Here is a 144,179-nt window from a genome sequence, read left to right on the forward strand (position 1 = left end):
TGTACTTTTAGAATTGTATGTAATATTTTCTTTAAATTATTATTTTTTACCTTTATATCATTTGATACCTTGTCTCACTGATGAACATGTTGGATTAGATTGCTCTTAGTATTCTAATTTGTCTAAAAAAACATTATGATACTAGCATTTTAATGAACTTGGGGGAAAAAAATTCTGTCCAATGTATTTTTATAAATTTTATGTAAGATTTGTCCAAAATTCTTCTCTAAGAATTTTATACATGACATTCCTTCAAATTTAGCCAAGACATCTGTTGTTGGGCTTTGAATGTCCCAATATATGATTTGTTATCACATACCCAATCTGTAGCATGGTAACAATATATTTTACCTGAAGATACACCGGCCTTAAATCTTATATATTAAAGATAATTTAGATGAACTTCTAATGTTGGTCTAAATTCTCTGATCTACATTAGTTCTAAATAATCTCTTTCTGCCTGAAAGTAATGCTAAAGTGTTTTACAGGATCTAGCCTGTAAAAATCTTTTCACACAAGGTGACAATGGTTTTCTTTAGTATGTACACCTTACACACACACACACACACACTCTCAATATATAAGTGCATTTTCTTGTGGGTGGCCTCTTGTATGACCTCCCTGATCGGGACACTTTGTTCCCCAGAGAACACCATGAAAGGAAAAACTACCAAATGTCCCTCATCTCCTTCCGTACACCAGCCCATTCCCCCCATGACACTTTAAGCGAAGATTCTGACCACCCAGTAACCACAACACTCCACTTTGGCCCAGAAAACATGTGCTTTAGGAGATTAAATATGTCTTTCTTCCCATTATTGATTCTGAATGCAACTGTGATATCAATTTTGAGTGGATATTTTGTGTCAGGAAGTGCAAAAACACGGATGTTGGAGAATTGTAGTTGAATCACACAAGGGACCTGAGATGGGATTCACTTTTTATGCATTTTTTTCTTCGTCTGTGAGTAATGAAGAGTGTGTGTAATGGACACCACGGGCACCGTTAGGGCTGCCTGTATTGACCTCTGTCTCTCCTGCACAGAACGTGTGTGTGTGTGTGTTGATGGGAAGCCATTTTTAAGATGATGTTCTGACCCATTAGCTTGACTACTGTGGATGAAAACACATTCTCCATTTCAGCAGCATTGATCCAGACTGCGTAACGGCTGAACACCATGCTAAAAATGAATTTTTTTTTTGAGTATCATTTTTGTCATTTTACTGAACTAATGTCTTATAATCTGGCTAATAATCAATCTACGTATATGTATCTAATGTATATATTTAAAAAAAATCTGAATAAAAATAACTGAGTTCTTTAAAAATCTTTAATTATAATTCCTAAAAAATAAATTTTGTAATTTTATTGTTACTTTTTTTTTTTTTTTTTTTAGCATTTGATGTTTAAATCCTAAAATTGATTTTACTCTAAAATATGGCCATTTGGGTCTTTAAATATCATATTAAAATTCATTTAATATAAATCAGATATATAGTTATATATAGAGAGACATAAATAGATTTTTTTCACTCAAAGTAAACCACAAATAGCAATCAGATGAGGCTAAAGTTTTCAGTTATAATTAGGATCTCTCAGGTGTAAAGTCCTCCATCTTGAACATCAAACAGCTCAATATGGCTTTGCTTTTAAGTGGCGCTTTTTTAACCCATGGCTCCTCTGAAACCAGCGAGTGTGTAAGATGGGAAATCTGAGCGGAAACTTTAGCCGTTTAGCATATGGCCTTCTCGACATGCGAGGGTAAACACGGGCACAGGGTCTGTGCAGTAAAACAGGCTCCTGGGGGCTCGGCTTTAACACACACACAGACACACACACGCACAGTAATGGTGGTCTCCTGATGTCCAGTCAGACCTCTGACAGCACAATGACAACTCGAGGTCACACCACTGTCCCTCTGTCTCTCTTTCTCTGTCACGTTCCTTCATCCTCTTTACACCTCCTGACCTTCTTCCTTAATTTCTACACTACCCCCTTTAAAAATCACATAAATATTAATATCACTTGTCAAAGCCTTACTTTAAATGTAACTGATCACCCAAGACGTCAGAAATTTGCTCCTTCAGAGTTCAGCGGCTCGTCTCAGACCACTTTGACTTGCATATGTGGTTTCGCTGTATGGTATGCGGTTATCTATAATAATGGATTAAAAGACATAACAGGGGTAAAAACAGTAGTAGACAGTTTGTCTATAAGTGCATTTTAAGAATTGGCGATAAGTAAATTGGTGAGGGCCAGAATAGGGAAATAAATAAAGTAGTTAGGTAAATGGAATAAGCAATTAGATTACTTAACTAACTTAACTAACTAAACAAACAAATAAATAAATAAACAACCAAATAAATAAATAAATAAATAAATCCATTATTTGGTGCATGATGTGTTATGGTTACTTTATATATATCTGGACCTTTATATGTATGTTATATATGTTTGCAAGATTTGTTATGGATATTTTTACTTTCATAGAATTGTGTTAATATTTTTAAACAGGGATTGCAAACGAGTTATGTTTCATTGCAAAACAAATTTGAAAAGTATAAAAAAGCTGTTAAAGAGAATGAATTTCAGCTGCCCACCAGCAAACCACTTAACTAAGCACTATAGCTTTTAAAAACATAAACCTCATAGAATGCATAGGGTATTTTCTGTTAGCACATCAGTCATCCGTGAGGACGTCCAAAGTGCTTTAACCCCACTAAATTGCGACAGGTTTATAAAAAAAAAAAAAGAAAAAAAAAAAGAAAGAAACTCAGAAAGCGCTGAGACAGGGGTGTTAAGGAGTTAGATGCTGGAGGCTTAGCTAAGTTTGAGAGGCCATAAAGGCCTGTTAGGGTACATTAGGCTGAGTGAGGATCATAAGGCTTCATAAATGTTTCAGCAGGAGGCTTGGTGTCCTACAGCGTGACGCTGCTAGAGAGCAATGCGGTTTTACGAGGAGGAACTGCTTTCAGACAGGATTAACCCATGGACTTGGCTCAATTTCTCTAATGAATGCTGTTTTTTTTTTTTCAAAACAATCATTTTGTACACATCCCAGAGTATGAATTTAAAATTGATTTTGCTATTAATGAAATCATTGCTCTATAGCAGTCTATAGTAATCAGCACACTCACCTCGAGTCAAACACATATAACCCTTTACCAGTATGTTACAGATAACATGGCTTAATTTCATTACTTTCGAAAAGAGACAGAGTTTTCTAACTAGCCAAGAATTCTAGCATTTGGGACAGAACTGTAGTCATGCTTTATTTCTCTGCTTGACCTTTGGGAGGGCTGAGGTCCCTGTCGATGAGCAAGGAAACAAAAGAGAGGGATGGACATATAAACTAAGAATGAGTGAGAGGGAAGAGACACACTCTGTTCAACTCAGACTAACCGGGGAGGAATAATGAGAGAATAATCACAGGGTCAGACACCTTAATGTGCTAAATTACAATGATTAGCCATCAGGACTATCAGTTGTAATCATCAGTGAGAGGAAAAAAGCTAGGTTTGGGATTTCACAATAAATGTTATAGTATTGTGATAAAATCCAAAGAGATGGAATGTAGTCTGGGGCTAGGAAGAAAGGAAAAACAGTATAACACATACATCTACATCTAAAAGATTGAATTGAATTATATAAAACAGGCACACATACACATATAAGCTGGTTTAAGGTTCTTTATTTGTCACATACATATTACATACATGTGATGTAGTGAAATGTTTTTCCTTAGTTCCTCGTCCCATGGGGCAACAACAAACAGAACCAACAACGAACTGAGATATACACACAATATATAAATAGAATAGAATAAAATATAGTAGACATATAATAAAATGTATTAGCCTTAGAGGAATGTAATGTGAATAAAATAAAATATATAAAATAGAATATGTAAAGAAGAAATATGAAAATATGCAGAGCTGTACAGAGTATACAGAAACAAATTTTTTGAAGAAAAGATTTTATTTTGGGTAGTGAGAGCATGAGTAGGATAAGGTTAGGTTAAGGTTAGAGGAAGGCTAGATTTAGGGTTGGGCTAAGGAGTTGATCTGGGGTTAGGGTTGAACTGGCATTAGGGTTGGACTTAGGTTATACTGTATTTACACTAGAGTTAAGGTTAAGCTATGATTAATTTGCAAATTTGTGATAAATGATATCTCAGTAATCATAATAGATAATAAATATAATGCTTCATAATAGATATAATGCTTAATCATGGACCTAGCTGTATGTGACAATATACAGTATGTATGTATCACTTTATTTAATTATTTATTTATTGGTCTCTTATTTTTCGATAACTTTCTCTATATTTCTGCACCAGTATCAATTAGAACTTGTCCTTGCCCTTGTGTATAAATAATTGAAAAAATATATAAAAGTATATTTAAAATAAAAAATCTGATTGATCCCACAACAGCACTCCGTATAATTCAAAGCACCAGTGAGGCTAAAATCTGAGTGCTAATTAGCTACAGCACACACAAGAGTAATGAGTGCGACTGGGAGATCTGTGTGTGTGTGTGTGGGTTTGTGTATGTGTGTGTGCCTTATGCCATACTGTTTCCATCTGAGTCCAATCCTGTGAGTACACACTTTTTTTTTTCGCTTGTACAGAAGTCACTTGGGAAAACTATGAGACAATGAAGGAATTAAAAAAGCAAAACACCAGAACCCACTCCTGTTTTCTGTTTTCTAATTAGTGATGTTCTGTCCCGTTGCCTCAAACCATCTCTTTTAGATTTTATAGCTCAATTCAAAAAAAGAAACAATTGTACAACAATGTTAATGCAATGTACAACCGATGGAAATGTACAAACAATTTTAAATGAATGCTTTCATTTCACTTGTTCTGCTCAGCTCAAAATAACCAGAGCATCATCTTTTAAACCCTGGAGTTGATTGCTTTCCTATAACAGGATGTCCTGAAATGTATTCCTCTTACAACACAGATATTTTTTCCGATGATTATAATTTTTTATTTATTAAAGAATGACGTCGTACTTTTTATACTTTTTATGTGGAACATCCATTAAACAAGTTAGTCCCTTTTCCTACTTTATATCAGCTATAAACAGTCGTTCCCTCACCACTTCCCTCTCTTTTTTCCCCTTTGGAAGTAATATGTTGAAAAATGCAGCTTGTCACTTTACAGAGAAACCACAAAGTGCTCTGTCTTCTGTTCTGAAGACTTTCCATTGTCGGAAAAGTTACAGCTTTACCTATGACTGTTACAAAGACCTCACAGTGGACACAAATATTAAATAAACATCTTGATTGGACAATTATCATAATCAGAATCATCATATAATTACACACTATAATGTGATAGAGTCAAATGAAATACCTTATTTTGGTACTTTACCATCTCTAGAGCTCTCTGATAGGCCTGTGTGTGTGTGTGTGTGTGTGCGTGTGTGTGTGTGTGTGTGTGTGGCACTGAAAGAACACTAAATCAATCGCTGTAACCCCAGGAGTTCAAACTCTGTGAAAAGGGGACCAGTCATGCAATTCATATGGACATGGACCATCAGAAAGGAGTGTGTGTGAGGATGAGTGTGTGTGACCACACCACAAGTGGCATCACCACAGGACCTCCAGCAGTGTGGTTCTGTCTCTAACTACCACTCTCTCTTTCTTCCATTCTTTCTCTTCTCTGTTTCTCTCAGCTCTCCTGCTGCTCTGTTTTACTGTAGTGGAATAACTGTGAAACAGAGACAAAAGCAAAACACGCACACACACACTCACACGGCTGAGCTCATTGTGTCAGCACGCGCGCTGAGAGCTCTTTCGCATGTCATGAATGACAATGCGCGATTCAAACCTGTTAACACTGTTCTGTTAAAAAATGTAAACCCTGTTCACCCTGATTCCTGTAAAAAACCTCTTTCTGCAACAGTTAATTAATATCTAAGGCTAAAAAAACAGCTTTTGAGGCTGCTTGAATCCAAAACATCAACATTTAAACGCTAATTCCTCCCTCTGACTAACACAGCAATGTTCTATATTATATTATCTTATAAACTTGCTAATTATGTTTATAGTGCTTGTGTGGTATATTGCTAGTATTGTGTTATCTAACACTCTAGGTTAGCTAGGTAATGATTAGCCTCTCAGAGTAACACTAGCTGATTTAATCCATATTTTATTCAATGCTATATTTTATAGAGTTATAGTTGTTAACTAGCTAGCTAGCTAACTATCTATTTAGCGACCTAGGATTACCTAGTCACCTCCTGACAACTCCTCTGTGTAATGTAAGTCAGCTAGCTATATTTAATACCTAGTTTTTACCAGATTGCTAGCTTATTAACAGATTCTATGTTAAGCTAACAGTTTAACTCCAACGATATCCCCCACTTTTAAAGCTAGCTAGCTTATTTAATTAATAAATGAATTCATTATTTAAATATAAAATGAATAACTTTTGGTAAACAGTGTAATCCTAGGGTTATTGTTGTCAGTGTATACCAGATGAACATTACACATTTCGGCTCATTCCTATGCATAAAAACTATACAAGTTGCAAATTTGATGTATTATTCATTATATTATTTAAGCTTATCATATTATTTAACTAAGATAAAAGCCAATTCATCTATTACATAAATTGGTAAATTGACGAATCTTGGAAATATGAGCCAATATAAAACAACTGTGTGGAATGGGGTTTCATCTTTCTGAAAAAAGGAACAAACAGAAGCGCTCCTAATTATTAAGGAGCAATCACACCAAACTTCACCTCACTAATGCTGCATGTCACTCATAGTTGTGAAAAAATATCTAGCTAGATAGCTGTTACTACTGTGCTCCCTTCCCAATTACAAACACAATAGCAATAGCTTCAGTTACATGGAATAAAAATTATATTCTGTTCTATAGGATGCGTATTTTGGGATAATCTTTTTTTATCACATTCCAGTACAGTCCTCAATAAGTCATATTAATTAATCAAGGCCTTCAGCAGTGAGAGAAATTTAATCAAATTGTTGGCATCGAAGAGCCTTGGAGCTGGACAGTAGAACCCAAAATAAAAGGAGTGTGTGTGTGTATGTGTGCGCGTGTGTGTTGTCCCAAGAGACCGACCCTCAGTAAAGGTTTACTGAAGCTTCAGACAAGCATCTGTCCATCTGCCCTGCTGCTACTGTCATCTGGACTCTCTGTGTCTCACTGTCCTTCTCTGTCTTTTTTAGCCAATATGGAGCAGCTTTACTGTGTTTAATCTGCCTTTCATCCGGTGAGCCACATTCAGGCCATTTTTTGCTGAGGATTATCTCTACTGTCCCAGTGGAAATCAGCAGCATCTTCACAGCACAGACTTAACATGTCAGCAGGCTGCTCTGGAATCTATTTGATTTGTGTTTTTAAAAAAAATTAAATCAAATCTAACCATTATACCAGGTTAGTTCATGTCACATACAAATGTGGTCCAAAAGTCAGACACCACATTGACAATCAGTGATTTTTTTTTTCATTTATAATGTTTTAGAATTCTAAAAAAAATTGAAACAAAAAAGGAAATATTCAATATTTTTGAATATTTACTATTCAAGATTCTACACTATTCCTAGCTCACTATTTACATGTAAGCAAATTTGTGATATCAGCCATGATAACTCCTTTATATAAAAGATTTTCCCTGAGTCTTCCTTTGAAGCATGTGTACAGATGACACCCCAATGGATTTGGTGGATTATGGATAAAATAGAAGCATTTATACTAGTGGTCTGAGACTTTCATACCCCGCTGCATTTTTTTTTCATAATAATTCATCAAAATGCAATCATTTTTGACTGTGAATGTGCCATTCACATGAACATAACCAATAATATAATGTAACATATCACAAATGAAATTACAGTAAAAGCAGGCCATATCCTTATATTACTGGTTTACTCAGAAATGTCTAATTTTGATCATTTTGATCTTTAATCCATGTCTTTATTTCAGAGCAGTATTCCATGCAGAAGCTAACCACAGTAACAATGTTAACACTAAAACAAGACAAAAACATAAATGTCCTTTATAACACTTTATAAATGTCTTGTTAACAGATTTAGACAGTGGATTTCCTCCAGTCAGTTTGAACCCCATCAAACTGCCACAAGGAAAAACAATTGTCCAAGGTTTTTCACTCATTTTGACCAAAGTTCTAGTTATTTGATTTTATTCTTAAGTGTTAAGAACTAATCTAAGCATTAACCATAACGTGGTGTCCCACTGGCACCATCTCTTATTTCCACTCCCACCTGGACACACACCTACTATCAGGAGGCTGGCAGATATTTTGGGGCTCTGTTTTCATCCAGATTGATCATCAGTGAGATGTGGAGATTTTAAAATAAAATTTTTACCATTGCTGAAAAATCGAAAGCTCTGGTAAACTAAGTATTGACCAGGGACAACCAACCAGTGTGCACTTCTTTTCCAATCTGTTCAGAGTGTATGCGTCACTTTAAAGCTGCATTTATGGTTGCACTCAGCTAAGAGCCTGAGGCTGGTTTGAGACCAGTCCTGTGTTGTGTGCTCATGCTATTAGAGAATCAATAAGGCTAATTGTAGTGACTGGAGGGCCAGCTGAAATAGGAACTGACAGGTAACCACTTACAGGGAGGTGTGTGTATGTGTGTATGTGTGTGTAAGAGAGAGAGAGAGAAAGATGGCAGATCTTCTATGCAGTAAGGGCCTGTCCTACTACTGCATCTCTCTTTCTCTCTCTTGTGACATTTTATTTTACATCCATATATGCCTCTCTCCTTCTTTTTTCATAAAAAGTACCAGCTCCAACTGATATGTAAAGTTATGTATACACTGCACACAGTTTCCTCCTTGCCTGAAATGTCTGAGACACGTTTGATATGTGAAGTTTGCTTCTTTAATTTTACACATTTCACCTCAGTCAAGCTCAGTCAAGATTTGCTGATGTGCTATGACATACCGTTATCTTTAAATATGGATAAAAGGATGTCTCAGAGCTAGAGATGGTAACAATGGCCAGCAGTATACAGTTTGGTATGATGTTGTATGACTCTGGGTTCAAAATGGTGCTGTATAAACATCACAGTGCATTATGGGTATTTTGTACCTGCTAGGGTACAGACACTATCCTATTATAGTTCATTGTGGGGTTTAAGAAGTGCACTGGATATGCTTTCAAGTGTGACTGCAAAATTGAGAAACATGCAAAATAGTACACTATTTAGTGAGTAGGGTGTAATTTCACACATACAGAGATTCAGGTAAAAGGTGTGTCTAATGATAATGTAGCTCCAGGTTTGCCTTTCTTGTTAGATATATTATCTCATAGCAACAAAAGTGAAGAAGCAAACCTCAACACACAAACTTCAACACAGGGAACACTCAATACATTTACAGTTAATTTTGTTGTGTGTCACTTTACTTCATTTGTAATCAAATACAACACTGCACAGACTTACAGTTTAAGAAAACATGGATCCTCAAGGGTTGTTTGCTAAAGTCTTTCTACATGAAACCTTCTCTGAGAAGAATACTCTGTAAGGCTTTACTTACAGTGCTTTGCATAAGTATTCACCCCTTACCATCCCAATTAAGTCCCCTCCAGTTCCAGGTAGTAACACTACCAGATGTGGAAAAGTTCAAGGGGGTCAATACTTACGCATTTAGAAGCATTTAGGATTTTAAAATTAACCTTTATTTCCTGAGAGTGTAGTACACATTTTGCCTGGTATAGCCACACATATACCCCACTATTATCATAATTCGGACTCCCATAAACACTACATTCCTTATTTACATTCCTACAGTTCTTATTTAGAAAGACTTATTACTTGGAGGTCAACACTGAGCGTGATAATCCATATCCATGCCTCAGAGGAGGAATCAGTAATATCACATTAGTAGAGAGATGAAAATGAATTATAGATCTCCAGTGGTGAAGGGGCAGAGTTTAATAGCTTAGGAGGTTCAATCAATGCCTATAAACAAGCATATAAAATTCCAGGAGAGAGAGAGAGAGACAGACAGACAGACAGAGATAGAGAGAGCAAAACAGTTACACAATGAGCAGTGAATTGAGAATTTGAGAATACCATAATCACACCAGGCTGTAATGTGTGCTTAATTGTATTTTGTATATCTTTATATTTGGATACATTTAGTCAAATATCACCTTTAATGGATTTATTTTTTTATTTTTGGTTGATTAATAGAAAGAAGGACAAAAGGAAAGAGTTGAGAAATGGGTATCTACTGTATCCGTCAATATCTGGCTAATATGTCAATAACCTGTGGTAACTTTATCTAGCTTTATCCAGGACATTATGAAAAGAAAAATAATGCTGTACGTTTGCACAAAAATGTGTATGTGTACATGCCACATACACATTTTTAGCTTTAGTACTAAAGCTTTCACTACAGTGTTAACAATCTGTGCCTATGGTGTGTTTCTGTGGTAGCTAACGTTACCACATGAGGTTATTGCTAGCTACTGACGAAAGGAAAGAGATAAGAAATGCATATTGGTCAATATCAGCCTAATATGTTCTAACCTTTATTAATAGCTAGTAATACTTCCTGTGGTAACATTTTTCCACTTTAGTACTAGCAGCTTTCACTACTTTTCACTACTTTCACTCCATAACTTCAATCATGATTTGCTAACATGTATGACTTACATTAGCTAGCTTGGTTTTTATAGCAAATCATGTTTGTAAGTTTGACAAAACTTATTGATATCAGTTCTTTGGCTAACATTTCAGGTGTGTTGTTCTGTCAGCATTGCTCTCACTGGTGTCTACACTTTTGTTGTGTAGTGTTTAAAATGCAAAAAGAACCCTCTTTTCTTATTAGCATGCTCCAGTCTCTGAAATGATCATTTGTCATTATTGTGGTGTCTGTAGACCATAGGTTTTTGCCCAAATGCCTCTGTAACCACTCACAAAATGTAAAATGAAGATTGTATATCAGATTTTTTTCGTACTGAATATCAACCCAAATAAAGATTCATACACATATTGTCATGATTGGTCATTGCTATCACTAGCAGGTACTCCTACTCTAACATTAGCAACTTAGATAAATAATTGTATCCTACAACTTAGCAAAAAGTAGAAAATTCTACTGTTGTAGAAGGTCTCTGGGTCTTATTGTAAAAGAAAAACAATTTTATACCCCGCTTTCTCAGAGTTATCCTGCATGCAATCTATAACAGCTCACAAAATTAGGACAGCAAAGATAGCTCGGACACTGTTATATTAACTGTAGCTAATGTTAAAGTGTAGGAAAAAAAAGTTTATTCTACCCAAGTAACGTTATCTAACTGTAGATAGTCCACATTCATTGTTAGTGTGCGTGTGGCTGATGACTGTAAGGTCAAAGGGTGACATAAGCACAGCACTGATGAAGTAACGTAATTAGTCGAGTGTTTTTCTCTCTCTTTCCTATTACACACTCACACACACCCACACACCCACAAACTGGGCGGCAGATGTCAGAAAGGTCGCTTTTGTTTTCTCGTGTCTTCACTACACACACCTCATTGCAGCAGTCTATTGTCATTAATTTGCTGTTGGGGGAGGTTCGTGCCCCTCCTATCCCACCCCTAACCATCACTTAGTAAAACACACACACACACACACACACACACACACACACACTCTACAATTCTCTGTCAAATTCAAATAACATTCAGAAGACACAGTTACTATACTGCACACCTGCAAACACACACACATACACACACACACACCTGTGTATTATTGAGTCTATATATCAGCTCCACATTTTAAACAATAACTATGAAAAGTATGTAAAATGATCCAGTTACCAACATTTATTAACCTGGAAAAAACTTTCCATAAAGTTTCCACAAGCAACGGGTTCAAATGATAATCTGATAAGATGCTGAACTGATTCAGTGAGACATTGCATCACGCTGATTCAGACGAATCAAAACACCACATGGAATGTGTAAAACAACTCTTTACTGAATTAATGAGATTACTCATGATTCATGCTGTATGTTTTTTGTTTATAGTGATACAATGCCATGTTTAGCTTACAGCTATACATTATATGGATAGAATCACAGAAAAATGACATTTGCAATATAAACATGATTAGCTAGTTTAACAATGACAAAATAATAATAACAATAACAATAATAATAATAATAATAATTTTACAGCACATCACAATTTGCTGCAAGTTGAAAAACAACAAAACACCACTTCTAGTTAAAAACATACAGTGTAATAAATTAAGACATTAAATCACAATAAAAACCACAAGAGGAAATTATAATATTAAATATAAGCTACTTACATGTGTATTAAATAGAACAGGATGAAATCAAGAAAGACTGAAACAATAGGCTGACAGAGCTGAAGAGGCCTTGGTTCTGGAAGTTTCTCTCAACGAGGTACACGACTGCATCACGAATGTCTTTTCCAGTGGAAAGAGCTACTGATCCCATGATGCTCTTGTGTATTTTCTCTAGTGTCTCCAGTGTGCTTTTAAGGATTAACAATCCTTTGTAAAGTGTTTTGTAGTTATTGTGTATATATAGTCGATTTATTTGTTTGATATGTCTGATTATTTTAACCTAATTCATTCATTCATCTTCAGTAACCACTTTATCCTGGTCAGAGTCAAGGTGGATGTGGAGACTATTCCGGGAATGTGGAAAGAGAGGTAGGAATACGCTATTCCATCACAAGGCATCATACATTCGCACCTACGGCCATTTAGCATAGTCAATTCACCTAACAACATGTTTTTAGGAGGGAGGGGGAAACTGAAGAACCTCGAGGAAGCCCATGCTAACATGGGAAGAACATGGGAAGAACATGTGAAACTCCACACAGACAGTAGCATGGGCTCAGGACTGGCAATGTTACATGTTGCACCAGAGTGCCAGCTATTTTAGCCTAATTCAGCAGCTCATTCATTAACTTAGCTAGTGGTCTAGCAAACTATGTCGTAGTCAGGGTGCTTCTGGAAACAAGGCTGTTGAAAAAGTGGATGGTCCTGTCCAGTGCAATTTCCATGTTCCATGACTTCACAGGGACTTTGGCGATTAATCACAATATATACAAAAAGTAGCGTATAGCTTAGCTTCATCACCAAACATCTAATTTATTACAGCCATCACAAATGCCATATTTACTTCCAGACCCCTCATTGTTCAGCTCTATTCAGGGAATGAAAACTCTGGCCAGGTGGTTATTGTTGTTGGGCTCCAGAATGTTCCTGGTGAATGTTCCAATCACACTGCGTTTAAGTTGTTACATAGCCTAGCCTATTACACCTGATGCTAAGCTAGGCTAGTGTACTAGTTTGAACACACCAGCAATGTCCAGGATCCTATGCCTGAGCTAAGACCTGTGTCTTGAATTAGATCACAGCCATGCTGTGTGGTATGTTAGTGCGCAGGTTAGGATGGAGTCACAAAGGTTGGTGAGTTAATTCCATGGTCTGTAACTGGAGGGGATTCCTGGAAAAGGCGGGAAACTCGTGGTGAGGTCCCGCTGCACTCGACCACATTTGGTGTTTAAAGGGCCATTCTGATCTGCCGTGTGTGTTCCAGGAGAGGAAGGAAGAGCCGGGGACTGCATGAGCGGGCACTCTGTGGAAATAAATATATATATTATATTTAATAATATAAATATATTAAATATAAATGTCAAGAAGATATTACTTACACACACATATATATATATATATATATATATATATATATATATATATATATAATATAATGTGTGTGTGTATATATATATATATATATATATATATATATATATATATATATATATATATATATATATATATATATATATATATATGTGTGTGTGTGTGTGTGTGTGTATAATAATATAATAATAATATTGTATAATAATATTGACTGACAATGATTGGATATAGTTTTCTTAGTTTTATATATTGTAATATATGTATTATAGTTAATATTATACTGTGTGTGTATATATATATCTTTCTATAAACAAACCAAATTAAATAATTATTTGCAGGAAATCTTTCTTACATAAATAAATATCTGTGCTGTCATTTGAGAACCTTTCTCAATAAGATAAACGTCTGTCATAAATGCACAGAGGATGTAACGACGCACTGCGGATGTAAAACGTGTAAATAATTTATGTGGAGCCAAAACTTCCCACCACAGCGGCGTCACAGAACTTCAGTCTTATACTAATACAGATATTGATAAATAAAGGCAAACTTTTTATTTATAAAAAAAAATAACCTGTTGAGATCATTATGCAAGGAAAATGTATGCATACAGCTCATTTAAACTCAACGAATAAGAGCAAAACTATATAAAAATAAACTATGAAATTACATTAGTAACACATAGGCTATATCAGCATTCTGTATATGCAAATACTAGTAGTGAGTTAATGCAAAGCCACATTATGTTATGTGAGCAAAACTCCAAGTTGAATCCACATTGACGAAAGGATGAACTTATAGCAGACCAGACAGCTAGTGTTTCACTTCTACATGTTACTGTGAGAGCAGGTGTGAAGTATGAACTCACTCTTGTGGATCTTCATGTGCTCTTTAAGCTCCTCTGCTTGATCAAACGTGCTGTCACAGAGATCACATGCCACCGGTTTGTCTTTGGCGTGGCTCCGGCGTACGTGGCTGTCATGGGCCGCATGAGAGGCGAAGGCTTTCCCACAGTGTTTGCACTTAAATGGCCTTTCACCTGAGTGTTGCCTGATGTGTGTGCGGAGGATGCTGGAGGCAGTGAACGCCTGCAAAAACAACCATTTAAACTTTAATTAAAACATTATATACACTCCTGGGGAAAATAAAATGGGCCAAGCCCAAAATGGCAAATATTAAGCTTATGGTCTTAACAACAAATCATTGGTCAGAAAATTAGCACGAATTAAACATTCCTGAGAGCTCCTGTGCCACCATTTGCTAGTTTACTTTTGCTGTTTGGGGAAAAGCTAGAAACAGGGAAATTCACTTACGTCTTCTTGTACACAAAGTTAAATCGTGACAATGATTAAAATGTTTGATGTGAAATTCAAACTAACATGTCTGGGTGTACAAAATTTTCCAAAAAATCTTCTTGGATTTTTTTTCTTAAAAGATTAGTCATTATTTGGTTATCTGCCACACCTGATGCAGCCCATTCAGAGCCACAAGGCTTAAACATTTAAAGCAATCAAACATACAGGTTCCCTTTTCTATTTGTTTAATTCTTGGTCATTTCCTGACCATGTTTTTTTGTTAAGACAATTAAAAGTTTAATATTTTGCCATTTTGGGCTTGGCCCTTTTTTGCCCAGGAACGTGTGTGTATATATGATTTAATTAATAAAGTTTGAAAAAGTTTTGAAACAGAGACAATATTTCTTGAAAATTGATTTGAAAAAGTGTGTTCTTTTTTTTTTTTGCCTGGTAATAAACTAGAAGCTAAAAGCTTCCCTTACTTTTTAGCTACAGTAGCCTTAGTAACTAAAGAAACAAACTTCAGACAACACCACAATACTTTTAATTTGTGCTCTTTTTGTAAATGGCTGACAGCTGAAAGTGGGTGGAACAAGCTGAAAAATTCATGGTCAGTTCAATGGAGTATAACATAGCTATATCCTAAATGAGGATCCTTAGTGACGTCATGATGCATAACAAGATTCTGTTGTTGTTGTTGTTATTAACAATAGCTTTATAAAATAAAGATTTCCTTATCACGGTTTACACTCACACCCGTGTCAGGAGTCTGTAAGTCCCTCTTTTGTGTTGTTTTAAGACAAAAGGGGCAGGAAAACTTTTGTTCCTGCGCGCGAGTCATAAATTAAAGGCGTATAATCCTTGCAAACAATAGCACTCGGCTGTGCATCTGGCATTAATTAGCATGTAAGTGTGCACAATGAGCACACACTCGCGTTAAACACACCGTGAAATGGGGTGAAAATCGGCAGGGTTTTTTTCCTCACCTTGTTGCAGTAGACGCATTTGTAAGGCCTCTCTCCGGAGTGCACGCGCATGTGCTTGTTGAGGCTCGAGGACTGAGAAAAACTTTTGCCGCACACAGAGCACTGCACAAAGAGACAGGACAAGAGGGAAAGCACGAGTGTTAGAGCAGCAAACACCAAACCTTCCTGATATCTGAACATACACACGTCAGGGAGATGGACACGTTCAAAATTCCTCATCATTTGTAGGCCAGGATGACGTCAGAGGTCATGGTTCATAAGAATGACTTCGACATTGACGCTGTGACCTCTAACCTTTAGGGCTGGGTTTCCCAAAAGCATCATAAAGTAAAGATCATTACTGAACGATGAACTCTGGGCTGCGATGCTACTGGAAAACCTGGCAGTACATGTAAAGCTTTCCTGAAGTTTTCCTGAGATTGCATCACTGTGTTGATTCCAGGTGGATATAAATAATACAAATAATGCAAAAGAACAGAAGAATAAAAATAAAAAATAATTCAGATAAATGCAGATAAACAGAATGGTGCAATTATGCATATACTCTAAAAATTACGGTTTTTTTTGTTTGTTTTTTACAGTGATGCATGTCCCTATTTGCAGTAGTATTTATTTAACCTTTTTTTTTTTTTTTTTTTTTAAATCTATCTATTATCTTTATTTTGATGGTGGATCAAAATGTTTGTGAGGTCCAATTTGCAGAAATGTGTCATAGTTAATATATCACATGGCAATTAATTTTTAATCTGTGAATTCAGTGTTATTGAGTTAAATATTTTGCTTTACAAAGCTATATTACCCGTTGATTTCATCTTGCAAAAATAATAAATTTCACAATATCTTACAGTTTTCCCCCTGAGGTTTGCTTTTATATTGCTTAGAAATGAATTTTTAATTGAAATATTTATGTTAAATTTAGAATTTTAATTGAAGTGAAAATTGACTTCATAACAAAGCAGCACACAGTATTACAGGTCCTTTGCTAGAATATACCATTTGTTTTGCCCAATTATTGAAACTGAGCATTTTATCAGCCTCAAAATTAAACACATTACTTTTCCTTACAGAACATTTTCTTTATTTTTCCTTGCATATTTTTTTTTAAACTGTCAGAGTAGACTGCTATCACATTATTTTGTATTTTACAGCCTATTTACATAAAACAAAGAGTGCTTTCCTTAGACTTCGGTAAAACTAATATTCTTGTCTAGGAAAAAGATGTTACATATGCTACAATATAGTTTTTCTGTCAAAATATGTTTTATTTTTTTTCTGTATTCAGAGCAAAAAAATAAAAATCTCAGTTTCCTGAATACCTGCTTTCATGAAATTTACACTTTCATTCACAGTGAAATAAACATTTAGACTCTAACACAACATTTTGGTTTTATATAATGAAACAGAGACAATATTTCTCGAAAACTGATTTGAAAAAAATTGTGTGTGTGTGTGTGTGTATATATATATATATATATATATATATATATATATATATATATATATATAAACTTGGCAAACGCTGATTGTGCTCTTTCTTGTTTGAATAATAACTCTATTCACCTGTAGTGGCTTGCTTTAACAGACTCAGTGGCTGTTCACGCGCATGTCGGAATCGGTTGCTGTACCTTATGCGGGCGGTGTTTCTCGTGCACGTGCAGGATGTGGATGCGCAGCCGGTCTCTCTTCTCGAACGATCTGTTACAGAGATGACAGGGGAACTTCCGGTCTCCCTGATCCACACAGCGCGTGTACTTCAGGTGCTTATCTCTGTAGTATCGGTAAGCGAAGACCTTTCCACATCGATCACATTTATAGCCCTCAGCCGAGTCTACACACACACACACACACACACACGCACATTAACTTACCACACACAAAAATCTTTCTCTTTCTTTCTTTCTCACCTAATACCTTTCATACTACCCTCTGTTTTTGATTTATGCTTTCTTACATATATTTTTATTAATTAAATTCTTTCTTTCTTTCTTTCTTTCTCAGACAGTAACATACCTACAACCCCCCCCCCTTTTTATTTATTCTTTCTTACATATATTTTTATTAATTAAATTCTTTCTTTCTTTCTTTCTTTCTTTCTTTCTTTCTTTCTCAGACAGTAACATACCTACAACCTACAACTTTATTTATTCTTGCTTACATATATTTGATTAATTCTTTCTTACCTTCTTTCTTTCTTCTTCCTTTCTTTCTTTTCCTCACCTAATGCCTTTCATACTACCCTCTGCTTTTTATTTATGCTTTCTTACGTTTTTTATTTTTTTTCTTTCTTTCTTTCTTTCTTTCTTTCTTTCTTTCTTTCCTCACGTAATAGCTTTCGTCCTACCATCTTTCTTCATCTGCTATCTTTCCTATTCCCCCTACTTTTGATTTATTCCTTATTCCATATAGGCTATTTTTTTATTCATTCTATTCTATACTTTCTTTCCTTGTCTTTTCACCTCAATCTCCTTTATAACGCTATGTTTGTTTGTTTGTTTGTTTGTTTGTTTGTTTGTCCTCGTGCTCACCTCCGTCCTGCTCCTCCTCCTCCTCCTCCTCCTCTCTGAGGGACATGGGGATGCCCATGTACAGGGTGTAGGTGTCTCCGTACCACACCAGCAGCTCCTGCAGGGGTCGCACCTCGCGGCACGTCTCGTAGTAAATGCGGCCCGCGCGCTGCACCGCCACCACGTTCTGCTCCTCCGGGAAGCGCGCGCACTGCACCAGCGACATCCAACTGCCGCGCGCGCCGCCGCCGTCCACAAAGTGACTCAACCGACCCTTCTCAAAGATCTGCAACATCACATTAGTGCAGTGTTTCCAATCCACTCTAACACTTACATCATCATAATCAATAATAATAATAATAATAATAATAATAACAACAACAACAATAGTAATAATAATAATAGTAATAATAATAATAATACTAGTCCTAACCTCCCACATGAGTGTGTTGTCGTGGTGTGTTTTGATCTCGCTTGTGTTCACCGCTTTCCCGCGGTACGGCCCGAAGCGCGTGCCTTTAGGTATAGAGTTGCGCGCGGCAAAAACCCCACAGTGGGGAACACCGGCGCACGAGCACCGGAGCACACACAGACCTGAGAACACACACACACACAAAATTGCGTTTCATCTTCACGCTTTGTCACTTTGCGTCCCATTTAAAATTTAAATCTAAAAATAATTCATTGGAATTAAATCTTAAAAATCACGTGACACACAAGAGAATAAATCCCGCACCTTCAGGCAGCTCGAGACTTCCTGTGTCGATGCTGGCAGGCAGCAGGTCTGAAAGTGAAGCACAGTGAGACTCGGTGTGAAAGAGCGCGAGACGCTTTTCCAGCTTAAATACAGAAATAAACCCTGCACTTTACTGACTAATGACCACTAATATTCTGATAAACAGAGATATAAGTGAATAACAATTAATTCAAAATTATTTATCAGAATGTATTTATTACGCTATTTACTTGGGTGACTAGGAAACAGTAATAATAATAATAATAATAATAATAATAATAATAATAATTTAAAAGGAAGAAGAAGAAGAAGAAAGACGAAATAGGGCAACAAGGTAAGGAAGAAGAACACGAGATTATTATTATTATTATTATTATTATTATTATTAAAGTAATTTTACATTAGTTTTTTAAAACCTAAAAAATTACATAATTGTTTTATATTTGTTAGTAATTACAGCAGTATTATTATGGACAATAATACTGATTGAGACAATATTTCTTTAGATTACAGTACCATAATAACAGTAATACCAATAATAATTAATTAAACTGTGACCAATAATAAACACCACCACCATCAGTAATAATAATAATAATACTAATAATAATAATAAGGAGAAGTAACATCTAAATTCTTAAGGAAGTTTAATTCAGAGATTAATAATAATAATAATAATAATAATAATAATAAGGAGAAGAAGAAGAAGAACATCTAAATTCTTAAGAAAGTTTAATTCAGAGATTAATAATAATAATATTAATAATAATAATAATAATAATAATAATAATATATAAAAGAATGATAAATCATAATACCTGGGTCATTAGGTAGCAGCAGTCCTGAGATGGCGTGTCCGACCCCCTGCTGATGGTCTTTACTGTATCCATAGAGCACAGTGAACAAATCCTCCTGGGTGAAACTATAAGTGCGCTTCGGTTCCTCTATCATCTGAGGGTGCATGAAGGCGTCTTTGTTTGGAGAGGAAGAGGAAGAGGAGGATGAAGCAGGGCTGTTGAAGCCTGACAGAGAGCCCGGTGTGTGCTGAGGTCTGTGTGTGTGATTCGGTTGGATTATGTTGAAATATGGAAGGTTGAAAATTTGCTCATGGAGGATGGAAGACTGCTGGCTCAGGAAAGAATGTGTGTCTGAGCCGAGAGGGTGAAGAGGAGGATGGAGAGGAGGATGGAGAGCAGGATGGAGAGGATGAAGAGGCTGGAAGGTGGGGTTTCTCCTTAGGAGGTTCATGCAAGAACCAGAGGCGGCCATCACTGCAGCAGACATAGGGCACGCTGAGCTGATGGCGAGGAGACGATCTGCAGATTCAGGCTTCCTGCTGAACTCTGTGGAAAAGTTCGACATTTTATACATTTAGTGATGGGTCTTGCACTCATCCAGAACATTCTGACATTCATTTATCTTTATTTCTATACCACTACTACTACTACTACTACTACTACTACTACTAATAATAATAATAATAATAATTCTTTTTAGAAATGACTTAAAAATCCACTGTACAATAAATCATCAACATCATCATCATCCATCAGCCTTGTATGTTATCTAGTGAGCCACATAATTATTTAGGAAAATTCTTAATGAAATGTTTATTATGGATTAGAGTTTACAGTTACTAAATGATCAAAGTACTATCATTATTTTTCTTCATAATTCTCAAAAAATAGTGTAATTCAAAATCATCAGTATTCGCCTGTTATTTATTTTATCAGTGAACAATGTAAAATTAACAGACAAAAGACTGTAAATAAATAAAAAAGAATTAGCTTAATAAAACACTAGAAAAGTAATATGAGAATTATTACTGCATTTTAAAACAGGTAAACGAGATGAATATAAAGAATCGTAAACACACGTGGTCTAATTAATGCTGTTTTATATAGTCTGTATGTATTCTTATTAAATTCTTAAGGGTTCTTTGGTTTTTCCATTTCAGAAAGATCTCCAAGGAGAAACCAAGCCTTTAATAATCCAAACAAGCAATCATTTTCTCTACAGAATATATACTATGTATTATTACTACATATATTTTATCATGTTATTACAAACAACAACCAACCAAAAATAGCAAAAAACAGTTATATTTTAACTAAAAGAAACTAATTTTTTTGACTGATCTGAATCTTTTAGTGGCTGTGAACACTGAGCACCTGAAGTCCAACTGCCTGAGCCATGGATAAGCATTTCATTTTTATTTTTATTTTAGGAAAAATATCCAATATAGACCCAAAAACATAATACACAAAAAAGAGTATAGTTCATTTTTGTTCTGTATAAGAACAGCTCCTGATAAAGCATCCTGTTGTTGTATTGAGGGAATTGTGGATACAGGTTTATTTCCACGCATTTGTACACACACAATGACCAACATATCAGAAAAAGATCATTTCATTCGTTGTTGTGTTTTTATTAATAAAAGGCTAACAGCTCCCATGCTGCCTTGAGAGAAAATTCCTTACTTTAAAGTCGTTATGAAGTCGTGCTCTGCCATATTTTATTTTTCCTCATATGTTCTTTTCCTGTCTAAACTGCAATAATAATAATAATAATAATAATAATAATAATAATAATAATAATAATAATAATAATAATAATAATCTTTATTTAGCTGATTTTGCACAATTTATTTTGAGTCCAGAACTAATTTACACAGAACCTCTAAAGGATTAAGAACCATCACTGATAAAGGTAATTATTATTATTATTATTATTATTATTATGATTATGAGATAATAATAATCAGGCTATATAAATAGCACTTGTCAATCATTTAAAGATGCGTAAAATAGCAAGAATAGGACAGAGAAGATGCAATAATGAATAGAGGTAAGAAAAAATTTACTTAAAAACAATTAACATGCTAAAAACGAAAGGTTTAGTGACATAAAGAATGTTTTTTTTTCTTCTCCTCCTATGCTTCTTTAACAGTTCTTGCTGAAGATTTATTTCCCACCATAAATATTTACATTATGTGTAAAAGCTCTTTGTGGTGGGAAGTGATGCCTCAGTGCATTGTGGCTCAAACAAAAATGTTTGGAGTCAAAGCATGAAATTCTTTAAGGAAGCAAAAACTTTTTTTTTCTTGCTTTAGAGAAATTTTTATAAAAATTTTTATCTTTAAGACTGCACTTTAGTGTGAGTTTTTTAGTGTTAGATATTTGTTTTTTTAGTGTGAGTAATTGACTAATGAAATAATTACATCTATACAAATATTACTGCTAATAAAATACATTAAAATATAATAAAAACGTGCATAAGGCGAAACAAATCAGGGTCGTGAGGGTCAGCATTAATGAAGCGCCTCACTCTTTTAGCAGCTTTAAAGGAGGTGTCATGCTCCATAAACTTCCTGAGCCTGACTCATTACTGCGGGTGAACACACACACACACACACACACACACACACACGCACACACACACGCGCGCGCACACACACTAGATTAACAAGCCCAATTAATAAATACTAATCAGTTGTATTTGCAGATTGGTGACTGCAGCACGTGCATGTGCACACAGTCCCTGTAAACTATTATCGCTGTAAATATATACCGGTTTATGACGATTATTGTCACGATATCATAAATAAAAATGCCTCTATAGCCTGTTTGCGTGCTCTCATTCTGCATTATGTTTCAAAAGGTTGCCATGAAATAGAGCAGACTTTATCTTTGTCCTTTACCTAGACACTTTAATGAGTGATTAATGATCATTCTCACGGTATATCGTAGCATATAATTGATTATCGGCGCGTGCCTGTCCGCCTTCGGCAATATGAACTAGTAGTTCCAGTATAATACAGGTTAAAGTGAAGAAATGTCAATCACTCACCGGAAAAGCAGATTTTGAAGCAGATGGAGGGAAATCAGGGCCACATTCGTCTCGGATGCGAAAAACAACAACAACAACAACAACAACAAATGCAAAGTGTTTGTGTGCAAGAGAGAGAGAGAGAGAGTGAAGTGGATCAGTTGAAGCTGGGATGCTGAACTGGAAACATGAGGAGGAAAGAAGGGAAGTCTCTCTCTCTCTCTCTCTCTCTCTCTCACACACACACACACACACATCCTCCCCTCCCTCCAGGGGGATTTAACCCTCAGTCCTGATCCCCCCTTCTTCCTTCTCTAAGACTCTTTCTTATGCAACAGTGACTTCTCTAATGTGTTAACTACCGCTGCCTTATTACAATAACCACACACACACACACACACACCACTTCAGGCTATTGTCAGATTTTCTTTAACATTTAGTGTTTATACAAGAGAATAGTGCAGTTATGTCACAGGGTGCATTAAACACACAGTAAAAAAGAAGCTGAACTGAGTATTATTTAATCATCTTATTGTGGTGTTGAATTATTGATTAGTAATTAATTAATTAACCCCTATTGGAAAAACTTCAGTAATTTGTTTGATTATTTGATTGATGCGTGTGTATCTATTGCCCTCTGCTATGTGATAAGACATGGACTACTGGTAAAAGTTTGTCAAAAAAAAAAAAAAAACAGTTCTGCATAAAATATCTGAATTAATATGAGCCCATGGTGAGCACTGAGCAGATTCCAGACAAATGTAATGCAGTCAGGTTAATCTGCAGGATTCACACAGCCTTACAGTAGAGCAGTAGTTTAAAACAGAGGTGATGATGGTCTACAGTCTCCGCAGCAATAGCAGGATGCAGGACACACAACCTGCCTCCTCACAAGTGCTGTAGGCATGACCACACCACAGGCATCATCCCAGGACCAGTCTCATGTAGTATTTATTTATCCTGTATTTAATTTTGCGTCACATGTCAATGACCTCATTCACATCCTGTAACCTCACATGGAAAAAGGGTTGGAAAGAAATGCATCAGACATCAATAAATAAATAAATAAAGCAAGCAGCTCGTACTAACCACCCACAACTGTCATCAATCATCATCATCATCATCATCATCTTCCTCATTATTATCATTATTATTATTATTATTATTATTATTATTATTATTATTATTATTATACCCAAGCAGCTCGTACTAACCACCCACAACTGTCATCAATCATCATCATCATCATCCTCTTCCTCATTATTATTATTATTATTATTAATAGTAGTAGCAGTAGTAGTAGTGGGTATACTATTATATTATTACATATTATAATTTATTATTATTATTATTATTATTATTATTATTATTATTATTATACCCAAGCAGCTCGTACTAACCTCCCAAAACTGTCGCTGTGGTCATCATCATCATCATCATCATCATCATCATCTTGATAATAATAATAATAATAATAATAATAATAATAATAATTAAGGAGCACCGATGGATTTGAGATGTCCACTGAGGTCCCTGAGTGTGGTAAGAGTAAAACTGGCCCATAAAGAGACGTCACTGTAGGTCTATAGTATGCAGGTCCAGGTCTGACCTTTTCCTCTAAATAACTGTTCTTCTTTTTTGGCTATATCCCTGATGTAATAATACTTATAATACATATGTAATTTAGCTGTTTGTTTCTGCATTCCCCAGCGGAGACAGTAATGTTTCCCTGTTGCAGCTCATTTAGTGCTATAACCTGTTACTGTTACTGTCACTGATGCTGTGACTAAAGCCAGTCCTGTGTGTGTGCAGTTTCTGGCTGTGAAATGACTCAGTGATCATTCAAACGCTTTTATTATTTATCTTCCTGATGCTCGAGCTTTCAGTGCCACAGCAAGATCCAAAATTAACTTCAATAATTACACTGAATAGACAGCAATTCCCAAAAGCTCCAGGAAAACAATGTAAGAAATATTTTCCACAAAAATATAAGAGACTATAAACATGATGTTAAGAAATAAAATGTAGCCAAAATAAACAGCATTAAGATGAATAAGACAAAAATACAATATCTAACATGTTTATGAAAAGATCTAAAACATCTTATGCTAGCGATGTTTTTAAAATTTCTTCTTCTTATTATTATTATTAGGTTCAAGCGCGCGCTTCCAGTGTTCCTAGAAAGCGCACGCGCCGCTCACACACTCAGGACAACCACTCCGCTTTACTGCCGCACACACACTCACACTCACACACACACTGCCGCACACACACTCACACTCACACACACACTGCCGCACACACACTCACACACACACTGCCGCACACACACACACACACACACACACACACTGCCGCACACACACACACACACACACTCGGGAAATAAATAAACGAGACACTTTGGTTTGAAACAGAATTCTTTATTTACAACAGTAATTTATTATTATTTCCAAACATCAAACAGCATCCGCGAAGCCGCATTAGTTTGCCAACTTGCATAACCTTTTTAAAGTTTTGCATAAAACGCTCACACACTAAATATCAGAAATACCGAGGCGCGTGAACAGATGAGCTCTCAATGTGCACGGACACACAAAAATTAATAATAATAATAATAATAATAATAATAATAATAATAATAATACATTTCATAACGCGCAACACTGTCGGCTTTACTGAAGAAGGTCCATAAATTACATATTGCTTCGATTTCCCGTTGCATCATCATCATCATCATCATCATCACTGAAAGGGTGAAATCAGAACTGTACAAATAATAATCAACCCACAGCTGATCACAAAAACAAACATGGATGAGAGAGAGAGAGAGAGAGAGAGAGAGACAGACATACAGAGAGAGGGAGAGAGAGAGGGAGAGAGAGAGAGACAGGCAGACATACAGAGAGAGGGAGAGAGAGAGAGGGAGAGAGAGAGAGAGAGAGAGAGTGAAACAGACATACAGAGAGAGGGAGAGAGAGACAGAGAGACAGGCAGACATACAGAGAGAGAGAGGGAGAGAGAGAGAAAGAGAGAGAGACAGACATAGAGAGAGAGAAAGACGGAGAAAGACATACAGACAGAACGAGAGAGAGACAGAGAGATAGATAGATAGAGAGATAGATAGAAAGTGAGACAGGGAGAGACAGACAGAAAGAGAGAGAGAGAGAGAGAGACTCCATCACTAGAGCACACTCTCAGAATAAACGAGTATTAAACTGGACCTTTCTGTGGTGCTGGAGTGGTACTTCTTATCACTTGTACCTTTAATATGGATCTTTAACCTGGATCTATCCATCAATGGTTATAGAGTGCACCTTTAAAAAAATGAAGGTACCTAATTGGACTGTAATTACCTTTTCGAGTAAAGCTTTAAAGGTACACTTTCTAGGTAAAAGATATATTAAAAGTACAAAAGGTAAACTCTTCAGTCTAGCACCCCAGCAGCAAGGAAAGTCGCAGTGAGTGAAGTGACTGGGAACAGTGGTGAGCTCATATCGCGACTGACTGTACAGATGTAACACAAAGCTCTTCTGTATGCAACATTAAGGTCTAAGGCAACATATAGCGTTTAGCATCTTAGCTTCCTGCAGTTAGCACTATGCTACTGGCTGACTACAGAGCACAATCACACTCACAACAGAGAAACTACAGGTGTCGGTGGAAAGTGGCTGATAAAAACGCTTTAGAAAACCCCACAGCGCCTCCACCTCATGGCTTATACCCATTTAAAATGGCGACAATCTTTGGATTCAAGAAGTGGCTACTCCCGACCAAGTGTCACTGCAGGACAACAGCGCTGGACTTCCAAACCGAGTGATGTCCAAATGTGGTCTGAAAGTGTCAACCATAAAGGAGTAGTGTGTGTAAAGGAAGAGAAAAGAGAGACCTCTGGTGAGAAAATTAAAATAGTACATGGTCGACTTGGATTGATGTACAACTTTAGCAACAAACGGAGATCCGCACTGGTACTGCCATGCTGCTCAAACGTTAAACCGAATCATGGGACTGCCTTTCCCTGAGAAGGATACATAAAACCATGTCCAAATTAAGGGACCTTATAAGACTGCTGTCTTTCTGGTGCATTTGAAAGGGACAGGCTTTATCTCCCCAAAACCACACTGCCTACACCCAAATGCAATGTGGAGTACGAGGTGATATTTTGAAGGCTCTATTTTACAAATATGGTGCTAGATAAATATCACAAAATATTGTATTACTGATTATTGGCACATGAAGACTGACGCATGTGTCTCTGAGCTCATTATATGAAAGATATCTCGTATAAAGAACATTTCTGATTAGCACCAGATTCTCAAAAGTAGTTTTAAGATTGCACTCAAACAGTGTCTCAGGTTAGTCCATGCTAGCTAGCTGGCTAGAGTATCAGTGTATATGATAAATATTTATAATCAGAACCAAAACTCCTGTTAGAAACCCCATCAGGTTAATTCATGTTAGCTAGCTGGTTAGATGTAGAGTGATTATTATAAAAATTAATGAATATGACTTAAAATCCTGAATACACATTCATGTATGAATGCCAAAAGACTTTTCTTCTTGACTTCCATATATGGAAGTTCCAATCAGTCTTAAAACACACCCACTCAGAACCACTCTTGTTTCCATATATGGATTCAAGACGCATCCACATTTGCATCCATGGCTTTAAGACACACCCACTCAGAACCACTCTTGTTTCCATATATGGATTCAAGACGCAGCCACATTTGCATCCATGGCTTTAAGACACACCCACTCAGAACTGCTCTTATTTCCATATAAGGACTCAATGATCTGCAGACCCTGTTGGTCAGAATAGCCACCCTGAAGTCCAGCGCTGCCCCACCAACACCGGCTTATCGCTGAGGAACAGATTTAAACATTATTAGTAGTATTTTTTCCCCCCAAAAATATAAACCACAATAAAAAACGTCCATCCTTAATACTGGGTCCAAAAACTGAGAGCGCAAAATTTGTACAAAATTACAAAACGAACAAAGCAACGTTTACCAAGTTATTGCTCGTCTTTTTGGAACACGACAGACAAAAGCAACACGTCAGTGCCGAGTTTATGGCTGTGTTGGGTTTTTAATTTTAAAAGGCTGAGAAGCAAAGCAATTAGCTGTACACCGTACACACGGCGAGCTCACACACGCGCTCACACACACACACACACACACACACTCACTGTCTAAAATAACCCGCTTCATCTGCTTCAGTACCATAGGTAGGGCCAGGCGATATACCAATGTGATAAGCAGTAATGCTTTCATGACACTGACTCAACTGTTGCTCATGTCAGTGAGTGGATGTCTATAAAATCCTTTTTTCTTCTCTCGATCCTGGTTTTGAGTCGTCAAAAAAAAAAATCATGGAACACAAAATTTGCAGTGGAATCCTGTTTAGCAGCTAGCTCTATAAAATAATACTTTTTTTTTTATTTATTTACTTTTTTTTAAAAGCACTGCTGTTTCTCCACAGACACTTTATTAGCAAACCACAATTTGTCATACATTATGAAAGTGTAAGTATCATGATATGATGCCTTGCCGATATCGCCCAGCCCTAAGCTTGAGGGAAAAAAAAAAAAAATCACACACACGTGAAAACATTCAAGAAGCAGTTAAGACCAGGCTGAAGGGGAAAACGGAAGAGCTGAAAATCCAAAATAAATATATATATATATATATATTTTTTTATTATTGGTATGTACAATCTATCAGCTAAGCACAAAAAAAATCCATGATTTGCTCTATCTGAAACTACTGGACCAAAATCCAAACTTTCTTAATTATAAATAGTAAGTGATACAGCTGAAGAAGCAAACGTGAAGTTCACTGCATCACTCCAGGATTTCTTCTCATCGCTAGCTCATTACAGATATCTACATATTTAAAAAAAAACAAAAAAAAAAACACTATACATGAGAATAGAATTAAATTTAAAGGAACTGTATCGCAAAAAAAATTGAAATGTACATTATGTCACCACTACGTCAAATGCAGTCATCAACCAAGACACGTTTCATCACATACGTCTGCTTCTTTCTTTCCACACTGGAGCTCTGCAGTTAATGCTGCTATCAAGTAATAAAAGTCCATCTCACTCACACTGTTCTGTAAATCTGTGCCTCAAACTACATCCAGTTCGTTAGTAATGCAAAAGACGACCCTCAAGTTTTCATTTAAGAAATGTTTTCAACATTTTTAATATATATATGTATATATGTATATATATATATATATATATATATATATATATATATATATATATATATATATATATATACACACATAACATTCATAAATATTCCTACAATGTTGCTGCAACGTTTTTTAGTTGTAGGAACGTTAAGACAAACCCTTTGCTGATGCTTTTCAGAAACATTCTGATAACGTTACAAGAAATGATTTTAAGATTTGTGATTTTTTTTTTTTTTGTAATCCTACAGCATAACATTCTTAAAACCTGTAGAATCCTGAATGTTCCATTAATCTTATCTGTTAGCTAGAGAAAATGAATATAAACTTGTAAATACAGACTATCATGTGTTTTCACACAAAATCGTTTATTAAAAAATAAAGTTTACAAAGTTAATCTGTGTTTTTGGAAAATATTTTCAGTAGGTTAAACTTTCCTTACTTGTTAGCTACATTAGTCTCGTAACTCCGGGGCAAAACTAAACAAGTAAACGTTGAATAAAAGCACGTCTTGGCTGATGGACTACATTCAGGAGTAAAGGGGGAAACAGTGTACATTTTATTCCTGGCTGAACTGTTCCTTTGACACACCGGACAGAATAATATCTGAATTCACAAATCGTTATGCTGCCCGCAAACCATTCTGTGCAGAGTTTTAATCTTTAAAATTACTCTCACTCTATAGAAAAAAAGAAAGATGAAAAAAAAAGGCAAAAATGGCTAAAATGTTGAGCGCGGCCATGGTATTTGTGTGGGACTATGGGACAGGACAGTAGGAGAATATAAGAGTGTGTGTGGATTGGGTTCACTGAGAGAGAGAGAGAGAGAGAGAATACATTCACAGGATCCTGATGTCACCGTTTATAGGAGAGTCACGCTAAGTCACACTACGGTGAATGCGGTTTTATACATATACAACAAATGGACTTTGCCTTGTGTGTGTGTGTTTGTGTAGGATCCATAGATTTGAAAGGGTGACACTCAAGGTCCAAAATATCAAATTTTGTGTGTGTGTGTGTGTGTGTGTGTGTGTGTGTGTGTGTGTGTGTGTGTGTATGATCTCCCTCCAGCAGGGGGCAGTAGAGTTGTAGGGTTCTGGGGATGAGTAGGGACCCTCTGCAGGGCGCAGACTCGCTCTTGGCCCGTGCTGGTGGAAATCACGCTTTGTCGAGTCATGGTCAACAGTACTTCGGCTGAGAGAATATCAAAAAGAGAACCAAGGGTTAGTTCAGTGTTCAACTCCAATGAACTAATGGCTATATGAAATATATTTATTATTTTTTTAATTATTTTTATTTTTATTGAAATATAATTCTGTGTAAAATTTGTACACCCTTCGGACAAAATGAAGACATTTTATATAAACAAGTCATCCGGTGTGTTAGATTTCACAGATTCCTTTATTAATGATCTAAAGCAACAAAACTATAATAGTGAAAACGGAAAATATTGAAATTTGACTCAGCTGATCAACTACTCTTGTGGTAAGGGGAATTTTTTAATTTATTTCTTTATTTTTTTGAGTGAACTGTTAGTTACGATATCCAGTAACGGAAATAGATAATTACTTGCTTTGTTGAACAGTTCAATGTTTCATTAGTTTAACACTGATCCTAATACATAACAGAGCCATTAACCCTTTCATGCATAGTGTCCACACTTATGGGCAGTCAATTTAAGGCTCTTTTTTAGGTTTTAGGAAAATATCAGGTCTCAGTCAACTCCAAATCAGTTAAGAGCATTACTGTAAATTAGCATAACCTGTAGCTATTATGTAGATTATTTGTCATACTCAATCTTTACAAACTTTCTACATAAAATAAGAAAGTAAAAATGTTTTTTTGGTGTCTCAGACTCCACTGATCACTTTAGATTTGACACTGGAAAATTAAATATGTTAAATTAATATTATTTCGCGTATACTGCTTTAGCCTTTTTAACTCATGTATTCAATCATCCATTTACTTTTTAATATAAGTAATATTTAGACAGAATCAAAATTCATACATCATGCAATTTTTAGAAAAAAATAGAGGGAAAATATAATAGAATCTGGAATCTGGATATAAATAATTCATGCATGAAAGGGTTAAATATAAACCAATACTCCGAAATGGTTAGTTGGGTAATCTTGGCAGGATAATAAATCTGGACAGAGACCTGGATGATCACATTCTGCCTGTATTTTGCACCAGCGTCCACTACCTGCCAAAAGCTTGGACATACCTGCTCATAGATGGTTATTTTAGAATAATAATGAAGACATTAACAGTATGAAATAGCACATATGGAATTACGCAGCAACCAGGAAAAAAAGTGTAAAACAATTTTAAACCTAAATTATATTTAAATTCTTAACAGTAATCCTGATGACGCTCTGTACACTCACAGCATCTTAACCAACTTCATCAGGAGGCTTTTCTTAACATTCCCAAATTAGCAGAGCTCCTCACAGCTTCTCCTAAACTACAAAGTTCTAAACTGCTTGTTTTAAGTACAAAGGTACTTATTAAACATACATTGTGAAATAAATTTACATATGCACATTAACTTTTGTCTTAGAAACGAATTTAAACCGTAAGCCTTATCAAAATACTCGACTGTGAGTGTTTGATGCACGTTCATATTGAGTTTTCTTTATAACATACATCTATTTTCTTGACACAAGCCTCTAATTTTTATAAATTATACAGAGTCAGATGAGATAATTGACTCATTAATGTGTTCTTCAAGTGCCATTAAGGTCAATGATGAACTACAGAGACGAGGGCAACACATCATGCAGGTTAACGTCGAACTTTAAAAGCACTTTCGGCCTAATCTTGAACAATCGCAGTTAATTATGCGGCGGAGTGCCAAACTTTAGAAGGCCACCAAGAGATAATAAATAGAGAAGGTCATAACTCCTTAAAAGTACTAATGGCAAAATGCTAAATTATTCAGAGCACCTAGTTACTGTAAACACTGGCTGGGAATAAATCAGAAACCAGCAGACACTGAACACCAAGTGCACACAGCGGCCTGGTTAAATATTCATACAACTTTACGAGGCTTAAGAGCTGCAGTAGGAAAAAAAAAAAAAATTTTAAACTTCATTGTTAGATGGAAGCTATGGTATGGCGCTAACCATGGCATTATTCTCTGCCAATATTAGATGAAACTGTTATGATTACGCACAGGCCATGTAAGGATTAAACCTGATGAAGCATGCTGTTATTGGAAAATAATCACTGGCTGGGTTGTGTGATGTGCCTGTATCCACCTGGAAGCTGAACACTTTCCTATAACAGCATATCAGGAAGTGTTTTGTTGCTCTTAAAGCACAGCAATTAGAATTTTACTTTAAATGTGATTTAATCACATTTAACAGAATGTTTGTGTATCCCATTATCACTTACGTTATAGCAGTTATAAATAGCAGTTCCCTTTTTTCCTCTCTCCTGAGATTAATAAAACAAAAATGCACCAAAGACATGAGCTGAATGGTGTTTTAAGTTCAGCTTAAAATGATTCTGTGAAAAACTCTTTCTGCCTGTAAATGTTACATGATATTAAAGCAATTCTCCAACTTTTCCAACATAATCTTTATCCACTGCATCTGTAGTCTACATGCTATTAACCTGGACAATATTTCTTCATTTCCTGTACTGAGAAAAGAGTATTAACTGTATTGTTACTGAAAAACCTATTAATTCCAAACTCCCTTATAATTAATTATAATTAATAATAAATTTAAGATGGTGAATTCTGTCAAATTTGTAGGAAGCTTTAACAAATTCGTCATTCAAATGTGTTTAATAAGTTAAGCTTCACATCTGTACAGATGATAGACTGCTTTTTCTGTGGTTATGTGTTAACTACACACTGTAGTCATGTGGGACTGGTCACATAGACACCACAAAACCTTTGTGAAAGTGTAAGTAACCAGAATGTCTTCACCATATTGCTTCAGTGTTGCAAATCTGGAAAAAACAACAGAAGAACTTTTCTATCTCATCCTAAGACCTTTATTGTTAGAGTGTAACAGTTACTGTGTTTAATGTAATCAGGTTTTCTGTTCTTTTCCCAGAAGACATTTTTGTTGTGGTAATCACAAATATGCTACAGAGAGGGTGGATAGAGATTAGATGGAAAAACGCTGGAGTATTCCTTTAATGTGGCTGATATCGGTATACACTGATTTTTTTCCTTTAAGAAGACAAAAAACTCTTCTTGGGGGATACAACGCACAATCCGGGGCGACTCATAACTGTATGAAAGCCGCTCACATTCCATGACATAAAACGTGTGTGTGTTTATGCTTATATGGCCTTTGTTTATGTTCAAAACTCAAACTGCAGTTAAAAAAAAAAAAAAAAAAAAAAAAAACTCCGCCTGTTCCATCATCATTTCAGATTGCAGTCTTACACACTAATTAGAGTCAATTATTAATGAACTCATCTTACAGAAACCAGGACACTTAGCATCTCAATGTAAGACACTCTAACCTGCAATGGGTTGCATAAAAAAGGCATTTAGTAAATCCCAAACAGATGCCTTTTACCAAACTCCTGTGTGCAACACCATGCTTCATTAATGATGAGACGTTTCAGAGCAGCTCTCTGGAGACAGACACTGAGCTCATACGGCTAAAACGGTCAGCACGTATATCACCTCTGTGTTACACTGGAAAGTCAGTATGTGACCTATAATATATGACGAGTGTAATTCTCAGGGGTCAAGGAACTGTGAGTATTACCCATAATGCATGGCAAGCATACAGCCGGTTTAACACTGAGAAACAGCTGCAAGTGGCAAGTCTATAAATTTAATAAATATAATATTGAGGTTTGTGTATTGACAAATTATACTTAGCTAATATTAATACAGAGCTACAAGTCACATGTTTAGCCACCCTGTGCCCTTTTACGGTTCTTTCACTTCTTTCATCTATTAGTACGTGTGCCGAGTCTGAATCAGAGCAAAGTTGATCATTTTGGTTTCTTTCACATTATAGATTATTATATGAACCAAAGAAAGAAAAAACACATTTGTAGAGCTAAAAATGTACTAGTAATATGCTTCTGTTCATTGGTCAGAAATATATAGATGGGGGGAAAAAATGGAGAATGCAAAGCCATCATTCAATAAATTACTATAAAATTATATAAATTAATGGATTAAAACATGATGTGCGTTGCATACAACTTTTAATTGATCTTTTTTTATTCGCCCAAATATCTAGAACACATCCCATCTCTGGCATCTGACATTTAAGGTTTTTCAACTAATGTTACCTTTTAAGATGAACTGTGATAAGAACTCGTCTAGTGTTTGGTACAAAACCTCTCTCAAATTCTCAACTAACATGAACTAGCTAAGCAAAACAACATTTCAAATTATGGACTGCAGTAAAATACTCGCAGGTTGTCTGGCGTACACTCTGTTAGTATTTAGTCCCGCACTACCTGTAGTTTCAGGAAAGCTCACTTAAGCAAGATTAAAGAAAATGTTTAGGATGAGACCTTTTTTTTTTTTTTTTTATTAGAGCCTCAAATAGCTAGAGAGGACAAATCTCAAGAGACAAGAGACAAACTGGGGAAAACATCTGCAACTCTTTACCTTCCAAAACAAACTAAAGTGTGTGTGTGTGTGTGTGTGTGTCTAACCTGCTCCGTGCCCATCTGGCCCATGCTGCTCATGCTGTTGGTGTTGGGAGTCATGGGCACATTCATGCTCATGCCGTTACTGTTATACACACCGCTGCTGGCTTGCTGAGTGTACATGCTGTGGAAAGAGGAGCAGAAAAACAACAGCAGTCACACAAAGTAAAACCTTGTCCTGCATTTATCTGCAGAATGTTTGGCAACATTAATAAAACTCAAATTTCAATGAGCTTTTATGTATGTATGTATGTATGTATGTATATTTATATATATATATATATATATATATATGTACACACACACACACACACACACAGTGGGGTCCACTTTTTTTTATTTAAAATTAGAAATAAACAAAACGTTTTGGAATTTTGAAATATTTAAAACAAGATATTTTAATATTCAAGATTCTGCACTATTTCTAGGTCATTAATTTAAACGTAAGCAAATGTGTGATATTGACCATGTTAACTGCTTTGTACAAAAGGTCAGATTTTCCTTATGTCTAATCTCTTCTATCGTTCAGAGGACACTCTGATGGATTTGATCTAAAATGATTCACAAGGTTTTGCACAAACTTGTGGATTCCATACCAGCTCGAGCGCACTGTCATTAAAGCAAAAAAAGTGGATTATACTAAATACTGAGAAACTCTAAAATTTATGTAAATATTTCAAAGATTCTACTTTTCGCCCAAATTGTTGTATTAAGTTAGAAAAGAATGCAAAATAGAAGCATTTTCACTAGTGTTCTCACACTTTTGGACCCCACTGTATATTAAAAATAATCTTGATTGAGGAGTCATCACTCTGGTGTTCTTTACCACAGCTTCAACTGTTATTTACCAATACTGTTATCTCTTATGTTTTTATTTATATCAACCAAAAATCAAATATTGAATAATACATATGCATATCACATGTCCGTCTGCCTTCTGATAACCACCGATTTTTCTGATCTTCATTAGAAATATGAATATAAAAAATGATTAAACATTATTCACCTTACACAGTCAGCGAAATTCAAACCTGGGTCAAAAGATCATAAGATCATAAGGTACAACGTGTGAGCATGTGTGTGTGCGGGTGTGTCCACCTGTTGGCGTTCATGTTGCCCTGCGTCCAGCCGTTCATCTCTGGAGACGACTGAAATGTGGCATTACCCTGTTGCATCATGGGGCTTTGGGCGTGACCCATTCTAGGGGACACAAGGGGACTCTGAGGGGTCGCTGCACCTCCGAACCCTCCGTCAGGCTGCTGAGTTATTCCTAACACACATGACACACATATAACACAAATGATCAGTTGCTCTTCATTTTTGCACAAAAAATAGGAAGAAAGAAATTAGAAATTATTTTATGGCTGCTTTAATTTTAGTTCTGAACCAAAGTTTCTAGTTTTAGTATTAATTTAATTTTAGTATTACATTTTTTTTTAATTTCTGTTTTACAGAAATGTATATATTTTTTTGTTTTAACTATATTTCTGCTGACTAGGCATGACTAAATTTAACAGTGGCCAGTTTGACACGTGATACCCTGAACCACGTCACAGATATATCTATCCATATCTCGAAATATATTTATACTGACATTTTATATTGTTTTGATATTTTACAGGAAGCTTCTATAATAAATACATACTGTCCAAATCCGCTATTAACTTTATACCACATCTTCTCTGACTCTTCTGCCCTCTAGTGGCTCCACTATTATTTTCTAGGGGAAGAAATTCAATCGATAACCAATCAATAGCTGAAAACACTTTAGTTTAAACAGATGAACTAAATTAAAATGTGATTTCAAAGAAATGCAGCCAATCAGAGGGCAACTGTCCAGATTATGGGTGGAATAATGCGGTAAACTGCTGTCATGTATGGAGTGATACATAAGAAAGTAAGTGATTATAATGGCAGCTACAACAGTTAGCTATGAAAGATGGACAAAAGGATGTCAGCATGTGTTAGACAGAAAACAGTCTGTTTGATTTACTGAGCATCTGAAGCTGAATGTGGTTAGATGGATAGACATTTTGACAGTTTGCACAGAATACTGAACTAGTGGCTTTCAGCTTCTCTTCGTTGTTATCTTCGATAGTCTCATAGCTCTAGCGCAAGCCTTCAGACACCAAACATGTCTTGGCTGATTTGCAGTCTAAACATGTGTCAACTACTTGTGTGAAATTTATTTTTGGTCTGTTTCTTTTAGGCTTTTTTTACCTTATAGATGATGATTTAACATCCAGACCTGATTGTGTTAATTAGAAGCGCCACTGGGTTACAGAAAAGCACTACATAAATAAAATGTAATATAATAATTATTATATTATTATCATGATGATAGTGGCAGGCCTGTACCATAGTTGGGCGTGTAGGGGAAGTGTGTAGGGTTGGCATGGGCGATCTGGGCGCCGCCCATGGTGCCGGCAGCCATATTGGATGGCACATTGAGGCCCTGAGGTCGCATGCTCATGCTGCGCTGCCTCTGACGCAAATGATTACTGAGCATCTCCCTCTGACGCTGCGCAAGCATCTGAGCGTTAATGGTCCCCTGAGAGAGGAAAAAAAAAAACACGAAACATTTGACTACAATGTGCAATATTTCTGACAATATGTCACTGGGTTCTGCTTTTTCACTTTGTTAGGACGAACCTGATTCGGAACATTAGGTCTTAGAGGTAGGTTCATGTTTGACACTCCAGTCATCTGATTCATCATAGGCTGGCGATTCTGCAGCGGAATACAGAAAGAGAGAGAAATCTGTAATAGCACTGAATTCATGTTCTAAATAAATAAATAAATAAATAGTGACCTACATGGCAGGTGGACCTGATTAAAAAGTCAGATACAAATATCCAGGTTTTAATTAATCTTCATGCACAGTATGCAGACTTACATTTAAAAAAAAATCACTTAACACAACATGGAGCTTAAAAATGAATAAAATAAAATAAATAAACACAATAAAATAAGGAATTAAGGTCAAGCTGCAGTTCCTTAATCACCCAGCAGGGAGCAGTATAGTCTGCAGCCGTAAATTATCAGGGTTCTAAAATAACTTAATATAAACCTATGTAAAGTGCTTACTGAATAAATTTACTAATATCATTTTTTTTTTGAAAGAAATCATCTTGCACTGTGTAATAATTACAACATAAAATTAGAAACCTAATGCAACACTGCATATCTATATATCTATATCTATATATACAGACTTTAGAAATTTATAGTTTTATATATATATATATATATATATATATACATACACACATATATATATATATATATATATATATATATATATATATATATATATATATATATACACAGTATGTATACTGTATAATTTTTTTTTTGTAAAAAGAATGGCATTATTATTGTGCATAATGACATGCTGATTTATGGTTGTCAGTGTCCTTTACCTGCTGTGCTTGTAGTCTGTGCTGCAGCTGCAGTCTGAGTGCATTAGGTTGATTTGGGACGCTCCCGGGTGGCCGGAGACCTGGTCTGTGCTGCATACGGATCATGGGAAATCCTGGCCTTGGCCCTCCAACTCCCCCAATGCTATGGTAACCAGCGTCCTGTATTGGAGCGAAGCCTCCTGGTGTGTTATGGGAAGGTGGAGCAGCGTACTGCTGTTGAGGGTAAAGGGGCTTCTGGTCCATCAGCAGGTTTTGATCCTGACCTGGGAATAGTTCAGGGTCTAATGACGGAGCCTGAGAGAAAAACACACACAACATACAGTCATCAACAATAAGCCACTACAGGAACAAGGGCAGATTTGACATTTTGTTCCAGAGTTGATACTGTACAGATCAGGAACAGGCAAGAAGAGGTGTATGAAGAAGAGCAGGGGCAAAAGCAGGGAGAACAGTAGGAGGAGGAAGAACAGGAGGAAGAACAGTGAGAGAACAGGGGGGGAAAGCAGGATAAAGAGCAAAAGAAAGAGAAGAAGTGTAGGAGGAAGTGTAGGAGGAAGAGCAGGAGAAAGAGCATGGGGAAGAGCATGGGGAAGAGCATGAAGAAGGCAGGGGTAAGAGCAGGACGAACAGCTGGAGAAAGATAAAAAGTAAGAGCAAGAGGAAGAGGATCGGAAGAGCAGGAAGAAGAGCATGAGGAACAGCAGGAGAAAGATCAAGAGGAAGAGCAGAAAGAATAGCAGGAGAAAGATCAACAGGACGAGCAGTAGGAACATCCTGGAAAAAAAACAGGAGAAAGAGCTGGAGGAACAGAGGGAGAAAGAGGAAGAGCAAGAAGAACAGCAGGAAACAGAGAAAGAGCAGGGAAAAGCAGGAAGAAGAGCAGGGAAAGAGTAGAAGGAAAATGTAGGAGGAAGTGTTACCTGTCCCACGAGTGCTGGAATGCCCAGAGCTCGATCAATCTCCTCCAGACCATCAAAGTCTTTGAGGGCAGTGTAGAGCTGATTAAGTAAAGCACCTTCATCAGCAGGTCCTTCAGCTGCACACAGCACATCTTCCTGTGGGGTACCATACAGGGACCTGACACACACACACACACGCACACACACACACACACACACACACACAGACATGTACAGACGCGCACACACACACACAGACACACAAAGAGCTATATATAAACTGACCCAAAACACGCATGTGCAATAAGAAATTTATCAACTAACATTTTATCACGGTTTACGCTGTTGACTGAAATACATCGCAAGTTAAAATATGCCCTAACATGTTGCATACCTTTCTGTGTGGTTAGGAGGTGTGTTGTTACTGAAGTGTCCAATAAAACAATGTCATGAGAATATTGTGATATATTATACAGTATAACCAATCAACATGCACTGCATAATGTGCCTTATTTGTCTATGTCTGTGCGTTTGTGTGTGCTACCTGTTAGGATCTCCAAATGCCACCTGCTCAATGGGCATCATGCTGTCAGGCCACGGAGCTGTCTGATTGGGTGGAGCTGTCTGATTGGGCGGAGCCTGTTGCTGTGGAAATGTAGGGCCTGCCAGACTCATGTCCATTTCCATAGACTGGGCTGTAAGAGGAAAGTCAGAGAGAGACAGATAGACACACACAAGGGGACACAGATGGACACACCCTAAGAGTTTTAAGTCCTTGATTAGACCTAATCTGCATTTCGAGGACACTAAGCGTATGTATATGTATATGTACATTAAATGCATACCATTGGGCATCATCTGGCCCTGCAGCATGGGCCTTGCTCCTGGTTGGCTGCTGGGCCTAATTGGCATGTTTGTGTTTTGCACCATGCGTCCCTGCAGCGCCCCCTGAGGGGAGGGACTGCTCACACCCTGAGACGCCCAAACATCTGAGAGAGTGTGAGAGAGAGAGAGAGAGACCATTTCTGTGATGATCCCTGTCCAAATTGCTTAATATACAGACTCTTTCAAACATTTATTTGTAGATCATTTATAAACATTATACTTTTTTAAAATATTTCATATTAAAGTGTGAGACCTTCCTACTGAAATAAACTGAAGGAATGTTGGTCAATAGAGCTGAACAGTCAGGTTCAGTTAGTAAAAATACCATTTAGTTTTGCCATTGTGAATTTAACTAGCATTAATATGTAAACCTGTTACAACTCACTCGCGATGAGCTGGGAGATTTTTCCATACATTTAATTGCTACATTTTTAAAATCTATCCTATTATCCCATTCTCTTTCTTAATTTTCAGCTCCATCAGCTCCAGCTCCAGGAAACACACCTGTAGATACAATAACAGTGTCTCCAGTGTTATTAAGTGTCATGGACTCTTCTGCTAAAAGGTGCTTACCTGCCATGTTGGCCTGGTTGGTCATGATGCCTTGATTTCCTATCATGCCTTGCTGCTGCTGCTGCTGCTGCTGGATGAGTGAATATGGAGTGGTGTTCCTCATAATTGGATACTGACCCGGCGAGCCTTTAGCTGAGACATTCATGTCCAAAGACACACTCCGCATGGGAGGAACCCGACCCGGAGGCCTCGGGCCACTGAAATCTAAACAAACATGCGCACATACACACACACACAGTCACACGCACGCACACATTACACAAGTTAAAGTGACAAATGATTTGTAGCACTTAATATGAGAAGCATATAAACAATTTGATGCATTTTCAATAACTGAATATGTTTTCTCTCTCTCTCACACACATGTGCATGCACACACAGTGAGTACCAACAAGTATGGTGCAGGTAGAATTAGCAATAATTTTGTGTGTGTATGTGCGAGAGTGAGTGAGGAGGACAAGGCGCTCTATGGACTGTTGCGTAAGAGTAAATTGTCAGAACAGTTTATAGCAGAGACGAAGGGAATAAGCAAAGAGGGAAAGTAGGGAATTAGAACTTGTGGCTCTTTTTTTGTGTGTGTGTGTGTGTGTGTGTGTGTTCCTACCCTAATCTCTCATTAACGTGTGTGAGAGTGTGAGAGAGGCAGGGCTAAGTCACATGCTTGGATTGTTTGCGAGTGTATGTGTGTGTGTAATACCCAAGATTTCAGCTGAAAGTCTGTGTATAGTGTATAAAAACACAGACACGCACAACACGTTCAGAGCTGTGAGTGTGGATGTGGTGTAAACGAGTAGGTGTAGTACAGCACTGTAGACAAACAGTACTTACTGCTATAATAACAGGAATTAAAGAGGGGAAGAAGGGTAAAAATATAAGTATTAATATAAACACAATGTGTCATCCATCTCTCTCAGGCATATGAATGAAACAGGACCACAGCTGAGGAAATATTATTTGGCTGGTGAACCATTCTCAGCACAGCAGTGACACTAAATTGGTATTGTGTGTTGCTTCTCTGTTGTACTTCTCTAATGCCGCACCCAGATTACTTTCTAAAGCATTGCGCAAAAGTTGAAACAGCTGACCCAGCATGTGGACCTCCCTCCCAGTTTTGTAGTCCATGAATTTTACGAAAGCTGCTTTACTAGAAAAACTGGCGGAAAATTTTGTAACTATACATCAGCCTCATAAATGACCTCGATATGATGACAATTCATGATTCATGATATGATGGAATTTCCTGTAATAAGCCTGGACCTCTGCAGTTTTGGTTTTGTGTGTGTGTGTGTGTGTGTGTGTTGGGTGTGAGAGAGACCCACTCGGTACTGCTCTGGGCTGTACCCCGCCCTCTCCTGTGATCTGCAGAATGTCATTGATGATTGCCTGCTTATCGACAGCAGCTGGCAGTGACATGGGACGAGCTTCAGAGAAAAAACCTGGTTGACTGTTCTGCAGGTCATCCAGGATATCATCCAGCTCGCTGGACTGTTAAAAAACACACACACACATACACACACACTTGAAACATTTACATACCTCACTCTTGTACATAAATATCATTCCTATTAATGTCACTGAATAATTCATTGTAGTTCATAGTATAGGATAAGCATAAACACCTTCATCTGCCATTTTGACAAGGAAACTGTAACTGCAAGGCCTTCTGGGTAAGTCACCATCAATTCCAACCAGGTCGAAACTTACCTGCTCTGCCTGTTCATATCCTCCATCCGGTTTCTCCTTCTTCACAGTGACCATGTTACTCCCCTCCACCTTAATCTCTCCCGTCTCTGTCTTTATTCCCTTGTCCTTAATCGTGTTCTCGTCATTGTCCAGCAGGTAGCGCAAGAGGGCATTGTCCTTTTTTTTCGGACTCACCGCTTCCTGTTTGATGATGTCGGCCACGTTGGTTCCGTCATGGCTCGGTTCTTTCCCTGTCGCCTCGGCCGTGATCTTTGCCAAGTCCACCGGTGACGTGCTGTTCTGCAGAAGCCGGTGCAGGATTTTGTGCTTCTCCTTTAAGGAGGTAGCGCTGGTTCCTGATGTGCCAGGTTGATGCCCGGTCATCAGTTCCTTCTCAGGAGCAGGTGAAGGTGAGGACTCCATGTTCTCGTTTTTAGTGGTGAGAAGCTGGAGGAGCTTTGTGTGCCCTTTGCTTTCATGGATCTTATTTTCGTCTGAGCTGTTGAACTGACCCAGGTTGCCTTTTTCATCCCTTTGATGCCCGGCGTTGTCGTTTTCATGCCCGTCATGCCCGTTTCCACTTTGCTCATGCTCCCCAAATGACTCCATTTTGGGCAACACTTGAGAACCAACTCCTCCTGAGGCTGGTGATTCTAATTTTTTGGAATCAGGTGAGCCCAGAGACTGGCTAATGGATTGGCACTCGCTAAGAGCCTGAAGGGCATTAAGGGAACTGCTTGTGAACACTTGACTACTGCCGTTGCCTGGGCACATGCCTGCGGGTGAATGGAGGGGATTGGTGGGGGCAAACTGGGCTGGGGGTAAACGGGGCGAGCTGGTTACAGGACTGGGGCGATGCGATGGACTGCTCATTTTCATTGGGTATCCAGTGCCCTGAGTGGTGCCTGGGCAGCCAAAACGGAAATCTTTATGGACTCCTGGAGACGAGAAGGCATGAGTGTTGCTACTAACTATGCCCTCCTGACCCTGAGCATTTCCGCTCATTGGATTAGGGGAGGTCATTGTGGTCAGTGGCGTCATGGGTTTGCCCAGGTCAGGTGCCATGCCACATACAGTTGACTCTCTGGGGGGAGAAATATTTAAATAAATAAATACATACATTCCAAACCATTATTCTGGTAGACGAACACACACACACTGTATTGCACATGCGCACACACAGACACACTGTGTACCTCTGGAGAATGTGTAGTGACATGTAAAGCTGCGGCTCGTTGGTGGCCGGAGAGCGGACGAGTTTGCTCTTGGTGTGAGCCGAGACGATGGTGCCATCAGAGAGGGAGAACCGATAGATGGGACTGAACGCCTGGCCATGTCTCAATACTACACACAGGAAACAAACACACACAGTTTGAACACACTCTTAGAGTGTAAAGTCCGCTCCAAAAGTCTAAGTGCATTACTAGGAGCTATTATCGTTTCAATATTAATCAAAAACTGTACGTTTGAATAAACAGGCTTGTTAGACTAAGTAAAATATCTCCAGTTCTCAAAGGAACTGAAAGCGAAAGTGCAGTAAAATTATTTTTATGTGGCGCACTAGGGAAGTTCACATGTGAATAAACGGACCAGTTCCTAGAAAGGCTCACTTTGCACCATCATCAGCACTGTTCCAGTGGATAAAGAGTAACTGTGCTAGAATTGCAATCTTGTCGGATACATATTATTTTGACAATTATTTGATAGTTGACGTTAAAAATAAAAAATGACTGTGTGGATTTTGGACCTTTGTACATGTTTACAGCATTATTTTATTGTTATTGCTGGTAAAATTCATTAAGTTCAGACCTTCTTGCTGGTGACGTTTGGCATAAGAAATATCCCCGTCGTTCTGTAGGTGAAAGCGCTGAATACATCTCCTTACTAAGTCTTCCCATCCAGGCTTCATAGAGGCTCGTAACATAGTGGTGTCCAACGACGTGATCTTCCCTACAGACAAACACACACACAAAGCACATTTCATACTCTGATTTTTTTCTAACTTGTATACTTGTTAACATATTTCAAGTTAAACCACAAAACTTTCCCATGTTGGTCAGTTTGAATTATATCACAGTTCTGTCGAACCGGATTGGTCAGAAGGTATTGAATAATTTTCTGTAACAGCAGCTCTGTCAATAGTACTGGCTGTAATAGTAATTCCAATTTATCTTGGGCCACATTGATTATTTTCCTATAGTACCATTTCCCCAAATGTTTTATTCCTTACTTGCTACTGACGTCATAATATGTGCTGACCAATCACAGGCTTCGCTTCAATTCTCAATAAGCAGAAGTGTGTACTGAAGAGGCAGATGCCACTTTTGCTCTCTATTTTCTTGCTTTCTTTTTAGCCCTTTGTAAACACAAGGCACCTCTATATTAATTTTATTAAAGTGTTTTCACTAGTCTCTGTCCCTCTTTTCTGTCTTTTTTTTTCTTCTTAACTGTGAGTGTTCCTTTTGTGGCTGTAAAGTGACTCATTGTTGTGTATGTGTGTGTTGGCATGGTGTTACCTTGGAGATCTTGCCGTGTGGTGAAGCTCTCGTGTGTGGGGAGCATTGGTCGCTCCTTCATAGGTACTCTCCTCGCTACACAGATCAGACACGACTGCAGATCTGCAGAGAGAGAGAAAAAAAGAAAGAGGAAGAAACAGAGACGGGGTTTGTTTAAAGGACAGGCAGTGATTTGACCCCCAATCAATAATGAATGATATGGTGGCCCTGTGATCTATGTGTGTGTGTGTGTGTGCGTGAGAGAGAGAGACCAACAGGAGCTACATGGCAGTACGTGACCTTTGAGCTGTACGTTGCCCTGGCGACGCTGTAGACATCCAGTTAGAGAATCCATCAGTCTCACGCACATCCACACACACCCACACACACATACACACACACACACACACTCCTATCACCTGATACTGGCTCTGTTCCATGCATTATCGTTCCTACTGCTTTCAGTGAAATTTCACCTGCCGTTTTTTATGTGATATGAACACACAGTGTGTCGCTACTGCTAATGTTCATTATTGGCTCATGAATGTTCAATACGCATTTGACTGAGTAAGGGTGTGTACAAGTGTGGAATGTTCTGAGTCACAGATCTATACGAAAAGTAATGCAATGTATGCAATGTAAGAATGGGATTTATATCAACCATAGGAAGCTAGCAGGAAAGATTTGTGTGTGTGTGTGTGTGCGCGCACTGAAGAAGATTCCAGAACAAGGCAGAAAGCTGTACAGCCTCAAGAATAATGTTTTATCAGTGATTAAATCTAGCAGCCTATTCTCTGAGGAGAAACGACTGTACAGTGATAACCGTTGTACATTATTTATTATTTTATTACTCATTGTATATGAGGAAACAAACTGTGTATGGTCTAATTCCTGATTCTCCTGCTCACTTGCTGAATAAAGAGCTTGTGGTATGTGATTAGTGAGTCGTGTTTTCTCACCCTCTCCCTCCTCTTTAATGGATTTGGGTTCTGAGACAGTGAAACACTGCATGGTTTCATATTTCTGTGCCTCCTGCTCCTGCGCCTCCTCTGGGTTCACCAGCATGCGGCATGTAAACGAGTGACTGTTCCTCCTGGAGCCCTCGCTCGACCACGGCACGCCATTCACTGACACACAGCAACATTAAAGAATAAATACAGAGAAACAACAACTACTAATACTAAATACTAATAATACTAATACTATTTATATTTATTTATTTAATAATACTAATACTACTAATAATATACGTTGTGGTACCACACTATACGTTACTATTCTTTTAACTACTATAGTTGCATGTTATGGTATTATAAACTACTAATCTATAAGCTAATATTCTTTCAGTACATTATAATATACATTACTGTACATTATTGTAACATAGTATAAATTGCTTTATTATAGGCTAATATACTTATTATACTTAAAATAATATGTTTATTATATTTTATCATACTATAAGCTATATTATAAGCTAATATACTAACTATACTATAGGTTCCTATACTATAACCTACTATATTTTTTGTTCAGATCTTAAGTCTCTATAGCATAAGCTAATATACTTTTAATATACTATTAATAACTATACTTCAACCACTATACAGTGCTATACGTACTGTATATTACATGTATACTATGACCCGCAACATAAAATGGCAATCTACTGTAAGTTACTGTAAGTTACTGTACTATAGCAATGTACTATAGATTACTATACTTACTAAATGTTTCCTTAACATATGCTTCTATAAGTATATATACCTACTATACTTACTGTATAACAGTAGAAGCTGCTATACTAAAAGCTAACGTATTTACTACAAGCAACTATACTGTAACCTGCTATACTTACTGTATATTATATGTATACTATGATCAACTATATTAAATATCTATACTTTATCAATACTCTAAACCTAATGTACTTACTATACTATGTTACTTTAGTATATGCAGCAATAAGCTAATATACCTACTATACTAAATATAAGTTAATACAAGTTACTCTACTTACTGTATAATACTGTATTATGTATATATGTACTTACTATAAGAAACTATACTGTAACCTGTTAGACTTACTGTGTATTACATATATATGATCCGCTATAAGCTAATATACCTAAGGTACTATACTAAATATAAGGTTCTACAAATGACTATACTTATGTTTAGTACTTTCATGTATACTTATGTATAATAGTACATGTACTTACTGTTCTATAAGACACTATACTGTGTATTACATACAAATATATTTATAGATTTATATATATATATGCTATACTTGAACCTAATGTACTCACTATACTATAAACTACTATACTTACTATGTAGCTTTAAGCTAATTTACCTACTATAAGTTACTACAAGTTACTATACTTAATGTATGTTTTTAATATACAGTATATACTGCTATGCTATGAGCTAATGTACATATTACTTTAATATACTTTACTATAATTTCCTCTTATTCAGAGAGACTTAACGAAGTGTTTTGTCATCTCTGTCAAAAACACCTCCTCATGCTTCTATTTTATAATCTACTGTACTATAAGCTAATACACATAATACACTACCAGATACTATAAGCTGTCGTTCTGGGACATTTTGAAACCTATATATTTATAAAACTTCAAGATCTTATACTGTAGAAATGTATAATTCTAAGGTCTTCACTTACTATAGGTCAGTCTAGTATAAGAACTGTCTAGCATTATTTTAAAGAAGAAGGTAAAGGAGGAGAGTGTGAAGCTGTTTACCGAGTGATTTAGGCAGCAGGTTCTTAATAAACTCTGCGTGGTCTCCTACGTGTAAAATGCTGTAAACACTTGTGTTCATAAGCTCCTCCTGATTGTAGCGCAGGTACTGGGACACATTTTCCGACACAAACACAATGTTCCCCTCCATGTTCACCACAAAGAAGAAGCCATCCAAGGCCTAGAACAGAAAAAAAAATAGTACATTTAACCTTAAATCTTAAATAATCTTAAATAGAACATAAACTAGGATATGCATAAAGAGCATAATCATGTATCAGGAAGCCAATAGCACATCATTTATTGCATAGGAATTATTTCTCACACAAACAGGCAGAGAAATGATGGGAGAAAGGGAACAGCCGAATAAGACTTTGGGAACAGATGAATAAGTGTGATTGATGTGAAATAGTGTGGTTCTGGTGATCAGGTATGTCATTGGTATGTCAGCTGTGTGATCTTTGCCTATTTAATGTATGTAACCATGTGGGAAATTTTACTTCAATACTTCAAGCCTTGTTTTACATAGAAATTCGCAAGTTATTTATGATTAGCTGCTTACTTGAAGTATAATCCCTCATTGCAATGCTAGTAATACTACAAATGTTATTATCTGAGGACTGAACACTAGGAACAATGTGCTACAGTTTCTCTTTCTTCTCTCTTTTCTTTGCCAAAATGTTTTTTAAGACACAAATCATCTTCTCTGCGGTCCACAGCCGTGATGGTGTTCACTCACACACTTCATCTTATATTCTCCTTTTAAAAAATCCGCTCATCACAGTGTTTCTTATTGGCTGAATGCAGTACGGATGATAACACAGTGCATAACACAGAGAAGTGTACTCACTGAGTCAATATCAGGTTCATGGTTATAGAGCCAACAATTAACCCTGTGTTAACAGTTAACATTAGCAACACGTTTTTTGTAAATATATCCTGACCTTGCTTCCTTAGAAGTGATGTTTAAGTAATAGACATGAAAGCAGGTAAAGTAGCTCTGTGTGTGTGTGTGTGTGTGTGTGTGTGTGTGTGAGAGAGAGAGAGAGAGAGAGAGAGAGAGAGAGAAAGAAACAGAGAGCCTTAAGACCTGCAACAGCTGCTCGCCCTCATTCCCAATGCAGATTACAGGCTGCAGCTCTATCAGTGTGTGTCTGTGTGTGTGTGGGTTTTGAAAAGTAGCACTTGCGGTGTCTGACAAGGACGAGTCGGACGAGTGTTAATTGAAGGAGCGCCGCCTCAGTGAGCATATGTGTTCCCTTCTTAGCAATGCTCTTTCTCATTGCCCCAGGCCGTCTCTATGGATCTGATAGAAACACAGCTGATTGTAAATCCCTAATCTCTCATCTCTTTATCTTACATTGCCTACAGGTGTCAAGTTGCATTTAATATGCTTTAAGACCGTTTTAAAGCTATTTAAAATGTGTTTTAAGTCCTGATTAAATTACCCAGTTATGATTTATGATACATGAAGAAAAACTTTACAGAGAGTCAAGAATAAAAAAAACTAGAAAATCCTCCACAAGAGACACAGCATTAAAACGTGTTAAGGTTTTATGGCACAGTCAGTGAGCTTTGGATTTGTTGGCAGACACACATTTAACCAGCGAGTGTATCTCCTCTTCCATTTATGGTTGAGTCCACATTTCCTTAACATGTCTCTCTTTTTCAGAACCTACAGACACCCAGTACTCTATGACAATTAAATTAAGAATCCTGATATAAACCTCAAAGCTCCTGTCCACTCTTGGGAGTCATCCTGATGTGTGTGTGTGTGTGTGTGTGTAGGAGTGGAAATAAGAGATGGAGGAAATGTGACACCACTAACATCGCATTTCTGCTTCAGATTTACAAACAATAGCCATCTCTTAATAAATGTTTTATGTCACTTTTTTTCTCTGTGGTATACTTAAACTAGAGAGACAGATGAGGAGCAAGAAGAAAGAAAGAGAGAGAGAGAGAGAGAGAGAGACGTGGCTCTCAATGATGGTCATTTTAAGTACATAGTGCAGTGTAAACACACAGTGCTGACTCCACCTCTATCAGTTTACACAATAGCATGTTCAGAAATGTGCTGATAGATGAACGTTAGAGTGAACAGGCCGCTCGGCTCCGTCCCAAATCGCCACCCCATGGTGCTTACATAACCAACTCTACTACAGAGGGGAGAACGGTTGAGCTGCCAGGTTGAGTGGCTTCGACGCACACACTTATCAAAACAGAGAGGGCAAACCACACAAAGCACACACACGCACACACATGCAAACTCTGACTCCAGACCAGTTGGATAACAGGTAAACGAATCAAAAGAATTAACTCAATAAATGAAATGAAAAGTATATTGAATCAAATCTGCTGAATCAAATCTGCTGAATCAAACCGAAAGTAAGTACATGGAACCAAATCAACTGAATCATGTTAATTGACTCATGTCAATCAAACCAAATTTGTGAAATCATCTGACCCCAATTAAGTTCATTAAAACAAATGAATCAAGTTTTTTTTTTGCCAAAATCCCCATCAACTTGCTTTCACCTATAACAGGGAGGGAGTAGGCTAGCATGTCCATCCTCCGAGACGTAAAGCCAGCTATGACAACTTTACAAACTGCTGCTTGTGCTATATGACAGCGCAGCGTAATACACTCAGAGGAAAGCGATATCTGCGTGCTTCCTAATACATAAGCACACAGGCATCCATGATTGGCTCTGATTGACAGGTGAGAGAGTAACACCATCCCTCCCACACAGAGAGCAAAGCCAGTTACATGCTCTCAGACTCTCAGCCATGGATGGCTGAGGCATTTTAGGGATTGAAATTTGCAGTCTCTTAAGGATAGGGCAAACATTATGTAGCGCCACTCAGGAGCCAAAGTTGAATCAAGTTAATTAAATGAAGCCAGTTGAATTAAATGAAGTCAACTGAATCAAATCAACTGAATCACGAAATTCATATCAAAATAAGTGAATCAAATTAACCAAATTAAATCAACTGAATCAAGTCATTTGAATTAAGACAACTGAATAAACAGTTTTTTTTTTTTTTTACATTTCTACCTTATATGTGATTCATTTCATGTCTTATGTGTCTTATACGTAAACCGTAAAGCACTTTGAAAGTACAAAAGCACTGATGTTTATGAGTATAAACATTGTGATATTTTTAATAATTATATTATTGGTAATAATGCTATTTTGGCCACCAAGTGGTGAAAGACCAGCTGTGTCTCAAATCACATACTGTATCTACATGTGTGCGTAACGTGTTCACACTGGGAATTTCAGTGAGATTTTGGGCACTATTAATACCCGAATGATGTGCTAAAATCCCAGATAAACACTTCTTGCGCTCCACGATTGCAGCTGCTCTACATAAATGCAGTGGTGGACCATAAAACACAGCTGTGATTTACAATTTTTAAAATAGTCAAATACTCAGCAGCACCACGGATGATGCTCCTTTGATGGTGTGACTCAAAGATGTGAGATACCATGCAAAGACCATTTCTGTTTTCTGTCTTTTTTTTTTTTTTTTCCAAATTGAAGCTACATCAAAGTACTAGACAGTCAAGTAGATAGTATAGCAACGCACTGCATAGTGTATGATTTGAGATGGAGCCAAAGCTTTTTTTTTTTTTCCTATGAGTGTTTAATTAGTCACTGTCAAGAGTGCAGGTGTGTATCGTCCCTCTGTACTAAAGTCTCTCACAGATGGAGAAAGAAAACACACAGGATATTTTTAGCATCTGCTGTGTGTATACATCGATGCTGGACCTCTGGAGCTATAAATATTCCCTGATAAGCCGTGTGGTACATTTATGTATCCAGCTCAGCCTGTTTGCTTTAATATTCAACACACACTCATCATTACAATCTCAGGGTAATCTGATCAATTACACCCCCCACCACCACCCCTCAGTAATAACTGAATGTATTTTTAACCAAATTCTATCTTTAAATTTGAGAACTGGAAGCTTTTAATACATAAAAAGATTATACGATGTAGACACAAGGAGGCTGCCATGTCCCTGTTTGAACACCATTCGAATTTTCATAATTATTACATATTTTGGAAAAACAAAAAACAAACAAACAAAAACATCTATATTTAAAATGTTTAAGATCCCATGTTCTACTTTTAGTCACCTAGGAAATGTCAAATTGAGATATCAGTTGCGTAACCATGATCATGATTTTTGGCTTTCTCACAAGTAAGGAGTAAAACACTTCCAGGGCATGTATTTATAGGAAACATCAGTGACAGGTGGGGTGGGGTGATGGGCTGATCAGTGACAGGTGGGGTGATGCAGCCCGAAGTTAAATATTTCCCTAAAACTTCAATTGTAATGCTTTGCACCACAGCATTTTTCTAATGATTACAATTTTTTAGTAAGGGATGACGTCATAATTTTTAATTTTGGAAAGCAAAACAAGTTACTTCCTGTGATTACTTACATTAACAGCTATAAACACTCATTCCCTCCCTCGCCAGCCTTTCTTTCTCATGATACCGAGAAACTGCAAAGCACAACATCCTAAAGTCTTTCCCAGGCAAAGTTATAGCTTTAGCGCTGACTTACAAATCACTGGCACTGGAGACTCCTTCCAAAAATGCTAAATAAATGTCTCCTTACAGAAAATGTCACCATATCAAGAATTCTTTTAATTCGGTTTATGTTATGTGTCTACCATCCAAGTCTCGGTTTTAGGTGTTACTACAGAAATGATAACGTATTAAAACAAGTGCATTAATAAAACCTAATATGATTTGCCTTGTTGAAGCAGCAGTTACAGAAAATAAATCAATACTTTGTGAACAGATTTGAGAATTCAGTAGTGATGTGGTATGATTAAAAATAACTGCATACAATACTATTAGGCTTAGTTAAGTTTAGCTAATCGGCTAACTTTAGATAAAGGTTTTTTCTAATTCTGGTGCATTATATCACATTCTCTTCATTGTGTTTTAGCTGTTTGACCCACAGTACGAGACAGAGGCACAGGCAAAGACTGAGTGGAGTTCCAGCCTTTTCTTGTCCGTGCATAACCTCAGGTTTGGTGTATGTGTGTGTGCGTGTAACAGGGTCATTCTAACTCAGAACCCACATGCGGGAACAGACCCACCTCCAGCATCATTGGTCCGAGGGCATCTTTGTCAATAACACTTTGGCCTGTGGACGAGACATCGGCCTTCTGCACCTCGTCCTCACTGCACACAGCCGCTTTCTCTGAAAAACACACACAGAGAGACAGATACACACATTAGAAAGTCAAATCCACCTAAATCAAACAGAATAAAGCAATGAAAGGGTTTAGTGTTAATAAACAGGATAAAAATATTTAAGGTTAAAATAGGGGTAAAACTACATACATATGTGCCCAGAGTGCACACTACTAAAGCCACTGATTTTTGAAAATATTTAAAACTTTCTTGAAAATATGTGACAAAAATAGATTATTTTTTTCCTGTGCATAATCCTTTTTTAACTTGAAATGTTAAATTAAAAAGGTCTTCTAATACTAATCCATAATAAACTCTGAAATGTTCTTTATTTTACACTCATAAAATTAAGGCAAAGTTGCTTTAAATTAACTAGTCTCATCTAGCTACATTAGCTGGCTAGCTAATGTTTGTAGACAAAACAGTCTAGTTAACTTAGCATGTTATTCTTTCCTCAATGTTAGATAATACACACATAAGCTAACACCAGTTAGTTTTGTAGCTGTTAATAGAAGGAAATAAAACTTGTGCACATATTTATAAAGTGGTGTTTATTTTTCAGCGTGGTGAGGGAGCACCAAAATGGCAGCTAAGTGGCTTCACAGCACTGTGAATAAATGCTAGGTCTCAAAACATCAAGAACTATGGGCAAAATCTCAAAGACAATTCAAATAGAGCTGGAGATTTCATTTTTAAAGTTAAGAGAGTCACTGACGTTATCTTGTGGATATACTGTGAAGTGTTACTTGAAGAATCATTAGCTAAGTTAGCTAGCCAATTTTCTGCATGTTAACTTACTAGACTAAACTATTTATTTGACACACATTTCACACACATTATTTGAAACACAGTTCAGTCTCAGCTCTCTGAATGGTTAATTCACTGAGGAACTGATTTTGTAAATCATTCTGGCAGATTTTGTCAAAGCACTAAAGCACAGTGCTAGTTAATGAGGTGTTTGACTAGCCTGTTAGCTTTAGCACCATTTTTAAACTAACACGTTACAAACACAATGAAGGCATAAGAAACTTCAGATGGCAAGACTTTCTGCATTAACCAAAAATATTTTCTGACTAAAATGCCATATAATGATGATTGAAGATTTTTAGGGTACATGAGAAATGATAAATAGGTTTGCTAACATAGATATCCACAACATCTCAGAAAAGTGTATTGTGACTATTTATAATATATTTTATAATTTACGACAACCTTCATCATATCAGGGTTATATCATATCACATACTGTATCTACATGCGTGCGTAACATGTTCACACTACCCATATCATTCAGGGTCATCATATTGCCTAGCTCTACTATATTACATTTCTTAAATAAACAGACCGGTATAAATAGGCCAAAATGAATGACAAAACCATTCAGTCTATGTGGGACTCTTACATCTGCTAGCTTCAGTAGTGCTCCATCTGTCACCTACTGAAGCCTCGGACATGGCTGAACAGAAAGATCAGGAAGTCACAATTTTTCGTGATGACTGAATTTTATACGTGAAAATTTGAGAAACATTTGACGCAATGATATTTTTCAGGTATATGATGGCATATGCTCTTGAAGGAGCCACAAAAATGTTGCATTTAATAAGAATCTAATAAGAGTTTAACACTCAGTTTTTGAAAGTGCATCAAAGGTGCTCTGATTCATCTTGGCTACACTGCGAAAGCTCATTGTATATACTGTATCTAATGTATCTAATGCTCATCTGATTAGTTTAATCAGCATCTGAGGGAGTCGGATGTAGCAGGAATGTGCTGTCCAGATCCTGATTAGCAGATTAACTGTGCTGGGATGACGCGTAGCCATACGACAGAGCTGTCTGTGTGTGTGTGTGTGTGTGTGTGTGTGTGTGTGTAGCAGCAGCACTAGAGGCTGTGTGCTCAATCACTGAGTCTCTCCTCCACTATTTTACTCCCACTGGATCGCTGACGCTCGCTTCACTCTACGACATGATGACGCCACCAGAAGTGCGCTTATCAATCACAGGCTGTGTCCCAAACCACATGCTACCACACTAAATATAAAATCAAAATAGTATTCTGTTTGTGGTACATACTATTTAAGTATTTAGCAAGTGGTGGTAGCTAGGTTAAGTGTTTGGCAGACAAAACAAGGCTTCCCAGGTTACCATGACAACTGGCTGCTGCCAGTGGCTACTTCCCAAACTGCACGTTACTGTACTAAAGTGTATGTGAAATTAGAGAGAGAGAGAGAGAGGGAGAGGGAGAGACGGACTGCAGCCACTGGCGTGAGCTTTGCATTACATTGCTCACTATTACATAACCCAAGATCAGTGAGTCTCTCTCTCACACACACACACACACACACACACACACACAGTGAGTCAGGAACAACCCCCAGCATTGGCATGACTCATCTACACGCACACACATACACACACACACACACACACACACACACACACATCTGATGCTATGCTTAACAAACAGACGCAAACACTCGAGCAGGTGGCAGTTACACAATACGGAATCATATCCACATTTGTCTAATTGTAATATGCACATTTGTTAGTGTGTGTACTGTAGGTGTGTTACGCGCTCCTACCTTGCTCTTTTATTTGACGAATCTGTTTCACAGTTTCTTTCAGAATTGCACATTTGTCAGGCTTGACATTGAAGTTATCGATGTCGTTGATGTTGGCGAAAATCAGCTCGGCGAGTTCTTCGATGTATTTATTCTCCTGCTCGCGGTTTCGTTTCTCGGTGCTTCGCTTGGGGCTGTCGAGAAGAAAACAAAGATCAGTGCCGAAGTCCCCAAACTATTAACTCCAGCTGATGTACGCTAACTCTGCAGTGTAAAAATAAAACTGGTAATTATAAAGGGCTAAAAAGTATGACATTTTTTAATTAATTCAAAGTAATCATGAGGAAACAAATGCGATGTATCACTACTTCCGGGTGGTAAGACTAAGACCATCCACTTTTGACTATTTTCCTGTAACAGCACCCCCTATTGTGCTTTACTCCTTAATTAGAAGAAGCCTTTATTTGCCACATATACAATACAGCATAATGAAATTCTTTTTTCACATATCCCAGCTTGTTAGAAAGCAGGGGTCAGAGCGCAGGGTCAGCCATGATACCGCACCCCTGGAGCAGATACGGTTAAGGGCCTTGCTCAAGGGCCCAACAGGAGCAGCTTGGCAGTGCTGGGGCTTGAACCCCCGACCTTGTGTTCAGTAACCCAGAGCTTGAAATTTAGATGCATGCACCAGAAGAAAACTTCTTATCCTCTGTGAATAGAGATTCTCATTTATGCAAATAAGTGAACAAAGAAGGCAAAACAGGAAGTGATAACACACACACACTTACCTGGGACCCAGGAGCTCTGATGAGCATTCTTTGCGTTTCTGAGACTCGACCCTAGCAGGGTCAGATGAGTTTTCCCCTATGCCGCTCATTTTAATACATATCAGCAACTGCAGAGAGAGAACACACACACACACACACACACACACACACTGATGTCAGCACACAGACTTGAAGAGCACAATACACACTCACATAAAGAAACAAACAAACGTATTTAATTTGCTGCACATTTTCCTAGGGGTGGGTGATATGACTAAAATATCATATCGTGATACTTGAAAACATTTCTGATACACAATATGTATCATGATACATAGGCTTGCTAACAACCTTCCAGCAAAAAAACCTTCTGCTTAATAAAATTCAAAAAACTGAGTTTGAGGATATTTTTAGTTCATGTCTATAAAAATAAATTACATAAAGTAAAAGCAAAAAGTTTTCACATCTAGTCTGTTACTTTCAAAACACATATCACGTTAAAAAATACAGCACAATACCTGTGATACGTCAGAAAGTGCATTGTAACAAAACTGACCATAACATGGATATTATATTTGCATCCCAGAGATACTAGCCATTTCGTGCTTTAATTAGCACAACAGTGTTATAATGGGTTTGAACACACTGATATTAATGAAAATAATGAGACCAACAACATGTCACAAATTCAAGCAGCTAACATGCAAAACCCAGATATACCAGACGAGAGGGAACGTAAGGACTCTGTAACATTTAAATCCATTCATTACATTGGGAAAAGTGAACTGCAGCACATGTGATGACGACATAAGCTTAAAAACCTATAGCTACCAGTTTAGCGGTGTGAAAAACCCACACATGTGCTGTTTGTTGTATTTTATCCACATAAATAGATGTGATATAAAAAAAAAAATTAAATATACTGGAATGATTTCCTCTACTCTGAAAAATCACACAAAGATCAGATAATGATGCGGTGCAGATCCCAGCTAATCAGCGCTAATTAAAGGACGAGACGTTTGGGGTCACATGATTTGGTCACATGGTCGATGCTGGGAGGCTAAAGCGCTGAGCGAAAAGTGGAGCAAAGGCGAAGTCAATCAATTAGATTCTACAATAGGTCTGTTCTCCAGAGACACACACACAAAGAGACAATGTGAGAGAAAGATGGCGAGACAGGAAAAGACAGATTGAGAGATAGAGAAAGGGAGATACACCCATATATCAAAAAAACCAAAAAAAAACACCCATATATCAAAGACGCACCAAATTGATACCGAGTATTGGACCCATATCTCAGGATTGATCACTATCAGATTCAATCCACTGTTTTTATCTTTGCCGTGAAAGTGTGTGCTTCTGAGTATCCGTTTTCTTCATCTTACACAAGGTCATATCACTCAAGTGTAAATGTTATTTCCTTCTTAAGGCATCAGTCACACAGTTTTCTGTCGCGCTTGAACACACTGCAAAAGACACCTGATGGCCGACATGAACTCTCCATACCAGCAGAGGGCTGCATTCATATTCATATTTATATTCATAAAAATAAAAGCGTATTGCAGCTCTGTAGATCTGGTGTTATGGTGAAGTCTTGCTGAAGAACACACTGATATTTGTTGTAGAAAAACTGTATATATATAGAGGTAGATTCTTCATTTTTAACCCAGATACCATGAGGGATACAAACTTTTGCACCCAGAAGTATAGCAAATACTATTGATTGCAGCAGGAAGTGTTGTAATACTAGACACTTTCTGTGTAATGTAAACGTATGGATCCAGATAACATGCTGTTTCAAAGCTTGCAATTTTATGTCACCATAAAAAAAAAGGAAAAAAAAAGAAAAGAAAAAGAAAACCCTATTCATCTAAGAGAGAAGAACTCTGAAAGTGACTCATACACATCTTTCGCACACCTTCTACTTAATAAAGAAACAATTGCAAGGTTAACACTGACAAGCTTTTCCTTTCCTGAACACAGCTCCACTCCCTCTCGAATTTTGAAGAAAAAGTGCCAAAAGTGTGGAATCTTTAAAATTCTATGATTGTAATGTTTAAAACATTCAAGACCTGTAACAATCAGCACCTCAACATTGAAAAAACGGTCAGTCAGAGACCGGTTGGGGTTATCGGTCACCAGCGCCGTTATATATGCACAGGAAATGACATCGGCATCCTTCAATGCATGTGGAAGAACAGGGAAATGAGCCGTAATGAATTATTGAAGGTGAAATGCATTTTAATAACCGCCGCAGATGGTAATGGACTAGAGAATAAGATGTGGCTGCATAGTGGGGCAGAAAAACTGGTTAATGGGAGCTTCAGCAAATAGGTCACTGAATAACATCGTATATAATAGAGCTGTTACACGAGGAGGAAGTGAACACGCTGTATTACATTAGACTGTGATGCCTAAAACCTCCTGCTACATGGCTTCATATGAAAGAATCTTCAGTATTCTCTTATCTGAAACAGCCAGAAACATGAGACGGGTCTGGAAATGATACGTATATTATATATACAGATATATATACATATATACATATATTCCAGACATATTTTCCAGACTATAAAATCCGCAGCAGGTGCGGTGACTTATACAGCGTGGCAAGTGGGCCTGTTCCAATATTCAAATTAGCCGAATGTTGATAATAAATACAGTAACTTTAATTTATACGGCGACTTTCTCACACTCACGACTGTTTTATAAGTAAAAGTAGATGTGTGTTTCCTGAAGGAAATCCTGTATGTGTGCAAGAATCTGAAAGCAGTGCAAGGACAAAAGAAAGATTACATTTTAAATGAGATATCATTTTAAGAAAACTCTTAAGTTTTAACATTTAGAAAAAAAAAAATCAAGGTCATGAATGAAGTGATTGTGTGGATGGATGAAAAGTAAAGCGAAGGAAGGAAGCAAAGGAAAAGTGGAAGGAAGAAAGGAAGGAAAAGGATAGGGCAGGAAAGGAAAGATAAAGAAGTAAAAAAGGAGAAAGAAAAAGAAGGAACTGAAAAGGAAAGGAAGAAAATAAGAGAAAAGGGAAGGGTAGGAAGAGGACAGGAAAAAGAAGCAAGGGGTAGGAAATGGAAAAAAAAAAGTAGATCAAAAGAAAAAGGGTGAGCAAATGAAAAGGAAAAGGAAAGAGAAAGAGGAAGGGAAAAGGACAGGAAAGGAAGGAAAAGGGAAGTGGAAAAGGGAAAAGGGAAGAGGAAGGAAAGGAAAGGAAAGGAAAGGAGAGGAAGGAAGGAAGGAAGGAAGGAAAGAAAGTCAGCTGGTGTAAATGGAACTCAAACTGAACAACCTTCTGTCTGTGTTTCAGCTGAAAAAGATTCACACTTGAATCTAAAATATTTTTAATATAGAATAAAGTTCGTTTAAACACACACACACAATCATCAGCGCACCACTCTGATAGAATGATCTTCATTTTCTGTGCTTTAGGAGGGAGAAGTGTGAGGAATACTCGTACTGTACTCCTGCACACACTACCGTTAGCCAGCTGGAGTTTAAACAGATTAAGAAGTGCATTAAAGCGTCCATGATACGGCATGAAAGCGGTGATCTGATTCTGCGTGAGACGTGTCGAGGGGTCTGACTTCCCTCACAAGATCCAACCGCATTTAACCTACACAACACCTCCATACGTTACCAGATCAATCCGTAACAGATCTGATGATTACTGGGCAGGGACATATGCATTCCACAGGGCTCTTAATTGGAAATAGTACAGTCCACGTCCGTGCATGATGAGTCATCATTTTCTTAAATATACAAATTGTAATTTGAGAATGTACATATCTTCTTATAAATAGCTTGATTATATATATTACCATACAGGCGTTGATAAAGTAACATTTATCATTGGCTGTTCCTTCCTTTGAGCCATGCTTTATCTGCAGCGTGTGAGCTAAGTAGGTGGAGACACACACACATGGACACACACACACACGGCTGCATGGTGCCAAAGCATGAGGCTGGCACGCTGTTAAGGCCTGGCGTGCGTGCGCGCGCACATGAACGCACGCGCACACACACACCCACACACACACACACACACACACACACACACACACATTACGTAAGGCGAGTGCTGCTATTGGATCCCTGCTGGATTGCAGTGGCCTACTTTACCCGAACGACAGAGAGAGAAATCAAATCACTGCAACGAGAGCGCAGTTACTTTATAACACAGAAACACCAGTTAAAACATAACACACACCATGAGAAGCTGCTTCATTCCTACCAGAAATTATAGAGACATTTCTGTACACTTTTACCAAGGCATAAGCTGATAAACTGCAATAAGAAAAAATAAGAAATGCACAAAATTATTCTAAGGAAGAACATTCCAAAATACTGCCTCGCAAGGTCCAGACTTCATGCCTCAGAGGAAGTGCATAAGGACTAAGATATCACCGTGATTGACAGCCCTACAGCGTCGACTGGAGCAATCTGAATTGGTCATAGAAACCGAAGTGCAAGCGATTAAAGAAAGCAAACACTTCAGTCAAGAGAGACTTGAGAACAGTGAACAGCCTCCACAACTTAAACCTCATTTCCTGAATGATACTAAAATCAAAACAAGCTGACTCGGGGGAGCTTTCGACAGCTTTCACCCTCTGGACATGTCGCAAGAGCCAAATCATTTCACAACATGAATAAACATCCAGCTACTGTGCAATCCTCTGTGTTGCTGAACACTGCATTGAACACTACTGACAAATTAAAGGAAAAAAAAAAAAAACCTAAAGTGGCTTAGTAAGGTGTTAAAATAAAATCTCCCGTACAGATCTGCTGACTGTGAAGGCTACAGCGTGTGATTTACATCATTTTCATCCTCAGCAGACCATTCAGTGAACTCTGGTGCACTGTGAATGGGGGCGGAGTCATCCTGGAAGAGACCACTCCCATCAGGGTAGAAACATTTCATCCCAGGATAAAGGTTATCAGTCAGAAGAGCGTTGTATTGATTTGCAGTGACCCTCCAGAGTCTAGATCTGCACATGTAATGAATGTATTTGCACATGTACACTTTTGTGCAGTAATATGGAAATTCTTTTCTTCATACGTTGCTGGGAAGTGGGTAGATATCTCAATCTAGCCCAGAACCTTAACCACCACTGCCATAATTCTAACAAACACTGCTTATTCACTGACACAGTCATGTTCTATAAATATTATGTTCTGTCCTATTAACGAATATTAACACTTCCACTATTATTAGTACTGTTATTACTTACTCAAAAGCCACGGCAATAGTATTATTACAAAATTATTACAAAATTAACAATAAAATAATACTGGATTCCTTCTTTTTTTTTTTTTTTTTTTGGTCAAACAGAAAATGTGTTTAAAATACCACCAAGATTTTTCTCTATTTTTTAATCCGGCTTTGTAGGTTTATTTAAAAATATTTCATAATAAAACTGTAGTGTGGACCATAGTTGTGACAATTTTGTCATTTTGTAAATTTTGGATAAAAAAAAAAAAGTCTTTGTTTTGTTATATATTCAATAGAACGATGGCAGAAATGAGGACCTTTTATTATTTCGCCTCCTGCTGGTTTCAGTTATTTGTCAATGCTGTTTTATTTTCATTGGTTGACTTATTAAATGATTTTCTATGAGTCTACATGCTCATGATTTAATAGATTTCTTCCCCCCACTCGTACCAGTTAGCACACAGTCTATGAAATATTTCACAACAGCTCTTTCATGCTGAAGAGAGCACCATTAGTGATGTTAACCCTGTCATCAAGCATTATGACAGTTAGAAGTATTTGCCATAACGGATCATAAAACATAACATATTACGTAGGTGTTGTAACTCGACTCCACTTAGCAAACCATATGTGATGTATATGATGATAAAATCCTGACGCATGGCATCAAACATCTTAGAAGGTTCATTACACGAGTCACTGTTACATCACTGAACATAAACAGTCATGAGAGTATATGACGGCTACCATGGCATTATTATGACATGGTTATGTCAGTGTTATGACACAGGGCTTAAAACGCTTTCACTGGAGTAAGCCACCGTTTTAAAAACAAAAAATATCCGCACTAAATGTTTTGCTCCTAGTTTGCGTTCATGGTTCAGTCGCACTCTCTCTTGCTGAGTCGGCCATTTTGAAACCCTCTGCCCCCTGAAGGCTCCGCCCTTTCTGCTAAACACAACCAAGCGTCATGCTCTCATTTCAAACTGAACAAACTAGTGCTGCTAAAATGCCTAGCACACTATGGAAGTATGCAACTTGGGACACTGAAGTCCATCCATTTCCTGTCCACAATGAAATGAAATGAAAACATAAAACAGCACTCTGTGCATGTTCACTGCAGATTTGACCCATGAACTTTACCTTATTTCTGCCATTTTCATTTGGCTTCATAATATAAACATAGAACACGCCTTTTTTGCACGCCCCAGCAGTCAAACATTACAAATCAGTCAAACATGAAAGGAACCTAATACAAAAAGTTTCACCATCTTGGAATTGTGGAAGTCACAAGACAAATCATATGTGTTTTCAAAAAAAGCTATGTTTTTTCCTGAGCCACACTCCATTTGCAAAATAGAGTTTTCATATTTATCTACTTCGGAAAGATGCGTGTTTGTTGGCAGAAAAAAAGACGGAAAGTCAAAAATCACAAAAACAAATGATTTATTAATTGATTTATTAATGTCAGTGTGGACTAGGCCTTAAATTTACAGAGAATATAAAATATTATCACCTGATTCATAGTTAAAATGAATGTCTAAAATTAGCGAGAAAAACAAAACGTAAAGACTGAATACAAGATATGGTAAATATGATAAATATGTACATATAATAATATCTATTATGTATTACTTTATATAGATACAGACTATTGTATTTATCACACTTGACCTTTTGCTATGTCTTTTAATCTCTTTTCCTGACAAACTTTCACTTCCCTTTCCTAACATCAAATGAGCTGTACATTTCCTGCCAGCTTGTTCAGCGCAGCTGCAGAAGGCTGGAAAATTACACACCACGCTGCAGATTTCTACACGGCTGTGCAGCTACGAAAAAGACTCCGTGTGTGAGTTTAAACACTACCAAATATCAGTGCAACAGCTCAGCATGAGGTTAATTAACCCACAGAGCTCGAGGTTTATAAGAGGAAAACTGCAGTGTCCACCCTTTTGACGAAAAAGATGAACGCAAATTGCCGTATTTTCCAAACATTAAATAACTCTGGAGTGTGAGATGCACCCTCCTAAAGTGTGTCTGCTTAGAAAGAAAGAAAAAAAAAACCCAATACACTTTGCATTGATGTAACAGGTAGTCTTTGTCCCGTTAGTGTTGCCATAGTTCAGCCTGGAGGAGTGTGCAAGACTGTTTGGGCAGAAATTATGGCCAATCCAGTTTGCCAGTGCAGCTTCTGTTTCTACACACACACAATATTTTCTAATGATGTTAGCTGGATTTTCTAAAAGTTAAACAAATAAGCAATTCAAACTCAACTGTGTCCCAGGCCAAGATAAAGCAAATAGTAAAGATGAATGAATAGCCAACTGTACAAGTAGATTTAACAACCAGAAAAAAAAAATCTCTATTAAATTTCACAAAAAAACTAAAGTCTCCATTTGGCTATGTAGATTTGTTTGAATTTAATGTGCTTCATGGTTGTGCGATGCACCTTGATAATGCAACTACAGCACAAGCTACTTGGTCCAAATCACACCACCTACAGCATCAGCCAAGGCGTTAAGAGTAAAATATTAAAGTTCTGCATGGTTGGTTAATTAGCGTGCATGGTTGACAGACCACGTTTTCAGAATCAGTAACCTGCAGGTATGTGAAAATGCTGATGAAACTAAGCAAAATTAAGTCGTTTACAGTCTCCGACATCCGTGGCCCAGAGTCAAGGCAGCAAAAATGAACGTGATCTCTTGGTGGGAGGGATCCATGGTTTCTCTGCCCTGTCAATCACAGAGACACTATCCAATGGTGTCTGTATGTGGAAGAGGGTAGATAGCACTCTGCTCCGAGTGTGCTACGATGCACTGTGATGCAGCATGAGCAAACGGAGCAAACACAAAGAGCCATGTGATCCTATGTTCATTCGTTGTGCACGATATGATATTACATTAATTTAGCTACCATTTTAACCTAGTCAGTTAGGTTTCCAGGCAACCAAAACATGCAACTGGCCAACACAATTGAGTTTCTACTTGGGCTAGCTAAAGAATTTATAATTTGTCCACCCTTGCACATAATGAAAAATTATAACACACATTATATGGCCAAAATCTGGCTAACTAGTGTAGATGCACAGTAATGCTATAAGGAAAGAAAGAAGGACGGAAGGCAGGGGTGCTTCTCATTGCTTTAATTTCGCCTCCTTGTATCCTTTCCTCACTTCTTAGCTTCTCCCTCCAAGGAAGCAAGGAAAGAAAACCAGGACAGGAGGAATCAAGGACAAACGTATTTTTGTAAGACATTGCATGTGTATATCATGCACTTCGATTTTAATTATTTATCCTAAACAAGATTCTACTCATCATCTGACTAAAGCCCAATTAAAGCATTTTAACTGGTTTTAGTTGTAAAGATTGCTGACTTTGATTGATTTCAGGGCTACAAGTTGAAAGGCATAGCACTGACAAATCAAAAAGGCATCAATTGTGAATTCTGGGAGAAGAAAAAAAGACAGATAGAAAGAAAGGAAGAAAGATAGATGAAAAAAGCCAGAAAGAGAGACACAAAGTGAGAAAGACAGATCAAAAGAGAGACAGATCAACCGACGGTGACATAAAACAGCCAAAAAAAAACAGACAGGTTGAGAGAAAAATAAAGAGAAAGAAAGAAAGCATAGACATAAAGACAGATAAATAAACATAAAGGCATACAGACAGAAAGACTGAAGGATGGAAAGGCTTTATTAGCTCTTGGTTGACTAAATGAATGGAGAGAACAACAAATGTGCAATGAATGAGTGTTTAAATCACCCATTCTTTTGCTGAGTGTATGAGCTGGACTGAGGAAGGCGACAGAGAGAGAGAGAGAGAGAGAGAGAGAGAGCGAGAGCGAGAGAGGGGACGGGGGGGGGGGGGGGGGTTACAGGGAGAGGAAGAGGCAGAAACGAAAGAGAAATCGCAAGAAGGAGGAGGATCAAGAAAATGAAGGGGAGTGGCCAAGAAATAGCATCTCATCCTTCAAGCACAGGCCTCAAATCAGAGAGAGAGAGAGAAAGAGAGAGAGAGAGAGAACAAGAGAAAGCCAGAGACAGAGAGACTGAGACAGGCTAAGTAACAGAGAGCGCTTTAGTGAAAGAGAAACAAGAGACTCAGTCTGAGAGAGAAAGTGTGAATAATGAAAATAAGTGAGACAGAAAGAGACAGAGAAAGAAAAATAAAACTCAGCTCCACTTATAAGCTCATTCAGCCATCACTCCATCGCTCTAAACTGACTCCGAAACAATCCATTTCCTGAAAGCTGATCATGTTCATAAATCTTTAACATGGAGGGCCACTTCAGAAGGCCACTGGGAGAACACTCGATCATACACACATTCAGAAATGACCAGCATCCAGAAAGAGAGAGAGAGAGAGAGAGAGAGAGAAAGAGAGACAGAGGTAGGCTTCCATTCATACATCAAAGACACACCACACCTTTATAACCCCATTGAATATAATTACCCTCACCAAACAACTAAACACATCAACCTACAGAAGCTTTCTCACTAACCACTTAATCTTTTATCACAGTTTCTGATGTAAATACACACTGCATTCAAACAATGTTTGGCTGTAACTCTTCTCACTGCTCAGCAAGTCACCGATCACACCCAAGTGATTAAGTCGCATCATACTAATCTATTTGGCCAACTCCTCTCCAACGTTCTGGCTTGACACTTGAAAATGGACATATAGTTCAAGTTGACAGAAAATTTTTCACGTTTATTTTGGTTGTCAAACCATCTTTAAACATTTCTTTATGCAAATGAGCAGAGCAGTTTACAGAGTGTGGGGTTTATCAATATCCACTGCGTACAGCTATGCGTACACTTGTGTGATAAAATGCCAATTTCCTTCTGCGTACTGATGGTTCTTTCAAAGAAATTCAGAACGTGTTCGATACACTATTTGATAAATTAGACCCCTGGTATAGTCACAGAATATTCGTTCTTTTTTCCCAGTGAAGCTTTACTCCATCTTGCCTAACAGACTTTTGGGACTAGCACCAGTAAGTCGGTAGGGTATGCTATTATCTTGGCAACATGTGATGTTTGCCGCCTTCGAGGCCCATCTCAATCTGTTCACTTACAGCTATCACAGCTATGAAGCTCTGCCTTATGAGACGGTGACTTATGAGACTGCAAGGCACCAAGACAGCAAGGTCTTCTGTTTGGGACACAGTTGTAGCTGGTCAGCAATGGTGCTTTACATTTGCTTCTTTAGAGCTACAAGGCTAATGTAGCTAAACTGCATGCTTCACAGATTTTGATTTTCAGTTTTCAGAAAAACACACACAAAGAAAAAACAAACCACAACATTTTAATGTAGGCAACTCCTTCATAAGAAAACTGACTAATGATTTGTGTCAGATGCTGACTCACACATCTGACGCTTGAACAAATTAATGATGATGAATACAGCTTGCATTAAATTGCCTTATGTCGCCTTTCAAGATTGTCCAACACCAAATGTGTGATTCATCAGCAGGCAAACATCTGACATGTGTGGTGCTTATAGTGGGTTATCCTGCATGTGGGTATGCCACCAACAAAGTGACTAGCAAACCCAGGTTCCTCCAGGAGAAAACATTTAAATTACAGTGATCAACTGCTTATTTTAATCATTACGCCTTCTTAAGGGTATGGTTTAGAAAAATCTTCCTTTTCCTCCAAACGGAATCAATCAGCCAAGACATGTACCTTAACAAAGTACACCAAAGGTTCCAGCTGTGTAGAACTGACCCCGGCTTACAATAAGGGAAGGAAAAACTAAAAGAACAAGGGTACAAAAACTAAGGAATAAGCAACAATGGAAACTAGAGATGGCACCGACCTGATACTCGGTATCGGTACTGGGCCGATACCAGCCAGGGAGGGAAAAAAAAGGGGAAAAAAAACCCCCGGTGGATTGGATATCAGAGAAAACATATCGGATACTGGATCCTGAAACAAATGGCAACTGGATCTGGGGGAAAAAAATTGGAATTGGAAATGTTTACATATGGAGACTTGACTGTTTTTTCATTTGTTAGGAATGATTTTTTTTATATTTATACATTAAACTTTATTATAGTGATTACACCAATGAGCCATAACATTAAAACCACCTGCCTAATATTGTGTAGGTTCCCTTTGTGCCACCAAAACAGCTCTGACCTGTCGAGGCATGGACTCCAACAGACCTGAAGGTGTGCTGTGGTATCTGGCAGCAAGACGTTAGCAGCAGATCCTTTAAGTCCTGTAAGTTGTGAGGTGGGGCCTCCATGGATCGGACTTGTTTGTCCAGCACATCCCACAGATGCTCGATCAGATTGAGATCTGGGGAATTTGGAGGCCAAGTCAACACCGTGAACTTTTTGTCATGTTGCTCAAACCATTCCTGAACAATTTTTGCAGTGTGGCAAGGCGCATTATCCTGGTGAAAGAGGCCACTGCCATAAGGGAATTCTGTTGCCATAAAGGGGTGTACTTGGTCTGCAACAATGTTTAAGTAGGTGGTATGTGTCAAAGTAACATCTACATGAATGCCATGACCCAAGGTTTCCCAGCAGAACATTGCCCAGAGCATCACACTGCCTCTGCTTGCTTACCTTCTTCCCAAAGTGCAACCTGGTGTCTCTTCCCCAAGTAAGCGACGCACATGCACACGGCCGTCCACATGATGTAAAAGAAAAAGTGACTCATCAGACCAGGCCACCTTCTTCCATTGCTCCAAGGTCCAGTTCTGATGCTCACGTGTCCATTGTAGGTGCTTTCGGTGGTGGACAGGGGTCAGCATGGGCACTCTGACCGTACGCAGCCCCATTCGCAGCAAGCTGCGATGCACTGCGTTTTCTGACACCTTTCTATCATAGCCAGCATTGACTTTTTTCAGCAATTTGTGCTACAGTAGCTCTTCTTTGGGATCGGACCCCACGCTCCCCACGTGCATCAGTGAGCCTTGTGAGCTCATGACCCTGTCGCTTGGACCACTTTTGGTAGGTACAAACCACTGCACATCGGGAACACCCCAAAAGACCTGCCGTTTTGGAGATGCTCTGACCCAGTCATCTAGCCATCACAATTTGGCCCTTGTCAAAGTTGCTCAGATCCTTACGCTTGCCTATTTTTCCTGCTTCCTACACATCAACTTTGAGAACTGACTGTAAAGCTTACTAATTTTAAAGAAAACAATATTGGATTGGTATTAGTATTATAATAACTAAGGTTTCAGTATCTGTATTGAAAAATAAAAAGTGGTATAATGCCATTTCTACTGGAAACTATAGGAAAAACAAATGGGGGGACTAGTGGACTAGTGGAAATTAGGGAGTGCTGAAAACTAAGGAACACTAGAAATTAAAAAATGCTGACAGGGAACTGTGGGAATTGGAAATAATGAAAAATGTACTATTTAGTAAAAGGATTTATTAAGGTAGAAATTTATATGTTTAGCAGCCACAACAATGCTTACCAAGTTATCATGAAAACTGGCCCCTGGCTATGGGTGTGTCCTAATCCACACACTACAACAAAACATTATCCACAGGCTACAAGGCTATAATTATTTTTTTATATTACTACTATGAGTAGTGGAAGTCTCAGATTTTGTATGCGGCCAAGGAGTAAGTAAATACACACTTCCTAACATTCCCAGTTTATCACACTCTTTTTATCCATACCACAACTGTTACACCTAGTGTTGTTGCATAGGAAATGATACGAAGATGAGCGGATAAGAGAAAGACAAGTGCACAAGAAGAAACAAAGGGGAGAGGAAGAGAAAGAAGACGAGGAGCTTAAAGAGGAGCTTATCCTCTAAGTCATCTGCTCCTAATGACAGCTGATGAACTGGCCATGCAAATCTCATGTGAGCATCTCGAGCTATTCCTCCCCCATCTAACGCACTCACACACTCACACACACACACACTCACACTACACACACAGAGAGCTATGCTTACACCTACTCCTAACTCAGTAAGCAAAAGGAAAGGTTTTGGCTCTTAGATAAATGCTGCATTTTTTTTTGGAAAAACTCTTTATTTTGTGAGGACCAAAAAGGATGAAATGTCCTCACAAACGGTTAAAACATGCCCACACACACTTACAGCTCACACATGCAGCGCACAGCCAGCGCGTGAAAATTCCTCCGGCTTCTGACACTGTGCTCAGAACAAGAGGCCAGAGTTGCCAGATCCTCAGGACAAAAGTATGGCCAATCAGAACCAGCCCAAAAACACAGTTCAACACCAAAACTCAAAATGTTCCCCTTTTAACCTATTCTGAAGCATGTCAAACAATGTCAAACAATGTCAAACATTGTGAGGAACTATGAAATGTGCAACGATATCTGAAAGCGGTATTACAAATTGTTTAATTTTTAATAATTTAATAATTGTTTAAAAACAGTTTTCATAAACAGCTCTTTCACTATGTCTTGTATTATTACAGATATTGCCATAAATAAAAGAACAGCTATGAGAATGAGTGCTATGAGAATGAGTGCACTAATTCACTGAATGAATAATGTGTCGATTTCTAAGTGTTTTAATATAAAGATATAAATAATCTGTAAAAATCTATACAAAATGCACAAGCCTATAGCAACAGACTAAAAAAATCAACCAGCAACAGCCATTTAAACGTAACCCAATTGTGAGGGAAAACAGCTGACCTGGCAACACTGTGAGAGGCTCTTCAGTCATGTGACCCATGAGAGCAAAGGCAGAAAAAGGCAGAGCAGGTGGCACACACACACACACACACACACACACACACACGGTCTGTCCTCAATGGCAAAAGTGCAACCAAACAAACAAGAGCCTGGAGGCCACAGATAGGAAAATGCTTCTTGTTGCTAACTGATAAAAGGCGAGCGATTAAAACCGCAAACACAATGTGAGCGTGCGTGCCGAGATGTAAACAAGAAAGAGTTCCTCTTTAATTGCACGAGCCCGGTTTAACAGGAAACAGCATCACATCTCCGCAGAAACCGCGCCTGCTCTCACTTTCATTCATCTCTTATTTTAACACAGAATCACACAATCATTTTGCCCAACAGTCTTTCAAAAACACAACACATTCCTACAGCCCAAATTAGCTAAAATTAGCCTAGCAGGTATGGTGTGAGGAGTACGGTACCTGACAGAACCATCTAAATTACAGGGTTATCTATCTATCTATCTAGCTATCTATCTATCTATCTATCTATCTAATGTTTATCTACTGCAGTGACAGTAGTTAACTACCTAGCTAGCTATTTAGCTACTCTTGTTTAGCTATAGAAAAGACAACACCTCTGTGTAACACTAACCAGCTAGTAATGTTTCAGCTAGCTATCTCTAACAGGCCTTGATTTAGATTTTTTGATTTCATGCCTGTCTTACTTATGTACTGAAATTATTTGACAAATATTTTTAAACATTTGAAAATAATTTAATTAAGCTAGCTAGCTTTAAACCAACAGGGCTGTCAACGGTGTAGCTAATCATTAATGTCTACATAGCTCACTAGTTAAACCCTAACATGGACCTCTAAAGTCTTTTTTGGGGACGTTTTAGGGGACCGGCTCGCCATGAAGACTGCCTCAGTCAGCAGGGCCGTAAAAGCAAAACATTAACAATAAAACCATTTCTGATATCATGGTATACTGTTACACACATAGAGTCTGTGCGTTTAAGCTTACCTCAGTTTCAGTCCACACACACACTCAGGCCATTCCTGCAGCGGCGGGAATCTATACACATTGTCAGCTTCACTCTCTGTGTAAAAAAAAACAAAAAAAAAACAGACGTTATGTTGGGAACTCGTAATATTAAAAAGGTTATTAAACGTTTGTGTCATTTTATACATTAATGACAATACTGTAATTGGAACCACTTGTTGAAGCGTTGTACATTATAGCGATAACGTAAACATAGCTAGCTGAGGAGCTTGTTGTCATTTGAGTAGCTAAACATAAACAGCTAAATAGCTGGCTATACGATTGCAGAAAACAATATTAAATAAATCAAGCTTACACAGAGAAGCATCAATGCACTAGCTAAACATTACCTAAATACTTTTCGAGGCAGTACAAACATTATAAACAATAAAAATGCCTTGTATTGAGTTCTTATAGATAACATGCACAGTATTATCATCGTCTTCGTTTTCCATCTGGGAGAAGTCTGCCCTAGCAGGCAGTGTTTTTGGGCAAGGATAAAATCTGTTCAGAAGAAAGCATATGGACAACTAGCTTCTAATGACCCTTATTTTGAGCAATTTCGAAGGAGTTTAAAACATGTCCTTACTGAAAAAAATGATCTCAAAAATCTGTTCATTAAAATCAAGATGGATCTATCACTCCAAATACTAAACTTCATCTTTTAAAGAGACATTATCAGAATAATGTCTCAGAGGGTTATATCCTAATATGTGTGATATGACAATATAACGTAATATATATAATGCACTGTATGCAGCTAATTATCTTTACGTCCATTGTGCATCATGATATATTCATGCCATATTGACTTGACTTCAGTGAAAGCGATATTCCGACGCGGGCAGCTTGGTGATGTTGGCCTCCTGAGAGCTGTGTGATATCAGTGTGTATCAGTGAGACAGCTGAGATTTCCCAGACCAGTCAGAGAGAGTGCAGTTTAAGCTATTTAAAGACACCGAGCTTCTTCGGCGCTGATCTGGAGTCAGAAACACCCTGCCTCGCTGAGGGGTGAGAGAGGAAGAGAGAGAGAATCTGGACTTCATCCATCAGGAAGCACCTGAAGTCAGAGGGCTCGTGGCAATTATATGGATCAGCTACTGGTTTATGTCATCGGCTTGAGAACGGAATTCTCTAGTGGAAGGGGGAAGGGACAGAGAAGTGTGTGTGTGTGTGTGTGTTTGAGATGGGGAAAAATATTACATGACAACACAAATACATATCCAGAGTCTACAAAAATTTTTAAAAAAAAAGAAAAAAGAAAGAAAAAGAGGTTGATCTCTGATCATTACTTGTGACATAATTTTTCACAATATCTATATCATTTTGTCAATGTGCCCAGCCTTAGTGTGTGTGTGTGTGTGTGTGTGTGTGTGTGTGTGTGTGTGTGTGTGTGTGTGTGTAAAAAAACAGTCATGTAACTGGTGAAGAAGTTCCTGAAGTGAAACCTGTAAATATTCAGAATACTCGGGTTCGTAAACTGAAGTGCTCAGAGCAGTTATATATCATCAGATGATTACTGAGACAAATTCCTCCAATGGAAGGGAGGAGGGAAGAGAGAGAGATATGTGTACGTGGTGTGTGTGTGTGTGTGTTGGTTTGGAGAAAGCTGGTTGCCTAAAGTAATGCGTCTCATATTTGTGTAACATGAGAATAATTAAGTCAGTTTTCAATCCTGCATATTGAGCAGTTAAAGGACATCAAACTCAAACCGTATGCACTAGATAGTGCACAAATTTATTTGTGAAAGCATAACCGGCTATGAAATCCCACCATAATGGCACAAAATACAGAATTCAGTACTGCGCTGACATGTGACCAGCTAAACTTTGTGTGACCCCTTCATGTCCCCACCTAAATCAGAAAACCAGTGGAGGAAAATGCAAATAAAATTTTATTTTAATTGAAAGAAGTGGATAATCTACGTAATAATGTTGGAAGTGCTGTTATATATCTAGCTGAGGAATACAATAAAGTTTTTATACAATTTGTTTTAATATTTTAAACCGTGCATTAGCGTAACTTTGTGTTGAACAACACAAACCTTTGCGCTTCTTCGGAGAGTCTGTTAAGGAAAAAGGTAAACGCAAAAAAAAAAAAAAAAGCTGCGACCATATAGACTGAATAAATTGGCCATTAATATGACAGCTACAGTTAGTATACAGTCGCACGTTATAGTGGCATATGCCAACAAAATATTTATACTTTTCTGGAAATAAATTCATAAACTTCATACACACTGAAAAAAAAAAAAAAAAAGTGAGGATGCACCCCCAGCCTAAGTTATGCCTACTAGACTGTGAAATTTATTGAAATATGATGACTTGATACACGCACTTTCCTAATGTAATATATTCATTAACTGTAAATTAAATAAAAACAACAGACAGAAACAAAGAAATTAAGTGAAGGCTGTCTATAAAGTGTAAGCGGAAATGTAAAACCTTCTCCACTCCGCGCACACTCATCCCAAAACAATTATGAGAGAGAATGAGTTCGTCATTAAGTGGGGAAAAAAAAAAGAAAAAAGATTTTGCAGAGGAACGAGGGGGGGATAATAATCACGCTGATAATCATGCCGAAGCTGGTAACGGATTTAATCGTGTCCTGTACGTCTTCAGGGCCTGTTCGTCCGCCGGGGAGTCGGCTCCGGCTTATTAGATGGTAACATGAAGTACGCCTTTTTAATTACGTTCTGAAAGTAATTAGCAAAAAAGGAGGTTTAAATCATATCTCTCTCTGGTTCCAAAATTAGTTGCAGAAAAAAAAGCAGAAGCAGTGAAGCAGTACCAGGATCATGGATGTGATGTCTTCTATTACTCTCAAAGCACCAGCCCGAGAGGAGACAAAGCTCTAAATCCTCCTCTATCAACAATAAGCCTGTAGGCATGTGCAGATAATCCGTAGGTTACTGCAACATTCAACAGATACAATAATATTATCATGGAGGAGGCCACCTAATTAGGCAACACTTATAAGCAGTATGAGAAATTCTGTCCTAATTGGAAGCCAGAGCGAAAAACAATCCATTCCCGAGCTTTATGAAAATCTGAAACAGTGTGAGAGAATGCCATGGATTAATATACAAGTAGATATAAGATTCTTATTTTTATGCACCATATCAGTGCACTTTAAAGGAACTTAAATGAAATGACAATAATTTTCGTTTTACCCCAAATTTAATCTAGCAGCCAAAATTTCATGCGTTTAGTGCCTGATGTGTTTGTTGAGATTTGTACTGGAGCTACAAGGCTAATGTAGCAAACAAATAAATTAAGATTATATGCGCCACTCAGCACTGAGCAAACTGCATGCCTAAATCATCTCAACGCATGAAATAATATATAATAAAAATGTGCTTTTTGTTAGCAATAGTGATGACTGTAGCTTGAAAAAAAAATACACTCCCTTTAACGTTTTCCACATTTTGTTGTATTACAAACTGGAACTAAAATGGATAGACAAAGTAAGAAGGGTATTAAGCCAACAAGCAACCAAGAGGCCAAAGGTGACCCCCAAAATAAAGCTATCACCACCATGCTTCACTGTGGGGATGGTGTTCTCAGGGTGGCGCGCAACCTTGGGTTTTATTCTGGCCTTGGGTTGTGCCGAGGCCAAAATAAAATCCATGTTTGCTGAGAGTCCAACATGCCTTTCAGCAAACTGCAAATGGCATTTCATATGGCTCGTTCATGTTTTATCCCATCTGAGCTATGGGTATCTCCAGCTCCTTCAGACTTACTCTTCCCTTCTTGGGTGATTCTCTGATCAATGCCCTCCTTAACTGGTGACTGATTTTTGGTGGACGTCCTATTCTAGGCAGAGTCGTCGCTGTGCAAGATTCTTTCCATGCTTTAATAATGGATTAAATGGTACCTCATGGAATTTTCAAAATTTGGGATCATTTTTATAACCAAATCCTGACTGATACCTGTCCAGAACTTTGTCCCAGATTTGTTTAGCTCCTTGGTCTTCATTTAGGTATGTTCTGGGGCCTTCTGGAAACAGGTGTAGTTACACTGAGATCATGTGACACTTTAACTGCAAACAGATGTACTCCATTCCACTAATTATGTGACATCTGATGGTAACTGGTTGCAGCAGAACCAATTTAGTGGTTTCACACCAATGGGAGTGCATACTTACGAAATCACGTTTGAAATTTGTATGTTTTTTTATTTGTAAATAATATATCAATGATTTATTTTTATATATAGATCAACATCGATATTTCCCTTTCTTCATTATTACGAGCAAATTTGTGTTGATTCATGACATAATCCCAATTAATGATAATTAATAATGACATAATCCCAATGTATGCAGTGCTGTTTATGCTTACACAGTTAAAGAAATGAATTAATGAAAATGAAATGAATGATTTTCCTAATCGGTTTAATCAAACAAAGACAAGGTCATATACGCTGCAACTGAATTTGGTTAAAAACTGTGAATGTGATGGCAAAATCGCATTAGCTAATTCTGCTGACGGGAACCTGACATCAATATCAGCGTGAAAACTTGAACACTTCCATTCTTTTAGCTAAACACAAACGACACTGAGTTGCTATTTTCATAGATTTGATTACAAGGAAGCAAACCATATACAAAACCTTTGTGTTACCCATCAGTCAGTAGGTGTGGTGTTTGTTCTCTTGTTTACAGATCCTGGAAGTCAAAAAGATGAGCGTTTGTATTAACAGATAATTTATTGACAGCTGTTGAACGGTAATGCCTGAAATTTTAAACGACTCGACAAAATTCTGTCCAAACACGACTCGAATCTGCGCAGTACCCTGCGGACGCTGTCCTTTCCTAATGTTAGGACCTGTTAGCTTTTTTCAAGCAACATTATAAGCCATCTATGCCTCACAGGTTCAGGCACTTTCAAGAAATTTAGGCAAATAATGTGTAAATGAATGTGGGAAAGATTATGTACAGCGTCATTTTCTCTCTCGATGAGCAGGTGTTACTCTTCTCAGCAGTACAGTCGGATAATAGCTAACCTCAGGCTAAACACACTGCTCACGTCCTATCCTATAATTCAGTTCATTAACTACTTCCATATGAAAAACACAGCGTTCAGACACTGAGGAACATATTTACAGATGTGTGTTCGCCACCTGTCTCATTGCTGACATCTTTCTTACTGTTTCGATTAGCATATTATGTTTGTACAAAGATACATTTCATCAGCTTATGTAACACCACCTGGAACTTGCATTCTATCCATCTTCGCTTCTGTCCTTCTAACCAGCCAGCCATTTTGATATCTGTATCTGTCTAGGCCAGAAGAGTAATTAGTAGTGTGAAGCCATCTACAGTGTAAACACACCCTTATCTATTTAAATAAATAGAGAAATACTTCTAAACAAACTCAGTCTTCTTCATATACATGATAGTCAGAAGTCACGTTGAAGTTCTGTTTATGTTCATGCACAGTTTTCAGTCAGGGCACCATAGACAATATGGACAATTAAATAATACATTTAAAAGATCAAAATAATGTATGGCCAGGAGCAAAGTGGTAGCATGTATGTAGTAAGTAAGTTTTATCAATGTAATAGAGCTAACAGAAAATTTCAAGAGTGAAAAACCTTATTGCAAAAATAGTCATATGTACATACGTGCACATACTAATGGGCGATATGACAAAAATAGCATAATACGTAAAGCCATTTCTATGATATACAATAAGCATCATCATAGATAGGTTTGTTAACAAAGTGCCAGAAAAAAAACAGTAGTACAGCATTTACGAAACTGTAAAATAACTGTATGATACTTTTATTTCGAAAATGATATAACACTGAAAAGAAGGAAAAGTGAAAAAGATCTGAACTATTTAGCATTTTACAATTTTCATAGTTTCATTGTTTTAAGCTCTTCATAGCTACTTTCAATGTTTTAAGCTGTTATTTAAAAAAAATGCTATAAAAAGATACATCAGAAATGTTAAAGTGTATTGAAAACATTGATTCCAGTCTCAGTGTTATTTCATATTGGCCCTAATTCTGAGCATGAGAGTTTAAGCATAATGTGTCAGCTTGGAAAAGCACTACATTTGCATATCACACAGAAATTCTTAAAACTGAAACCCACTGAATACTGATTTTTTCCCCTCTCTGGTTGTCACTCACAGCTGCATGTTGCGCGAATTGCAAACTGGCTCCATTTGTTGGACCGCTGGTACTCAAACTGAAACCCACTAGTGTTGTGATCCAGACTTCTAGCAGTCTCTATTTTTTGTCACTAAATGTGGCCAAAAAACTCAACTTTTACAGGAAGAAGTCATGTGACTGGCCACGTTCACTTTTTCGTGAAAACAAAACTGTAACAACCTGTAAAAAATCTGAAAAAAAATTTCAAATGTTTGCTCTGCCATTAGAAATCGGTGTACGGAAACGTGAAAAGCCAATCAGACAGCGACCTGAAGAGTGTTAGTGATATCAGCAGCGGGTGTAGTGTCTGACACTAAGATTAGCCAGCCACTAAAATGCACAGCTGGAGGCAATACTGCTTAAAACAACCTTTTTCTTTCTGTATGACAGGCAGCATGTGATTATTACTGGGTGGGTCACCTGGCCTAGTTGATGCTAGGGGAAAATACTGTTATCACTAGCATTCATAGTGTCTTTGAGTGTGTAAAACTGTTGACAGTGATGAATCATTATGCAGGGCTGAAGCAGATACTTTTGGATTGAGACAATTTTGATATTTTACTAAAGTGCATCTATAATGCAGGCATAAGACCTCGGTGTACCTTTCTGAAAAACAGAATAAATGTACTTCTAAAATTACAAAATCAAAAAATAATAACTAATTCAGCCAAAGCAATTTAAGTATAATAGTATAAATTGCATATAAATTATCTGAGGTTTTCCTGCTTCTTTTGAGACACATGAAACCATCCATTGCATCATTTTGAACTGATAGATAGATAGATAGATAGATAGACAGATAGATAGATAGATAGGCTTCGACAGCTGTGAGTGTAGACTCACACTGTACTTCCTCTTGCCTCAGGATACAACTCTCTCACACACACCCTCTCTCTCTCACACTAGTGTTTAGTTTCAGTTTGGTGCAGAAGTAGCTTTTCTGCAAGTGACACTTATTTATTTTTTTTCTTCTCTTCCTTATACCACTTATCCTCTTCCTTCTCGCTCTTACTCAAGTCCAAATCAGCGGCTTGGCTTCACGCCACATCCATGACGGACAAACACACTGAGTGAGCTTAGTCTTCTTCAGCACATTAAAAAAGTGTTTGTTCTTAATTTTTACACATCAGGGATGACATGAGGGCTAAAAGCTGCGAAGGAAACGTTTCCTTACTCCATGTGTGTGAACGTTAGGTTTACGTTATTATCACAATATTGGTTTAAATGGTATGTTTAATGGTATAGCTGCTCTCATTGGACAGCAGTTTGACTGTAAATGAAACTCATTCGGGATTTGGCTTGAATACAAACACAGCTAGGCTATTTAAAATGAATTGCTTCTTGTGAAGCCAAACAGCCAGCTAACTCACAACACTAGCCAGCATGTTACACACACTGAGTGTGAAATAGTGTTACATTAGCAACAAGGAAACCTTTTGCTACAAGACACCCAGCTAACTCACATGTATAAACATATTCCTCTCATAGTTTTATTCTTCAGATGGCACAGACTTTATCCTAGCTGCTACTACTGTATAGAAAACAAGGACATGCAAAGCAGTAATATATCAGCGATCGACGATACCATCGTCGTTCGTCCTAAATATCACAATATATTTTGTGTAACCGATAATTGGCCCACACAGACATTAGCGGCTTAGGAGCGCTGCTTATTCTCCTGGATCTCACATAATGAGACGAGACAGACAGAAGGAACGAGTTTAGTGAGGGGAAAGCTGGGTATATTACACTCATGTGAGAGTGCGTGTCATCACCCTGCTGGTGCACAACATGACCGTGAAATTGCATTACAATTACATCACAACATCCAGCTGTTAAACACCGTCATTATCCAAAAGTAGCTCTTTGGCCGCTGGTTTTCTAAAATAAACCATAATTCCACAGTGGATCTCCAGGCCATTTACTGAAATATGACATCAGGAACAAAAATAAAGAGAAAATACCGGGCCAGAAAGACTAAGCACACATTACTGACAGTTTGAAGTAAAATAGACTTCTTGCTCAGCAGTACAACGAATAAAAAAAAAAGTCTTTCAAATGTCACAAGAAGTTAGCTTTGATTAGACAGTACTAAGCCTGACACAGTAGTTTACCTCACGTTTCTTAGCCTTCCATCAAATTTTTCTAGTCACAGTACATTAAATACTCACTGCTAAAGAGGCAACCACAATGCTAGCTAAGCTAGCTAGACTAGTTCGCAAGCTAACAATAATACATTTACGTAGCTGGCTACCTTAGCTATCGTTACTATATTGTGTAATAAAATCCAATTTACAATTAAATTTTTTGCTAGTTGGAGCTGGCTAGCCATAATGTCACATGATCAACTTTGCTGATTAAATCTAACTGAAGAGCCATGAGTTTTGCTTTTTGTGTATGAGGTATAAAGTTGTGTGGAAGATGAGAAGATGCGATGAAGAGCAATGCTCAGAATAAATTATGCCCTTGCTAGTATGCGCGTCAGGATCTTCAGAACTGTGTGAAGCTCCTTACAAGAAGTCGGTGAGGACCTCATCCATGACAGATAGTTAAAGATCTCAGCACTCTAAGCTAGCCAGGTAATGAACATTCTGCGTTTCAAGAGAGGTGAAACTTGTAATTCCCGGCCTACAACCATTAAAAGCCATCAAAAACGCCACCTCAACTTGGTCTTCTCAACTACCAGTGACATGAAATCAACATGGCCGCTTTCACTGTGAACAGTTTAAAGTAACCATTCTCTACTTTTAAATGAGTTTACAGCAGTATTGGCTTTAGATAAGTTAATATATATAGACATAGTATTTGGTTGAATACATAACACTGACCATACTAAGTGCAGTTAAAGTAGCTTTGAATGAACTCTACACGCTCTTACAAAGCAAACAAAAGACAAGCTTTTGTGGAAGCGTCCATTTTTTTCCACTTAGCATGTCAAACTTGCAAATTACCACTTACAAGGCACCACGAACGCAGCATTAGTGTCTGCAGCAATCGCAGCTCAATGTAATGCCTGCTTATTTAATACTGTATTTTATTTAGATAGTAGCTAGCTATTTATATTTTCTAGCTATTTATATTTTCCAGCTAGCTCTATTTAAAGTTTTACTTTGCAGAGCAATTAGCTAGTTATTTGTTTAGTTAGTTTACACCAACGCTGGGTATCCTTTTTTTTTTTTTTTAGTTTTTTTTTTAGCATACTTTACAAGTTTTTGATAACTTACTCAACTCTACAACTGTCAGTGAATAGTGCATGTGTCATTTTTTTATTTGAGAGCATTTCTAACAAGTCTGTAAAGTTTCACAAGTTTTTACAAATGGGATTAATTATACCAAAATAGCAGAAAGAAAAATGAACAACAGTGAACCACAACATAAACCATAAGGTTCCTATGCAATTTCAGTGCCAGCCCCTTTAAAATTACAGAACCTAAGCAAGTTTCATTGATACTGAAACTACAACATTACTTAATGAGCTATATTTACTCAAACAGTGTTATATTTATCTGCAAAATTCATACATTAGGCAAGTGAGGCAGAATTCAATCCCAGCATATAGCTGGTGGTTAAGGTCCCAGCCCAAGAGTCTAACAGTGGCCATCTGGCAGAGATTTGAACCCACAACCTTCCATTCCCTATCGCAGAACTTTAACCACTGATCTATCTCTGCTTACAAGATGTAGTGGAAGGGAAATCTGAAGGCCATTCAAACCTGGGGTTTGAGTGCTTGTTTTATGGAGATCTATAAGTGTGTGTAGGCACTTGGCCTTGGTTTGACCTCATATTAAGTGTGCAGCCTTGCATTCGCCCTCTTTTATGGAGTGAAAGAGAAGCAATGCCGACCTAATGGCGGATCAGCCTCAAGTTCAACTCGCGGTCCACCTCAGCTTCACCTGCCTCAGCATCATCGTCTACGACAGCTTGGAATTTCCTTGAATATCACACTCCTGGCCTGCTGCCAAACTTGCACTAAGGTTCGACCACTGAAACCAATAGACTGCACTTTAAAAAGCATCATGACCCACTAAAGCTGTAGGCACACAGCCCAGAGCAGCTAGTCCTCTCCAAAAGGATGGATCGATTGGGATGAACCTTGCAAACTTCAGGTCTAAGAATAAAGGGAGTAATGCAAACAGCTGGAATGTAAATATGCTATGACAGGTGTTCTTAGGTTGCCTTCCAAATGAGTGTGATTTTAACTCACGAGCAAAATGGAACCAACTATTCAGAAACATCCATGTTAATACTGTATATCAGGAAACACTGTGTAACTGGTTATTGGCACGTTGTCTAACTGAGGTGTCTCTGGGGCGGAGGGAAGAATGCTTGGCAGGACGAATGGCAGAAAAATAATGATGTTCAAGGGTTAGTGCCTTCCTAAAATGGCTCTACTTGGAACCGTCTCTAACAGAAAAACAGAAAGTTTTACACAGAACCATTAGGATTTCCGTGAAAAAAAAAACCCTGTCAATCACAGCAACACTAGACAATTTTGGCCGCCTGCGAGCTCATGTGTCCGGAAGAGGGCAGTTAGTGCTTTCCTCAGAGTGTGTTCAGCTGCCCTGTAATGTAGCACAGGCAGCGCTTTGAAAAGATGTGGTGGCTGGCTTCACGTTTCTATAAGGAAGTATGTGTTAGCCCTTATCCTCCCTGACTGGTAGCTGTCATGTAATCGGGGAGAATTAGCTAGTGGGAGGGAAACTGGGAGAAAATGGAAAAAAAAAAAAAAAAAGAAAAATTATTGCTAGATTTTAGATTCTCAGAAATAAAAACAACAGAAACCACATTAGCTATCAATCTAGAGAAGTAGCAAATGCAAAAATGCTACGTTCATAGTGTCTTGTAAGTGACTACCCCAAGTTGACAAGTTGAAATTTCAAGTTGAGTGGGTGTTTTCAGTGCCTTTAACCAGTAGTATGCGGGGAATTACAAGTTGCAACTTCGCCTACAATGCAGCAACACTAGATAATTGTGGCCGTCTGCGAGCTCATGTTTCCGGAAGAGGGCAGTTAGTGCTTTCCTCAGAGTGTGTTCAGCTGCCTTGTAATGTAGCATGAGCAGCAGTTTGAAAAGATGCGGTGGCTGGCTTCACGTTTCTAAAGGAAGTATGTGTTAGGAGAAGTAGCAAACGCAATGATTCTAAGTTGACGAGTTGAAATTTGAAGTTGAGGGGGTGTTTTCAGTGGCTTTAACCAGTCGTAGGTGGGGAATTACAAGTGAATGCAGCATAAGCCACAAGAGGGCACGTGCTGTGGTGATTTTATCACAGGTGTTCAATAAAGAATTAAATTTATCGTTAATAATATTTAAAATAAACAATTCTCGCACTATGTAATGCAGCCTGTTTTGGTTACAACATAAGGGCCAAAGATTAGAGTACAGAACAATGGCTTAAGTGTAACGTTTTTTTTTGTTTGTTTTTTTTTTTTTGTTTAAAACCTGGCGCACTGATACACAATTCACTTATTGTGATGCAGTCACAGGTGCGTCTGTATCAAGAATTTTAAAACGGTTTCAACCAATCAGATTTTCAAACCAAAACTATCCGTGTTATGCATTGAGATTTTCACTTCAAGTTTCCTTTTTTCCAGCGGCCTTACAGAGCATCTTGACTTTCGTTCCATGTCGAAAGTAGGAACCTAGAAAGCTAGAAAGTAGCACTCTTTTGGCAGAAATGTGTTCCCATATTACATCTATAAAAGTTAAAGAGGTTACCTGCAAGTGGTGAAACTATATTCATTATTTGAAAGGGTCTGATTTATTGAGGTCATTGAATATCCGTTGAAGTCTTAGTTTTAACCTCTAAATCTTTTGGTCATCGTTGACCAGTAAAACCCTTCAGGGCTACAGAGATCCACTGGAGTCTACAAAACTATATTACAGCTGAATGTGAGCAGCAATGTAATGTAGCAGACCTGCTTTTCTCTATGCCCTTTGCTCCCAGTGTAATCTGAGCCATTAGCAAAAATCCCTGTACAGGCAGGGCACGCAAACAGCAACAGGCACTCTTACACACACACACACACACACACACACAGAATTCTCACATCCATCCCAGCTAATGAAGGCAGACAAGAAGGCCGTCATTTCCCTGCTTTCTCCTAATTAGGCCTGTTCACCATAATTCAGTTACAACTCAATAAAGCACATTACGGCTGCAACTGGAGTCTATGGTGAAACTGTAACACTGAGGCTGCACTACACTTTATAACACTGTAATCATGTTTTGGCATATTTGCTTAATATTTGGTAGCACTGTTGTCTTATTAGACATGTGCCTTTTAGTTATGATTGGTTATATCATTTATTGAAATATAATAGTGCTATTGGGAGGAGGCTGCGTAAGCAGGCAGAATTTATTCTCTCACAATAAGGCCAGCTGTCTCTGAAGGACCTTTATTTTTTGACCAATCGGAAGGCACTGTGAGGTAAATGTCACAACAACATGGCACATAATTATACATATATATTAATAACAATTAACTGTAATAAATAGAAATGTTTTAATAGAAATAGTAACATCCTTATATAATCATAAACTGTAGTATGGTTGTATATGTAGGATAAAGAAGCTTACCTTTAATTCATGCATTTTGCATCGTACGGTTTTCATAAACAATCCATACATCAAATGTTTGCACAGGCCAAAAAATCTGACACAAACTGTCTGACAAAAATCAACCCCCTGAGCCGTGACCACAGAACCGACGAAAAGCTGGTTTACAGATTCTTATGCAGCAAGGGCGAAGTTTAAACGGCTAAGTGAACGAAGAGGGTCAAAGGTCAGCGGCTTTGGGACTGAAGTCATGAATTTACAGCACTGCTCACGTGAACTGACAGTTCCCTTCCCACAGGAACGGTCATGTGACCGGGAAAGCCCTGAGAGGATTTGCCGTATTTAGTTTTCCACGTGTGGAATGGGAGAAAGCCACTGAACTTTACCAGCTTTAGAGAGGCTGAACTTGCTCTTTTTACACACAAATACACCCAGACCCACAAACTGAAAACCAGTTATATATCATATTATTCAATACATCATTAATGAGGAAATTGTCGCTGCGTTCCGTTCACATGAACAGGCTGTCTAGGTAGGCTGAGACTTTGCTCTTGAAATAAGATCTGCCCCAATCGAAGAGAAGGATAAGAATTATGTCAGAGGCTTATAATTCTGTTCACCAGAGAAGAGTTATAGAAAAGTGTGAAAAACATAGCATACGGCGCTACAACACCAACTTTAAAGTAAAGTCGTAGCTTTTTTTTTTTTTTTTTTTTTTTTGTGACAACATTGTGAAGTGCAAAGGTTAAAAGGTTAAGCAGTTTTCATGATCTCAACAAGTACTCACCGGCTGCTACACTGGGATAACAGAGAGAGTGAGAGAGAGAGAGAACCCCGGCTCTACTGAAGACCCACAAAGGCCTCACAGCTGACTGCAGTCAGCACATTCCTTTGTGCAACAACAACCGGCAACACAACCTGCTCTGTATCGACCTCACCAATGTGACTAAGCATTTCAGCAACACAGAGGTCTCGAACACAAAAAAAGCTGCTTCTTCTGTAGTTTTTTTCCTTGCACTATTTGCCCATACACCTAAAATGCCATTACTTGATATAAAGATAACTTCATTACATTTCAGCAATTCTATCACACTGTGCTTTTGTTTAATCACAATCACTTGCTACTTTCTAAGCTCAGATACAAACACAGCTAGGCTTTTCAAACATTCAGTCAAACAAAAATGTAACAATGGGAAAATGCAACAAAGTAAAACTCTTATTTTGTCAAATGTACTCCAACAAGAGTAAAACATACTCTCCGTTAAAATTACTCTTAGAGTTTACGATTTAAAAAAAAAAATACTTAGGTAAATGTAACATTTACTTGTAACTACGCATCTTTGCTAATATAATGCATGTGTTATAAACAGTTATGTAACATATACAGACGGGGCGTGCTGTTATAGGAAAATTATCAACAACAGGGTGGTGCGGCAGGGCCCTTTCCACACCAAAGTTGATTACTTTCCTATTACAGCACATCCCAAATAGTTTACCATGGGAATTTGCCAACAATTACAATTTTTATTTAGTACAGAAAAACATCATACTTTAATAGTTATGTTTAATGTTGTGGAATGTCTGTGAAACAAGTTCCTGCTATCACGTAACTTATAACAGCTATATACACTCGTTCCATCACCTGCCTGTATTTTTTTCTCTCTCTTTAAGTTAGTAAGGCAAAAAAAAGAGCAACTTGTCACGCTACCAAATGGGCCTCTGTCCTGAAGACTCACCCCTGTCAGAAAAGTTACACTTTTACCTCTGACTGTAACAAATCGCTTGACACTGAAGACTCCTTCTATAAATGGTAAACAAATATCTCTTCACAGAATACACCATATCAACAATTACACACACTTTTTAAAACCTGTTTATGTACAACAACTGCCACACAGGCTCCTGTGTAAGTTGTTACTATAGAAATAACAACATAACATATTAGAAGGAGTATCAATATAAGACCTTCTGACCAATCAGATTCAAGGAATATAACTGTGATGTGGTATAAACCACAATACTAAATATATTATTAGGCACAAATCCAAAGTAAATATCTAATGCAAAATAAACCAAGCTGCTTGCTTTCCTTCCATTACAAATAGCAGATTAAGATATCTCTTTTTCTATACGATGATATGACTCTCTTCAAAAAAAAAAAAACCCTACTGTCATTTAGATGGTGCAGTGACGTCTTTCAAATGTCAAATTTGTTTGACCAACAATAAATTTGTGAGGTAAGAATTTTAAATGTGAGGATAAACAGATGATAACTGTCCATCTAATTCTTGTATGTCTATTACAAAATAATGGAGATGGCGCACCTACTCCTAAAATGCTGAATCAAGGGAACGGCCTAATGTCCAAGTTAAACACTAAAGCTGCAGCCCAGCTGTCACGCACACATGTGGTCTAGTTCTTGGAAACAGCACCAATTAGCACTATTGCTAGGTGAAACGAATGTAAAATCAACTGCTTCAGCAGTAGAACAGCGCTAGATGCTACTAAATGCATCACTAAATGCTTCAGCAGTAGAACAGCACTAGATAAAGACAGATCATGCCATCAAGTCTACATTGTGCAGTGATTTACAGTTATAAGTGAAGAATAGATACACAGCTCACATAATACAACATTAACTACTAAATATAGAACATAACTAAAAGAAAACACAAAGGCAATACTTCCTCTATTCAATAAGCTAAAATCAAAAGCGCAACCACCTTTTTCACTAACTCCACTGAAGCTTTTTCCATACAGTGTGACTGTGTGTCATCATACTAATCAGGAATGCTGATCAGGAAAGCTCACCATTATTATATTATGCTACATTTTAAACATTTATTCACTGTATTTAACACCTGGACTTTCCATTATAGGTGAATTTCGATTCATCCAAGGGCCATAAGGCTTCAGTTGAAAAACCAAGGGACATGGGGCTTCTAGAGGGAGAAAAAAGAGCACAAGCCTTCAGGAATGAGAATAAGGGGAACAAGGCTTGAGAAGGCTTCAGGAGTTAGAACAAGGGCCACAAGAGGTCAGCGGTAAGACCAAGGACCACAGGCCTTCCGAAGCAAGACCACAGGGCATCAGGAGCGAGACCAAGGGAAACCAGGCTTTAGTAGTGAGACCATGGGGCACAAGGATTCAGGAGCAAGACCAAGGGCCACGAAGCTTCAGGAGCGAGACCAAGGACCACCACACTTTAGGAGCAAGACCAAGGACCACAGGGCTACAGGAGCGAGACAAAGGGCCACCAAGCTTCAGTGGCGAGATCAAGGGGCATGAGGATTCAGAAGTGAGACTAAGGGCCACCAGATTTTAGGAACTAGACCAAAAGCCACAAAGCTTCAGGATTAAGACCAAGGACTAGAAGGCTTCAAGAGTTGAGACCAAGGTGCACAAAGCTTCAGGTATGAGATCAAGGACCACAGGGCTTCAGGAGCAAGTCCAAGGACTATGAGACTTCAGAAGCATGACCAAGGGTCACAAGGCTTCAGGAAAAAGACCAAGACCACAATGCTTCAAGAGTGTAACCAAGGACTATGAGGTTTCAGGAAGAACATCAATGGTTGTGAGGTTTTAGGAGGGAGGTAAAAGGTTACAAGACTAGAGAAGGGAGGTGGAGGGCTGTGTAACTTTAGAAGGGTGTGTGTTTCTTTAAGTGATCAGGAGTAAAGTGGCATTAGAAACATTTCCACCAACAGTTTAGTTGACGTTGGGCTAGTAGCATCTACACTAAACTACAGTGCTACATGCAATACAGTGTGCAAACAGCTGTCTCATCAATCCCTCACCATAGAGGAAAAGCAGAGACGGGCTATTACCCATCCCCAAGTTCCTGCTCTTTAAACACACTGCCATGGAGCGCGTGCAGCGTTTCCATTCAGTCAATAAAGAAACGGTTCTAAGCGCCTCCGAATATCTTAGCAGGTTCCACAAACCGAAAGCTAGAACTGTAAGAACTCGTCCATGCAACGGCAGATCATGAGATAAAGCTAAAACCTAGCGTTAAAGATCCAGTGTAACACACAACAACCTGCAGCCCTGAACACAACCACTACAGCTACAATAACAACAACTACTATTAGTACTACTACAATAACTACAACAACTACTACTACTACAACAATAACTACAACAACTACTACTACAACAATAACTACAACAACTACTACTGCTACAATAACAACAACTACTATTAGTACTACTACAATAACTACAACAACTACTATTACAACAATAACTACAACAACTACTACTGCTACAATAACAACAACTACTATTAGTACTACTACAATAACTACAACAACTACTATTACAACAATAACTACAACAACTACTACTGCTACAATAACAACAACTACTATTAGTACTACTACAATAACTACAACAACTACTACTACAACAATAACTACAACAACTACTACAACAACAGCTACAACAACAACTACTACTACTACAATAACTACAATTACTACTACTACTGCTACAATAACTACAACTACTACTGCTACAATAACAACAACTACTACTACTACAACAACTACAATAACAACAACTACTACTACAATAACCACAACTACTACAATAACAACAACTACTACTACTACATCACTACAGCAACAACAACTACAATAACTACAACAGCTACTGCAATAACTACAACAACAACTACTACTACTACAATAACTACAACAACAACAACAACTTCTACTACTACAATAACAACAATAACAGCAACCAAAACTACAACTACAACAACCCGGCTCAAAAGGTTCAAGCTACTGCACGAGCGAACGGAACTCCGGAACTGAGCCGAGGGGGAAACGCACACATACAGGCGCGCGAGCGCACGCACACACACACACACACACACACGGCGCCGCTGCTGCTTTAGCACGCTAACTGAGAACCACCACCAACACCACTACCACCACCACTACACTGAGCCGGAGCTGGAGGTGTTTCTGGGGAGAAAATGGCAAAGCAAAGCGGCTATGAAATGGCACGCGCCGTGACATTACCTAAGATGCTCGAGTTGCAGTAGTTAGTTTCCGCTTAAATCCTGCGCGTGAGCTCTGGCACTGACCTTGGACTCGGGGGAAGAGCACGAGAGCTGAGCGGCGCCGCCATGTTCCTGCTGCTGTTGCTCCTCTCTCGCTCGCGCTCTCTCTCTCTCTCGCTCTCTCTCTCTCTCTCTCTCTCTGACTGTGTGTGTGTTTGTGCGTGTGTCCTCCCCCCACTCAGTGTGTATCGTCCCCGTTTGAGCTGCAGCTCAGTCACTGTACACCCAGCAACAGCCGCCTAGTTGAGTTCACTCAGTAATGAACAATTTGCGTTCACTAGCGCGCAGTAAAGATTAATAACAACGATGCTAAAGTATCAGTGGCGTGTCTGTACACTTGCACACTTGTACAAGTAAAGGTACAGTACGGTTAGGGCAAGTCACGTGTCATTTTCAAGCACAGTAACTAATCACACACACGTACAGCTCGTGCACAAAAAAAAAAAAAAAAAAAAAATAGTGTGAGAGACCTATTTAACATGCCACACTAAGGCATGGTATTAAATTATACAGCACAATAAATTATTTATAATAATTTCATCACAACCTTACTGTATTCCCATGAAGTAAATGTAGTACTAGAATTATGGGATTGCATTTTTCAAAATTAAAAAAAGACATGATGCTTCTACAAAAGTTTATCAAAAAATAAAAAAGAAGAAGCCAGCAATCCTTAATCTGGGACTTGGATTTATTTCTACACAAAATGCTGCCTAACTATACTATACTATACTATACTATACTATACTATACTATACTATACTAGACACACATACACAACAGTTTTGCACTATGGAAAAACAATTTTTTGCACACTACATAAAACCTGTACAGCTCTGTATATTTCTTGTATAGTATATATATATATATATATATATATATATATATATATATATATATATTTATACTAGACACATACAGAAACAGTTGCACTATGAGAAAAATCTTTGCACACTACAGCTCTGTACATCTGTTTTGTTTTTTAAACATATTCTATTTATGCATATTCTACTATCTATTCTACTATCCTCTAAAGACACTGCTAAACTTTATCTTATAGTCTGCTAGATTTTATTATATTCTGTTTTTATTATGTGTGTGCATATCTAGTTTGTTGTTGTTCTGTTCATTGTTGCACTGTGGGACGAGGCATTAAGGAAAAACGTTGTACTGCATCACATCACATGTATGTGATATGTATGTGACAAATAAAGAACCTTGAACCACTGAGTAAAGAATTGCGTTTTGCTCTAATATTCATTCATCTTCAGTAAACGCTTTATCCTGGTCAGGGTTGCGATGGTTCTGAATCTATCCCAAGAGCAAAATCATGGCAGATGAGACACCTGTCCAGTGCACACATTCTCACCTACAGGTAATTTAGCAGAGACAGCCTACTTAACTGCTGTTTTTTGGGAGGTGGAGGAAACCAGGGAACACAGAGGAAACCTACACGGACGCAGGCGAACATGCGACACTCGGCACAGACAGTAACCTGAGCTCGGGATTGAATTGGGGACCCTGGAGCTGTGAGGTGGCAAGGCTACCTGCTGCACCACCATGTCACACGTTTGGGCTAATAATTCAGATAGCTGTTAATAGCTTGTGGTGTAAAAGAAAAGTCTGCCTTGTGACCCGAAGGTAACGGGTCAAAAGCTGTGTGAAAGAGGTGTCTAGGATCAGAAATAATTTTCTGTTCTCTGCTAAGGGATCCACATCTATGAATGTTGGTCATGCTGGTGATTTAAATGCCTTGCAATTTGCCACTTTTTTTGTTGATCAATGCATTGGTCTCACTTCAATTTATTATCAAGGATGGCATTTCTCAATCCAGGTTGTGGAGTACCACTGCTCGGTGTTTTCTATGCTCACCCTATTCAACTCATCCGCTAATTAACAAGTCTGACCTAGGCTGAACTGGCTAAATTTGAGGGAAGCCACTGAAATGTACAGGACAGTGGTACTCCAGGACCAGGATTGAGAAATACTGATCTAGGACAACACCAAGGTATTTGTAGTTGGCGACATACTTGGCTGCCCTTTGATGATGTAGTTATAAAGCAGATTTCTGCCGTTCGGTTGGGAGTATCAAAGTTTTCTGTGGTGTTCATGTAAAGCTGCTTTTCTTGTGGATACATCCCACGGTCCCTAAGATCACACAAATTAAGACCAAGCCAAAATGATTGGGAGCATCTGTGGAATCTGCTTGATTTTAGCCCTTGTGTTTTCTACCATCAGCTCTGCGTATACGTATGTCAGCTCCCATTTATGTTATTTTCACCCGAATCAGGTGAACCATCTCTTGTTTAGTACTTACTCACGCTGTTTTAGGGCACTATAACTATCTGGACTAACAGGTTCAATAAGGTAGTCATTAAAGTAGTCATCTTTAATACTTGTTTACTTGGCGTTTGCATGTAATGACATCTTTAAGGGTTGTTATTACCTGCAACAGACACAATGTAGGCATACGAAAATGTCAGATAGAGAAAATATATTACAATAGCTTACAAAATATACTTGTGTATACTTTGGAATGCATTGTTAACTATAATAAAGTGTACTCCGTTTGCTAGGTGTTTTGCACGTCTCTTTGCAGACTTCAGGGTTATACAGTAAGTAACTATATTATTGCTGTAAGTGTATATCACTACTGTTATTGTATCAATAGTCATTGTTTGATTAACAGCGTCTGTAGCTATGCGCTCTGTGTGTGCTTGTGATTAGTTGTAACACTTTCTGTTTCTATTCAGTTGGTGGAAACTTCAAGCACTTGTATCACTTTCAGCTTCTTCACCAGCTCTATCCAAGGCTTGGAAAACAAGCAAATGTACACGATCTACCCACAGTGTATTCAATCAGCTGAGACGTGTGGTTTTCTAAGCTTGTTGGTCTTTAACAGATTTATTGGTGGACCAAAATTCAAGGCTACTTCTGTAGAAATAAAAGAATTTGTCCTATCTGAGTGACACCAAACTATGTGCTAAGAAAGAAAGTGGTTCAGCTTCAAGATGGCACTACTAACGTTTTCAGTTCTGCAACAACCTGTTTGTCCATTTGTATAGATTGATAAAAAAGGATGTACAGTGTCAGAAACCACATTAGCAAGTTGGTTTGAGATTCAAATGCTAAGCTGGATCTATAATCCTCCTATTCTTGTTAGGTACATTCACCTGATCGGTCCAGTGCCAAATTAAAGAAGCAAATCTCTGATTTTCTACATTTTGGTTGTGCTTCAATTATGTGGCAGTATTTAACATGCTAACTAATTTAGCTCTTTGCATAATGACATAACCTGGTGTTTGGAAAAATGCAATGGTTCTTTTGTTTAGAAATAATAATGATACTCTTCCTGTAGCTAGCCTTTCATCATCCTCTAAGCATGGTGGAGTTAACAGATGAGATCACGAGTATGACATTTTGCAGGTCAAAAGATATACAATACATGTTTCCTTCATGTCAGTTTGTTTGGTCTTACTCCAAATTTCTGTCATTTTGCTAAAGGGATATTTTCTGCATGCATTTTTGTTGACCTCTTTGTTTGATGGCCTCTTCTACTGCCACGGCATTTCTTTTGGCACCAAAGTCTCAAGCCTCAATAGCCAAAACAAAGAAGCAGCAAAGTCAAACACAGAGATGACAGTTGTGTCAAGCCCAGCGGAAGAGGAACTGCAACTGAAAACACATGTCTAATAAGTTCTGTTGTCTCCTTACTTTTAAAAACATTGAATTTATAACCAAATATGCAGTTCACCACAAAGAACAAATAATCAAGAACTGTGTGGACACTGTGTGGTCTGCCTACACACCCTCTTTGTGTCAATGTCTATTTTTCATAAAACCTAGCCAAAACAAAGGTGATATGAGTAATGCAATCCTTTCACACAGCACCTAAACCTTGAACATGAGACAAAACAAAACTTCAAAACTTCATCTAAATGTATTAAGTTTGCAGCAGTGGCCTTTTGGGTTGATTTAGGCACACAAAAATGAATGCAAAACTTACATTGCAATCAAATGCATTCAAAATATATACTGAATTTTATGCAACACATGCAGCGAAATTTGTTGCAGTCTCCAAGAATGTGGTTATCTGGACTGAGGGGTTACAAACTTGAGTGCTCTTATCACCAATGTGACAACCTTGGTGTTGACCTTCCACATTCTCACTCGTTCCTCTTTCTGACCACTGCTGTTTTCTGCTCCTAATCTATTATTACTGTGTCTGGTTGCTTGGCCATTAGTTGCCAATCTGCCTAAATCTGTGAATCCCACAGACTCTATTCTCTGTGCTTCTCATTAATTTGACTTGGGGCTGTTCAGTGTGTAATCTTTGCAGATATTCCTGCCTGCACCTCACATCCTGCTAGACCATCTCAGGGGCTTGGGTTATGTCTGACATGCTACACTCCTGCATTATGGGCACCCTTCATAAAAATAAATAACATATGCAACGAGTGTCATTAATATCCATGTTATAAATGTGTACAGTACAGTACAATGTAACACATGTTTAGGGCACATTTTCTGCAAAACACTGCAGTTTCAGTGTGCAATATGCAACCTCATATTTATATCCCAGGGAAACAGGAAATGGTCAAAGGCGACAATTGTCCCTTGGAGACTAAAAGATTGAAAATAATACATTTCCCCTTCAAGGATGGCAAATTTTTATGCATTTGACAGAATAATTTCACACATTCTCTTGAACGGTGCGAATATATACATACATTATGCTTCTGAAGACACACAGATTGTTCGTACTCTCCTTGTGACGACGTTCCACTGGTATAATTAATACTGCAGCTAATTAATGCTATTCCTACAACTAAATCTAACTCTAACAATAACCTCAGTAACCAAAAGGTCACTTGGCTCTTTTAGTTTTTTTTAAATAAAAACTACAGGTGGCGTAGTGGGTAGCATTGCAGCTACAGCTACAGGGTCTCGGGTTTGATCCTGCCCTCTGTGTGGAGTTTCTGTGCATGTTCTCTTTGTGTACACATGGTTTTTCTCCGGGTTTCCTCTCAATCCCCCCCCCAACAAAAAATGCCAGTGGCAGATTGGCTATTCTCAATTGCCCCTGGTTGTGAACGAATGTGTGAATCTGTGTATGCATGGCACCCAGCAATGGACTGGTTTTCCATCCAGGATGTATTCCAGACTCATGTCCAGTGTTCCTGGGATAAGGCTCTGGATTCACTGTGAACCTGATGAGGATCTTGCTGAATGAAAGATTACTGCATGATTTGAGGTCTAAAAAGCAGTCTTCCTTTGCAATTTAGTGCAGAGAGGTTCCAGAGTAACAGTATGACAAAGGTCTGTCATCAGTTGTGCTGGCAAAGTTGGCAATGTCCCCACAAGGATTTGTACACAGTTTGTACCTTGTGGGAACACTGCCAACACACAGACATGAGAAGTCCTTTGCCTGCACAACTGATGACGGACCTTTGTCATACTGTTACTCTGGAACCTCTTTGCACTACACTGCAATGAACAAATCCACCATGTACGTGGTCACTTTGTAGCTCTCTTTACCCAGTAGATCAGCGGAAATTGACCACAATAGTATTTGGATGGTGGATTGTTCTCAGCATTATAATTAAGTATCCACAGTATTTACACATACAAAAGCTCAGTTTGTAAACAGGCTGTGACAAATAAAATCAAAAAATGAGTCCACTGCGCCACCTTGTGCTCACAGTAATGAAATACTAGCACATGCTATTTCTTCCCAAATACTTGTGGCACCAATCCATCTGAGCAGAGAAATACTGTGTTACTGTACTTAAATCTGCTTTTTAAGTATCTGTACTTTATCTGACGGTTTATTTCACCTCACATTTTTGACTTTTACTGCATTTCTCTGCAATCTTATACTGTACAGGGGTGACTGGAATAAATGGGCTAGCAGGGCTTAGCCACCCTGCCTTGCAAAAATACAAATATATCAACATAAGATTTCCTTTTTGAGATCCACTTCATATTATTTGCTGTTAATAAATTATTTAAATTTATTCAATTATTTTGGACTTTAGTTGAACCAAGGGCAACAGCACCACTAAAGGTCATAAGAAAAATACACAGAATGGTATGATGAAGCAAGGCTGGAGCTGATTTGTTTCTAGCCCAGACTGTAGATTTGAGCTAATATTTCTCAGCCCATGTCGCTGACACACCCATAAGAGTGAGAAGGTTAACTAAACAGTTCCACTGATTGAACAGAGTAAGGCTGTCTATCTGTCTTTAAATGTGTCTAATAGTCATTCTTATTATGCGCTCAATGACATAATGAATTGCTCACCTCATTACTGATCATATACACAATATGGCCAAAAATATGTGTACACCTGAACATCACACCCATATATGGTTCTTCCCAAACTGTTGCCTGCACACAATTGTCCAGATTGTCTTTGTATGCTGCAGCATAAAGAATTCCCCTTTACTGGAATTAAGGGGCCCAAACAAGAAGTTTGTGCCCTCTGTAGCCTCAGAGTCCTGTTCTTGGCTGACCGAAGTGGAACCCAATATGCTCTTCTGCTGTTGTAGCCTATCCACCTCAAGGTCTGACGTGCTGATTTTCTGCTCACCACAGAAGAGTGATTGAGTCACTATACTATTTATTGTCACACCATTCGGGGTAAACTCTAGAGACTGTCCTAGATCATCACAGGTTCTGAAATACTCAAACCAGCCCGTCTGTCACCAATAGAAAAATGAGAGACAATTTCAATAAACACAAGGAAGAGGTACCAGTTTCAATTTGTATTTTACTGTGTTTTGTATTTGAATGTTTGTTTTTTTGTAGAACAAAATAAATTCTTAAGAAAATGATGGTGGAAACGCAAACTACAAACTATAAGAGTGTATTATCTCATGGGTGGAACAAAAAAGGCAAATTATTGTTCTAAATCCATAACATATTCCTCTGTCCATGTAAGCACTGCAGTGCAAATAAGGACAGAATGCATCAAATTAAATGTACTTTCTAAAAGGTTACACATGGTACTGCTACGGACATGATCATGACAGATTACTATAATAATGACAAATTAAGCGAATGCAAACAATGAACTGACAAAACACACACATACACACACTTGCACAGCTGACCACCTGCACCTTTTAACACAGTATGTACTGTTTTCTATTTTTTTTTTTTTTTTTTTTTAAACCTGTTTAAATGTCCATACAAATTTGGTATAGTCAGGCACTTGAAGTGTTTATTGGCCTTTTGCACTGGCACAGATGAATCCTGGGAAATGCAGAATGCTGCTTAAAGCGTGCAGCGTTTGGACCCTTTCAGGGAGGCGAAAAAATAAAAATTAAAAAAAAAAAAAAAAAAGCCCACTTCCTGTGATGAACAGATAGCTCTGTACAATAAGGTATTCAGCACCCAGCTTTAAAAAGGGCGCTGTTTTTGTAAAGTAGCCTCCCTACTGTGCACAAAAGCCTATAGGGCTGTTCCTGAGCCTGTGCACAGCACATTTCCCAGCTCTCCCTATGCGCATTTAGCTCACTGATTTTCTGACAAGCAAACATGTGCCATTAATGGCTTTTACAATACATCAATATATTACAATTGTGAAAAATAGGCAGCAATACTGAGAAGATATACAAATCTATTGTCTGTAAAACATCATAAAGTCTTCTATGGTCCTTTATTTTGGAGCTCTGTTGCAGAGAAGGCAAGTCCTCTCACTGAGGAAATGTTCCAGCGATGTATCATGATATGAAAATACTGGCACATGCTTACTGGTGAGTGTAATCAGGTGTGTGAGAGCTGGGAAATGCTAATCATGTGCAGTGCAATGCAATTAAAAAAAAGCAGGACTGAAGCGCAGAGCTGGGAATGATCAAGGAGGAGAGAGAGAGAGGGAGAGAGGGAGAGGAGGGAAGGAGGAATGAACAGCGGGATCTGTTTAGGATGATTTCTCCTTCCTGGCTCTGGGAGAATCTGCTCCGTTGGCACTCAGTGATCCGTTCACGCCGTTGGCTACAAGACATCAGCACACAAGTTAATAATCTGTATACTGAGTGATAGCAGAAGACTCACAAATCTGCTTCAGCTATTGATGTTAATTTGAGTTTAGAGCTGTAGACAAATACACGGCTTAAATATGAAATAATGAAAATGTAAAGAAATAAAAAAAAAAAGAATAAACAAAGTAATATATATTAGATTAAATAAAAGTTGAAAGTGCAGCACTAACCTTTCCTGGACTTGCCCTTTGAGGAGGAAGATTTCTTCTTTGAGGAGAGAATCTGAGCGTGTTCTCTCCACCGCCGCAGCTGGAAGTTGATGAATTTCCACATCATGAAGGCCTGAGTGATGCAGATTGCAGCCAGGACAGTTACTCTGGTCCATCAAGAGGCATCACAAAGTACAAAAAAGAAAGAAGAAGAAAAGCAAATTACGCAATTGGTAATGAAAACTGCTGTAAATATTAATTATATATTTAGCCAAACCAAACTATTCTTTATTCTGTTAAATTGAGCAATAATGTGATAAATCATAACATTTCTACAGCTACTTAGTTTATCAAAAATAAAAAATAAATACACCACTTTTGTTAGATGTTGATGCTACCTTATGTGCTTTGTTACGTTCTTTCTTTACTGTGTGAACATGTTACTTTAACAAGTGTTTCCTGTCTCACCTAACAAACAGCACGTTGTAGTTTCCCTCGGCCAGGTTGAAGCCCTGGCGTTCAGATCCAGCCAAACCGAACCCCACAGTGAGGACGGAGAGAGACAGAGTCAATAAGCGGGCCAGGACGAACAGGACAGCCCACACTGAGAACCTACACACACACACACACACAATTAAAATCTTACATTCTGTTTGGATCAATGTTCAGAAACCTTTACATGAGCATCTCAATTTCGCTAATGAACAATCATTTCTAAAATTAGTCTATTAGATGATGTTCACATCATGTTTAGCTGAAAAGAACGATTAAAAATGACATGATTGTAAATGTGAAGCAGAAAAGTGATGTTATTGCCTGTCTCTCTTATTTTGCGTAATGTGGTTATCATGCAATGAAATTACTGAATAATAAGCCTTTTAATTTGGACACAAATTCAGATGGGAAATGAGAAATCCTGGGTTTAGAAGATCATTAGATCTTTCAATTAAAGAGATCATCATGGATGAATAACTCTGGATCATGGGCACTCACCCTGTCTGTCTCTCTTCGTTACTGAAGTAAATGATACGAGACACGTGGAAGAGCAACTCGACGAAATAATGTAGCACGAGCAGCACCACACCCAGACGGTTCAGACTGCAAACACACAATTAAAATAACTGAACCATACTGCACTACAAGTTTTAAATCTAACATGACACATGAAGTTAAAAGATGTGTGGCATTCACTGAGTAGGCTGTTGCAGGAGTACATTTCATTTTCTGAATAAGATTTTTGTTCATACTTGAGGATGTAAGCTCCTGCGATGTGGACCAAGTACAGACTGATGTAAACCAGCTGTCGGGGAATGTCCTCCTGAAAAATAAATCAAGAAAAAACAGATTTCACGTAAACATAGAAACGCCCTGGAGACAACCTTTTGTCCCCTCACAATGACAGGAAATGAGCGGAAACAATGCTAATCTTTCTATACTCACTTTCTTGATCTTCTGGAAGTAGAGTTCAGGAAGAGCATGGAACCAGTAACCCAGCTGACAGATGTAGTAAAACTTCATCTGGAACCTGAAAACATGATTCTTAGTTATACAGCATATTGTGATATTGATATCATGGACAGAAATATTTCGTTTAGGATGATGCTCACTAGACAGTACATGTGTTCCCAAAATCAACTCTGACTTACTCTAAAGGTCACATGAAGGACAAATGTATTCTAATTTCTGGACAAATTTAAAAAGCAGCATTGCATGTGTCCTTTACAGTCTAAAGGATATGTTGCTGAATATGCAATATTACGAAGGATATGTTGTTTTTGTGTGGTTACGATGCTTCCCAATGAGAACAGCAGAAAGTACATATTTTCTTAAAACGATATCTTAATTTACAATATAGTCAAGGCATGAAAAGACCACTGAACACAATCTTACATTTGCAAGTTAGTTGCCTTTAAAAATGACATAGCAAGGGCAATCCCATAATTCTGTTCAACCCAATACAAAAATATTGCACATACGTAGTATGGTGAAAATGGCGTAAATGGGCTATTCATCCAAATCTAATTAAGGTTGACAGACTGGAATGAATGGTTCCACCCAATGAGGGTATTAAATACTTCCCAATTCATTGATAATATGTAGACTACCTTAGTCTACATGGACAAGTCCAGTCTATTTGGCCATTCAAATAATATTAAAAATAGGCAATTTCTGATAGGTAATCAACTGCTATTCATGTTTCCCCAAATCTCACCTTTATATCTTAAAGTAGCGAAGTCTTGCCAACATAACATTTGTGTTTCAGTGATGAACACATTCATTTGAAAGGTGGGAAATTTGCCACTACTTAAAACTGCTATGTCTAGCGATTGACATGACTCTGGAGTCTGGTGGTGTGAATCAAATTGTGAATTGTTTGTGCTTCCAGTTTTCAAATCACTATCTGTATATACAGATAAGTAACAACTTAAAGGAAAAAACAGTGGCTCTCAATACAAAGTTCTTCTGGCTGACCACCTTTATGCTCTGATGATACATTTCTATCTTGATGAAAGTGGCCTCTTCCAGAATGACCCCGCCCCCATCCACAGGGCACAAGGGTTCACTGAATGATTTGATGAGGATGGAAATAAAGTAAATCGTATGCAATAGCCTTCACAGTCACCAGATCACAACCCAACTGAACCGATTTTGGAGCGATATGTTGGACTGTGTTCTCCACCTCAAAACTACACTGATGGAACATGTTTTGGAAAAATGGTGTTCATTGGTCTAGTGTGGTTCCAGACACTTGTAGAATCAGGGCCAAGGTGCTCTGAAGCTGTTCTGTTGGCTCAAAACCTTACTAAGACACTTTGTTGTTTTTTTCCTTTAATTTGTCACCCATCAGTATGTGTATGTTTATTTCTGTGGAGAAGGAGTCAACGCTTGATTTGTTATTTGAGAAGAAGGCAACGCTTGATTTGTTATAGTGATATGAACTTGAAGGAGGTCTGGTTAACCTAGACATGATGAAAGCAGTTTCAGAGGAAAACGGCTTGACTGTACAAGTACAGGCTTCAACGCTATCTATTACCAGAGAGAGAATGTGACTTACGGCATCAGTGTGTGTGGGTAGCCTTCCCACAGACTGACGGGGTTCGACAGAATGTTTTCCTTCACACACAGAACAATGACACAATTAATTTCACAACTTAATCTGCTATAATATTAATAACTGTAAAGCTGTAATGCAGTCCTACAGAAACCAGAATGCTGGCTCCCCACACGCACGAGAACAGATAGAAAGCACTGAGCTGGCCCGACTCATTGAACTTGCTGTGTTTGGTTTTGGAGAAGTGCATCTTCCTGTTGATTTTCTGCATGGAGAAGAACCAAAAGATCCAGTAAGGAAACAAAATTAACCTTTCTACTCAGGTCAAATGTACTTCATGTAGGTGTAAAATGATAACCTTTGTATGACACCAAATCTGAGTGTTATATTAAACACCCAACATGGTTTGAATGGAAAAGTATAGGATTCTTACATGAATAGCTACGTTTAGAGGGGAATCCGCTACAGCTAGCAATGATTACAAATAAATAAATAAATAACTATCATAAAAAGATTCTTACATCGAGGATGTACTCCTGGATTATGGCATGCATGATGATGGCCACCAGCATGTAGAAGAAGACAGTGGCCACATCCTTCAGGCCATGCTGGAAATAATTCACCGGCGTCTCCTCGGCACCTTCTGACAACCAGACATACACACAGACACAGATATGACAATGGTGTTGAGGCTCACAGTCCATTAAATTAACTAGAGTATAACAACAAGGTAATGGAGGATCAGGTAACAGCTGGGACATAAGCCAAGAGAACAGACTTCAGTGCACATCTGTGAATATAACTGATAGTAATATTCCAGTAATACAACCGATAATATTATAATATAATAAAACACACACATTTTACTTAAGCTGTGGTCACACACTGTACATTCTGGAGGAAGGCAGAAGCAAAAATCTGGTGATTATGAGCAGTCTTGCAAGCCTAGTCGTAATGTTAAGTAGATAAATTCTTTATTATTTTTTTTTGGTGGCAGTCAAAGAAAAGAAAATTAAGAAAATACTAAGGCAAAATATGTTTTCAGGCCTCACAGAGTTGCTAAGCAAATTCCTTTTTCCTGTGTTATTTCACATTCAAGTGAACTGGCTTTTTTGCCAGGAAATATCTGCACTACTATTTATTACTAACACTTCAAAATGTCACTCCCTTGCGTTCCACTGAGCAGGCAGCATTTAGAGATAAAGTCTGACCCATTTAGAAATCACCATCTTTGAAGGTTCCTTATTTTGGCCACAATTGAAGCCTGAATAAGGTACAAGTACATATTTTCTTAATAATATCATAAAAATTAACACATAGTCTATGAGAGGTCATGTTAGTTCATGCATTAATCTCAACAGTTTAATGACCTTGAAGCGCTGTTAGAAACTCAGCTCTGTCCTGACCTTATCACACTGACCGCCACTAACGTTATCTGATTTGGATTGAGTAATATGGCTAGAGAAAAATTTAAACTAGGAACACCAAACCACTACGGGAAGAAAAAACTGTCAGCTTGTGAATAATGAAATAGTCTCAAGACAATTCAGGGTGTAGGGTGTTATTCCTGTCAGTGCGTGTATTGGCATGTTCCAATAATCAATTGTGCAATAAACAGTACGTTGACAAGCAACATACACAGAGTTATCACGGTGGACACCTTAAAATTCCACTCACTAAGCAGCATTTCTGCGCAGCGAGATAAAGTCTCTTGGAGCACACAATCCAAAAAATATAGTTCCAGGAAAGTTTGAAACATGGCAGACAGAACTAACGCTTTAACTAAAGAATGCTGTTTACTTATTTTTCATTTGATAATATTAGCAATCATCATCTGAAAATCAACATTTCTGCACATGCATGTAAACTACCATAATGATTTGTCTTAGAGTGTTTTCACGTCAGGAGTTTTGTACATTTGGTCGAGTGTGAAACTTGTTTAGGAGCCCAGGTGTGGTCCAGGGGAACCCGAAAATCACTGATCTATTTTAAGCAAATAAAGTGTTTTTAAATTAAAAAGACGAATAGGAAAAGGATGTATCTATTGTCTCCTATTTTGAAAAAATTGCTCAGACATGAATAAAAGTGATGCAAAGAACTGTGCAATCCATCTGCATGAAAGTGAAACTGTAGTGAGGACACCTTCCACTTAACTAAACACTAAACACTGAAAAGACGAGTCTGACTTACCATTTGCTGTTATCGTGACGTTGTATTGCACCGTTATGAACAAAACTGCAATCTTTGAGGTGATCTGCAACACAACAGAGGACACAAATTTGTTCTCCACAATCAGCATGATCCAACATGACTCCATAAACAAAATAAAACATGTACACAAGTTAACCATAAACTTATACTCTTTATATAATATCAGACACAGAAATAACCCATGATTCAGAGTGAACATCAGAGGAGAAAGGCTACTGACCCCTATAAAGTTTCTAATGCTGTAGCTTTGTTATAGAGTTTCTTGTTCTTAGATGATAAGCTGTTTATTTTTGGAGTTACAGTATATCATACATGTTTTAGCTGCGGTCAAGCATAAGTGCTGCTGACGGTGAAGGAGAGCCGCATCATCAGGAGGCATCTGACATCTGCCTGTAATTAATTTTAAGTAGTAAAATTACATGATAAAATGAGAGAAGCCGTGATGGTGTATAAAGACGAAATTATGCTCTCGATCAGTCTGAAATAGCGACAATTCAGCAATAAACAGCCTCTAATCATAAAACACCTGGCTGAAAAATCACACAAACACCAACCACCTTCTTCAAAATAAACACGAAGTGCTGCAACGAGGTAAAGCAAGAACCGCTCGAGGGGGCGGGACTTATCTGTTCTCGAGAGGATTTAATTGGGCGAACACAAGCCTAGTACAGGCTGAATAATCACAATTTTTAATTCCTTTCCCGGAAGTGATAAAGTATAAAATTAAAATCAGAACATCAATTTTTTTTTGACATACTGTCATATTGGCATCCAGAAAACTAAAGGATAGGTACAAAAGCAGTGAAACACCAAATATCGATAACAATATGTCAAAATATCTGTTAATTTTATCAGCCAACTGATAATTTGGTCGAGAAGAGAGCGGGAGAAAAATAAAATTTATATTTTAGTAAATATAATATTGATATTTTATAATATTTATATGTTAAAAAATACAATCTACTCTAAACAAATATGGAGCACAAGAAGCGTTTCCATTTAAAGCAATAAAGAATTTACATATATACACACATACATATAAACATACACACACACATTTATATATATATATATATATATATATATATATATATACACACACACAGACACACACACAGACACATATACTGTCTTTCACTCACTAATACAAACTACATACCCCATTATTTTGGCATTAGACAAAAAAAAAACAAAAAGAAAGACTGAAAGAACTCCATCTCCCATGATGCACCGCAACTTCTCCTGCTGGCTCTGGTTTTCAGAAGTAAACTTAAATGAAAAAAACGGAGGTGTAACATCAGAAAAGACGGAGGAGTGCGAAAGGTCAGGGGGGGGAAACGCTGGAAAACGCGTCGCTGTGGGGAAATAATGCTAACGTGGCTAAAGCTGAGCGTCTCGGTGACAGCGCGCGCACAGAATGCCACGTAACCGTCAAACCCACCGCACGCGCTCAGGCATCATGCACGCAGCTGCGACAATGCAGCTCGAGGAAACGTGTACATGCTGCAGTGTGCATGAAGCCTTGTGCTCAATCAAACCCACTGCGCCGGACAGCTCGTTTCAGAGAAAAGAAGAAAAAGTGGGGCAGCGTTCCAGACCCACAGATGCGTTTAATAAAGGAAAAATAAACAATAACAATAAACAACAATTCCGCAGTGGGTTAAAGGGAAGTAGATGTGTTGAAGTCTGAAGGAGCTCCTGTGGAACAAATCAGACACTCAAGATCAAGATCAAGCCCAAGATCAGACACCTCACCGTCCCTGTGTATGGGTCGGAACTTGAGTGTCTGATTTTTCGTCCTCACCTCGAACATGAGTCCCAGCAGGAAGAGCATGGCCACACACGACACAATATCTGCATGGTTCTGGATGACAAACTCGTGGCTCAGGACAGGAGGAGTTTTGCTGTTCTTCTTTCTGATTCCCATGATGCTGGAGAAACTTTTCGTAGCCAAACTCAGAGACAGAAAGCAGAGCCGAACCTCACAGTGGCACCAACCGCACTAAAGCCACTTCACTCTCCAAGCGCCTTCTCTTCGCTTCTTTTTTCCTTCTGCTGGAGACTGAGCTAGCTCCCTGCTGCCTCCTGTTGGCTGGGAGAAAGGCTCCTGAGGTGGTGTGGATGGTCACGCTTACTGTTTACAGCCCAGAAGAGAGAGCAACCTAATTCCATCCGTGCATTCTCTCTACCACTTATCCTACACAGGGCCGTGGGGTAACCTCTATCCCAGGGGACTCGGGGCACAAGGCGGGGGACACCCTGTACGGGGTGCCGGTCCATCACAGTGCACAATCACACACACACATTCACACTTGGAAATGCCAGTCAGCCTACGACACATGTCTTTGGACTGGGGGAGGAAATTGGAGTACCCAGAGGAAACCCTGAAGTACAAGGAGAACATGCAAACTCCGCACACACAGGGCGGAGGTGAGATTCGAACCCCCAACCCCGGAGGTGTGAGACAGCAGTGCTAACCACTGAACCCAGAGCGTATGTTCCGGGGAACACTGGGTGCGAGGTGGGAATATGTCCTGGATGGCCGTTGCAAGGCACCATGCATGCACATTCACACCTAGGGGCAATTTAATGCAGTCAATCTTTCTACTGGTGCTTTTGGGAGGCAGGAGGAAACCAGAGAACCCAGAGGAAACCCACGCAAACACAGGGAGAACATGTGAAAGTCCACACAGACGCTAAGCCATGATGACGCTACCCAGTGTACCACCCTCTTTGAATTAAGATCACTCTAATTAGTACTGCTCATTTAAATTTGCTTTTGTTCTGAGTTATAGATTTCAATCCATTTCCCCTACAGAATTAAAGGAGCAGTTTGTAATTTTATATCCCTCTGCTGCAAGGCAAACTGCAATTGCAATGAAAACATAGGCAAACCTTCCTCTTGCTCCACAACCGAGCTCACCTCCTCTGTCAAAACTACACATGTTCTAATGTTGCATTCATGGTGCCTTGTAAGTCATAATTTGCAAGTTATAATAAAGTCATTTCACGCTTCAGTACGTTTGATGTGCAAAGTAAAAAAAAAAAAACATGGACGCCTCCACATAAGTATGTCTTTTCTTTACTCTGTAAGAGCCTGTAAAGCCTGTAAAGCCTGAGTCACTACTTGTACAATTCAACAGAAACATTCAAACATTCAAGCAACATTTTGGACTGAAATTGCAGAACAGCAGCAACAGCAGACAATAGCGAGTAGCATTAGCAACAAGCTAGCCGGCTAACATTAGTCATGTTGATTACCTTCTCAAAACAGCAATTAGTATGGTCAGTGTTATAGATTCAACCAAGTACTGTGTCTGTGTATTAACTGATCTAAAAGATCTACAGCATAATTTAAAAGTAGAGAAAAGATAGTCTGTTCACAGTCTGTGCACAAGTTGACGAGTTGAAAGTGCAAGTTGAATGGGCATTTTCAGTGGCTTTTACTGGCTGTCGATGGAGAATTATAAACTGCAACCTCACCTTGAATGCAGCATAAATTCCCTTTTAGGGAAAAGGGGCGGAGCTGAGCAGCTCTGTTCTGGCGGAGTTCATTTCCGGGCCAGAAAAATGTAAAAATAAGCCTGAAATGTAGAAACTAGCAAGATCCTTTGCATGGCAATATTGTGACTCACAGTCTTAAGGTATCTTTGGAATTATATGACCATTACATATCTAAAATCAGAATGAAATAATTCATGTCATCTTTAAAAAACAAAGTAAATTCTTTTAAAAAAGGAATTCAAGTACCTAAAAGGCATGGTAAGAAAATGGACCCTATAGCCACGCTGAAGCTTTAGATACAGATTTACAAAACTGACTATGAAATTGATAAAAATGAGAGTTTTCAGCAATGCATTCACGTATGATTAATCCTATTTCCAAAACTCCATAATGATTACGTAACCAACTAGCCATGCAAAAAAGTACTGGCTTAATGGTTTAACATAATATGGAAATCTGAAATAATTATTTTAGGTAACTAGGAAGAACAAATACATTTCACTGGAATAGGCAAACAAAATTAAATGAGGATTAAAGTATACAGAAACTCCACATTTACAAGCTTTTTTGCTTGGTTCGTGATAAACAGAAAACAGTAATATTATCATTATTATTATCATCGTTCAGAAGACCACTTTTTTTCCCATATCATTCCAGATCTAAGTTTCCAATTCCCGAAAGATTAGTTTCATCTATCTGCTTTCAAAATGCTGAATGGCTCACAAGGCGTGTTACAGGCTGCATTTTAACCCCAATGTGGAAATCAAGTGCACAATAAACTTCAGGCTAAAGCGAATCAAAAGTAGAGGGATGATTGCCAGCGCAAACAAGCTGGACAGCATGAACTCGTAGCTAAAGCAAAACCCTTACAAATAAACACAACACAGTGGGTGGAATGCAAACTATAATCGGTATGTTCACGGTAGCATTGTGTTTCAAACTTCCAGTAAGTGCAGATAAGACAGTTTGTTATGATAAGCGCTAACACACTACACATGTTCTTCAAGTAATAACAAGTTATTACATCCACGAATCTGCAAAATGTTAATAATAAAAAAAAAAAAAAAGGATCATAAAAATTGTGTTTTGTTTTTTATTTAGTTCTGCCCTGAATAAACTATTTCACAAAGCAGATACTTACACTTACACAACCCAGTCAAAAGTTTACATACACTTGATTCTTAATACTGTGTGTGTTACCTGGATGATCAACGACTGTTTTTATGTTTTGTGATAGTTGTGCATGAGTCCCTTGTTTGTCCTGAGCAGTTAAACTGCTCACTGTTCTTCAGAAAAATCCTCCAGGTCCTGCAGATTATTTGGTTTTCCAGCATATTCTGCATATTTGACCTGTTTCCAACAGCTGCTATATGATGTTGAGATCCATCTTTTCACACTGAGAACAACTGAGGGACTCATACACAACTATTCCAAAAGGTACAAACATTCACTGATGCTCAAGAAGGCAACACGATACATTAAGAGCCAGGGGGGTGTAAACTTTTGAACAGAATGATCAGTGTAAATTTTGTTAAAAGAGCTTATTTTTTATTTAGTACTGCCCTTCAGAAGCTACAGAAGATATTTACAAATTTCCAAGAAGACAAAATAATAACAATTTACACCGATCATCCTATTCAAAAATAAAGTATTTACATGACATTGTTCTGAACAGAAGATGGCAGATGGCATGCAAGAACATCAAGGAGGTTAAAACTGCAGGAAGAGGTTCATTGTTGTTGTTGTTGTTGTCCCTGGACAATTGTTGAACAGTTAAATTAAGACTACATACATTCATTTGTCTTCAGTAACCACTTTATCCTGGTCAGGGTTGCAGTGGATCCAGCCAATCGAAGCAACACTGGGTGCAAGACGGGAGAATTCACGCCGAATGGGACGCCAGTCCATCTCAGTGCACCATGCACACACACACCTTCACACACTCATTCAAACCTAGGGGCAGTTTAGTGTAGCTAGTCTACCTACTTCCATGTTTTTGGGCAGTAGGAGAAAAGGGGAGAACCTGCACAGACAATAACCTGAGCTCAGGATCCAATCGGACCCTGGAACTCACAAGCAGCAGCGTTACCTGTTGCACCATGATTCTGCCCTAAAGCTATATTTAGGTTACAAATATCACTGATTTAATGTAGTATCAATTTTCTATATTTAATTGTACTCATTTTCTTGACGGGTGCCAATAATTCTGGATTCTTGACTATAAAAAGAAATAGAACTATTGACACTGAGTACACTGTGTGTATGTCTCTTATCTAAAGGCTTCACCAGTTTACCCTACAAGCACTTTATTTAGGGGGATATATTAGTATCCAGTTAATAAATGCTAAAATACACAGGTTTAGCTCTTTGGCTGAACAATTGCTTGATGTTTTTCCTGATTTAATTGCAACACAGAGCCATTTTGTTCTGTACTCTGTATAATATAATGAGCCACTAGGTAGATATACAGTGTACTAGGTCATGTACATGTAGGACTGCCGGAATGGGTGTGTGTGGGAATATTACGTCATATTGTAATTTTGACACAGAGACACAAAGAAGGGAGTGGTGATCTCGAGTTATGAGAATGCACAGACATTCAAAGAAACGGAGGAAGCAGAAGTGTGTGAGCTCTCGTAAGGTAAGCACTTTTCGCCTATTTGTATTCAGATACAAAGGGAATCTCTTTTGAGATAATATTTTATATTGATTTCACAATACACAGTTACTGTGTTGTGGTCAGGTAATGGTGCAGATATAAAGATTGTATTGTAGTAGTGTTGTATAGGAGAATATAGAAGAATATAGTAGATGAAAGTTATGTTAAACATTCACGGAAAGAACAGCTAGTGAATAGATCTAGATGCTCCTAGACTGTAAGTGATTACATTATGATTTATGACGAACAATATGTTGAACTGTAGCCCAGTTTTAAGTCAGCGATTAATACATGGAGGAGCAAAGTGCAGTGATTAGACATAGCAAGTTAAAATGGGACATCATGATAAGCCTATGTTAACCTGTTTTACTTGTCTGACATTAACATTGTCTCTGTTTCTGAACAGATGATGAAGCTGAAAATGTATTCCCAGTCTGGAAATCCTGCAATAACAAAATTACGGGACCACACAAACATGGATGTTCACCTAGCTCGTCTCTGATATCAAAGCCATGGGCTTTACTAGATTCCGGTGGATCTGCACTTTTGTTGGACTGGTCTTCTCTGTGGTGGATATCGCATCGGATTTCCTTCTGAGCTTGCAATATTTCAGGGAAGGACACTACACCTGGTTTGCACTGACACTCATATTTATTCTCATCGGATCTCTGTGCACACAGATTTTCAGCTACTCTTGGTTTAGGGATGATTATAATGACGACGAGGAGACACATACATATGCAACTCATATGGGCTTGCTCCATCTGTTACACCTAGGCTTCTTCACCAGGTAAATGTTCATTACAGGCTGAAACTCTTACTACACTTGAAGTAGTTTTTGGACAAATTGTGCCTTTAAAAACATTACATTATGGCACCCATTGTTATTATACAAAGCCCTAAGAAATGTATTTGATGCTTTAAACTTCATTGAATTAATGTCATGGGTTTAAAAACTCTATGTATTACATTACTCCAGCATGGAAGATCTCTGAGCTCTAAAACACAAATTCTTTCATTTTGTGTACGTGCTGCTTCCTCTATTACAGTGTAAGTTAAAGGAATGGCATGTGAATAATTCTGAAAGCTCGGGACTATCCTATCACCGTCACCAACAGGAACACCTTAAAGATAAGTAGGCTACACTGAGTTACTGATTAGCCTGATGACAGGACAGTAAGCCAGACGGTCACATGCATCTCCCACAGTATGTAAAATCCAGAGCAACACAACTAAGGTGTGTTCAATGGCAGAGTTTATTAAAAGGTAAATCAAAGTTTTATTAAAACCAGATACATTCACACTGAAGGGAGAATACTCTGGCGTTATCTAGACACAGACAGGCCAAAGTCGAAAGTTCAGAAAACAAAACCAAAGCCAAGCATTATGCAAAGAATGAGAACAAGACTTCACAAAGAGTGAGAGGCGGGGTCAGGTGTTGTGTACAGCGTACTGCATACACTGACTAATGGGAACTTGATTTCAAACAGCTGAGACTGTTTGTTCTGTACTATGTATAACATAATGCGCATATAGGAATGTACATGCTCATTATATTATATTATATTACCATGTACATGTAGGAATGCCGGAATGAGTGTGTGTGGGAATATTAGGGGTCACTATGGAAAAGTATACAGTATATTGGGAGAAGGCGATCCCTAGTGGCCAAACGTGGGACTGCCAGATGAGGCTGAGACCCATTGATGATATACAGTAGTACATAATGACTATATTTTCTTGGCCTGTTTCTGGGAGATGGGAGGAAACCAGAGAACCCAGAAGAAACCTATGCGGATATGGGGAGAACATTAACCTATTCAGCACACAGTAACCTGAATGATTGTGATACTGATTAACAAACAATATATTTTGCAGCCATACTATCTAAATCTGGAACTCTGGGACAAAACCAGAACACCAGTGCAACACTCTACTCTACATCTCTAACACAAAGCAAGAAAAGTAATCAAAAGAAATGGTGCTCAACCCTACAACTGATTTTTATATTATAACCCAAACTATATTGTTTAAATAACACTGCGAAAACCAAATGAATTTATTCATGAATCGTTTGCAGAAGCATTTACACAATGCCAGGAATCGTAGAGGAGGCGGATGCAAGTGCTGATAATTTATTGTATAAAGTACAAACAAAACAACCAAAAAAACTGTGAAACCAAGAAACACAAATATGAAAAAAAAAAAATGTTTACATACACATAAAATTCCGTTTAAGGACTATATCTGGGTTGCAGCCGTATTCCGAATATGATTTTTATATGCGTAAAGGAATTGGAATATTTCTGTGTAAGTATGTGGTTGTAAGCATGCCTGGGTTGCCATTCCATGCCTACAGCTAAGCAGATACTGGTTACGTTACACGCACATCAATATTCCGTTAACATCAGCTTCCTTGCACATGCCATTCATATTTCAGTGATGGCCTTCATTTCAGTCAGTAAATAAAGGTGTATATATAACGTGAAGCTAAAATATCTGTATAGGTCTAATCAATTGGAGTTTTTCTCCACTCATGATCAGTGCAACATTTCCTAATTCTTAAAGGAACTCTTATGGCCAAGAATAATTAATATATATATGACTGAGTCGGAGTGCAATGCTGCAAGGAGTGAAAACAAACCATGTGCTGAGGAAGAAAGTGTGTTATTACTGCTTTTAGCTCTGTGACTCTGTGTCCTTTTGTCCATTTTTATCGATAACAAAGGATCATACACTGGCAGAAACCACAGGAACAACTCAGGTGAGTGTGTGACGAATGCCAGAGCAATTCCTTACCTTCATAGTGTCTATACTACTTTCTTCTGTAGGTACTATGATCTGCTGAAGAGGAGCTTTAGTTGTGTATGGAGGGCACGCTCCAGGTCGAGTAATGAGATGGAGCTGTTTGGGTTGGCGGCTGATCTGAGCATGCTGCGGCTGATGGAGACATTTCTGGAGAGCGTTCCTCAGCTTCTCTTGCAGACATACATCATGCTGCAGCACCAACGCACCTCCAAACTACAGTGTGAGTCCTCAGCGTAAGATTCAATGTACATAAGAATAATATTAATAATAACCTTATATACAGATATAGACAAATTAAAGACCAAAAATCAAATAATGTTTTAGTTGTTGGGTTATCACAAGCTTCCAGAACAGCTTCAGTGCCCCTTGGCATGGATTCTACAAGTCTCTGGAACTGTAAAATTGTACGGGAAGGATGAACACCATTCTTTCAAAATTAAAAGTCCACTCAAGTGAAGTGAAGTGAAGTGACTAATTCTCTGATATCTGATGTATTAAATTGCCCACTATACATTAGGGGTTGCGTGAATATTAATTTTTACTAACCAACTGGTAAATCAAAAATAATAGTTGACTAGTTGTCTTTAACAACAGCAAATAACACATCAAACCCACCCAGTTAACAGCCATACGCTGGCTACACATTACATTTTGAATGATTCTTTAAGTTTTCCTTTTACTATGAAAATAAATAATAAGCATAATAATAAATCTGTGTATCATGTTGTACTATGTAAGGACATACCAATTCTTAAAACGCACTTGTGTGGATGATATGGCTCAGCCGAGATAATTGATTCTGGAGGTAAAAGCTTGCAGCATTGAAGCTCATGTCCATCAACAAAGCCTCCCTATAGGGCAGTGAGCAGCCTTCTTTAGATGAAGGATGTCTACAGCAGAGACTGGGACATTTTAGGCTGATAATGAGCCAGAAGTTGATTCACTATGATCAGCCTGGAGCAGTGCATGCCACCTGACAGGCACTAAACTAGCTGTGTAGGATTGGGCACTAGGCACTCTTTTGCATAGTACTGGGCACAAATGAATTCACTCTATCACAGTGCATAGATTTTTACCAATGCAAACCCTTCTATACAATAAACACTAAACGGAAATGACAGATCACTGCGTGAACAGCCTCCACAGAAATAACACTCCATTTTAAAACCCAAAATGGCTGCCCTAAACTTTTTGCTCCTAATGCTGTCTGTGGTGACCATGGGGGTCTCTTGCATGTATCTACGATGCTTCTACACAGGTCACATTAATTATATGAGAGACTGAAATAAATTAAACATAACCATAAAACTAAAAACTGGCTTACACTTTAATAAAGCTAGATTAATTGTGTTAGCATGCTAATAAATAAGATAGCTAATACAGCAATATGAGGTTGTCACTGGAGCTGTTCAGCTACACGTTAATAGCTAGATAGCTATTAGCGTCGTTAAATGAGGCATTAAATAGAACTAGCTAGTTAGCCTTACACAACCCTTGAGGGATTGTTATTGGAGTATATCACTATATAGAACAAATTATTAAATAAAATAAGGTGTTAAATAAGCCAGATTACACTATCTCAGTAGCTAACGTTAGCTACAAAACATAAATTGCTGTCTCGCCACAGTAGCATTTTCACTCAGTGTGTCGGCCATTTTGAAATTTTCAAATCGCAACAGTGCTTGATGGATCCAGCCTTCAGCAGGTTACAAACCCATGAGTACAAAAAGTGTGCAGTGTTCCACACTTTTCTCTTATTTCTCTGCCGTTCTGTTCCATTTTTCAGATATTAATAGTGATATTAATAAAGTAAACACACTACTGACATTTAATGACTTGAGACAGAGTGAACAGGACAGAACATTGCTAAGTACTTAACACAACACCAAGGTTCAATTTCACAATACAATCAATCACCACACAGGTTGCTCTATTTGTCTTGCAGATCTTAGCATGGTCGTATCCTTCCTAAATGTAGCCTGGAGCACAGTGGATTACTGGCGCTGTTTACGCAGATCGCTCCCCAACACCGAAGAAATGCCACGTGGAATTCCTACAGCCATCTACCTGTTTTATAAAATCTTAACAATCACCGCCCGCATTCTGAGCCTCGCTCTGTTCATCATGCTGACTCCCTATAGCATCTTGGTGTTATTTTTCATGTGGCTAATAATGACCTGGGGGGCTCACGTGGTAAAAACTAATTTCTGCACATCGCTGTGTTTGGAGGAGCTTTATCGCAGCGTCGTCGGGGTCATTCTCATCTTCACCTTTTTCAACATAAAAGGAAAGAAAACCAAAAAAGAAATGAGCATATATTACATGATTGTCACGCTGCATAACTTCTTAGCTCCTGTTCTCCTGTTCCTGGTCATACCGAGGACTGCAGAATCAGACTTCTTTTTACCCGTAACAGTTTTCATATTATTATCTAATACAATGGGACTGGGATTCCTGATCCTCTACTACAGTGCTTTACACCCGCGGAATCAAAACGAGTCAGATGCAGTGGATGGAATGGTCACAGTGAACACAAATAATTCCTACACTACAAGTCGTTCAGACAGATTTTTAAGACTCTAACAACTTGAGGATGATGTTTCAAGTCTCAGGGAAGCTAAATTTGTTTTTAAGTTAATGTTTGTCTTGTATGCACAAAGTCTAGGTAATATTCAGAGTTCCTAATGTTTACAACGTGTACAAACTCTTAACCAGAAGTACTCTCTTTTTCATGTAAAGTGGCTGAACTTTTCCCACAGAGCTTTTATCAAAACTGCACATTCCTCCTTAAACTGTGTTTTTGAATGTGTTTGGGTCAAACACAAAACTAATCTATTGAAAACTAGAGCAAAGCCAGCAAGCAAGTGAAAACTAACCCAGCAAGTACAAGCAAGCCTAGCAAATGTAGCAAGCAAAAGCAAACTAGTGAGCAAAAGCTACCTTTGCAAGCTAACCTAGCAAGCAAAAGTTAACCTAGTGAGTGAAAGCTTACCTCTTTAATGCATAATGCATAACAGAGTGTTGGTTTTAAAGGCCAGCACCTGTACGGAGGAATCAAGCTGTACATCATCATCATCGTCATCATCATAATCAACTTTGGGGAAAAAAACTCCACCATTAAAATCTTTTTTATAGATTTTAATGGTGGAGGTATATATAAATACCTAAATACCTTATAAATACCTAACCTTAACCCATAACCTACTAATACATACGTTTGGTTATTATAGAAACAAATTACTATTTTCCATTGTGTTTCATTGTGCTCTCTGGGATATAAAAGTATTCTTTTCACATTAAAGTACATGAATATCAAAAGCAATATAAGCTAGAAAAGATCCATATCATCCTACTTGTGGAAGCTGGTTTTGCTGATTTTGTAACACAGGTAAAAGACTGAACTCTTAGGACTACTGAAGGATTATTATGAAAATTATGAAACACTGAAGCACTTTACTTAAAGCTGAACCTTATCACTTAACATTTTTCCAAACTAAATACACTTTGATTTACACACGTTGATTGCTGTAAGCATAGCTGTAAATGCGATTTTCCAGAAACTCTACTCAAATCTTTCAACACGCTCAAACATTCACACATGTTTATCTCATATCATAAGCATGAACAAATGTATTTATTTTTACATGGTGCACTCTTGATATCACTTTAATATAAAATAAATTATGTATATCATGTCTTATAATTTTAAATTTAATAAAATTAAATTCTAGTGAGAAGATGATTTGTACCTGTCCAACACCAATAACCAGGAAAAAACCACCAGGTGGTGCTATGCTTCAAAAATATGTACTACAACCACTTTCCTTGGAAAAGCTGTTAAATCTTATATTAACTTATATGAATAAACATTTTAAACCTATTTGCACAGAGATATTATTATTTATACTGCAATTTTACCAGCTATTCTGAATCTTCCTAATTATCTCGTAGCATTGGTTTAGACACTTTCTGTCCTAAAGCATCATTTTGGTATGAAAAAGAAAGAAAATCAAGTATATATATATATATATATATATATATATATATATATATATATATATATATATATATATATATATATATATATGGAAAGGATGTGTATATGTTAAGTATATAGGAATTTAGGTCATCTCAAACTGGAAATGTCTTGGAAACTGGAAATGATTAAACATTACTGACAATTTATTCTTAAACCCAGGTAATCCCTGAACTGAGAGTGTGTCTGTGCAATATTACCAAATTGCATTGAGTATATACTCAATTTATAGAGTTTATTATTAGTGAATTAGTCTAACACACATTATGACAACAGTAACATTATTACATATGCAAGTAATACACGCCATTTAATGAGAAGCACAAAAATGCACCAGAAATGTAGAATTTATACATACATACAATACTGAAAGAGTATCTTTATCAACCACAGAACTACACAATAGTTTAAGACATCAGAACCTCTCGGTGTATTTCTGATTAAAGAAAAAAAAAAAAATTTAACCTTTGAACCCAGTAATCCCTGGATTCGGTGAGTGTGTCTTTGAGAAAGTCTGGGTCATCACATGCAGGGCTAAAACATAACAAACCCAGCTAATTCTGTTTTGACTAGCCATTAAGGAAGAGTGTAATCCTGCAAATAGAGAAAGGGAGGAGAAACGAGAGAGAGATGAAATTATGGATAGAAAACAGACTAAAAGAGAGAGATTCGGATGTTACCAGCACACCCCAAGTATACTGTATACTTTAATATATCTCCTTTTGAAATGGCTATTTTTTTAAATAAATAGCCACAACTCTGTGCCTCCCATATCGCGTATTAAAGCTCTCAGTCTCTTAGTATTTATTTTATCTTCATCAGACTGATTGACAGTTCAGATGTGAGTGTGTTATTCTATCAGCACATTACTACACATGACTATAGAAAACAGAAAATGTAAAGGAACCTGAGTGCTGGAAAAGACTAGCACTTGCATGGAGGAATCATGCTGTACATCATCATCATCATTGCTATCATCATTAATAGGGAATAATAGGGAAATTTATATATTAAACCTAAATCCTTAAATGCGATAATTTTTGTAACAGTCATTATGGTACATTCTGCTGGACGTGATAAAGTGCTGCATAGTCAAATTCCTATATTTACAGAGTTGGATAGGTCAGTCCTGGTAATACCACTGAGAAAAGAGAGAAACAAGCTACACAGGAAGTGTGTGAGTTTCCACAATCCTCAAGAAACAACCATGACAGTTTCTTCAAACCCACAACCACTGATAATTCTCTGCTCTTCTTTAGTGATTTTCAGTAATGCCACATGTAAGCGTACATCTTACTGCAATATAAGAGCCCTGAAACACATTTAAATATGTTTATATTAAAATATTTGTAATGCGATTAGCAATCCTCGTGCCAGTTAGTTGGTTGGTGCTGTATTTTCATTATACCCATGAGTAGTCAGTGGGTGTGTGCCAAGCTGACGTTACAGGGAGACATTCCTGGTTCAGTATAATGGTGTTTAATAGGAGTTGATGTGTATCAACAAGCTGATGTGTTTGAGCAGAGTGTGCAGATGAAGAGATGAGAGAGCTGGACAGACTAAAGGATTAAAGCTCTGCTGCATCGCTTTCTTTAGGTAGTGATGAAATGAGGGTTAAATCTCACTGGCACCACTATCAGCAGGTAGTCGAACGGCATTGTGGGTAATGTAGAAAGCTGTTAACTAAAGTGAAAATAGACCAACGTCTTGATGAAAAAAGAAGTAAGCTAAAAAAAACACACTTCTCTGTCACATTCTAACTGAATCAATAAGTCATGGAAGTTAATTATAAAGCTTAATATCAAGATTCACACAAAATGCATTTTTCCTTTAAGTGTGCATATACTGCAGTATCTCGAATAATTAACAGAGATACCTAAGTGCTTAAGTGTTCTGAATGCTAGTAAAAGCAGAAAACAGTTCAGTGCAAGTGAGTCGCTGCAACTTTAACATCCACACTACACCACCAATGATATAGAGAACAAGCTTCAGAGGAAGTGTATCTGATCCCGCAAGCCTCAGTTTGTGTTCTGTCATGAAACAACCATGACAGCATCTTCAAACCCATAACCACTGATAATCTCCTCTCTTCCTTAGCGATTTCCTGACTGATTGCCACTCTGTAATGCAGCGTACAAGCCAGAATCTTACCGCAATTTGTCCAGACACAATAAACACGCAGAGCCAGACTTAGCCGTGGCTGTTTTCCATTAAGGCTTCAAAGTCTGCATAAAGCCTGATTAATGTGGTTTGGTGAAACAGTGTGTCTTTAATTATTACGGCTGAGCTCACGGAGGCCAGAATGCAGATACATTAGCAGCGAAAACAATTCATAAACGTCCGAATTCTGACAACAGGGAGCTTTGCCTCATGGTCGGAGAATTCTCCGGAATCAAGGGATGAAATAAGCCTCCGGTGTGCTACACAAAGAGTGCCGAAGGTACTTTAATCATAGCAAAAGGGCTAAAAACACTATCCGAGGCAATGACAGATATAGGGGCAAATGGGGGTATTTTAATTAGATCATTTTGTTTCTGCTCTCTAAATAAAGTGCACATGCAGTGGGCAAAGTGAGATTACGTCATACGAATGTGTTATGGGGTGAAGTGATATTAAAAAGTCGCAAAGTAATCCCTCCCTATCTACATCAGTTTAGTGATATACTGTACGTAATTAAAGATATCACTAACAATAAAACAAGATTTTACAACTAACAATACTTAACAATTTAACTAACAACATATGTCCGATATTCTAACAGTGTATCATTTTACTGATATATCATCACATCCCTGCACTTCTTTACCTAAAGCTTCCTAGCAAACCTGGCTAACTATTTAACAACGAATAGCTACTTCTGCATAGTAATGTTAACAATAGCTAACATTAGCACAGTCGTATGTTTAGGTAGCTGGCTTGTTGATGTTAGCTGATGTTAATTATACCACAGCGCTGGTGAATTCTTGAAAGGAGTCTCCAGTGTCAGTGCTTTGTAACAGAGGTAAAGCATGAGTATGAAAAGAAATAATAAAGAAAAAAAAACTAGTTCTGATGTCACATGACCAAGTTTGTGATTGGCTAATCATTGACCAACTGATTCCTGTCACTGAGCAAAAGCAGGACATGCCTTCACCCCTAATATAGACCAATAGAGACAGGAAATATCTCGGATATAATGTTAGAGCGTTCTATAGCTGAATGCGCTCTCTCTCTCTCTCTCTCTCTCTCACACACACACACACACACTGAGTTTGGTTTATTTGTACAGTATGACGACATAAGTTTTGCTACCCAGGCATTTTCTACAGATCCATTTGTATAAAAGGGCTTATAATAATACATAAAAGCACAATCAATTCATTATAAAACTACAATACATGAAAATAAACAGAGCAATCCATGAGTTATGTAGCACTGCGTGTTACGCACGTTTCTCATAGTGGAATAAATGAAAATGGTCGCCTGTGGCTATTTAACTGTTTAATTAAAAATACAAATGTACATACTAGCGAGGAGGTTTATTTTGCTGGAGCGTTATTTTTGGAGTGATTAAGTAATAAGAGGTTTGATCATTAATGATTTAGCCAAGGCGCACGCCAACTTAAACTTTTAACTTATTATTTCAGCTTCACGTTGTTGTTTAAATCATGACCTAATAAATCTCAGATGTGAATATTTTAGCATGCTTGTTTAAACAGACCTCCTGCTGAGGCCCTATTTTAAAAATATGATTTACTGTGGTTTCGCTGCAACAATGCGAAACTTTATTTTGTACCGTTATCACATCACGACATTCATTACATGTTATAGTTTTCACTGTTGCTTACACTAGCAGCTGTGTCTCAATAACTGAAGCTGCTGGCGTGAAACAGTTCAGCTGCGTTCAGTGTCATTACACACTCCTTACACACTGTTCCACATAAAACACAGCATATTTCCCTTCTACACACAAATCTCAAACAGTCTTAAATAAAATTTATGCTACACTACTCCAAACTTTTTTTCCATCATTGTTTGGAGGGAGTGCTGTTATTGCAGGTGTTGAATATGAATGAATGAATGAATGAATATTTGGGAGAGAGAACGCTGCATGTGGCATATCAGACATTCTCTGGTCAATAAGAAATGAGAGGGATGATCCAATATATATATATTTTTCATTATAAGTAGATCAGTTTACACTTTGTTGCTCTGAGTGTTTATACATTTTATGTTAAATTCATTCATTAATTCATTTATTCTTTTATTCTTTCATTAAATCTTTTTTTTAAATGTTCATTTACATATTCATTCCTTTATCTTACTGTCCAATTATTTATTTTATTTAAAGTAATTTGTTCATTCATTTATTCATTCATTTGTTCGTTTGTTTATTCACTCACTGGTTGGTTCTTTGATTTGTTCATTTATTCATTCATTCATTTATTTGTTTATGTTTCTGGCTTCGTTCATTCTTTTACTTCTTCCATAGTCATGCATTTGTTCATTCATTCATTTATTCATTCATTCAACAAATTAATTTCATTATTCACATTTGATTATTCACTTGTTCTTTTGTTTGTTCATTAATTTGTTCATTCAGTCATTTATTCATTCATTCAGTGGTTCACCCATTTATTTAACCATTCATTAATTCATTCATTTCTTTATTTGTCATTATATTACTATTTGTTCATCTGTTTATTTATTTATTTCCTTGATAATTAATTTGTCTGTTTTTGTCTGATAATTATTAATCTGTTAATTTATTTGTTCATTGGTCATTCATTCATTCATTCATTCATTCATTATGTATTTTTTAACACTAAACATACAAAGTTTTCTTTTATTGATGTCAGGAACTTTTAGGCATCTTTTAAAATAGTTCCCAATAATCCTCCACCCCACCCCACATTCTAACCCCACCCCCACTCTAACCCCACCCCACACTCTAACGCCACCCCACATTCTAACCCCACCCCACATTCTAGCTCCACCCCTCACTCTAACTCCACCCCACACTCTAACCCCACCCCACACTCTAACCCCACCCCACACTCTAACGCCACCCCACATTCTAACCCCACCCCACATTCTAGCTCCACCCCTCACTCTAACTCCACCCCACACTCTAACCCCACCCCTGAATCTAACTCCACCCCACACTCTAGCTCCACCCCTCAATCTAACTCCACCCCACATTCTAGCTCCACCCCACACTCTAACTCCACCCCACATTCTAACCCCTGCCATCACTCTAACCCCACCCCTCAATCTAACTCCACCCCACATTCTAACTCCACCCCACACTCTAACCCCACCCTTCAATCTAACTCCTGCCATCACTTTAACTTCACTGATCATTCTAACCCCACCCCACATTCTAGCTCCACCCCTCACTCTAACTCCACCCCACAGTCTAGCTCCACCCCACATTCTAACCCAACCCCTCACTCTAACCCCACCCCACAGTCTAGCTCCACCCCACATTCTAACTCCACCCCTCACTCTAACCCCACCCCACAGTCTAGCTCCACCCCACATTCTAACTCCACCCCTCACTCTAACCCCACCCCTCACTCTAACCCCACCCCACAGTCTAGCTCCACCCCACATTCTAACTCCACCCCACACTCTAACCCCACCCTTCAATCTAACTCCTGCCATCACTTTAACTTCACTGGTCATTCTAACTCCACCCCACATTCTAGCTCCACCCTTTGCTCTAACTCTACCCCACATTCTAACTCCACCCCACATTTTAACCCCACCCCCATGCTCACTCCCCCCATCACAAACTTTACCCCTCACACCAACTCCTCCCTTCAGTCTAACTCCACCCCTCATTCTAACTCCTCCCATCACTCTAACCCCACCTCTCACTCTATCTCCTGCTATCACTCTAACTTAACCAATCACTCTAACCCCACCCCACATTCTAGCTCCACCCCCACTCTAACTCCACCCCTCACTCTAACTCCACCCCTCAGTCTAGCTCCACCCCTCACCCTGACCCCACCTCTAACTCTAGCCTTAATGATCCACAGTAAAGTTTCCCAAAAGCACTGTAAAATTAAGATCATGTTAACTGGCTGAAAGAGAGTTCATGTGATGCTCGCTTTACAGTTTAATTTAGCATTTTTGCAATAGCTATGTTAAACCTTGTGATGAATCTTCCGGCTCCTTCTTCATCTTTTCCCCATCTTTTCATTTTGCCTTGTACTGCTGTGTCTCTTATTCTCTATCTTAATTATTTTCGCTGTGTCTCCTGGTCTCCTCTTGCACAGAGACAGAAAACAGAAGCTGTGCTCATGCTCGTCATGCTGTGGCTCTGTAGGAGTCAGAGGAAGATGGATGATCAGGGTACGTGTGTTTATTTGTGCAGGACTAGAGTTTAGGGGGACGGGGAAGTGTATTATGTATGCAGTGCTCACATTCAGCAACAAAACAAGATTAGGAATTATAGATGAGGAAAGAGAGAGAGAGAGAGAGAGAGAGAAAGGAAGCTAGGGTTGATTAATCTGGACATGCAGCTCGCTCTTTTGTGTTTGTGTTCTTACATCATTTCCTAAAAAAAGCCCAAGCCATGGAAACCATCAAGCCTTTTTTAGTTTTGGAATTTACAATCCTGTGATTAATTACCATTTCCAGGCTAACTATAATAGCTTGCCATTTTAACTGGATGTAATAATGCTGAATTGAGTTATTCCTTGCATTTCCACGACAGTTCAAAACTCTATGGAAGACAGATGATGCCTAGAAATAGAGCATGTCTGTTTCTCTGTCCCGAATGTTTAACTCTCTCATATCTTCAAAGCAATATTTTGGCCAGAAAAATAAATGTACACAGTTTTCCGTTTAACTCAATCAGCCAAGGCATGTTTGGTGTCTGAGGTTCAATTCTTTAGTTTTGCACTGCAGTTATAAACTTGTATCCTTAGCAGCTGTAGCATCATCCAAACTGTGTATATAGGAACAGCCTCCATTGTTCAAACTGCATGCCTAAATCACCTCAAGGTATGTCGAGTTGTTGCTGACCCTGTATGATGCACTGATATCGAAAAACATCAATTTTGTCTGGATTTAATGAATGGTAGCACACATATTTTTGTTAATAGCTTTATGGATGACCATCTGTCTCTCTCTCGCTGTCGATCTGTCTAGAATAAGTCTAAATACTGTATTAGGAAAGAAGCGGGTGTGTGGCAGCTCTTTGATGCTGGATCTTGTGAAATTTGTTCTACATTAAGCCAGTGCTAATCTGATTATGGACCATGATCCATTCAGTCTACTGTAAAAAACCCAAGTGTGAAGCGCAGCACAGTTTTGAACTCGATACTGTGCCGAAACCCGAGAGACGCACTAAAACATTAGGCCCTCTTTGATGTGATATTGTAGCCCATCTGCACTGGAGAGCTGCAGAAAATGGGCTTCAGGAGGGTGTGTGTGTGTGTGTGTGTGAAATGGGAAGTGTGTTTTGTGCTAAAGCATGACGTGAACATGCTGCTGGGCTTTTTATCAGAGCGATAAAAACCGGACCCTCCGTCTCTCAGCAGGGAGGGAAGTGAAGAAGTGGTCTGCTTCTGCCATCCAAGATCAGGTAGTAATCTGTCCATTTTCCTTTTCAGAAATGCATTCATAGTTGCTCTTTATCTGAACAAATGGCATTATTTAATGAATAAATAATTATGCTGTCAAGTATACATCTTGGAATTGTAGCATATGTGATATGATTTTGTATGTATTTGTTTCTAACACGTTCTTTATACAATTCCTTAATCAAGGAGCAGTTATTCCAGTGATTGACATGGACTTGAGGAGTGCAGATAGATACAGATACAGACAGACAGACAGATAGACAGATAGACAGACAGACAGACACACTATGTATAGCCAGCTAGACATAGTGGATATAAAAAAGTCTACACACCTCTTTTAAAATTGCAGGTTTCTGTGATGTAAAAAAATGAAACCAAGATAAATCATGTCAGATCTTTTTCCACCTTAAATGTGAAAAACCAACAAAATTCAAGTGAAAAACAAATAGAAATATTTTAGGGGAAAAAAAGAAATAACTTACGATAACCTGACTGTATAAGTGTGCACACTCCTTAACTAATACTTTGTTAAAGCACCTTTTGCTTTGCACATCTTGACTCTTCCGTGCAAAAATGCTCCAGATCTATCAAATTGCGTGGGATTTCCTGTGCACAGTCCTCTTCAAGTCATTCCACTGGTTTTCGATAGGATTTAGATTTGGACTCTGACTGGCCCATTCCAAAATGTTGATCTTGGATTTGTGCTTTTGGACGTTATTGAGCTGGAAGGTGAAAGTTTTCTTCAGCTGTTTAACAGAGGCCTGCAGGTTTTGTGCCAAAATAGATTGGTATTTGGAGCTATCCATGATTCCATGTATCCTGACTAGATCCCCAGTCCTAGCGGAAGCGAAGCAGCCCTGTAGCATGATGCTTCCACCACCATGCTTCACTGTGGGTTTGGTGGATTGTTTTTGTGCCAAACATATCTTTTAGAATTATACCCAAAATTTCTACCCTGGTCTATTCAGACAGTAAGTTTTGCCCTATGGTTTGGGGTGATTTAGGTGGGCTTGGATGTTGAATGGCTTGCGCTTCAATGTGAGAGATTGTTGTCACATGCAGGGAGTGACCATTACTTGCCTAATATTCCTGCAGCTCCTTTACTGTTGCCATAGGTGTCTTGGCAGCATCCTTGATAATTTTTCCAGGCTTTATAATCTTGGTAAAGTCACTATAGTGGCCTATTTTCTCCTATTTTCTCCACTTATTTCAGTGTTCCATTGTGCATCGAATGTTTTGGAAATTCTTTTGTACCCCTCTCTTGATTGCTCCCTTTTCGAAGATGAGATCCTGTACATGCTTTGTGAGCTCTTTGTGCCAGTTTATGAACAGCTGATCTTTATTTAGGGTTAATCAGAATCACTTAGTTGATGACAGGTCTATGATAATTACTTTTGAACATGAGATGGAATGTGATTAATTCTGAACACAGTCACATGCCCCATTATAAAAGGGTGTGCACACTTGTGCAACCAGGTTATTGTGAGTTTTTTTACCACCCCACCAAAAAAAAAAACATTTCTATTTGTTTTTCACTTGAATTCTTTTAGTTGCTATATCACATTAAAGGTGGAAAAGGATCTGATTTGATTTATCTTAGTTACATCACAAAAACCAGGGGTGTGTAGACTTTTTATATCCACTGTAGACTGATAGATAGATCATCATTTATTCATCTTCTGTTATACTCACACACTTGCACTTCACTTGCACCCAAAGTTTGACAATTATATCAAGATATAAAAATATTTGAATGTACTTGTTTATCACATCGGCATAAAAATCACATCACTGAGCCCATAAAAATGCAAATGAATTTTGAAAGCATTTTCTTTGCAGAAGCAGGAAGAGAGCACTTACACTACCAAGCAAGAGCTAGGAACAATACTAAGTAGGAAAAGGACACAATGATGTGTAGCTTTTATTGCTTTGAATTTTACAGTAACACACAATACTGTAACACTTCATTTAAAATCTCCAAGCTAGCTCAGATGGAGCTCAGAAAGAACAAAACTCTGAGATGAATCTGGACTCATCAGGAGGAGTCAGTCCTACTCTGAGCTAGTTCAGGAGTTACTTTAACATCATGTGAATTAATGATGGTTGGCATGTATTTACTATCATTGTCCTGCAGATGGTGCTGTGACTGCATGGAAAACAAACAAACAGGAACAAACAAACCCTCAGTGATGACTTCATTGTGTCTTTGAAATAAAAAAGGTAATTGTAAAATAAAACTGTAGACTGTTTTCATTTTTCTTTCCTTATTTTAAATGACTTTTTATGTCATTATTTGCTGTTTGTTTATAATTGTATAAAAATAGTTTTTGATTTTGATAAAAACAACAAATAATGACTTAAAAAAAAAAGATTTACTTTTTAATTTGCTTTATCAGAAACAGTTTTAATCTTAAATATGTAATTTGTGATTTTTATCTAAATAAAAGGTAAATAATAATAATTATTGTAATATATAGATACACAGACTGATTGACCTAGTCCATTATAAATCATAGATAGATAAAGAATTAGATAACTAGTCATTTTTTTCTGTATTTTGGCTTATGATTTGGAGTAAACAAAAAAAAACATAATAATAATAATAAGAAGAAGAAGAAGAAGAAGAAGAAGAAGGCACGTTTTTGATCATGCCATGTAAATGAGATCAAATTACATCATGTTCATATTTATATACATAAACAGGAAATATAATTGTTTCTAGTGGCGGTAATTTGATTTTACATTTATATAATTATATTTATTATTCCACATCCGAGCCGTATGTGTGATTTATGTTCATATCTTTAATATCATGTTGATTTGATCACCGGTTTACACCTGGGTAATGTATTGCTTCTAATATACTTTCATTTTTCATAACAATTGTAATGAATATTAGCGGTCATGTTTAATATCTATAGACAATATTTAATTTGACTTCTAAATATCCAGCCGACTAAAACGAAGCTTTAAACTTTCACATGCTAAATCATATTCAATCTGAGGAAATATGAATAAAAGCTGCTGAGGTTTATATGGAAAGCATGTTTGCTGGCTGTGGGTCTCACACACACACACACACACACACACACACACACACACACACACACACACACAAAAGCTCTTCAATATTGAATTTCAGACTTTAATTAAACACACTGTTCAAATTTCACTTCTAAAGAACCGTTAATCTCAGAAAGCTACTGTTAAAAAAAAATCATAAATTCGCTATCTATCTCTCTATTTAAAATCTTAAAACATATTTTATTACCAGTTTTCTCTTACATTGTAGTATAATAAAGATTTATCTAAGGTCTGTTCTTATCTTGTCTGTTTTATTATATGATTTTAACAGAAATCTGAAAGCACCCTTTCTAAAATGAATCAATATTAAATTCAAATTAACACATTATGTGCAGCCAAAACAATAAAATCATGTGCCGTTTTAATTCACAAGCCTTTGTCTAGTTTTAAATTCTGTTGGAAATTGCGTGTGGTATGCAGATTTATCAAAAAGGAAAAAAAAACATAAAAATCATACAAATATCTATAAATTGTATAAATGCTAAAAATGTAAACAGTAAGGAAACAGTATTAAAATCAAGGAAAGTAAAAAGCTACTTTTTTATTTGGCTGCTGGGCGTTTGATTTGTTTCGAAAAATTACACGTCTCACAAAGCCTAGCTTTCTGCATCTGGGTGAACATCTGTAAACAGAATGAAGTGCTGCAAGCTGTTTGTATGTAATTTCATTTTCAGTTAAATCAGTTGGTGGCATTTCAAAATGGAAAGAACTTAGTGTTTTAGTGTTGCTAAACGTATCAGTTTCCCAAGTCGTTAAATTACCATGTGATTTTTACATAATTCATTTATTTTCATTTTTTTAATATGATTAATTTTTCACGTGATTTTTTTCGTAATTCATTTATTTTCGTACAATTTTCGCATAAGATTCATTTATTTTTACACGTTAATTATTCCAACAAATAAATTATTGGTGTATGTGATTCTTTCACAAATTTATTTATTCAGTATCACATGATTTCATGTCATTCATTTCATTTCAATTCTCACATAATTTTTGTCATATGATTCATTTATTTTAACATGTGATTTTCTCACCTAATTCATTTATTTTCACACGTTAATTTTACAAATCATGTATTTATTTTAACATGTGATTTTCTTCACCTGATTCATTTATTTTTGCACCATTTTTTAATATTATTAATTTATTTTCACATTGTTTTTTCACACAATAATGTAATGTGGGTATACACCCTGAATGGGATGCCAGTCCATCAGAGATATTGATTAATTTATTTTCATACATTATTTTTTAAACACATGATTCATCTATTTTCACATCATCAGTTGTAGATTCATCTATTTTCACATATAAATTTTTCATATGCAGGACGTAGGTGTTTATTCATCACACAGTATTTATATAGCATGATGTCACGTGCTAACGTGAATAAACCTGTACTATTTCAAGGCATAATGTTAGAATATCACATGCTTTTCACATCTAACTCCCATAACCACATGTGAAATGTATATGATTTAATAAGTATATGGGAATCTAATAGCCTTCAGTTTGGTGTTGTGCAAACTGCATGACTAAATCATCACACACTTGCTGCAAAATGCTTTGTTGGGTTGCATGCGTGGCTTCTCATGCTGTTTCTTACACTGTTATCTCAGACAAAAGGACTTTGCAGAGCTAAAAACAGGAGAAGACAACATCACCTTCTTCTTCAGCACATATTTTGGTGTCACTCAATCACACTCAGGTACAAGGTGTGTTGTGGTTAGAGGTGATTTGGATGATAATATAGTTTAATTTGCATATTTAATTTTTAAGGAAGTGAATTTACAATGATTTAGACACGCTGCTAAACTGAAGGCTAACTTTATTAACTTGTTGGCTGCATTAGCCTGGTAGCATTAAAGAACTAAAAAAAATAAACCTTAGACACCAAACATGCAAAGATTTTCAGCAAAATGAATAAATTCATTTCTATTGCACTCTCCGAATGGAGTGTTTATATGTATCCTGCAGACGAACTTCATTTATATGCACATTATATGTAATCCGATCCTAAGTTATGTGCAATGTATTAATGTCAACTTTACCATAAACGTTACCATTCAGTCTCAGCAAAGCGTAAAACAAGAAGAAGAGCTTGTGACAGCAAACAAGTTGCTCAACATTTCATATTTGCCCTACATTCAGGAGCAAGCTTGTTCTGCCTGCTGAAAATAACAGAAAATGCATGTTATCCATCACTATAAAGCTTTTACTCATCTTCTAAGATCACCAACAGTGTGGGAACGACTGCACAAGAAGTAAAGATTTTATTAAAGAAGGTTCTTGGCGAATTTCTGGCGAATATTAAATGCAGATCTTTACTGAGGACCTGCGTCTGCGTCGAATGTGAGTTTGATGCCAAGCCAACCTCACAATCATTTTAAACAGATTAACATCTGAAACATGAGATGTGTTTTCTTACACAACCATTTTATTGTGTGAGTGCATCACGACCCAAACACACATTTGCAGAAAGAAGCAGATTCTGATCGTAAAATTAATCAGACACAAAGATTTACATGACTTTTATTCTTCTTCTATTTAATGGATTATTTAAAAGATTACCCACCTCATTCGATTGGATAGGAATTTCTTTTATATTTGCCTTAACTGATTTTCCGCTTTCCCGATTGATCTGTTGATGAGCGTTTTTTTTTTTTTTAAATTTCTGATCAAATTCTCAGTCGGATTATTAACATATAATTACACTACATGTAAACATACTGTATCTATTGTGTACATTATAATGTATAGCCTGAACTGTCCTTCTAAGAGTATCGCTCTAAGCCTTTAGTCATTTAATTTCAGTGCTTTTAAAATAAGTTGTAAAAATCTTGCAGAAATTTATAACACACTGCTCTTCCTTTGGCGCAGGTGAGGCATTTATGTATATACATATTCATATACAACTTGTTGAAATATGAATGAACTGTTTTGAGTGATCAATGAATAAAACAAAATTGCAACTGTATTTGAAATATATGCTTATTACACCTAATAATAAAAATATGAACCTAATAACTGAAGGAATCCTGGTTAGTTTCCAGTGATTGAAAATGAGATTCAGCGAATGCTAATAGAGGCCCACTGGGACAGGATTCACTCTGCCCCATACTCTGGCACCCCAAGCTCATGGGAAGTAGTACAGACAGTGTGTTTGAGATGTACAGTGTGTTTGAGATGTACATTGTAAAGTTGGGGAGAGGGAAAGGGGGAGTGGATAATGTCCATACATCAGAAATACCTGTGTTTTTTGAGAAGTACTATGGCTGGAAACACAGTTGAACAAAAGTAAGTCTAAAAGACTAGGAAAGAGCTGCTACACTGTATGCTGGATGAGTTTACACTGATCAGCCATAACAATGAAACCACTGACAGGTGACCTGAATAACACTGATTATCTCGTTACAATGGCACCTGTCAAGGGGTGGGATATATTAAGCAGCAAGTAAACAGTCAGTTCTCAATGTTGATGTGTTAGAAGCAGGAAAAATGGGCAAGAGGAAGGATCTGAGTGACTTTGACAAGGGCCAAATTGTGATGGCTAGATGACTGGGTCAGAGCATCTCCAAAACAGCAGGTCTTCTGGGGTGTCCCTGGTATGCAGTGGTTAGTACCAACCTAAAGTGGTCCAAGGAAGGACAACCGGTGAACCGGCGACAGGGTCATGGGCGCCCAAGGCTCACTGGGGAGCGAATGCTACTGTCGCACAAATTGGTTAAAAGTTAATGCTAGCTATGATAGAAAGATGTCAGAACACACTTGTTCAGCTTGTTGCGTATAGGGCTGCGTAGCCGAAGTCTGGTCAGAGTGCCTCACCAAAATCTATGGTCATGAGCTGCTTTTCTTTTCCTCAGGTGGAACACATTTTCATTATTACTGTCGTGTGTTTTCAGGAAATCCCACCATCAACTGACTAACAAAATACATTTCTCAACAATAAAAAGAAACACACACACACAAAATCTCCATGAACAGGAAGGAACTTTTCCAGTCCAAAGCCAACAAAGCTGAGCTCTCTGATGTTTTCTTTGTAGTTTAACCAAAATCTAATAGCTAATATCGACTCCATCAATGTCAATCATGTGGAAAGATTCTTTAAGAGGGCCATGTTACTTCAATTATCCATCGATTATCAATTTAGCATAATTTGTTTTCTTTTATTTTGCTGTCCAAAAGCAGTTCAAGAATTACCTTCATAATTCCCTCATTTATTACGCTAGTTTACAAAAACTTACAGCTGATCCTCATTATTGAAGAGTCTATTAATGAAAATGCACACGGTTTCATAGTTTAGCTGCTTGTCTAAACTAAAGAGTTTAGACAAAGCAAGAAAAGGCAAAAAACAAGAAATCTAAGTCTTCTTTTTCTTCTCATTATTATTATTATTATTATTATTATTATTATTATTATGATTATTATTATTAATACAGTTTAATGAGGAAGTGTAAGATCTGCCATCAGGTATTATAGTCAGGCAATATGGAACACACACACACACACCACACACGTCAGCAGCTACTGGTTTGAAGTCAGTATAATTAACAGGCAATTTGATACACTAAGGGCCCGAGAGGTTTTCAGTCCCAAAGACACGTAGGAGATCTATCAGTGGGTGCTAACTGGCCACACACACACACACACACACACACACACACACACACACACACATATGCGTTTCTCTGAGCCATCCTGCCTCAGGCTTGTGGTGTGTATGGCTGTGTTTAGTTATTAATGGCCAGGTGTGAATAAAAGATGATGGTCTGCACACAGATAATGAGTTAAAGTGAATTAGGGGGACTTGGGGCAAAGGATGCATTATGTGATTCCACAAAGAGGTGAGTTGAGGTAAAACTGACAAGGTTTAGATCTCAAATATTAGATATATTTCAGCCAAAAATTTCCCCTTTACTGTCCCTAAATTCAGTCAATCAGTCAAGTTTGATGTCTGATGTTTGCTTCTATAGTTTAGTACTGGAGCTACAATGTGAATATACAGTGGTTAGTGAGTAGTAAGTCAGAAACACTTCTAGTAACCAGTTTATAAAACCCCAAATCATCACACACTCATACTGAAAGACCTTGTTTGGCTCAGTAATACCATTAGTACAAACCACCTTCTCAAAGTAGCAACATGCTGTAATTATGTATTTAAAAAGATAAAATATACAAAACACACTGGAATTATATTATCTTACGAATCATTTGTGCTATACAATTCCACCTTCATCTCCTGTGGCACTGCTTCTGTCGCTGCCCCAAAACTATAACTGTTAATAAACAATACATTAGGAGGAAATTGCTATTCAGTATAGTGAACGCTGTTGGTTAAATGTGTGAGATAACATCTTATAGCCTTGAATGCAATCCCCTTATATTGTTTACACCACACACCTTTGTATTGTTATATTCATTTGGTAGAAATAGTGTTTGAATATAATAAGCCTGTAATGTACGCACCAACTTAAAAGAATTTTAAAGACCTTATGCCTTTTTTTTTTTTTTTTTTTTTTTTTTTTTGCTGTGTTGCAAAATTCTGAGTGTGTCATGGCTCTGATTCTAAGCTGTGTTCCTTGTGAGAGTCACATGATGGAATTCAGGTCTCTGGTCAGGAAAAGATGGTTAAGCCAAAATAATTTGCTTAGACACACAGTAAGTTGATTTTTTGCATGAGCATTTTTTGCATGAGCAAATTTAAAAAAACATTTGAAATAGTAATGGCCTGACTAAAAAAAGGCTGCAGCACTTAAATGACCTTTTTAAAGAAGTGAAAATCAGAGGTCTGTTTCTACGTTGTTGTGATCTTTACAATTCCACTTTAAAGTCAGCATAAACTGTATTAAAGGTGCAGTTTATGATTACTGACCTTGTTTGCTTGCTCAAAATCTTCTTTACTTAACAAAATCTGTGAATTGCAATATTACAATGCAACAGATCTTATTAGTTTCTTCATTTCAGCCTATTGTTTACATTTTTTCCGGCCCAGAAATTAGCTTCAGACCCAGTTGGAACTACACGGTTCTGCTCATTTTCCTTTAAAGGTAACTCACAAGGCTTACATAGTTATAGAGATAGTGGGGTTTGAAGGAAAGAAGATTAAGCCTTGTCAGTTCACCTCACAGGTAGCAAAATTTTTAAATCCTTTCAGTGGAGTTATTTTAAATGTGTGGAGTACTGCATTTAACCTGTTTTTGGATCTGCAAAATCCTGCAGAAAACAAGGAGCTAAACAGCTCACAGAGTTTGTATTGAACACATGACAGAAGATTTTATTGCATCATAAAATATAAAAGCCTGTAATGTTCCAGTGCGAATGCAGATCGTACTAAAAGTGTACTTACTTCTGTCCAAGGTCATTTTGAGGGCCTGCTACATAAACAAATTTATTATTCAATATACAAGGTGTCCCAAAAGTCTCCATACATAGGGGACTATGTATGCCAGGACCACGTCAGTTATGTCTCCATCAGTGGATGTTTGTGGATGTCCACTTCTCAGTTGATCTGCAACACTTCCAGTCTGTTTGAATTTGTTAAAACTTTGGCAACAGTGTCGTGTGATATGTGCTTGCCATGTTTCCTGTTAATGTCCATCGCAACCTTGCGACAGCTTCCTGATCCAGCCATGAGAATGATTTCAATATGTTCTTCTTTTATCAAAGGCATTCTTAAAGGCTATCTGAAAAAAAAAAGATATAAACTAAGTATGAAAAATTTTGGAAGACATTTTTGCTCAAATTTCCCCTGTGTATGCAGACTTTTTGGAAAAAGATGAAAATATTTGATAGTTTTCAAAACAAATTTTAGGTAATTTTTGTGTGAATATTTTTGCAGTATGCTTTAAATCTAATAACTGAACCCTTGTGCTGCTTATATGACATTTAATGTTGTCTTCTTTGAAAATGGTGAGCTGTAAACAGATACACAGTTGCCCGTGTGTCATGGCTAATACAAATACAAGAACTCTTTATACTCTTTACTTCAGAATATTATTAGCTTACTCCTTCTATTATTGCTAAGTATATCCTTTTAAAGGCAAAGAAAAAAAAGAAGGAATAATGATTAATTACCATGAGTGCACTCTTGGACTCGACATTTTAATTGACATCCATGAAATCTTTCTAATGCGGTCAGTAAAAGTTCACGAGGTAAGAAAAGAATCAGGGTGGAATTAGTGAATTAGTGTAGAACATGCTTAGACAGCTCCATCAGACATCTTGTCAGATTTTCAGGTCAAAGTTCATATCTTGCTTGTCAAAATAAGTCTGATGATCTTAGAAATAACCAGAACATTTGTTTTTGGTCTTAGGTTGGATTTGGGTGTAAGTACCCTAAATAACATCAGGTGAACAGTGCTCTTAAACATGTTCAAGGCTTACGGTCCTTTTTAATCTTTTAATTTCCATCAGAGTACTATATATAGATGGGTGACTAAAAAAAAAACAAAAAACAAAGTGGGTTAGTAAAGTGTTAAGCCGCTACGAGCCTCCAGAACAGCTTCAATGAGCCTCAGCACTGATTCTACAAGTCTCTGGAAGTCTCTGGATAAACACCATTCTTTGAAAAGATATTCCCTCAGTTGGTGTTTTGATGGTGGTGGTGGTGGAGAGTGCTATCTAAAGACTGGTTTACACGGTATTATTTTTGGCACAATTTTGTTGTCGCAGACAAAAAAATCGCACTTTGTAAAATAATTTTTTGGTCATGAGTCATGAGACAATCAGCTCCCTAGTTCAGTAGTCAGGGCACTGATGAGGGAGTCGGCCATTTTAAGGGATGTCTCAATCGCAATATCCTTCCAGTGCACTGGAACGTTTGCTCCCTTAAAATCCCACAATCCACCGCAAAAACCTATGTTCCCTTACTGGAAATGATGTCATATTTTCTGAAGCCTCTCGGCTCGAAACAAATGACGGACGCACTCTCAGCCAACTTCGTCCACAAATGTAGTAGCTTGTTATCATTGTTGTAGCTCTCAAATGATTACTTGCGTTAGTACTTTTTAACTTATTTGACATTCTATATACAGTTTGTTTGAGTCTAACAACTTTTAAGTGTTTAATGTTTTAAAAAAAATCCACTAGCTAGCCTACGAACCTGCTTGGAGTACCATGACAGTACCATGTGATTAAGCTAACATTTATATGACATACAATATCAGAAAGATATCGGTCCTGCCTGTTGTTGATAAATGCCAGTGGTGACGTTTTACAACGTGAGTGTGTAGTCGTGTTGCAGGAAATCGAGTCATCAGTGTCCCAATGTGTAGTGAGCCAGGGTCCTTACCAGTGCCTGAACTCGTGTACACGCTATACTAATTCACAATCTAGTGAGCTAGGCAGCTGATTGAGACGCATCCAAAGTTCTGGCAGCATCAGACATTTTTGATTAAAATCTTTGCCAAGATTTTATTGGGATCAAGAAAATGTTGTTGAAATCACAGGTCTAAAACAGCCTAACCTGTCAGTCCAAAATGTCCCATAGGTGTTCATTTGGATTGAAGTCTGGTGACTTCGAAGGCATAAAATTTACATGATTTTCATCTTCATGAAACCATTCAGTGAGCTCTTGTGTCCTGTGGATGGGGGCGGAGTCAACCGGGAAGAGCCCACGCCCACCAGGCTAGAAACGTTTCATCATATGATAAAGGTTATTTGCAGATTTGCGATGACTCTTCACACTAAAATGCATAGTGTGAACATAGATTAAGAACTCGAGCTATACATTAAGTTACAGAAAAGTATTACTTTCTTTAAATACCTGTGAAGTGAATGATCTAACCAAATTACACACATACGTTTATCAGCTCCGATGCTGAGTAACTCAGGTGTCAGTGGGAGTTTAGAAGCTCAGAGCAATGCCCACGTTTGATGTGGTGGACTTCGCCGAAGGCTAGGACTTTTTTGAGGTTGGATCACCAGTCACAGGTGTGTCACATCTTTTGTTAGCTTCTCTAAAGATCTCATAATGAAGAAGACAGAGTAAAAGATCTCCGTTTTCGCCTCCAGACCAATATGGCCACTGTGAATAGCTAATCCCTATGGAGTGTACCCTGCCTGAAGCTACACTCTGTCCTGTGAGTGTGTGTGGGGGTATGTGTGTGTGGGAAGTAGAGAGTGAGGGAAAAAGAGTGAGTAGAGAGAGAACAGGAAGAGGTGGAGGAAAGGAGAGCAGGAAAAAGTGTGAAAGAAGGTGAAAGAATGCAAGAGAAGGATGGAGAAAAGAAAGAACTATTTGTAAGTGAAGGAGAAAGGGATAGAAAGGAAGAGAGGGGAGGAAAGGATGAGAAAGAGATAGGGAGTGAGAGAGAAGAAAATTGAAGAAGAAATGATGGAGAAGGGGAGAAGCAGAGAGGAAGGAAAAGAGAAGAGAAAGATTAAAAAAAAGACAAAGGTGAAGTGAGAGAAACCAAATAGAAAGTGAAGGATGAGAGATAAAGGCTGAGAAGGAATGAGAAAAAGATGAAGGAAGGTAGAAAATCAGAAGGAGAAAGAAATGGAGAAGGAGGTTGAGAGGAAGAAGAGAGAAAGAGCAAGAATGGAAGTGAGGGAGTTGAGAGGAAAAGAGAGGAAAGAAGAGAGAAAGAAAATCTGAAAGAGAAAGAGAGAAAAAATGAGATGGAGAAGGAAAGGGTGGGAAAACCTTCTTGCTCTACTTCCTCCTTTACTGACTGGAAGTGAGTTGGAAGAAATAAGAAAAGATAATTCTGAAATAATCGTGTGTGTGTGTGTGTGTATGTGTGTGTGTGTGTGTGTGTGTGTGTACATATTTAGCCTCAAGAGCAATATGGCCACCATGAGTAGCTAATTCCTATTGAATGAATGCTGCCTGAAGCCACGCACTGACCTCTGTGTGTGTGTGTGTGTGTGTGTGTAAAAACATCACCCTTGCATTATCTTTGTTGTCAGCCAGTAGAGTTCAGTGATGAATGGACAAATAATTCACGCCCTGAGGCGAAACTCATCCATCCATGACAAGAAAACTTTAAAGGAAACAAAACTCAAACTTTTTTTAATCAAATCAATGCACAAATTAATTTTCTGCATATAAAGATATATTGTTATATGTATAAATATTTATAAATATATGTGTATAAATATGACTTCAAAACTACAGTCACTAACTTCAGACCCCAAATATGTATATGACTGATTATATGCGAGATAAAAGGGGACATAGTGGATATTGAACTTTATTTTTTTAAAAGGAGTGTCACAAGAATGGAGTTGCTAGGCAACCAGTTAATATGAAGACAGGAAGACTTCTCTTGTTAGACAGGAAATGAGACAATTAAGCAATATCGCACAAGCAAGAGTATGGTTATACTGAATATCGGCATAACTGATATAACCACGTGACTGTGAGTGCAATATTACTAATATACAACAGTTCTATAGATAAGAAATTAATATTGAGTAACTGACCAAAAATCTCAGATACAATATGGCCAAGTGTTTTGTTTATTTTTGCGCCGCTAATGGAAATAGATCTCGAAGAAGCTACATTCACCGATAACCTATTGACTAGCTGGCTAGCTTGGTACTTTTTTTTGGGCCCAGTGATTTGTACATTCCTGTTAAAGGTGCTTCCAGTGAAATTGGCTTTACTTGTTCCTTTTCATCTTCATATTTTATGTCAAAAGTTATATTCATGAAAAATGTATCATTTGCCATGTCCGCTAATGATGTCGCTAACGCTACTGTAGTAACAGTTTCAGTTAACTGCTGTTAGAAGTGGAATATCACATGGTGAACACAGACAAGCGGAGTGATCAAAACAATGAAATGTCCCTGTGCGGTTCTACTAAATATAAGCAATCTTGGAACACTGCTCAACCAATCAAATTAGTGGACCGGAACTAAGTGTTGGATGATTATGATTAACGGCCAGTACAGAGGTTTTATTCCTGTTCTACAGGCAATAGAAAGGTACAGTGACATTAAAAACAAGACAAAACTGTCAAGAATGTCCACATTTACCTCAAATGTGTTAATAAATTCCTAAGAAAAGACTTAATATGACTGCAAAGTACTGTAATTACACTTAGCATTAACCACCATATTAAAAAACATTGCAACATCCACATATTAGTCAACATTGCATCATGGAACGTTTTGACGTTTTCCAAAGTCAGGAATCTCACAAGACTTGGCAATTCATATAAAATATTGACATAAACACAGTAAACACAACTCATATTAGTGCTAAATAAAGTGGTTTAATTTGAAACATAGCATTTGATTAAAACAATATATATATAAGCATTTAATAAGTGATGAAATTAAAGCTGTTCTTGGTCATGGATTTCTGTTGAGAGTGTGTGTTAACAGTAGCTGTAATGTGAGTGCGTGTGTGTATGACCTCCTCTCTGACCGCGACCCTCGAGGGATGGACAGATCAAAGGTGGTGTGTGGATGAATGAGTGGAGCGAGGGGGAGTCTGTTTACATGAGCGGCGGAGCAGAGAGAGACAAACTGCCCGAAAAAAGTGCTGCTAACGGACGAATAACACAGAGAAATAAAGAAAGAACACACATGACAATGAGAAGGAGAAAGAGGGAAAAGGAAAGAGAAGAAAATGGTGACGGAGAGGGAAATATATAAATATATAGAGAGCGAAAGTATAGATAGATATGGATTAGCAAAACAGTGCAGGAGACAGACGTCTGAGACAGAAACAGATAATAAGTGAATGATAGAAAAAGAAGGAGAAAGAGGGAGACAGGAAAGAGGGGAAGGAAAGAGGATAAAAAAAGAAAAAAACAAGAGAGAAAGTGTAAGAGAAAGAAAAAAGACAAGAGAGCAACTTAGTGCAAGGGAACAGAAATGAAATGAGTGTTAATCCCCAAATAAACACTAACTGAGTGACTGTTTCTCTTTCTCTCTGTTCATTCGATATGGCCACTCTGTCGCTCGGGATTGTGGGAGGAAAGTGAGGGGGAGCGATAAGAACAACCTTCGACCTCTTCACTCTGATTGGACCTGATCTGTCTCTCCATCTTCCATCTCTCTCTTATTAACCCTCTCTCTTGTTTCTCTCTCACACTTTCGTTTATTACTCCTTCTCTCTCTCTCTCTCTCACTTCCCCTCATTCTGATAGATTAGTGGAAACATTTCTGACAGGAAATACACTACAATTACGCATAAATTTAGTGTCATGTGACTCAGCTGTCATCGTGTGCCTTAGCTACAGCAAACCAACAAAACAGCAGGGAAATTGAGTTCTCTTGATGGCAGGGTGCCAAAAGTAACCTTGCTTTCTTGATAAAGCAAAACCTAGGCAAGAGCAATTTGTTGCAGGAAATGATGTCATGATGTCAAATGATCACTGACATTTTATTGTTATGCCTTCTTGATTAGGACTGGTCACAAGGTGTTGATAGACTGAATGTGTTGTTCTTTACGTACTGTAATGGCTGGCACATTTCTGTGCTTAAAGAGGAATAAATAAAACACTTCAGGATGTGCTGTTATAGAAAAATAATCAACTTTAGGGTAGTAATAGTAACTCCGCTTCGAGTCAGGCTGCATCACACCACCCCATCGCTGATTATTTTCCTGTAACGCCACATCCTGTTGTGGCTCATTCCTTACTTTGTGCAGTGTGTGCAACACGTGATGGACATCAATGTTCAGCAGTGCGTGAATGTGTAATAGGTGTGTATACTGTCAGGCTCAGAGTTCAGAGTATGGCAGCAGAGTGTGTGTGTGGTCACAGTCCAGGCGGTGTATCATTCAAACAGAAGCTAGTGTATGCTTCTAACTCACAGGATGTGTTTAAAAGAGCATACCGTTCATGCTAAAGCCAACCCAATAACATGATAGTAAATGTAAAAAGCTAGAATCCTGTGGAGAACAGAAACAGCAGCTACACATGTAAAGACCATGGATATACTGAGGATATACTTTTCATGAATGTGCCTCAGCTGTGAACAAGCGTATGATAACTTGTAAGTGTTGGATAAAAACCTGTTAATCTGTTAGTTTTTTATTTGTCGGTGTGGCTATATCAGTTAAGGTAAGGAAGAAACTCAGTGAGTCATGCTGATATAGGAGAACAATCAGTGTACGGGAGGTTTGATGCTGTTACCATCCTACTCATTTTCCTATAATAATGTACTTTTTATACACTAATAGTTACATTCAAGTTCCTGTTATCACTTACTTTATAAACGGCTATAAACAGACATTCCCTACACACACACACACACACACACACACACACACACAAATATATATAAAGTGTTATTTTGCATTTTGTTAATAATGCAATACTGACATTTATCTGTATTTATTTCTATATTTATTTATGTTTTCTCTATTAGCCACTCCTACCTATTAAAAAAGACCAGTTTGGATAGGATAAGGTTAAAATTCAAGGAAACAATAGAGACTTGAAAATGTTAGACTTGAAAATGCTGTTTTAAGGCATGTAAGATTTCACAAGTGAAACTGGAGTCTTAGTTATCAGGTGATTAAGAATATAGGCTTCGAGAATTTAAAGGATTTTTCATTTACTTTTTGTATTTTGTTTGTTTGAATAAAGTTGTGCTTGTTTACGGACTTCTAGCCTCACACATTGATAAGTAAGAAGTTCTCCTCCTGCATTATAGATACAAGGAAAGGTCATTTTGGACCTTGTCTCTACACCAACAAACCACAAAGTCCTGACTGAATGTCAGAAGACTTCGAAATTACAGCTTTGCCTCGGATTCCAGCACTGCTACATTGTTGATATAGTGACAATTTCTGTGAGATTTACAATTTACAATGGAAGGAGTCTCCAGTGTCAACTCTTTGTGAAAGTCAGAGGTAAAACCGTTTCTTTAGGTTTCCCAACAAGGTAAATTGTGTTAGCTGTTTTAACATAAACTTGTTTTGCAAACGGTCCACAACATTAAATGCAACTATACATTATTTAAAAAAAAAAATCAAGTGTCATTCTTTAATTAAAAATGTGCAATCATTGGCAAATTGCTGTGAGGAACAAAATACCTTTGACTTCAGAGCGTTAAGTCTGGTTCACTTTGGGCTACATTGCACCACCACATTGTTGATTATTTTCTTATAACAGCATATGCCATTGTGTTTTATTCATTACTTCTAGAGCATATTGTTCAGTAGCTACTACGAATTATTCAGTAGCTACAGAGAAACTAATAGGAAAGGTAAATAATTCTGGACTCATTGATGTGTCCTGTGTGCTTTGTAAGTAAATTCTATGCATTACTGTTGCACTTGGGAAACTGATAGGGAATCTGCATTTCCATTCATCATTCTTTTACAAATCAATTTACTCAAATAATACCCGTAACACTGAGGGGAGCTGGTGTCGACACGCAGACTCACTATGATTTCCCCCTGAAATTGATGGAGGTCAGTGAATCAATCTCTCAAAGTTCAAAGGTGAGCATTGACATGTTGTCAGAGCTTTCACACACAGATTTTCTGTCTTGATGGGAAATAATGACGAGACAACTGTGTTTGAATATATAGGTGTGTGTTGCTTTCATTCCATCTGGGAAGAAGCCGTATGGGTAGGCAGCGTTTTTGGGCAGCTATGCTCTTGGGGTAAAGTCGGTCTTGCCTGCAAGGTAGCATAAGGATAGATACTGTATATTCTAAGGGTCCTTATTTTGGATTTAAATTTAAAGTAGTGTCTCGTGTTATTTTTTGTTCTCTCAGACCATGAATAATCGTGTGTCCCCACTTCATGTTCATGGAACATATTTTCATTTCGACTAGGCGTTAGATGGTATTACAGGCGCCACCATATTGCAGTCTGGGTGTAGGTGATAATATATAGACGAGAGAGAGTTGCTGAAAAATGTGTTCCTTCTCCTTGTGGATTCATTTGCGCTGACCCAGAATGCAATATTTTCTTAACACCGGCAGCACACAGCTTTGAAGTTTTCTGCTTATGCAAACATGCCGTGTGCTGCTGGACCAAATTAATCATCGTGAAAGCCATGAAAGCATGAGCTCATAAATCGCAACCACTTTTTTCTGTTTTTTTTTTTTTTTTCCCTCTTCTTCTAGGGAAAGAGTCCCTGAGCAGCAGCTCCTCATTTATTACCACACACATTCCAGATATGTAATAATTCTTTTTTTTTTAAATGGCAAATGATTATGTGCTTCCATTAAAATACTGTTCTGAAGAGATACGACATGACAATGTCTTCAAAACATTGCCAAACTCTGTTTTGTGTCTTAGTAACTGTTTATAGCTACTATGACGTAACTGATAACAAGAACTAAATTGTTTCTCAGACATGGCACAACATTAAATGCAACTATAAACTGGCAGAAATATGAAATGCCATTCTTTAATAAATGAGAAAAAAATAATCACTGACAAAATCAATTTTTTATGGAAATGTATTACATAAAATAGGTTTACATATTATGAGTATTTAGGAGTTTGACATGATATTAATGTAATGGCATGCTTTAAGAAGGCAATTTGAAAAAGATATTTGTATATTCAGTGTTATATTACACTGGTATGGACACAATAATGTATGTGGAGTGTGTCTTTTTTTTCCTTTTAACAGAAAATGTTCATGCAGTGATGATATCGGTAATCAGATCCACAAATCAGCAACTGTAACCTAACTTCTGTGAGTATAAAACTTACAATTTACATCTTTACAACTCGTTGCTTTATTGTTTTAGGGGGGTGGAGCCAGGTGGAAAGTTTCAAAGTGAAGAGGGGCGGGGCTGAAACAAAATATCATATGAAACTCGGGAATCAGTAAACTCATGCAGTGAGATATTTCATGTGAATGTCTGTGACTAACTATTTGCAAATGTCACGTCACGCCAACATGGTCTCACACAAGTCATCAAATAAAATGAACACACATTGTCCTGAATTTCTCACAAGATCAAGTTGGACATGCTTTCATAAGTAATTACCCCATATATCATAGCAGAGATCCTGTTGACAAAACTTATCATAGCTGGAATTGATCATATCCTTCCATCCTTTTGTCTCTCAATATGGTGGCTCCTCAGAAAAAAAAACACAGGAACAGAAAAAGCAGGATAAATGCTTTCCCTCAAACTCTGGCATGTCATTAGACGTAACACACACTTCCTGAACCCACTGATGGGCGACTGCTCTTCCCAGAACCCGCCCCCCTGACTCCCATTCCCCACTCTCCTTCCTCTGCAACTCCTTACAGCTCCACTTAAGGAAACCAATTTAGACAAATTCACTAAAATCAATGGCTCACTGTTGGGTGCCCATTGATGTAGAACTGCGCTGAATGAACTTTCCCATGACCACAAACACACTGCACACCTGTTCCCCAGGTAGCCGAACACCTGAAATAGCCCCCGCTATTGAGGAACTGGCATGATAAGGCGGAAATCCGATAATGGAAGCGGATGCCTGACATAAATTTGCCAAAATGGCTTCTGTAGGAAACAAGGAATTTATCCACACAGTTGCAAGAGGGAAGTCATTGTGGTAAAGTCCAAAAGTCTGAGTGCACTATCAGGAACTGTTTCAGTTCCTCAGTTATCAAAGACTAATCTGACATTCTCCTTAGATGATCCTCATTATTAAAGAATCCATTTTATAAAATGGCGAGAGATCCTGTTTTTAAGTTGTTTGGATGAAACTGAAATCCACTTTTCAAACTGTACTTCATGTGAACACTAACTCACACACTCTTAACACACAACTGTTGTTTTAAAGCAGGGGTCACTGGACCACATCGGCATTTTTGTTAGCCCTTGAAGAATCATAATGTAAGACTATACATTTCTTAATGTACAGCCTGAATATTAACTTGATTATTGATTGGTGTTAATCGATCTATTTTATTGATTAACACCAAAAAGCTAAGCTCTTAAAGTAGAATAAGATGATTCTGGAAAAAGTAATGGCTAACAGAAACTATTTAACTGTATACTATATTAAGCCTAAGTGATAACATTTTTTATATGAATTAAAAAAATTTAAAAATTTCAAAAATATATAATATTACACAGTTTTATGTTGCAGTCATGACTTTTTACCTCATAATTGTGAGTTATATTAATGTAACTGTAACGTTTGTGTAATATTTTTTGTAATATTCAGAATCACAGTTGTGTAATTTTAGTTCACAATTGTGAGGTAAAAAGTCACAATTGCATAATATTAACTCGCAATTGTGAGGTAAAAAGTCACAAGTGTGTAATTTTAACTCACAATTATGAGATTAAAAAGTCACAACTGTGTAATTTTAACTCACAATTATGAGATTAAAAAGTCACAACTGTGTAATTTTAACTCACAATTATGAGATTAAAAAGTCACAACTGTGTAATTTTACCTCACAATTATGAGGTAAAAACTCACAATTATGTAATATTAACTCACAATTGTGAGGTTAAAAAGTCTCAGTTGTGTAATATTAACTTGCAATGATGAGTTAAAAGAGTCATAATTACATAATATTAACTTGCAATTATGAGGTAAAAGGTCACAATTATGTAATATTAGCTTGCAGTTATGAGGGAAAAGTCACATTTATGTAATATTAACTTGCAATTGTGAGGTACAAAGTTGTGATTGCAAGATAAATCTGCGTAATATTTTCTCATACATTGGTGGAAACAAGCTTGGCTGAAACATTCAAGTTGGCCATTTCAGTATTACTTTTTGCGAGTTCATGTGGGCTGAATGAAACAAGGCAATGGGTTGTATTTTTCCCAACGGCTTTGAGGTTGACACCTATGTCTTAAAGGAACAGTCTGGCAAAAAACTTAAACGTACACAATGTACATGTTGAGATGCTGAACAATTCAACAAGGCATTTTGAGGCGAGTGTGTGATGACTTTGGCGTGCAATGCTAAAATAGAGGCTGTAATCTTTCCTACTTGTTAGCTATGTTGGCTTTGCAACTCCAGTGCAATACAAAGGCAAACTTTACACACCAAACATGTCTTGAACACTCACGTATATCTGAGGTACAGAGAAACACTGTACATTTCATTTTTTGTTGAAACTGTTGTTTTAATAACTAACACCTGATATTCGAGGCAGTTAGTGCATTCCTTTATGCTTTATGTGTTATTGTTATTACAGCTATAATTTAATAAGGACAAATTGCCCTGGAGTTCTCCAAAAAAAGTCTTTTAGAGACGATAAAATCTGAATTAAAAAAAAAAAACATTCAAGCTAAGGTTAATCTCAGTATCAGAAATCTGAAACTCAAAA

At 37.7% G+C, this 144,179-nt stretch overlaps 4 protein-coding genes across 7 annotated transcripts; 1 reads left to right on the forward strand and 3 right to left on the reverse strand.

Annotated features, from left to right (window-relative positions):
- Nucleotides 1-11,866: 11,866 nt before the first annotated feature.
- Nucleotides 11,867-23,238, reverse strand: prdm14 (PR domain containing 14). Its single transcript, XM_026938179.3, has 9 exons — nucleotides 23,060-23,238; nucleotides 20,029-20,553; nucleotides 19,211-19,258; nucleotides 18,908-19,068; nucleotides 18,496-18,760; nucleotides 17,596-17,798; nucleotides 15,971-16,072; nucleotides 14,558-14,777; nucleotides 11,867-13,621 (listed from the first exon to the last, which is right to left on the reverse strand). Exons 2-9 carry the CDS (start codon nucleotides 20,492-20,494, stop codon nucleotides 13,458-13,460), a joined length of 1,629 nt encoding a protein of 542 aa, XP_026793980.3. The 5' UTR covers nucleotides 20,495-20,553; nucleotides 23,060-23,238; the 3' UTR covers nucleotides 11,867-13,457.
- Nucleotides 23,239-29,271: 6,033 nt separating this feature from the next.
- Nucleotides 29,272-89,133, reverse strand: ncoa2 (nuclear receptor coactivator 2). Of its 4 annotated transcripts, none has more exons than XM_053227919.1 (22): nucleotides 88,791-89,133; nucleotides 71,029-71,104; nucleotides 56,174-56,280; nucleotides 55,407-55,579; nucleotides 52,729-52,832; nucleotides 47,609-47,786; nucleotides 45,800-45,967; nucleotides 44,862-44,963; nucleotides 44,155-44,295; nucleotides 43,542-43,689; nucleotides 42,541-43,429; nucleotides 41,982-42,147; nucleotides 40,663-40,866; nucleotides 40,050-40,193; nucleotides 39,749-39,899; nucleotides 39,226-39,382; nucleotides 38,306-38,599; nucleotides 37,536-37,613; nucleotides 37,242-37,434; nucleotides 35,982-36,153; nucleotides 34,890-35,007; nucleotides 29,272-30,434 (listed from the first exon to the last, which is right to left on the reverse strand). In XM_053227919.1, the coding sequence occupies exons 3-22, from the start codon at nucleotides 56,260-56,262 to the stop codon at nucleotides 30,420-30,422; spliced, it is 3,684 nt and encodes a 1,227-aa protein (XP_053083894.1). In that variant the 5' UTR covers nucleotides 56,263-56,280; nucleotides 71,029-71,104; nucleotides 88,791-89,133; the 3' UTR covers nucleotides 29,272-30,419. The 4 variants fall into 4 exon arrangements, with proteins under 4 accessions (XP_053083894.1, XP_026793736.3, XP_026793735.3 ...); XM_026937935.3 differs by having other exon boundaries at nucleotides 42,367-43,429; nucleotides 88,856-89,130; XM_026937934.3 differs by having other exon boundaries at nucleotides 42,367-43,429; nucleotides 88,791-89,130.
- A 6,453-nt stretch (nucleotides 89,134-95,586) lies between these two features.
- Nucleotides 95,587-104,340, reverse strand: tram1 (translocation associated membrane protein 1). The gene is made up of 11 exons (XM_026938257.3): nucleotides 104,094-104,340; nucleotides 102,269-102,332; nucleotides 100,600-100,721; nucleotides 100,227-100,343; nucleotides 100,082-100,140; nucleotides 98,467-98,551; nucleotides 98,274-98,344; nucleotides 98,020-98,124; nucleotides 97,495-97,638; nucleotides 97,048-97,193; nucleotides 95,587-96,830 (listed from the first exon to the last, which is right to left on the reverse strand). Exons 1-11 carry the CDS (start codon nucleotides 104,214-104,216, stop codon nucleotides 96,757-96,759), a joined length of 1,110 nt encoding a protein of 369 aa, XP_026794058.1. The 5' UTR covers nucleotides 104,217-104,340; the 3' UTR covers nucleotides 95,587-96,756.
- A 3,933-nt stretch (nucleotides 104,341-108,273) lies between these two features.
- xkr9 (XK, Kell blood group complex subunit-related family, member 9) lies at nucleotides 108,274-115,178 on the forward strand. Its single transcript, XM_026937830.3, has 4 exons — nucleotides 108,274-108,434; nucleotides 108,859-109,242; nucleotides 111,284-111,480; nucleotides 113,206-115,178. Exons 2-4 carry the CDS (start codon nucleotides 108,965-108,967, stop codon nucleotides 113,841-113,843), a joined length of 1,113 nt encoding a protein of 370 aa, XP_026793631.1. The 5' UTR covers nucleotides 108,274-108,434; nucleotides 108,859-108,964; the 3' UTR covers nucleotides 113,844-115,178.
- Nucleotides 115,179-144,179: the final 29,001 nt, after the last annotated feature.

This window comes from Pangasianodon hypophthalmus, chromosome 22, assembly GCF_027358585.1.
Source record: "Pangasianodon hypophthalmus isolate fPanHyp1 chromosome 22, fPanHyp1.pri, whole genome shotgun sequence".
Taxonomy (NCBI): Eukaryota; Metazoa; Chordata; class Actinopteri; order Siluriformes; family Pangasiidae; genus Pangasianodon; species Pangasianodon hypophthalmus.

Excerpts from the sequence above, each read along its gene's own strand:
- tram1 (XM_026938257.3), bottom strand. The coding sequence starts at position 104,216 with ATGGGAATCAGAAAGAAGAACAGCAAAACTCCTCCTGTCCTGAGCCAC. Across the intron at positions 100,344-100,599 it reads TCCAGGAGTACATCCTCGAT|AAAATCAACAGGAAGATGCA; the intron begins GTAAGAATCTTT and ends TTCTCCATGCAG. Across the intron at positions 96,831-97,047 it reads AAAGGGCAAGTCCAGGAAAG|CCAACGGCGTGAACGGATCA; the intron begins GTTAGTGCTGCA and ends GATGTCTTGTAG.
- ncoa2 (XM_026937935.3), bottom strand. The coding sequence starts at position 56,262 with ATGAGCGGCATAGGGGAAAACTCATCTGACCCTGCTAGGGTCGAGTCT. Across the intron at positions 55,580-56,173 it reads TCAGAGCTCCTGGGTCCCAG|CCCCAAGCGAAGCACCGAGA; the intron begins GTAAGTGTGTGT and ends TCTTCTCGACAG. Across the intron at positions 40,867-41,981 it reads ACAGCCCAGAGCAGTACCGA|ATTTCAGTGGCCCGAGGCCT; the intron begins GTGGGTCTCTCT and ends ATGTTTGTTTAG.
- xkr9 (XM_026937830.3), top strand. The coding sequence starts at position 108,965 with ATGGGCTTTACTAGATTCCGGTGGATCTGCACTTTTGTTGGACTGGTC. Across the intron at positions 109,243-111,283 it reads CACCTAGGCTTCTTCACCAG|GTACTATGATCTGCTGAAGA; the intron begins GTAAATGTTCAT and ends TTTCTTCTGTAG. Across the intron at positions 111,481-113,205 it reads ACGCACCTCCAAACTACAGT|ATCTTAGCATGGTCGTATCC; the intron begins GTGAGTCCTCAG and ends TTTGTCTTGCAG.
- prdm14 (XM_026938179.3), bottom strand. The coding sequence starts at position 20,494 with ATGTCTGCTGCAGTGATGGCCGCCTCTGGTTCTTGCATGAACCTCCTA. Across the intron at positions 19,259-20,028 it reads GCTGCTACCTAATGACCCAG|ACCTGCTGCCTGCCAGCATC; the intron begins GTATTATGATTT and ends CTTCACTTTCAG. Across the intron at positions 13,622-14,557 it reads GCACATGAAGATCCACAAGA|AGTGCCCGCTCATGCAGTCC; the intron begins GTGAGTTCATAC and ends TTATTTCCACAG.